Below are 142720 nucleotides of genomic sequence, written 5' to 3'. Positions count from 1 at the left end.
AGTAGTATAGTGGTTCCTAAAGTGGGCTCCGGGGACCCCCAAGGGTCCTTGAGGGGGTTCCAGCACAAAGAGAAATCATTTATTTTCTCCATCCATAAGTAACGCAATGACAACATGTATTACTATTTTGGTCATGGGTTTCGTACACTTTCTGTAATAAAACATCTAAAATGATGTAATAAAACAATCTAAAATACAATTGAATAGGGGGCCCTGGGATGAAATCTTATCAAATGGGGGCCCGTCTTTTATTTGTCAGTTTAGGGATCCTGACCGTCCTTAACGTGGAAAAAGTTGGGGAACCACTGCTATAGGCCTAGTTAATAGCCCACTGGCCTTTCCAGGTTTCTGTATTAACAAACTTTCAACCCGTAGCCCCCTCTAGAGGTGAACATGTTGATTTGCTCAATGGATCCTTTTAATGCTGAGTAATAAGACTGAATTCAGGTTAGTTTTTTTTGTGAGGCTGCATCTCAGCTACCTCTGGTGTGATTTTGATGAAAACTTGGAGGGATGACTCCTGACAACCCTCTTTCCCAAACACTTAAGAAATCACACCATTTGTGTTGAATGTGACGGTATTTTAAGGGCAAAGGAAGCACCTGCTCGGTTTTTTTAATATCAAAATGGATTTTGTAGTTAACCCTCCTGTTGTCCTCGGGTCAAATTTGACCCATTTTAAAAAGTTTCTACATCAGAAATTTGGGATTCTTTTATCCAAATTGTCCAAAAATGACATGGATGGTTCCATGCAACGCTCCTTGCAAGTTAAATGAAGGATCAGTTCACTACTTTATTGAATTTTGGGTGGGTTTTTTTACAGCTAGATGACAAATGGGGGAGAGAGGGGGAAGACATGCAGGAAATTGTCACAGGTCAGATTCGAAACCTGGACCTCTGCGTCAAGGCATAAGCCTCGAAGTATATGTGCGCCTGCTCTACCCACTGAGCCAACCCGGCCACTCAATTTCAGTTTTGACCCGGGAGGACAACACAAAGGTTAACTGTGTTTTTGCGATTCAAAAACACACTAATGACCTATCTAAATGCTATTGCTAAGATTTTCCTTCCAATAAAAAAACATTTTTAAACTAACCCATTACACAAAGATCAACAGATACACTGTAAATATTGCTACACACAGACCATAGCCTACTTTTGGAATAAATGACGGACTTGAACTTTTTAAATTGTGGACTTTTTTGTGGGACCATGTTGAAATAAAATTGTTCTCAGTGTAACATGTTCCTTGGGTACTTTTGTGTCCATAGAACCATAAATAAAATCAATCCGTTGAGGTTATTAGAAGGCATTTGAAAAGTAAAAAGAACCTCCGTTAATTGTGTCACAAATCTTGATCTCAAATCTGTTTTTATTTTGTCTCTAACTGATTTGAGGGTAGGTCAATTATAATTCTGGATAACATGCATTAACTTACCTGTTGATTTTTTTTTTTTTTTTTTGTTGCAAAAAAAAAAATTCATATACAAAGTAACATTTATCCACGCTGCACTTTATCCACAAGATTGGGAATGATTGAGATTTCTCTTGGCACAGCTACCAGAAGACTTACAACTTTCAGACACGTTGCTCACGTCACATTTACGTTGTAGAGGTCAGTTGGAGGCTGTGCAGCAACGCACAGTCATCACCGGAAAAGTGCTTCTAATTGACTTCACTGGTCTCCGTCGAAGTCTATGGCGTCACTGTATCAATTTCTTTCACTGTCTATGGTTGCATCCACATGATACAGGCCTTCCGTTATAATGCTTGCGCCCCCCCCTATCCCTCCTCCACGCAGTTGCTAGTAGCCAAGGAGGACACAGAGGATTAAAAAAACAGGATGGACTCTTCAGAAGAGGTCCTTATCTTCAACCGAGTTTCTGCCCGCGAAAGTCGCAGGATGCCACAATCTTCTGAACGTAGTCACACTGAGAAATACAGAGAGAGATGTGTGGAGCTAATTTGACAGGCCAGCTAGATGAGAAAGGGGGGAGAGAGGAGGAAGACATGCAGGAAATTGTCACTTGTCGGATTCGAAACCTGGACCTTTGTAGCAACTCATTGGCAATGGCTTGAATGTAACGGACGTTCGTTAATATCAAAAAGTTACTCACTCAATGGTTTATTTTCAATTCAGGGTTTTTTAATGAAGTATTTTTACTGTGTGGTGTTATTAATTTATTAACCCTACTCTTGTCCTCATGGTCAAATTTGGGTTTCTTTCAACCAAATTGCCCAAAAGTAACACAGCTGGTTCCATGAAATGCTCTTCACAAGTAAAAGTAAGGATCAGTTCAATACTATCAAACTTTTGGGTGTTTTAATACATTTTTGACTAAACTTTGACAGTCTATGATTATCCATACATGAGGTTTATTGACTATAAAATCCAAAAATGAGTTTAAAAATAGTGGTAACAAGTTGGTGTAAGTCTATACTGGTGGTAGTGTAGTGGGAAAAAAGAGCAGAAAACATAAAAAAAATGCTACAAAAACATGTTAAAAAAAATGTGTTAATTTTGACATGGGAGTATATGTATGTATGTTTGTGGGTATGTATGTAGGTATGTATGTATATATGTATGTAGGTAGATGTAGGCATGTTTTTAATTTGTTTTTAAAAATGTGACAGGGGGGGGGGGGCGTTATATAAGCTGAAGCTTCTGACCCTACCCTTTGGTTATGACCAATAAATTCATTCATTCATTCATTTCAGTGAGTCTGAATCCAGATGATGTTTGAACAAGAAAAGACTTGACTAAAACTAAGACTTGACTCTAGATGGAGCACTCCACCTCAGTGTCTTCTCATGGATGGAGAGAGAGAGACTAGTGAGGCTTTTTCTGATGGTGACAACAACGGCCTGATCAGACTGTTCAACACTGTATCAACATCAGCTGATTCTAATGGTAGACAGACAGACAGACAGACAGACAGACAGGCAGGCAGACAGACAGGCAGACAGACAGACAGACAGGCAGGCAGGCAGACAGGCAGGCAGGCAGACAAACAGGACCAGCCAGTGGTGTGTATACCAACTAAGAAAGCTCCAGGATTTCCATATACCCACTTAAAAATGCCCAATGACATAGGCTAAATAAAGGTATTTCCACCGTAACTTGGTGCATAAAAGTGTATCTGAATACAGGATATGAAGTTGTTGATGCTCAAAACTTCCTTGGGAGAGGACACACAGACCCCCCACTATGATATGGCCCCCTTCTCCCCCAAAGGCATATTCTAGCCCATATACAGTACAGTATACCCACTACAATACATTAGACTACACCACTGGGACCAGCTCACGTGTTTCAGCCATGGGTGTATTATAGGGTTGCAGCTTGCATGTGAAATTATCAGCTGTTGTCAGATGTTGTACATTTGACTGCCCTATCTCACCGGCAAGCCGGCCGGCGGCGGGCGGGGTGCTTCTGATGCCTTCAATTCCTATCGGAAATATTACTAATTGGTCTTTCGGCGAGGATGAGCCCACATACATGGCCATTGAGTTTAGAGTGAGGCATTTCTTAATAAGTGAAACTACCCTGTATTTAGAGACGTGTTTTAAGACATTTTAAGATCATTTATCTAAACTCTCATTGTGTAAATATTTTGTGAAAGCACCAATAGTCAACCCTATAGTATCACCGCAATATCGACATCATTTGGTCAAAAACATTTTGATATATACTGTATATTGGCATTAAGGCCTTTATTGTGACCGCTTAGGCGTGAAAGGGGAGAGAGGGGGAGAATGACATAAAGGAAAGTGCCGCAGGTCGGAATCGAACCCGCAACACCCGCGTCCAGGACTCAGCCTTTACAGATGGGTGCACACTCCACCACTATAGGCAGCCCGAAAAATATCGGGTGACCTTTTACTTGAAGGTATTTACATAAGAGTGACATGACACAGTCATGAACACATGAATCCTAACCCTAACTCTAACTTGTCATAACAAAAACTGAATGACACTTACTAAAAGAAGCATTAGCCTATGTCATAAACGTTTATGAGTTGTTTATAATGTTTATGACACGTTCATGACAGTGTCATGTCTCTTGTGTAGATACCTTCAAGTGAAGTCTAACCAAATACCATGACAGGCTATTTGATTTGTTTCCCTTTCGCCCGCCGCATGTTTAAGGAGCGGATGGGGATGATATTTCACTGGGAATGTAGGCTATAGCCTATGATATGACTTGACAGATCGATCGAAATCGATTGATTTGGTGTCAGTTTAGAAGCTACACCTGAACGCAGCATCCCCCCACCACCACCACCACCTTCCTCCCCGCTTCCCGTATTGCGCGTCTCGAAACAAAAACAAGCGGAGCGAGCTCGGTCACATGTAGGCTCGAGCGTTCAGCGGCAGCAGAGCGAGTAGAAGGAGGAGAAGGAAGCGGCAACAGTCGGTCAGTCTCAACACACACACCTTCCAGCTTGTCCGCTTCACATATGGTTCTCCTCCGGCACATCTCCTTCGCCCTGACCGCCGCCGTGGCTGCCCTGGGCTCGGCTCTCTTCATCGCCCTCAACTTCTTCTACAAGAGGCGGATATGGTCCCCGCAGGCGGAATACTGCACGATCAAAGAGGTGACACACACTGTTCCCAATATCTTTAACACTCTTTATGGTATTTCATTGTTTATTCAACTAGTTAACTTGGCGGTAAAGAGACTGGTCTTACACCTGACAGGCGGGCTGAATGAATGAAGAAAGCACTGCAGATTTCTGATGAATATAATTCATAATGATGATGATAATGATGATGATGATGGTGGTGGTGGTGGTGGTGGTGGTGATGATGATGGAAATGGAATGATGAAGAAGAGGATGTTGATGATGGTAACATTTAAAAACAATCACATGTGAAGGGTGAGAATGATGATCATGATGATGATGGAATAGAAAAGAAGATGCTGCTCATAATTCACTGACGTGTCAATGGTGTGATGATGATGATGATGAAGATGGTTACACTGGTCAAACAGATGTAGGCATAATAATAATAATATATAATTTATAATAATTGATACTGTTTATTGATCCCCAGTGGGGAAATGAATGAAGTCTAAGAGCTTAAATGCTGTGGCAAGCAAATATAAGTTAAGATGCTCATAATTCCTATAAAAATAAAAAAACATTCCGAAACACGTGTAATGTTTTGAATCTGCAGAAAGTTTGGAACAATACAGCAGATTAATTAACTAATAATAATGTAATAATGTAAATAATAATATTTACATGAATAAAGACATTTGCATGCAGAAAAGGCTGGGTACCGAATTCAGTACTTTATAGGCACCGACCGAATTGACTCTAAAGTGTTGAGAATCGAAAAATGCCTCGTCGTTCAATATGGGGAGAGCGGTAGCGCCCAACTACGCGCTTCGTCACCCCTGGCGTTGCGCGCCGCTCGGATTTGCCGCTGTGCGCTGCGCTCAGAGTTCAAATTATGTAAACTTTTAAGCTAGTTGCTGCTGACCTTTCGAAAAGCCCAACCAATGAGATAACAGCATGTCTTTAGGGCGCCCGGTTAGCTCACCTGGTAAATAAAGGCCCACATATAGAAAATGACCCAAACTAGGTTCAAGCAGCCCTTCTGCTGCATGTCATTTCCCCCCCCGTCCCCCTCTCTCTCTCCCCCTTCAAATCTAAGCTGTCCTACAGAAATAAAGGCCTAAAATGACCCAAACTAATTCAGCAGACACTTTGGCCATCTTTTTTTTTTTTTTATTATTTACAGTCTACGGTCCACAGCTTGGCGTCCGTTTCGTGTCCTCCTGCCGGCTTTTCCAAACCGGGGGCATGCCGATCGCCATCTACTGTAACTAACACACTCACTGTGGAGAAGTAGCTCATGCAATCCCACACCAAAACACCAGAACTGTCCCTTTAATGCGTAGGATGAGGGTGAAGACGTGAGCAGGCTGATGATGTTGGACAAGAAGAATAGGAATTGATGAAAATTAGGAAAAAACGTCCAGATGTGTATTCCAGTTCCACATCATGAAGTTGAGGCTAATATAACTGTAGTGTGTTACAGACACAGAAGCAGACAGGAATGAATGAATGAACGAATGAATGAATGACTCTTCAGTGGAGCAATTCAGCTCCAGTCTGAATCTCTTAATCAAATCCCTTTTGCATGTGTCTAATGTTGTTTCTTAGATTCAACCTGCAGCAGCCGGTAATAAGCTGAGCCTGCGTTATCTGGCTCCGTCTTTCTCCAGAGCATAATGTTGTCAGTGTCTGCCAGAAGCTCGCTGCACAGGGGAGAGAGGGGGGCTGTAAATGTATTTGTCCCGGGAGCCAAATTGTACCAAGACAAGATGCAACGTAATCGCGGCGTCGGCTTGGGAAAGCAGGGGGGAGTTGACTAACAGCGTGTTTTTGACCTTGGGGAGTTTAAGCAGGTGGGAGGGCGGCACATGCTCATTTACACAGCAACAAATAATCTCTGAAAGAGTGGAAACAGATTGAGCTGCTGGATAAACTGTACCAGCAGCCCCATGCCAGAGAATAGCTGTCCGGATGTACCTTCAATGCCTGAGTCTCTTTAGATTATTAGTTCAGTTTTTGTTATTTCTGCAGATACTTGCACCACTCTGAATAATTTGGCTTCACGTTGAGAGCTCGGGAGCAGCTACAGTACAGCTGAAATATATAATCTTTTGGGCGCCTGGGTAGCTCACCTGGTACAGTAGAGCGGGCGCCCATATGCAATGTTGGGAAAGTTCACTTTGTACATGAACTAGTTCAGAGTTCAGTTCACAAATTTTAAAATGAACTAGTTCAGTTCATAGTTCATACTTCAACATTTTGAACTAAGTTCACAGTTCCAAAAATGAACTAGTTCATAGTTCTTTTTTTCCATATGTTGCTGCGAGCTATTATTTTTCTACATTATGGCCACAGCCCATATTTTATCAGTTTTATCACTGAAACTATGCGTCAGATTTCATCTTCATATCCAATCAGTTCAATGTGCCGTTTCAGGTTTGCTGTGGATGGGACTGAAGTGCGGATTTTCTTTTTGAAAGCCGGCGGGCAAAGTTTGCACAGAAATGTCAGATTTTTCGCATCCTCACCGACCTCGTCATAAAACTCGTTTAAATGATCATACGACGCCTCCACGCTGCTTTGTGTTGTGATGACCCATGTGGCGGTGAGACACTGGTGGCTGCTGTTGCCAGATTGGGTGTTTTTTCTGCTACATACTAAGGCCTGTTTACGGTGTGTTTTAGCCGTGGTTTTGGCCTGGAAGGCTCTATAGAAATCTGGAACCCTATTGGACGAAGTTAAACTGAGAGAGCGTGCGGTTCACAGACCCCAGAATGAAGGAGTTCACAGTGACGTTCATCAGACAGTAATACGGTACGTTCAGTTCACGTTCGCCCAAAATATGAACGAGTTCATGAATTATCGTTCAGTGAATGCGTTCAGGCACAACACTGCCCATATGCAGGGTGAAGTCTCTTGGTTTAGCACCATCGTGCCTGCACAGCAACCAAAACCCCAAACCTGTGCTCACAAACCACATGTGGCACTCTGCACTATATAGTGGCCTTGACCAACTGCCACTTTGCTCATTTGAAAGCCATGATGTCTCTCTCTCTCTCATGGGTTGGCCAAATTCTCTGGGCGGGCAAAGCAGAGAAAGGGGAGGTAACCTTGCTCCTTATGACCTCATAAGGGGAAGATTCCAGATCGGCCCATCTGAGCTTTCATTTTCTCAAAGGCAGAGCAGGATACCCAGGGCTCGGTTTACACCTATCACCATTTCTAGCCACTGGGGGACCATAGACAGGTTGGGGGAACTCATATTAATGTTAAAAAACTTCATAAAGTGAAATTGTCATACCATGGGACCTTTAAAGTAACTCTCCCTAAAACTTCAGATTGAGTATTTCGTGTTTCTGTGCACAGATTAAACAAACAAGATAGAACGGGTTAATCAGTGAGTTTTATAGGTGTTACTAGGTGTATTTTTGAACTTTGGACTGGCTAGCTGTTTCCTCCTCGCCCAAGTCTTTATGCTGTGCTAAGCTATTCACATCATGAGCTTGATATCCATCATCTCGTCTCACTGTTAAAGAGCCCCTATTATCTTACCTTTTCATTGTCAAATTTGTACTCTTAGGGTCTACTAGAATAGGTTTACATGCTTTGATGTTAAAAATATTATGCAAGTTAGGTAATGTAGTATTTCAATAACGTTATTAATCGCATGTGAATTCTTGAATGTTTGATTTAACATTTGATTTTATGTTTTTTATTCTTTTTATTACTATATTTACAGATATAGATAAATGCTGGAATCATGTTACATATCACAGATTGTTGAAAGAAATGTCCTATTTTCAGTGGATTTTACATTTGTGTTTTATTACTTTATTTAACGTGATCGTAGAATGCGCATATGCAGCTCTAAAAATAAATCGCAAATCGAATCCCCAATACCTGGCAGAAAAATCTTAGATTTTTTTCCTATCAAAGTTCCATCTCTCCTCTCTGTGTTAACCAAGTGTCTGCTTTGCTGGAGTGTCCTTGAGCAAGACGTGAAATCCCTGTCAGCAGATCTGCAGCTGAGCTGAGCTTTTTTCCTCCCTGTGGAGCGGAAAAACAATAGAAATCAATACAGTATCACTGTCTTTTTATGAGAAATGACTGAACCGGCAGAACTGAGGTTAAAATCTAAAAAGACAGAAGTCTGAAGTACAGTATTTAATCTGACAAAAGGGAGCAGGAGAAACATGGACAGTGAGCTGGCTTGATTTGATCAATTTATTAACCAAAGAAATGTCAGAGACTTGTAGAGCTGCAAAGATGAATCGATTGGTTGTCAACTATTAAATTAATCGCCATCTATTTTGATAATTGGTTTGAGTCATTTTTTATGATAAAGAGTTGTGGACAAAACAAGACATTTTCTGACATGGGCATTTTCTAGACCAAACAACTAGTCAATAATCGAAGAAAGAAATTAACAGATTAATCCACAATGAAAATAATCATTGGTTGTAACCCTAGAGATTTACAAAAAAAATGACTGTATTGTTTTGTTCAGTAAAATGCCTTCCTAAACGTCTCCTGTAGCAGATTTACCGGCTGCAGAGCTGCTCAATGCTGTCAGTTTGAACAGACTGCAGCTAGAAATACATGGAGGCGAGCTACAGCTCTGACAAAGCAACCATGTTTATCTGATGTTTACCCAGCAACACCAGTCAGGGATTACAGACAGAAACACGTCAACAGAATATTGAAATTCTTCCTCTGGCCTCCTTTTGATAGGAATCTCCAGAGGCCCCACGGTACGATATTATCACAATACTTATGTCAAGAAATGATATTATCATGATACTTATCTCACAGTACAATATTATCACGATACTTACACTATTATCACGATACTTATCCCACGATATATTATCACAATACTTTTCCTGCGATACGATATTATCACGATACTTATCTCGCAATATATTATCACAATACTTATCCCATGATACGATATTATCGAGATACTTATCACACGATACAATATTATCACGATACTTATGTCGTGATAAAATATTATCACAATACTTCTCACGATACAATATTATCACGATACTTATCTCAAAATACAATATCACGATACTTACTTATACTTTTTTCGTGCATCCCTGTGGAGGCTGGGGGCATTGAACCCGAGTGGACAATGTTCAAAGTTTCCATTGCTGAAGCTGCAGCGAGGAGCTGTGGTCTTAGGGTCTTAGGTGCCTCAAGGGGCGGTAACCCACGAACACCGTGGTGGACAACGGTGGTCAGGGAAGCCGTCCGACTGAAGAAGGAGTCTTTCCGGGATATGTTATCCCGGAGGACTCCGGAGGCAGTTGCAGGGTACCGAAGGGCCCGAAGGGCTGCAGCCTCTGCCGTGAAAGAGGCAAAGCAGCGGGTGTGGGAGAAGTTTGGAGAAGACATGGAGAAGGACTTTCGGTCGGCACCAAAGTGCTTCTGGAAAACTGTTCGCCACCTCAGGAGGGGCGGGGAACCATCCAAGCTGTGTACAGTAAGGATGGGACACTGTTGACCTCAACTGAGGAGGTAATAGGGCGGTGGAAGGAGCACTTTGAGGAACTCCTGAATCCGACTAATACGCCCTCTATGTTAGAGGCAGAGCTGGAGGATAATGGGGGATTGTCGCCGATTTCCCAGGCGGAAGTCACTGATGTAGTCAAACAACTACACAGTGGCAAAGCCCCGGGATTGATGAGATCCGTCCAGAAATGCTCAAGGCTCTGGGTGGGAGGGGCTGTCCTGGTTGACACGCCTTTTCAACATTGCGTGGAAGTCTGGGACGGTGCCAAAGGAGTGGCAGACTGGGGTGGTGGTTCCCCTTTTTAAAAAGGGGGACCAGAGGGTGTGTGCCAATTATAGGGGTATCACACTTCTCAGCCTCCCTGGTAAAGTCTACTCCAAGGTGCTGGAAAGGAGGGTTCGCCAATAGTCGAACCTCGGGTTGAGGAGGAACAATGCGGATTCCGTCCTGGTCGTGGAACAACGGACCAGCTCTTCACTCTCGCAAGGATCCTGGAGGGAGCCTGGGAGTATGCCCAACCGGGTCTACATGTGTTTTGTGGATTTGGAGAAGGCGTATGACCGGGTCCCCGGGAGATACTGTGGGAGGTGCTGCGGGAGTATGGGGTGAGGGGGTCTCTTCTCAGGGCCATCCAATCTCTGTACAACCAAAGCGAGAGCTGTGTCCGGGTTCTCGGTAGTAAGTCGGACTCGTTTCAGGTGAGGGTTGGCCTCCGCCAGGGCTGCGCTTTGTCACCAATCCTGTTTGTAGTATTTATGGACAGGATATCGAGGCGTAGTCGGGGTGGGGAGGGGTTGCAGTTTGGTGGGCTGGGGATCTCATCGCTGCTCTTTGCAGATGATGTGGTCCTGATGGCATCATCGGCCTGCGACCTTCAGCACTCACTGGATCGGGTTCGCAACCGAGTGTGAAGCGGTTGGGATGAGGATCAGCACCTCTAAATCTGAGGCCATGGTTCTCAGCAGGAAACCGATGGAATGCCTTCTCCAGGTAGGGAATGAGTCCTTACCCCAAGTGAAGGAGTTCAAGTACCTTGGGGTTGTGTTCGCGAGTGAGGGACAATGGAGCGGGAGATTGGTCGGAGAGAATGCGCAGCGGGTGCGGTATTGCATTCAATCTATCGCACCGTAGACGAAAAGAGAGCTTAGCCAGAAGGCAAAGCTCTCGATCTACCGGGTCAGTTTTCGTTCCTACCCTCACCTATGGTCATGAAGGCTGGGTCATGACCGAAAGAACGAGATCCAGGGTACAAGCGGCTGAAATGGGTTTCCTCAGGAGGGTGGCTGGCGTCTCCCTTAGAGATAGGGTGAGAAGCTCACTCATCCGTGAGGAGCTCGGGAGTAGAGCCGCTGCTCCTTTGCGTCGAAGGAGCCAGTTGAGGTGGTTCGGGCATCTGGTAAGGATGCCCCTGGGCGCCTCCCTAGGGAGGTGTTCCAGGCACGTCCAGCTGGGAGGAGGCCTCGGGGAAGACCCAGGACTAGGTGGAGGGATTATATCTCCAACCTGGCCTGGGAACGCCTCGGGATCCCCCAGTCGGAGCTGGTTAATGTTGCTCGGGAAAGGGAAGTTTGGGGTCCCCTGCTGGAGCTGCTCCCCCCGCGACCCGACACCGGATAAGCGGATGGATGGATGGATGGATGGATGGATACTTACAATATTATTACGATACTTATGTTGTGATAAAATATTATCACAATACTTCTCACGCTATTTATCTCACGATACAATTTTATCGCGGTACTTACGTCATGAAACAATATCACGATACTTATCTAAAAACATGATATTATCACAATACTTACAATATTATCACGATACTTATCCCAAGATACGATATTATCATGATACTTACAATATCACGATACTTATCTCACAATATGATATTATCACGATACTTATCCCCATGGTACGATATTATTGCAATGCTTATGTCACGATACGATATCACAATACTTATGTCACTGTTATGGCTATGGCTACGACCCAGAACACGGAGTACCACACACAGACATATCCAAAAACCACTCTCACAGGGATCCAAACGAGGTGATGAAACGTTTGAGGAGCTAAAGGCTAGCGGCACAGTAGTCGTAGGCACAGGTTCGAGTGGTGTAGGTCTGGATGAGAAGACAAAAAACAAACATAAGTAAGCGGAGCACGAAAAAACAAGAGGCAAGAAACTTGAGAGCACGATTCACTTGGGGCCAAGTTACCACTTAGGTAGCTGTACGATCTGGCGCCGAAGACAGGTTCCAACCAGGTCTAAATACTGCAGCCGTGATGAGATGATCAGCAACAGCTGAGCAGAAGGAGATTGCAGGATAGCCAGCAGCTGTGCAGATAGGTGGATCGCCCGGCCACGCCCCTTGACCTACTTTCAGCCACGCCAGCACATGGACAGACACACAGGACAAGGAAAACAAACAAACCCAGCCGCTCCCATAACAGTCACAATACAATATCACGATGCTTATCTCATGATATGATATTATCACGATGCTTATCTCATGATACGGTATTCTTGCAATTTTAAACCAATTGTGATATTCTGCGATTTATTGCAATTTGTTACTTTTTTGCCAACTTCAAATTATGTCCCAAAAGGAAAACTTTGTCAACATGTGTTTTATCTAAAAAGACACATTTCTCTGTTGGTTCATCTCACTTCAATTTTCCATCTTAAAGTTAAGTTAAGTAAGCTAAGTTAAATTCTAATGTGCAGTTTATAGAACGAAAGATTGATACTTGGCGTCCGCGTATGGATACAATTTTTGATTTGATTTTTTTTTATTTATCTCGAACAATCAACATTATGTTAAAAACGAAAAGAAAAACACAACTGGATAAAAATACAAGTATTGCCACGGAAAATACCACGATACTATGCTGTATCGATTCATTCCCCCACCCCTACTTCTGACACAATGACAAGGTAGTTGTTATGTGAGTCTATATCAATGACCTTTAATTTCCGGGATTGTTCAGGTGAAGCCGGAAGTTCTGCCGGATGTCCCTAATAAAACTTTGAGAATCGATTATTTTAACCCAGCCCTAATGATAGGCACTTCTGCAGATCATCACTCTGAATCAAACAGAATGCATTAGACAGTTGGGAATTTGACCTGGTTTATACAAAAGAAATTATAATGTTCTAATGTTCAAGAATATGAATCAGTGTCTGCAAACCTCTAGAGGTAAAAGTCGTGATGTTCTACTTTAAATAAAAGACATTGGAGACCAGTATTATGATGACCCTGCTTTTTGTTACTACATCTTTAGATCAGATTTCAAAGAACTCTTTCTCTACTCGCCTGTACCTGTCAAAAACACAAGTGGCTGTAAAGGTTAGCAGCCGGATTCAAACCTCCATGCTCTCTTTGCACCTGAGACACCACAATCCCTCTGAGACCCCACACATGTCAGTCATCTCCTCTTTTTAAATCCAACAAAGGTTAGTCCTTATTCATGCCGTGTGCTGATGTGCAGCTGCGCTTCTGTGGAGGTTAATTAGCAATTCATATCAGCCCTTTTAGAGCTGGGATGTTTTAGCTTTCTTATTAAAAATATATCACGCTTGAGCCTTAAAGAGGAGTTTATTTTCAAAAGCATTCCCTCAGAATAAGCTTGGATATCTTGACACATAAATCTAAATAACACTATGTGTTCTTAATTATTTTAATTTGAAGAGATTTCTTTCTATTTATTATTTAGTTATCTTTATGTGGGATTTGTTTAAAAATCTAATTATTCAATTCTTTTTAATATTTAAGAATATTGACGTCTGAAGTCAAACAAGTGAAATCAAATGTTGATTACACTCTACGCAGTTTAAAAATTGCATAGCAATACATTTTTAATTACCGATTCTCGATGCATCGTTACATCCCTAACCGGAAGCCAAAATTACGCGAATAGGGCAAAACTTTTCAATACTAATACCAATACCATGACTTCGATACCGGTTCCTGAAGAATACTTTTTTTGATACCAATTTTATAAAATCCATTTGAACAAAAATAAATTACAACAGCACAAATCCTGTTTATTTTTCAGCTCCTACTACGTGAGCCCCTCTACTGTGTAACGTAGAGTTTTTCCTGTGTGTCTCTACGACGTGTAACGTTAGCCAGCCAATCACAGACATTATTAGATCTTGGTAGAAGCATGCTGCGTCCTTATTGGCTCCCTGACGCTGATGAGATTTACTCCTCAGGTATTGAAATTAGGTATTGAATGATGAGGCATTTTTTGATACTCATTACTTTAGAGGCGATTTCGGTCGCTGCCTAAAAATGATTGAATTCGGTACTCATATATGTAAATCAGGGGGTGTATCACGTTGTATGAAACCACCTGTTGATTTCAGACAACGTGTACTGTATCGATACCTCTGTTTTCAGATTCAGCTGTGGTTTAATATGCCGAATGTGCGCCTAATGTGTAATTCTATAAAATATGCAATTCTTCCATACCCTCTCGTGCTAACTCATTTAGTTTTTTGCCTCCAGTCTACATTTGGGAACATTTCTGGACTGTGATTGTGTCTGTGCTCTGCCTGCAGGAGGAGGAGGAGCGTGGGACGCGTCAGGTCCTGGTCCTCGGTCTGGACGGGGCCGGGAAGAGCAGCATGTTGCAGGGTTTGACTCCTGGGGAGTCGGCGGCTAAGAGAGGCCGCTGCCGGCCTACACGCGGCTTCAACTTCATGAGCCTCAACGCCCCCGCCTGCCAGCTCGACTTCCTGGAGAGTAAGGCTACATTTTGGTTTAAAAACAAATATCTTTTGCTACGTTTACACCTCGCATTCACATTGCTGTGGCGTTTCAGTGCCTCCGAACCGGAGAAATGTGAACACGCTTGAAAACACTTCTGACCCGTTTTGGTTTGGAATCTCTGGGGTTGTGTTTCAGTCTCAACGGCCGCAAACGGAGACCTTTGGCAAAAACTACACTGACGCCAATGTTTCGCTCCCCGATTGGGTCATGACGTCTAGGGTATAGAGCTCAACAGTGTGGTTTCAGAAGTAAAAATCCCATTGATTTAGAATATCAGCCATAATGTCTAAACCATCCGAGGCAGACTGACCACGAGCTACGTGGTTGTGAAACGAAAGTTTTAGCTCTTGTAGAAGCTAGAAGTCTGTATGGAATCCACGTTTTGTCCGCGATCGTATGGAGAAAAACTACACTACACACAATCCTAAGCGTAACAGCGACGTCTCCGATTGGTCCTACTTGCTGTTACCATAGAAACGTTCACCGTACCTGCGAAACCACGAACGGCTAGAGCGAGCTTCTGCCAATTCAAGTCTATGATAGTTTCTCTGCGCGGTCTCGTACATTATTTTGCCGTTTTCATAACTTTTTCATTTGCGGCGAATCAAATGTTTTATGCTCACAATTCATCTCGTAGCTGGTTGGCTCGGTTCCAGACTTAAAACTCTTTATATAGGTAATTTTTATGAAACGTCAATGAAACAATTGAATCGGGAAAAACACTTCTGTTACCAGAGTTGTTAAAAAAGCGGGCAGTCACTGTTGAGCTCTATACATGCTGCCTTCTGTTTACCCTGCCACGCGCATGCCCAGTATACGAGAATGTTGATGAGATATTTTGTTTTGGGCGTGTTAGTTTAAATGGAGATTAGTTCTTCTTCTGGAGCTGAAAACAGGCTCTGTGTGAACTCTAGAAGGCATTTGTGTTTACTCAAAAAGCATGACGTTGAGATTTGGGAAACTTTTTTTCTTATCTGTTCAGTACAATTGGCCATTTGTTTCATTAAACTCGCACTGTGTCAAAGAACTCCATACTCCTCTTTTAATCGATTAGTTGTTTGGTGTATAAAACGTCGGAAAATGGTGAAAAATGTGGATCAGTGACCCAAAAGCCCAAGATGACATCCTCAAATGTCTTGTTTTGCCCACTACTCAAAGATATTCAGATTACTGTCACAGTAGTCTATATCAATGACGTTTCATTTCCTGGGATTGCCCTGCTTGAAATTCCCCTGGATGGCTGTCAATTTCCACTTTCTTCAGAATCAGAATCAGAATAAGCTTTATTGCCAAGTACGTTTTTTTTTACACATACAAGGAATTTGTTTTCGTGCTGTAGGTGCACGTCACACAATCTCTAAATACAAGAGGGCTAAGAGAAGCAAGCACCAGAATATAACAATACAAGTATAAACATATTTAGGGCCCGAGCGCCGACAGCGGCGAAGGAACTGTTTCTTTCTTTCTATTATTATTTTTATTTTCCCATCAAATGAATTGGCTTTTTGAGGGGCTTAACATATTCGAAAACTCACCAAATTTGGCGGTCGCATCAAGTCTGGTGAAAATTTACGTATTTTAAGGGTTTCGGGAATAGGCGCACGAAAATGGCTCACTAGCGCCCCCTAGAAAGTTACGAAAATTGAGCCCCTGCAGTGGGTTTAAGGTAGACTCACGAAACGTGGTAGACGTATGTAACATGTTAAGATGTACAATAAACTTCATTAGAGCCATACCCTAAACCCAACAGGAAGTCCGCCATTTTGAACTGAAAGTTCGAAATTAGTGTGATTTTGGCCATTTCCACATGTCGTACTTTAACGAACTCCTCCTAGAGATTTCATACGATCAACTTCAAACTCGGTCTGTGCCATCTTAAGACGTTAAAGATGAAAAGTTGTTAAAAGAAAAACTTTTCGTCATAGGGCGTGGCCGTGGCGGGGCGGCCCTTTTGTGCGTTTCGCCGCCGAAACAGGAAGTGGGAGTAACTCGAGTGTACGTTGTCCGATTACCTCAAAACTTTTCAGGATTAATAAGAGTCCAACCCTGAGGACAAATAAAGGCCGATATTTACTTAAAGTCATAGCGCCCCCTAGTAGCAACAGGAAGTAGACCTAAAAGTCAAGGTGCTATACTTTAACGAACTCCTCCTAGAGATTTCATCCGATGGACTACAAACTTGGTCTGTACCATCCCAACACCTTAACGATGAAAAGTTATTAAAAGAAAAACTTTTCGTCGGTGTGGGCGTGGCGTGGCGGCCATTTTGAGTGTTTAGTGATGAACAAAGAAGTTGTTGTAACTTGAGTGTACGTTGTCGTATCTGCCCGAAATTTCTCACGATGGACAAGGGTCCAGGCCTGAGGACACCTACAGGCCAAAATTGACTTTTGGTCATAGCGCCCCCCGCTGGCAACAGGAAATGCGCCTTATATGACAAACATCATCCGATTTACATGAAACTTAAAATGTGTGGTCTACATATGATACTGAGCCGCCCCCTATAATATGACCACGCCCACTTACTCAGGCCACGCCCCCTTTCATAACATTTGAACCGTTTAACATTTGAACCGTTTAAGGTTAGAGTCTCGTGTCATTGAACTCAGCAGAGACTTCGTTTTAATTGGTCATGGTTTGACCCGCCCCCTATGCTTAAGCCCCGCCCCCTTTCATAAAATCTTTAATGTATAAACCTTTAATGTATACCCTTGTGTGAGGTATCATTGAACTCAGCAAAGAGTTCCTTTTTAATTGGTGATGGTTTCACCCGCCCCCTATGCTTTGGCCACGCCCCCTTTCACAGCTAATGAACCGCATGACGTAGAATCTTTTGTGAGGTATTGTTGAACTGATCGTCTGAGTGCCGCGCAAATGCAGGGTCGCAAGGAGCGGCGTCCGCCGGTATATATATATATATATATAAATATATGTTGCATGACTAAAACTATTTTTGAACGTACACATGTTCCACCAAAACAAGTTCCTTCCTGAGGCTGTTTTGCAGAGGCACCGTCATTGTGTCCGGGGCTTAGTGACGACCAAGACGATTGTGATTGGTTTAAAGAAATGGCAACAAACCAGAGCACGTTTTTCTCCAGCCAGACCCTCCTCCGCAGCGCTGTGCAGGAAGGTCTTGCAATGTGAGACTATAGTCACAGACGAGTGAAGAAACTAGAACATATTCACATTTAGGAAGCTGGAATACAAGACAATTTTTACTTTTTTTCTCATTAGAAAATGACTAAAACCGATTAATCGATTATCAGAATTTGACGATTAATCGATTAATCGTTGCAGCTCTAAAGGGTTAGTTAGTCAGTACATTGCTTAGCTTCCGTTTCGTTTCTCCTGCCTGCTTCTCCAGACTGGCCATCTTGACTGTGGATAAGTACTTCATAGAGCCACATTTCAAAATATCCAACTATCTCTTTAACATGCAAACATTTAGGGCTGTTCAGGTGTGAAATATTGCTGGTATGTGTTGTTCTTCAGCTGTTCTTTAAAGGTATTCCGTCATGAACGTAAACCAAAAAAAAAGGAGAGGCATACAAACATTCCATACAAATTCAAATAAATCCTGTTTATCAGCATTCCACTGAAAGCCACCCGCTCTGCACTAAAAATAACATGTGAGAGTGCGAGATGCTCAGCTGCAGTCGGCCTCAGAATGAATTTCTGTGGATGTGTTTGGAGGGAATGTGTCACGTTCAGCGGCTGATTTATTCATGATGTGAACACAGAGATCGCTGGGCGCCCAGAATCCGTTTCTCATCTCGGAAAGTAAGAAGAACACATGTCACCGCCAACCTCACTCAGACTAACTTCAGTGGCCCCGGTGCAGTAAATGTCAGAGTCTTTGCCTGGCTGACGTTGATGCAGAGGCATGTTGTCAGCTTAGCGCACACTTACACACATGGGGAGCACAGGGAGCACAGGGAGTGCCGGGTTCTCCTTATGAAGTACAGTGGAGAAATTCAGCTAAAAGCCTTTTGACTCTGAAAAGATGCAGATCAGCGGCCTTAGAAAACTGTGCAGCAAATTTGCGTCAGTCGGAAGAGGCGTACAGACGCAACATAGGACGTGAGTACACACAGAAATATTTGGATTCATAAAACTGTGGGCACGCACGTCCTACGCCGGTTTCCCTGTAGAAATCCCAATTATTGCGTAGAAGAGCGGCTTACGCCTTCTTTTGTGTGTATGCCACGTTTATAAATGAGGCCCCAGATCAGTTAGAGGAGTTTTAGACTTTGAGCTGCTAACATTTGGGTTTGTGCTAAAGGGAACTGAGAAAAAAACAGGAAGAAGTTCTAATATTTTATACAAACCTCTCGGTCTCATCTTTCATTTCTTCAGCTGTCCTGTCAATAAAGGCCTAAAAATGCCCCAAAAATAATATTTAAAAAGATATTTCAGAGTGACAGTGGATAAACAGGAAAGGTGGGAGAGAGACCGGGGATGACACGCAGCAAAGGGCCACGGGTCGGATTCGAACCCGGGCCACTGCAACGGCCTCAACCTACATGGGGCGCACGCTCTTACTGGGTGAGCTAGAGGTCGCCCCCATTCAGGAGCATTCTCGGCGTATTGCTATCTTGAGGCAGCAGAAAAGGAGGGAAATAAATCAATGTGGAAGCAGACATCAGACCGGAATGCCATTGGACGCATATCTAGGGATTCAACATATTTGGGGGGCAAAGTTAAATTTAGTTGGACTTTGGCTGCAGTACCTGGTAGGGATGTATGGATACACTCAACACACTATTCACAATTTTAGGTTAACAGAATGAGCTGCAGACAAATGACTGAAAAATATTACAACAGATCCTCTTATCCTAATATCAGAAGTGCAACTGAAATTGTATATTATCTTAAATAACAAATTAAATAAAAATAATTAGATTTTTAAAACAAATCCCACATCAAAATAACTAAATAAATAGAAATAAAGTCTCTTCAAATAAATAAACTACAAGAACACGTAGTGACAGTAACTTTAAGTGAAATCTAAAGTAGATTACGCCCTAGGCCTTTAAAGAATTGCATCGCAATTTATCTCAACCGGTAGTAATCCGATTCATTACATCCATAGTAGGGCTGCACAATTAGTCTCAATTTTATTGAAATTGCAATATGGACTATAGTGCAAAATTCAAATCAAAGGCAAAAAAAAAGCAATATTTTTTTAAGGCAAAATATGTGTTGACCCATTCCAAATGAAGTATTGTGGTGCTGCAGAGACGTCCCGGCCTACAAATCCTTTCCTACAGACTAAAGAAAACTATCTTTGTTGTATATATATATATATATATATATATATATATATAATAGAAAATTAATTATATATATATATATATATATATATATATATAATTAATTTTCTATAATAATTGTTTTTCAATGAAATTGAGAATAATAATATAAAAATGATCATTCCCTCCAATATCGTGAATCATATCGCAATCGCCATATCAGTCAAAAATAAGCACAATTAGTTATGTTCCTCATATGGTGCAGTCCTGATCCCTGGTGCCTGGTGTTAAACAACCCTCTACACTACTCCAAAAGTGCCGCCACACCATTGAAAACATTGCCGAGGTAGTTTTGCCCTCAGGACTCAAACTTCAGTTCAATATAAACACGCATTCCACATGACTCATTCATTGACGTGTGACTCAGTGTGTGTGTGTGTGTGTACATGTGGGTGTGTACCTAATGAGGTGGCCTGTAGAGCAGCAGGACGAGTCCTGCAGAGCTCCCTCTGACTACTGTAGAAAACATCAGATCCTCCCTCTGTACCGTAGCAGGTAAACAGGTATTTATTGCTGCCCCGGCACATCAGCTAAAGGTACATCACTAGCCAGTTCCCTAGCAACATTCTCCATTGAGTCCAACACTAAGGAATTCTCGCTGAGCTGAGCTGAGCTGTGCTGTGCTGTGCTGTGCTGAGCTGTGCCGAGCTGTGCTGTGCTGTGCTGAGCTGTGCTGATCGGCGGTTGCGTGCGGTGAGATTTTCAAATGCATGCTTGGCGCGTTGAGATCTCCACTTCTGAGCAAAATTTTAATTTTGAGAATATCAAACATTTCATTTTCTGCATTCATGTTGTATTTTTTGCTGCAAATGTCTTTTTTTTTATGTAAAGGAAATTATAATAGGTTTTTGGGGTGGGTTACACTGGCCAGTTTAGATTGTAACACACACCCCCCCCACTCCCATCCCACCTTCCAATTATGCCAATGGCTGAATCACACTCACCTCAATACTGTTATTAGTCCTCCTTTTTGTGTACAAAAAGGACACAAACAAACAAAAAAAGGAAAAGTTCTAAGAAGGCAAGAAAAAACTGAAAAAAAAGGATATAAAATGGAAGTCCTTAAGAAAGGAAAAAAAAAGGGCTGCATGGTTATGTTTTTGCTTAGAGATTTGTTGACATATCATGTCTGGAGGCAACAAGATGGAAAAAAATTAATCAATTTCCTCAGCAGGGAAACGAGGATATAAATAATGGCCAAGTGCCGTCTCTGCTTATTTCATCCCTCAGTGAAAACTGGATTAGTGATTCCATTTGCTCTGCTGCATATCTGGAATTAATCTGTGACCAAATTGGTTTGAAGACTGCTGTCAAAGCTGTCCATTTATTTATTCAACTGTCAAGTATTTTACTCTAACACTAAAGGATACCGACAGGAAACTTCTGCTACGCTGAAATGCCCTCCGGCAAGGCGATCTCTCAGAGCTTTTTCTTTTAGCCGACTTTGCCGCGACAGTATCTTTCGTAAGGGCCAATAAAAGAACATTACAGTTTACCTGTTTATCTCTGATTCTGATAGTTCACACTTCTACAGCTGATGTTTTGGCAGTGGTGGAAGAAGAATACAGATCCTTTACTTAAGAAAAAATACTTAACCACACCAAGTAAAAGTCCTGCATTGAAAATGTTACTTAAGTAAAAGTATGTAAGTATCATCAAGAAAATGCACTTAAAGTATTCAAAGTAAAAGTACTCAATGCTGAAAAATCCTCACATTTTAGAAACGGGAAACGATCCTCATTGTTTGAGCGGGATTACAAAATTGCCACGACACAGTTTATGCCCTTTAAAACTGGACTTTTTACCAGCACCTAAACACATCATGCATTTGAGAGTGAGGGCCCTATTTTAGCAATCTAAGTGCTAGGGGTGGGGAAAAAATCGATACAGCATAGTATTGCAATATTTTCCGTGGCAATACTGTATCGATACACAGATGCCAAGTATAGATCTATTATTATATATGTGTTGGTCAGTCTGTCTGCTTGACAATCCCATTTTGCAGCAACAAAATTGAAGTGAGATGAACAAACAGAAATGTATCTTTTTAGATAAAACAGATTTTGACAAAGTTTCCTTTTGGGGACATATTTTGAAATTGGGAGAAATTTGAAGTTGGAAAAAATATAAAAAATATATCGCGGAATATTGCAATATCTTTAAAATTGCAATAATATTGTATCGTGACATAAGTATCGTGATGATATCGTATTGTGAGGCCTCTGGTGATTCCCACCCCTTCTAAGAGCACAGCATGAAGCGCCTGGCGAGGTGCATTTAGGGCGTGTACGAATCCACTTTTACTAGTTTAACGGCGGAAAAAAGGGTCCTTGCATCAGGCGCATGGTTCAGAAGGGTTGTACTTAGTTTCCTCATTAATTCATAGGTGTGTTTTGGGCGTAACATGCAGTAAACCAATCAGAGATCATCTCCCATTACCTTTAAAAGCGTTTGGGTCTTGGAGCATTGCTATTATGATGGCGGATTAGCAATATTATTATTTGTCATCTTTTGCATGTTTGTGTGCTGCTGCACTTCCCTGTGTGTGTAACAAGCATAGCTGTGCACGAGCCTAGGCTAAAATAACAATGAAATGCTGTATTATTGACCTCAGACCAGGTTTTTGTTGGTCAATGGTGCAATCACTTTCCGCTGCCTCAAGATAGCAATACGCCAAGAATGCACCTGAACACACCTCCCTGTAAGACCAGCACACCCATGGGCTCACAGATGGGCCCAGGTGCATTTGCTATTTAAACGACGTGGGCGCTGGACGGTCTTAAAATAGCAAAGACACTTGCGTTGGGCTTTGTGCCGCGCTGTAGCGGGTGCGAGATAGGGCCCGGAGACTTTAAAAAAGGTCTCAAAACTGCACACGCAAATGTAACAAGATGCACGTCAGATGTATATGTTATTAGAGTTATGATCTCAAAATTGGAAGTATACAGTATATGGAGACAAGTCTGGGTTGTATTTTAATTAATTAATTAATATTATTTAATTAATTAAGTAGATGACTATATTTTACAAATTGTCACATTTGTAAACGTGTGTATCGTGAATCGTAGAATCGAGACTTCTGGTTGAGTTAAACCTCAATGGGTAGAGCCAAAAGACAGAAAGTCTATATTTTATGATACATTAAGGTTTTCTCTGCTGCAGTCGGCGGCGGGGAGGACCTGCGACGCTACTGGTCGGACTACGTGAGAAAGACTCACGTTCTGGTGTACGTGGTGGACTCCTCGGACAGGAGCCGGCTCCCATTGGCCAAGGCGGAGCTGCACCGCCTGCTGAGGGTGGAGCCCCAGCTGCCCGTGGTTGTCCTGGGAAACAAGCAGGTAAAGTCATTTACATCACTTTTTAGATTTCACAGCTAACAGTTTTGCAAACCTGGCTGTTGGTTTTAGCTTTTTGGGTAAACTTCTCCTACTGTACCATTCTAGGCAGCCATTGATTTCCTAATTCTACACCTTAAGGCTATGTTCACACTTGGCGTCTTTTTTTGAAGCTGCCAGCCGTGTTTTCAAGAAGTCCTGAGCACTGAGCGGCCTCTTTTTCTGCAGTCCAGAGAGTCGCTGCTATGGAGATAAAACACCGTCTTATCTCGTCACATTGATGTTAACTGGCAGGTTTCAGAACGCTGCGGACCGCCGCATGGAAATAGTTGCAAGTTTCAACTCGTCTCGTCGCAGACTTGATGTTCACAGTGATGGATCAAACTTTTAAGAGTTTTCCAAAATAATTTTTTTTATACCCATACGGAAATTAATGGAAACCAATGGCTGCCTGTAACGGTACAGATATATTTTTAAAAATCTCAAATGATACAGCATTCATTTAAAAATGAATGAAATGGAGCACAAGATTGGTGAAAATGGACGTGGAAGCAGTTAAGATGATACAGAAGTCTAAGTAAGAAAAAAAAATTGATGTCACATGAGGTCAAAATGTTCAAGTAAAAGTGCACAAAAAAGGGAAACAGATGTGTTGTAAGTGGAACAGGTGGAGAGGTACACGTTGTTCCCTTTTCATTTATCCAGCAGTGATCATCCATCAGGCTCGTGAAATAAACATTTCCACATTTCCTCCTCCGCTCATATTTCTTCCGTGCGCAGCACTTGTGGAATTATACATGACCCTCCAAGGGAAGCAGGAATATTTGTCACATCTTCTGTCGAGAGCGCTGCAGCTTTCACCCTCTCGGTGCTGAGCGCTACTCGCAATATTGGCCAAACATAAACGGAGGAATCTGAGCGGAAACTCATCGCACTTATCGTGAAGTCATCTGAGTTCAGCTGAATGCCCAAAAGTTCTGTACAGAGCAGGTGCAGCCCATGAGCTTCTGCAGTATTACGTGAAAACATCAACAACGTCTAAAGCAAGAGACATTTTAAACCACTACAGGTGTGACATAACACCCTCTTTTCTCCATCAAACCGAATACTTACTACAGAAATGAAAGAGACACGTATGCCCTTTTAACCCTTGTGTTGTAGGGCTGTCCTCGACTAAAGAAATTTTTAGTCGACTAACACTTATACAATTTTGTCGACTAATCGATTAGTTGATTTAATTGACAGAGCTGTGCGCTTTGAGAGGTGGTTAAGACTAGAAAAGCACAATATAAATGTAGTTAATTAACCATCTGTAAAACTGAGTTTCTCCACAATTAATCCTGCAAAAGCACCACTTTAAATCTTGTGTTTACCATAAATGTGCTCAGAAGTTTCTTGGAAATTAGTAATTAAGCACGAATAAGCATAAAAAATTACTAATCGACTAAAGAAATCTTAGTCGACTATGACCAAAACGACCGATTAGTCGACTAATCGACTAAGAGGTGGCAGCCCTATTGTGTTGTCTTCCTGTCGACCATGCAACTTTTTGTTTTTCTGGGTCAAAATTTTAAATTAAAACTTTGAACAAGCAGAACATAAACTTGAATGTGAGCACTGATCTCAGTTTTATCTCCAGAGTCAGGCTGTGTCAGAAACAACAGGTAAATGCATAGATTTCTGTCAAATAAGGTAACACAGACTCATTGCCTTTACCGTATGTGGACCGATCATGTCTTTACTGTACGCGGACCCCCCCCCCCACCCCCCCAAAAGGCCCATTCTGAGCAAGGAAAAACCCTGATGACGCAGGTGAAGTAAAAGGAATAATGTCCTCCGTAGGCTGAGCTCTTTGACAGTGATACAGGCTCTCACCCACCACTGCTTTGTTCTCTGCTTCGGCGTTCGCTACGTTTTTGAACAGTACAAAAGGATGTTTCCAGCAGAACCCGTGGTTTGGAAAAGATGGGGCGGTGCGAAGAAAACGAGGCGGACATCTCTAGACTCTAGCCTGGGCTGAATGGTTTGCGTAGGAGGGTGGCGTTACATTCACTGTCTTCACACACACACGTTTTAATCAGAACTGAGGCAACTAACGTTTGAAATTATGGCATCTAGCTATTTGGAATGACACATTGTGAAGTAAGATGGAAGTTAATAGTAATATAATTTTCAGGAAGTCAAGTCAGCATTTTGAGGTGGAATACATTTGTTTGTTATGTCAACCAAAACCAGTTTGTACTGCTATTGTACAGATATTTTGGGACTTGGGGATAAAATGAAAAGGTAAAATCAAGCTGGATTTGGAATATGAACATCTAGCACTCACCCCTTGTAGGCTTGAAAGTAGAGCTGTAACAATTCAAAATGTTGCTGTACAATGAATTGAAATGATTGTGATTAACATTATAATTGTCTCTTTCATTCAAATGGAATTTTTGGTTGGCCCCGTGGATGGGAAATTTTGTTATAAAAAACGAACGGATGGAAGCGTCGATTAGAGCATGGTTGTGTGCATGCTATGCAACAAGGAATTGGCATATCACCGCAGCACATCGAGCCTCAAGTATCATTTAGCAGCTAGCCCGACTCCGAGTACAAGGACCCACACCCAACCTACACTCCACCAGATGACTGGTTTAAGGACCAGGGTAACTAAGTCTGAATGTACTTGAAAGTATTGTGTTTTACTTAAAAAAACATAGTTTACAGAAGGTCTACCTACCTATAGGCTACCTGAATTTCTGAAATGTACTATATTTCTAAAAATGCTATTGCTACACTTAATGGCAAAAATTGCACTGGTCTGCTGGACTTGGTTGAACAAAAATAAACAATATTGTGTTGCTTAAGCTTATGTATTCAGTCATTATTCAATGGTATACTAAAAATCCATGTGAAAAAAATTACTTCTCACTGTTCTCAGGTCAAATATTTATGGAATTAAAATGCGATCAATTTCGATTAATTAATTACAAAGCCTGTAATTAATTAGATTTTTTTTTTTAATCGAGTCCCAGCCCTAGTATATATATATATAGTATATATCGCTGTTATGTGACCTAGACGATGTCATAACACAAATAGGTCTATAGGTCAAATACAGTCTATAAAGTAAACCACGCCTCTTTATTATCATTAAACATTTTTTCTAACTGTATCCCCCACTTGTCGTTTTTGTTGCTATGAATGTGTTTAGGGTCAAGTGCCAACAACTAACCATTGAAATAATAATAAAAATAAACTGCATAGTCCAAGCAATAGTTACTAAACAAAATCAACAATTACCTGTCATACGCCATAAGACCATAGCTAATGTTAGCAATTTACGGTATTGCTGTTAAACAACGAAACTTAAAAGCAAAAGCTCACTTCAGTCAGTCATGGTCATGAACTATTGCTTATAATTCTTCATAAAAGGCGGGCCAAGGCAATTTCTTTTATTGATTGATTGATTTTATTGACATTAGAGGACAAGTCTGTGTGCTTCACATTAAAGTGCATACAGCAACAAGTGGTGAGGTTAGTCCCTTCCCTGTGTGCAATTGCTCTTGGGGGAATTGTTGGGTCTCTGTAAATTATAGAGTGTGGTCTAGATCTACTCTATCTGTAAAGTATCCTTAGACAGTGTTGTAGTCAAGACCACCTAAACCGAGACCAAGTCATCACCATGACCCGACTGTATCGAGACCGAGACAAGGGTTGAGACAGATACAAGACCAAGACCAAGACCAGACCAGTGTGAGTCCCACAATGCATGCCACGATAAAATGTGGAAAATGCCAACCATAAGTAGGGCTGGATGCCAGCTGAACTTAGCCCCGCCCACAACATTTGAGGTCTGGAAGTTAGGTCTGAACTTGATCCGTTGTGGAGCAAATTGTCTTTCCTGGTTCGGTTGAAACATGCCCCATAATCACAGCCCAATGGAGCGGTATTAGACTCATATTCTGACTAGAATCTGAGTATGACGTCAGGCTAAACCATTGGCACTCCTCAAATTGATCTGAAAGATCCACAAAGAAGAAAGAAGTTGTTTTCTGTGGTTCTTCTTCATTAATCTATTTCATTGCCATAAGTGTATCATGAAAAATGCCTTGATAAAATAATTAAAAGGCAGTCGTGGTCTTGGCCGGTCTTGAAATGAAATCCTGAGTCCTCTTTATCTGAGAGCGAGACAAGACCGAGTAGAAATGCGGTCGATTACAAGATGAGGCCGAGACCTTCAAAAAGTGGTCCCGAGATCAAGACCGATCTCGAGTACTACAACACTGTCCTTAGAGAATTTCCGTTATGATTTGACACTATAAATAAAATAAAATTATAATATATATAATTATAAGAAATAGCATACAACAGTATGTAGGCCTATGCACTGTAGTAGTCAAGACCACCTAAACTGAGACCAAGTCATCACCATAATCAGAGTGTATCGAGACAAGACCGAGACTTTGAGGGGTTGAGACCGAGACAAGACCAAGACTGAGGGGTTGGGACCAAGTCAAGACCTAGACCAAGGCAGGGCGAGACCAAGTCAAGACCAAGACCAGATTTGTGTTAGACAGCCAGAGCTTCTTCTCCTGTCTCCCGCATTCACTTTCTTGGGAGTGCGTGTAAAGGGGGCAGGGAGAGGGGGGTTTACGGTAACAACTGTCAAATTAGATATAAGTTATTGGTTGCATTTGCAAGTTGTAACACATAGGCATAAATCAAACAATGCACAGGCAATTTTGTGAAATCCCTGCAGTTGGTCTTGAAATAAAATCTTGAGTCCTCTTTATCCGAGGCCGAGTAAAAATGCGCTTTGATTCCGAGACACAGACCTTCAAAAATCGGTCTTGAGAACTATAACACTGGGCCTATGTATATTGTATTTTGAACAAAGGAGACAATTCTTATTCAACTGCGTTTAACTGGTTTGACCCTCTTCACAGGATAAGCCCGACGCTGTGAGCGTGTCCGAGCTGCATGAAGCCTTGTCTCTGGGGCCCGTGACCGAGAGCAGGAAGCTGTTCCTCTTGGCTGCCCAGCTGGGCTCGGACGGCCCCCTGAGGAACTCCTGCCGGGGCCTGGACACCTTCCAGGACATCCTGCTCCAGCTCGTCTGATCTCAGAGCAGAGGAGTGGGAGACGGAGGAGGGATGAAAACAAAGGGATGGCTTGAAGCAAATCGTCCTCCTCCTCCTCTTCCTCCTTCTTGTTTAAGTACGGGCTTATATGAGGCAGAGGAGGAGGAGATGACAAAGGCTGCAGGAACGGAGGCAGAGAAATTGCTGAAGAAGATGCCAAGATGGAGCGCAAAGCCTCGTCTTCCTACTCGCCCTTTTCCAAACCACGTCAGTTGGTTTTTTTTTTCAGAAAGTCCTTCCGCTCGTCTCATCGTACAGTTATATTCCGACTCCACTCATCTTACTCACAGAAGAAGAGGAGGTGCAGAGAGAGGAGGACAAGGACCGAAAGGATGAAGGTCTGTTCGTGACTCAGAACCGCGACGTTGCCCCTCCTGCCAACGATTCAGACTTTGGACCAGTGGTGGAAGAAGTATTCCAATCCTTTACTATACTCTGTTAAAAGTAAAAGTCCTGCATTGATAATGGTACTTGAGTAAAACTATATAAGTGTCATTGGGAAAATGTACTTAAAGTGTTAAAAAGTACTCAATGGAGAGAAATCCTCACATTTTTAGATCCAAAAAGTTGTGTTAATCAACTAAGTGTTTAATCGGGTAATCATTTCAGCTGCACTTGTAGGCCGTTATATTGTTAGGTAGTTTAATTTATAATAAAACACTGTATTTCATAAACTACATGTGTTTTGTGCGCTTAAATCCTAATGTGTAAAGTAACTGAAGCTGTCAGATGAATGTAGTGAGGTAAAAAGTACAATATTTCTCTCTGAAATGTAGCGGAGTAGAAGTAGAAAGTGGCATGAAAAGAAAAGACTCAATTAAAGTACAAGTGACTCAAATTTGTACTGAAGCAAAGTACTCGAGTAAATGTACTTAGTTACATTACACCACTGCTTTGGACTAGTCTGAATGTAAGCCTGTGACAGCGTGTCGATTTTAATGTATACAGTATAAGCTGTAGGGCTGCTCCCTCTTAGTCGATTAGTCGACTAATCGGTCGTTTTGGTCTTAGTCAACTTAGATTCCTTTAGTCCATTAGTCATGTTTGATGCTTTTTTTCATGCTGAATGACTTATTTCCAAGAAACGTACGAGCACATCTCTGGTAAACACAAGAATTAAAGTGGTGCTTTTGCATGACAAACTCAGATTTACAGATCTGTCGATTAAATCAACTAATCGATTAGTCGATACAATTGAATGAGCGTTAGTCGACTAAGAATTTCTTTATATTAAATTGAGCACAGCCCTAATAAGCTGAAATATGACAGAATTTGTGTGTGACCAGAGATGTCGGCAGAGCAGAAAAGGGTAATATTCATGGTTGCCAGGTTGGAGCCCATAGAGCCCCCCCTCTACTCTGACTCCTACACTTAAGCTCCTCTGAGATCTAGGGGGATTTTTGCGAGGGAATATAAAAGACCCCCAGACATTGTGAAGAGCAGTAGCGTGTTATTTTTCTTAGTCTAAATTCTTGTCAGGTTGTGAGAAAAAAGGTTTCTCCACTTTTCCATGACTTTCTTCCCAAGAGAGCATTTTGAGCTTTTTCCATTTGAAAGCTATACGTGTTCAGTCCCAACTACCACATACTGTATATGGTACTGTATACTGTACTTAGCCATGTTAAAACATTGCATTTTCTTTATCAGATGACACTTTGAACAGAACTATGTACAAACACACATTCCCCTTTCTGTTTCCTTCCAACCCTCCCTTACACAAACATGCACTCCCCATCCTGTTTGCTCTACAGTTAGATCCGTGCGTAGAAGACACGTATAGACAGAGAACTGGTAACCAGAGGGAAAAACACATCCTCAAATGTACACACGTGAAGTATTTGACTTTAATGCTACTTGTACAGATACACTGGAGTTGGCTACATTCTGATTTTTATTTTCTTCTGAGGTTTATTCCTGTCATTCTGCAGAAATGTTGTTTTCACAGTGACCACGAGTGCAGTGGATTGTTGTTAAGTGATTGGTAGTTTTTATAACCAATGGCTGCTTGTCATTCTTGTTTTCATGTGCTGTGTAAATGGCACGGTTACATAATGAATTCATGCATGTCTTTGTGTTTTGTTATTACTCTTTTAAAATGTCATTGCGTTGCATTACATGTCAGCTGCAGTTTCTTAAACCGCACGTGTCCATTTGGGTTATTTAGTCTCAAAAGGAGACTTGATGTGTATTGATTTTACACATCAAAGTGTGTATTCCAGGTGTTAGGGGAGTATTACTGTGTATGTGAAAAGCAAGTTGTATAAAGGCTCTGACACACCAACCAACGGCGACTGTAATATGTCTCCATAACAGCAGGCGGCGCTAATCTGTATTGTGCAAACCGGAAATGACAGAAAATCTCTCTACATCTAGTAAATAGTGATAGACAGATTTTATCGGCCGGCCAATGTTTTCGTTTTTACGTGTATCGGCCGATCCGCAGCTGCTGCATTCGCCGATAGTTTTTTCCCGTTTATTTACAGACAGGCATCCACAGGCAGTTCTGTGTTACAGGAGACGCTGCACCCATCCATATGATGCACATTGCACACATAATTTGGGTGATATGAATGTAAGATGATTGCAGAAGTGACACTGATCTGTGTTTTTGTTTATTACTTTTAAAGAAATGGCAGAGTCCGAAAACAAATCCAGTGTGGCGGGGTTTACATTTTTATGATGTAAATTGAGGGAGCAAAAGCAGTATCGGCTCAAGAAAATCGGCAGCCGAATTGGTCATAGTCTAAGGCTGATGAAAAAAAAAAAAAAAATAATTGGTATCGGCACTAAAAAATCCATATTGGTCGATCCCTAATAGTAAACCCAGAGCACGCTGTCGTCCATCATTGTTTTCATCAGAGAGTGGTGATAGTGGTGATAGTGGTCAAGAAGGATCGTCGTCGTCGTCATTACTCGCTGAACGGAAGAAAAAACGATGGCTAGTAATGAGAAGATACTGGCGTTGTCAGCTCTCGGGCTTCTTCTTGTGGAAGAAGCACTGATTCGCTAGTCGAGGGCTAGCTCTCCACCAATCAGATTGGTCATTGAGACTGCCCACTGGCCGATTCAACAAGTCAAATTGGCCCAAATGGACGCAGATGGCCGATAATCCGTGTGTCAGAGCCTTAAGGATGCTGACTCAAGCGATGTCACACGAGTCAGTCAGCGTTGGTTGGGGCTGAAGACAAGTTTAAGGGGGGGGTGTGGAGTTAGAAAGAAGTGAGCGTACCAGACCTCTGGAGCCCGCTGCTCATCTGTGTTTGAAGCCAGAGGCTGGCTACATTAGCTGCTACTAGCATACCACACCTGAATCTCTGACTGAACAGTTGGTAGTTATGTTGAATTGTGGGTAATGTATGAAGAAAAAACAAGACTATCTTAGGTCCTGCTGCATCAATTTTCAATCAGAGTCCAAAAACTCAATGCAGTAGAGTACTCTTTTAAAGTGTTTTTTTCTTATGCGAGTAGTACATCTAAAAAGAAATGATAAAGATTTGATTATTTTTATAATTTACCTTTATTTAATGTTGTAATATCATGGAGATTTTTCTATTTTGCACGGAAGACTATGGGAGTACAACTGGTAACATGTACAGAGACAGACATGCCAATAAAGTAATAAATAGATATGTACTCAACCTAAGCAGAATGTACAAGCAAGTACAATTGTCTCACCCCACTAAAAACAACATGCATGGATCTATAAAATGTCCCCTGACAAACAAGCTGATAACGAGCCCAGAATTGGAAAACAAGTTGAGTCTTTTCCCTGTGGTGACTGGGCACGTCAGTGCAAACACAGACAAAAATCTATATGCTTTCTGAACTGTTTGTTCAAGCAGACTAACAGGAAGCTGTTTTCTCCGAGACGTCACTCTGGCACAGTTACAGCAAAGATCCTCTGAACCGAACCGTCTCCGGTTACAGCATACCTGCTGTCAGCTCGGCAGCTCACTGGGACGGTCCGCGAGGCGGCATGACTCAGCCGGCATGGAAACACAGCTTGTAGTCGAAAGCTCATCGTCTTGTAAACCTGTGGGACATCCAATCAGAATAATAAAAACCACATAATGTCGTGATGTTAAGTGAAACCTATTCAAGTTGAGTTTTGTTTTATTGCTCGTCTCGGCAGTTGACATGTAAAGGGGTTGCCTGCTCCTCTGCGAGTGGGGAAAGTAGGCCTAATGGACCAAATTCAGAGCAGACATTTTGACTTGTCATAGAAGGAAAAGCACAGCTGAAATTGATAACCTTAACGATGGCTCAATTCCATCAAGTGTCCCAGTAAGATATTTCAGTGAGTCAGCATGCAAAATACCAGGACCTCTCCTAGGTGGAATGCAGCCATCATTAATGGTTTAATACCAGGGTCTCTCCTAAGTGGAATACAGCCATCATTAATGGTTTAATACCAGGACCTCTCATAAGTGGAATGCAGCCATCAGTAATGGTTTAATACCAGGGTCTCTCCTAAGTGGAACGCAGCCATCATTAATGGTTTAATACCAGGGCCTCTCCTAAGTGGAATGCAGCCATCAGTAATGGTTTAATACCAAGGTCTCTCCTAAGTGGAACACAGCCATCAGTAATGGTTTAATACCAGGGTCTCTCCTAAGTGGAACGCAGCCATCAGTAATGGTTTAATACCAGGGTCTCTCCTAAGTGGAATGCAGCAATCAGTAATGGTTTAATACCAGGGTCTCTCCTAAGTGGAATGCAGCCATCAGTAATGGTTTAATACCAGGGTCTCTCCTAAGTGGAATGCAGCCATCAGTAATGGTTTAATACCAGGGCCTCTCCTAAGTGGAATGCAGCCATCATTAATGGGTTTGAATACACCTGAGCTTTTCCTACAATGACATGTCAACATGTCTGCCGTGAAGAAGGTCTATATATCTCTCTTAATTTGGGGATACAAGAAGCTAAATGCAGAAAAAAGTAAAGTTGCCAATTGTCAACTGGCTGATGCGAGTCATCCAGCGGCGTTTTACCGGCGGATAAATAGAGACCTCCGGCTACTGGAGCCGTTTATCAACATGTACGGCAGGCAGTACACGGTTGGATATAAGGCTACCGATGTTGCCCTTTCTACGGACTAGAAGAAGAAGAAAAAGGTAAACAACGGCAGAACTGGCAGCAGCATTGCCGTCAATGCTTCGATTTGATTGGATGACCTACTTCGTCGGATCAAGCCTTTCATTCACCATAAAAGAGCTCCTCTTAACCCGGTAAGTTTACCAGAGAGACCTGCAGTCACTCTGACGGTACAGATCCACTTTTGCGACACGACTGTCGCGTGGTGTCGCAACGCCTCCCCTCATCTGTACGTTCCTCATACAGCTATGGGCGGGTCCAGCGGGGAATGTTGTGTCTTCCCGGTCAAATTTTGAAATTTGGAGGGAGAAGTGATCAGAGGAGACCTCTGTGCTCTACTTCTACTGGATAGTCGCGTCGCGTTCAACGGATTCATTTGCATTAAGATGGGCATCAGCCAGCTTTTTGACGCGCTACATTATTTCAAATGTAGCGCTGCCTTCCCGGAATGCTTTGTTTGCGCGTTGAAGTCGCTTGACGTCACCCATAGGAATAGAGTGGAGCGCGACAGAAGCGTCGCACGGACAAGCGGATCTGTACCGTGAGAGTCCTGGCATCCGGTTGTCGGTGAACTCATTCAGGCCTCCTGTTTTCCGCTTTGGCGCGCTTTGTCGCGCGCCACGGGGGAAAAATAAATTTTTTTTTTTAAATTAAGCCCTGCACGACCTCGGCTCGCGCGCCAGCCGGATATTACATCATTTTGACGTCACGATGTCGTGCGCCACCTTGAATGCCTCTAGTGTAAAAAACCCTTAAGTGCCGCTCCTGTCACAGCGCGGAGCAGGCACCCTTTGCTCCTCCTCCCCTCTCTTGTGATTTGATGTTGTACCATCACGTGACTCAGCGGCGCCAGGCAAACTGGAAGCAGCGCGCACACGCGCACACGCACACACACAAGCAGGACCGAGACGGAGCAGAAGAACGGCAGAGAGGGAGAGGAGCGCCGTGTGGCTAGATTTTCAGGCCAAAAATGAAACAATGGCAAGCTGTATAATTTGTAAAAAAGGCTGTGTAAATGTTGACACAACACAATTCATACAAGCATATGAAAATTCTGTCCTGGGTTTTAAATTCTTAATAATCCAAAGGAAAAAAAATCACAAAACCACTTAAAAAGGTCATGAAAATTGATTGAGATTTAGCAATGTGATGATGGCACGGACATTCCGCTGCTTTATAACTGAAAAACAAGGGTGCCTGCAGCTTTGATGTACTGTATGTAGTGAACCATTTCACTGATGGAAAACCTGTCGTCAACATTCCTCCTAGGTTATAAGTCCTGCCCACTGCAAATATTTGTCCTGAGGGTTGTTGTGACAAGACTCAGCTCCACACTGTCAGACATTTTATTTGAATTTTTTATTCAGGATCCCCATTAGTTGTCAACGTAATAACAACTATTCCTCATGGGTTGACTTTGTAGCCTTTGTCAGCCTCATCTGTTTCAATTTTAGCCCAATCCATCCCATTTGTTAAGATTTTTCACAATTACCAGCAAACACTAACACAACCTCTTCTTCCACATGTCAGATACTGAGGAACATCTATTGTAGTCAATTGAGTTTTGGTCAAAAATCCATTGTTATTGGACGAGTCTGAAGCACCGCGTTCGAGAAAACAAGCGCAGCTGCTGTGATATACTGAGCAGTCATACCTCACATACCTCCAGCACTTGCTTTTCAAATACTTGTGCTGATCAAGTTTCCCTCCCCTCCCCTCTCTCCTGAATGTGCCCTGGGAGAATTCTCGATGGTCAAAAACATGCTGCTCACGCGGGGACTTGTTGTTGGGAGTCGTTCAGCGGAACAAGGCTGTAAATGATTGACGGCAGCGGTAACGATCAACGCAGCAGGTGTAGCTCAAACTATTGCTTTTCTGTTAACTTGTGCAGAAGATAATCTGAAACAACAGAAGACACAGATAATGAGCTCAAAGTTCACATGACACAAGCACGGAGGTGTAGGGGTCTTTGGTTTTAGCATAGCATAGCCACTTCTCCTGGTCCGTCTACCTGACTGGCCTACAGAGTTTCTGCAGGTTTCACCAAGTCAAACTTAAAACTTTTTTTTTTTAAGACTATTATGAGTGAAATTTAAGACCTATATCACCACATCATGCAAAAGTCTGATGTCAGAGTCCAGAAACATTGTCTGAAACAATTCCCCAGTTTCCTCATTGGCATTATGGGACTTTTGTATTGATTGGCTGCAATACAAGTTGCACGTTGGTCTCATTTGTAGTTGTAATACAGTGAATTATGTATTTGGAAAGAACAAAAGAACAACAGCAGAGAATACAAAAGAAAATAACCAAATAAAAATTCTAAAGCGCTGCATTGAGCATTTGGGCTCCTGCACACTGGCTGCGTGGCGTGAGCGTGGCCTTTCTGCTCCGTGGCGTTTCCCATTGATGAAATGAAATAATAGCATGTTTATATTACATTATTACATTACTACACACACACACACACACACACACACACAACTATATATAATATTTCGTTCTGTCTTGACAGGTGCAATTTGAAAATCAATACTTTTATTACATTTATATCTGCATTTATGTCAAAACCTCGAGACTTTCAAACATCAAAATGTCATTTAACAAATGTCTGCAGCGGAGCGCTTCCAGGACTCAAAAAGTTGGCTTGAGGTGCTCTTTGGATGGGATAATCATAATGTAGAAACCAATAAGGAAACTCCAAGGCACTCTCTTTTAGAAAAATACAAAGCCTTTATTTATCAAGATGTCATTTATTAATATGCATTTGTGTCAAAATTACATATAAACATCTTTTTTCACACACGCAGGCAGTGTGTGAGCTCTAACCTGTTAACACGGGAGCCGAAATAAAAATGGACACGCCACGCAGCCAGCGTGCGGAAGCCCTTAGAGGTAGCGTTACATGGAAAGTAGGAACATTAAGACACAATGTAAAATGATTTAAGACCTAGAACACAATACTTGAGTGAATTTAAGACTTAAGGCTTAAAAAACTTTGACATTTTAGACTTTAAACTTTTTAAGACCCTTCGGAAACCCTGGTTTACTTCTCTCCAGACTAGGGCTGCTCGATTATGGAAAAAAAAAACATAATCCCGATTATTTCGGTCAATATTGAAATCACGATAATTTGACACGATTACTTGTTGACTTCTGGAAAGATGTTGCAATTATTGAACTTAAAAAAACAGTGGAAAAAGTTGAATAAATCAACAGTAAGAAAACACAAACATCTGTGAAATTTGCCTTAATACTTTTCCTATTTAAACTTTATTTTTTTTCCCCATTCAGTACACAAGAGAAAATAAGAGTTAACTCGCAAAATGTAATGAGCTAAATAATTGTTTTTCTCAATTATTCTGTTTTTGTGATCGTTAGGAGCCAAAATCATAATCATGATTCAATTTTGATTAATTGCATAGCCCTACTCCAGAAATGAATGGCCCCCAGAGTATCAACTATATGCAGTGCTTTGCTATTGCTGAAGCTGCTTCCACCAGCTTCATGGCTGACATTTTAATTGGACGGCCCCCCTGGTAGGGACGTATGTTCGTATCTACCGGTCAAACCAGCAGTTGTTTACCTCACGCTGTTTTCACCCCCAAAGCAATCATCGTAACCACAGTTTCCCAGATGATTGCTCACTTACAGTTTGGTCGACAAAAATGTCAAAAGAAATGCCAAAAAAATTTTTAAAAAGGAAGAACTGGGTTGGGTTTAGGAAAAGAAGAACTGGGTTGGGTTTAGGAAAAGAAGAACTGGGTTGGGTTTAGGAAAAGAAGAACTGGGTTGGGTTTAGGAAAAGAAGAACTGGGTTGGGTTTAGGAAATGAAGAACTGGGTTGGGTTTAGGAAATGAAGAACTGGGTTGGGTTTAGGAAAAGAAGAACTGGGTTGGGTTTAGGAAGAGAAGAACTGGGTTGGGTTTAGGAAGAGAAGAACTGGGTTGGGTTTAGGAAGAGAAGAACTGGGTTGGGTTTAGGAAGAGAAGAACTGGGTTGGGTTTAGGAAGAGAAGAACTGGGTTGGGTTTAGGAAGAGAAGAACTGGGTTGGGTTTAGGAAGAGAAGAACTGGGTTGGGTTTAGGAAAAGAAAAACACACAGAAAACCTCACAGGCAGGACGCGATCCCTGCTCTCCTGTGTGAAAGACCTGTGTTTGACCCATCCTCCCCCCCGACCAACCTCCCTACGCAGATTTTCACCCTTACATACTACTCGCTACGGCGAAAATTCACACGCAAAACGCAAGGTAATGTGAGTCAATGGAGGACAAACAGTGTTCATAAACACGCTGAAAAGGGCATACCAACTGGCGTGTCATACATACGCCACTTCATGAGATCACTCTGGAAAGGGTCACGAGGCGTAGCTACGGCGTGGAGTTGATGCAGAAGCATAAAAACAGCCTTAAGGGCACTCTGAGCTCTGGGAGTCTGGTGATTAACCATTCAAAACACATCAAAATACATCTGAGGGGTTGAAAGAATCAACTGGATAGAAGAGCATAAAAACAACTTATTTTTATATATATATATATAAAGAATATATTTATTTTTTTCTTTTCTCTAATTTTTGCTTTACCTCTTGTGAATTACATAACCATTTTGACGCTTCAGCTCTCAAAAAACTACACTAATTACACACAACATAAAAATATCACTCTTCGGTTGAACTCCCAACTCGTTGACATGGAAGAAAAAACAATCCTTAAAACTGTTAGAGTATGACTCAAACCATGTTATTCTAACCCGGCAGTTATGATTTCACTGACACAAACCGAGTTATGAATGGAACATGTTTTCAACATAAAACTGCACCCATCTCTGCTGCAGTTCAAAACAAGAGGCTGCAGAGAGATTCCCTTCAGACAACATTTGATGCTTCAACTGAATCGCTAAAAACCCTCTACCCTGTGTGATGATCAGGAAAACATGGAAAAGATGGGGGGGGGGGGGGGGGGGGGGGGGAACGTCAGAGAACTCTCCGATGTGTATGCAAAGGAAACTGGTTCATCATCCCGGAGAAAGAAAAACACATTTGCAAAAATCAGCTTTTTAAGTATTTAAATGATACATTAAAAAATACATCTCAAGTCAATCACGTTGCACGTTCAGAACACAAGAGTTGAGATCAGGACAATATTCCTGAAATCAAAATGGGGAAATAAAATAAGAACAGGAAATCTTGACAGGGAGGAGCGCAACAGAATGGTCCTAAAAGGTAACAAGACACCAAAGTAGTGCTCCTCCCTCACCGCTCCTGGAAATCGCCCCTTCCTGTCATTGGTCGGTTATTCGGATTATGGCTGGTAAGAAGGGCTGGGTACCAAATTCAATACTTTTTAGGCACAGACCGAGTCGCCTCCTCATTCAATACCCAATTTCAATAACTGAGGAGTAAACCTCACCAGCGTCAGGGAGCCAATAAGCATGCTTATTGCATTCTACCAAGATCTAATAATGTCTGTGATTGGCTGTTTAACGTTACACGTCGTAGAGCCACAAAGGGAAAAACGGCGTTCCAGAGAGACGGGGATCAGGTAGTAGGAGAGGGAAAAATAAGAGTTGTGCCGTAATGTGTAATGTTGTCATTTATTTTTGTTTAACCCTTGTGATGTCTTCCTTGACCTTTTTGGCGCCTTTTTTTCACAGTTTGTTTTTGCCTTTTCCAACATTTTAAATTGTTAAATTTTTCTTCTACACATTTTCAGCGCTTATTTCTACGTACCCATATTTTCTGATTTAAAACAAAAATTATAAACGTGTCAATTTGACCCAAAGTCAACACAAGGGTTAAAAAAATTAATAAATTGGTATCGCACTGGACTTGTGTCCTGCTGGCGCTGCCGACAGTCTCTCCAGAATGAGATCCGGATACAGAGGATGATATCAAGTCCTGAACTGGAGTTGACGACCCCCACCCCACCCCTACTGGGCCATCGGCTCCGGAGCAGCTAGCGATTTGATGAAGTTGTCGTAGTGCTCCGGGTGGCAGCGCTTGTACTCGTTTATTTTCCTCTTGATCTGTTTGGGTGTGTCCTGGTAGTAGTTCTTCTCATCCCTGGCCATCGCCTGCAGGGAGAACAGAGACACCGGACGGGTTGCTTTGGTTAGAACTACAGAACCATATTCCTGTCAAACAGTTCAACAAATCAACAGTTAAAACACCTTGAACTGTGACATTTCCCTTTGTACTTTTGCGGTTGAACATGATGAATTCCCCTTCAGAACACAGGACAAAATAAGAGTTGACTTGTTTACTTGCAAGATGTAACGTGCAAAATAAATTGTCGTTTAAGAGGTATCCTGTGTGGCAAGAAGGATTTCATCCTCTTTACGGTGTAAGGTTTTTGTGAATGAAGCAGCATGTCAAGAAGAAGACTCCGCTAACATTTGAAGTCATTCTACTGGGAGAAAATGTCACGTTCAGGTCTGGAACTACAGAAAAAAAAAAAAAAAAAAAAAAAGCTTAAATCCACCCAGGTTTAGAATCTGACTTCTTGGACTTGAAACACGTTACACGCTCGCAACTGACTCAGCTTTTCAGAATTCAAAGTCATGGATTGAATAGGTTCTATTGAAGAATATTCTCACACACTCACACACACACACACTTGGCAGAGCTCTCAGTGATGACTCAGTCCTATTTAAAGCCACTGTTGAAAATCCATTTGAACGAGGCACTTTGTGATAAACGCAAAAGTAATTCAAACTTCTGCCACTCACCATTATGAGCAATAAAAAAAAAAAAAAAAAAAAAAAAAAAAAAAAAAAACACACTGTGCCCTTCTCAGCACTGTCCGTAACGTGCACCTGCATGTCCCTTCAATCTAAAGTTTTGAGAGAAAACCAAATTCGAAGCAGCCGTGGAAAGACTCGCCCGCAGCTGAAACCTTATTTGTCCTTCAGATGTGAGGCTTTGTTCAAAACATTTCATGGAAAGCAAACCGAGGCCGCCTTTATCGCCGAGAGAGAGAAAGATTCAACTGACAAATCAACCTTCTGCAGTAACTGAGCGCGCCGAGGACGGTACAAAGAAAAGGTCTGCCCCGATATCGCAGATGTCAGCGTGTCCTTGAACGCACCGGGACAGCTTGTGTGTGTGTGTGTATCAAAGGACGTACGCCTTAAATGTTAAGGAAATTGCTCATACTACCTTAAATGAAAATGTAACGTTTGAATTAAAGCGGGCAAGTAGCACAGAGACCATAAACACACAACTCTGGTTTAACCTTTATGGCCCTAACCCACTACTAGTGCCATCTCGGCTCGGCCGCGGTGGACACCCCCCGTCTGTCGCTAGATGACGCAGCGATTAGTGACGATTCTCTCCGATGAATCAGCAGTCTGCAGGTTTTCACGTCACCTTTTCATTTCATTTCATTTATTTGTATAGCACAAGTAAACACAACTGAAGTTGACCACTGTGCTTCACATGACATGAGTCAGGAAAGATAATAGAATAAAACATCTCGGTGTTAAATGTCAGCTGTGACTTTTCTTCATGCAAATCTCTGGTATCGCCTCAGCTTGCTTGGAACCTGGATGGAGGCGATCCTAAAAACGTACCTGTTGGCAGGTACCAGGGACTTTGTTTTCATAATGGAAAATCAAAACAGGCGGGTAGAGTCGAGCAGGTACCATGTGATGGAAAAACGCCAATACAGTCTAGATGGAAACAGCTTTTTTTATGCCTCCTGATTTTTTATTTTTTTATCTTTAAAGTGTCTATTTTCAGAATCTGCCAGGTACCAAGCTGAAATAATGTCCCAAATGCTTCATTTTTATCCCTTTGCTGCACCCGACCGTAACCCGAAAAAAAAAAAAAAAAAAAGAAATAGAAAGTGGCATAACATTTGAAGTAGGCCTGGGCAATATGGAGAAAATTAAAATTTTTGACCAAATACCTCGATATCGATATCGCAACAATATTGTAGTGTTAACTATTGGTGCTTTCAAAAAATATTTACACAATGAGATTTTTGATAAATAATCATCAGTAATGTGGATATAATGACTAAGTGGGTAAAGGCAAATAATAGAACAGTTACAACAGTCTGGTAAGTTCAGAACATGACATCACTTTACTGTAAAGCAGCCTTTAAAACCAGGAAAAGACACTTATGTCATATCATGATATTACGATATCCAAAATCTAAGACGATATCTAGTCTCATATCACGATATCGGTATATTGCCCAGCTCTAATTTGAAGTAAACAACATACAGAGACAAATGAACTCCCATACAATTCTGACCCCAGGAATTTAATGGAATGCTTATTTTTGACATTTGACAACATATTGACCCTATTTCTGGACAAAAATAGCAAAAAATGACCAAAGATGTGTAGAGGATCAACTATTATTTAGTTTTCTCTAGCGCATGGGGTGATTTTTTTTTCACAACCTGTTATTTCTTTATCATTCAAGTGTCTATTTTAAGATGAAAATGGGGTACCAAGCTAAGATAATGTCCTAAATACTTTATTAACCCTTTTACCAAACCCAAAAAATCTAAATATGATATAAAGTGGCATAACTTTTGATGTAAACAACTTACAGAGACAAATGGACACATTTTTCTATACAATTCTGACCCCAGGAATTTGACTGAATGATTATTTCTTCATCTCGGTAAAGACGCTCTCCTTCACGTGTGGAGTTTATTCCCTGTACATCCGACCTCAGCTGAATCACTCACTCAGCTATTGAGCAGTCCCGCACGAATAATTCCACTATTTGGGTAATCTTGTCTGTTGGATAAATATGAAGCTATAGCCAGCAGCCAGTTAGCTTAGCACTTTTTCAAGACTTGGTGCCAAGATAAACTAACCTGCTGCTGGCTTTATTGAATCCTGTTTTGCGTTTATATTAATGCAAGCGGAAGATAGTTTTTAACTCTCAGATACTGTGAAATACTGATAGCGGCCTCAGAAACCCAGTCAGCCTCTTTGCTGAGTGAAAGTCGGCCCTGTCTTCGGGGTTCCTCTTCCCGTGAAAGTGTAAAAAAGTCTGATGTTGGTAGAGGTGGTCATTGATTCACTCGGCCGCTATGAATCATTCATATCCAACAGGTTTTGAGTCACTACAGGTTGCATGTCAGAATATATTGAAGTGAAAAATGGAGAGAATCCATTTTGAACTCAAGCTTTGGAAAATGGTTGACGGTTTAGTGCAATTTGGGAAGAAAAACCGGAGGCGGTGATCATTCACAACAAAACGTGCAAGAATTAAATCTTCCTTCCAGCCATGGATAGTGCCACTCGGCGAGGAACGCTAAAACACTCTAATAATCAATGGAAAATCAGAATCTATCGCACTATATGCTGTTCACGTTACAGCGCTTTACTTAGTTTAAAATACCTCTATTTTGGGTATATAATACATGGTCTAGTGGTGAGTAGCAGTGATCACTTTGAGGGAGGGAAGGGGGGGTACATTTTTTTAAAATAATTCAGCAAAGGAGGAGATATGTAGACCAGAAAGGAGAAAATCCCACACCTCCCACTTTCTCCGCCGCCATTATGGAACTACAACTCAAACTAGCGCATGTCACGACCTCAACGTCATCGTTCTCAGCCACTCCCTCCGTTCGCTGATTGGACCGGTAAAGATTTGGCCGGAGAAAACCCAAGACTACACCGCAAACCCAGACTGTGTACTGAAGGGAAATGAAAACTGAGTGGAAGTAGGTAGGAGGGCGGAGCCAGGCTAGCTGCTCTTACCTTGAAGTCGTCCTTGTGTTCTCGGATCATGTACTGAGCGTACTCCATCAGGTCGGAGGACAGCGTCTTGGTGTCTTTCTCTGGACGGCCGGCCTCCTCCTCCAGCTCTGCTCAAAACCAAACCAACCCAAAAGACAGATCAGGCTCCGAGGCTTCCACGAGGCACAAACACCTTTTTCCTCATTTTGTTAGCTTTTAATGATGCAACGGATTCCTTTTTTTATTCAACGTCTAATTTTGGTGAGAAGACAAGGGCAAAGAGATATAATGGTAAAGACGAAACAAAATAAGCAAACTTGTAAAATACAAAATACATATTTAACCCTCTCAGATCCAAGCCTTTTTTTTCTCTCCAATATTTGGTTTCGCCTGGTCCCCTTGTGTAATAATTAGAGGTGTTGAAATTAATCAAATAATCGATGCATCGATATCGGCTGGCTCATAATCGATTTCTGTTTACAATTTAATGTAGGCCTAACAACCTTTCTGTTTACATATTCTGGTATGTTTTGCACATTCAGGAAGTGCCATGTGCTCAGTGCTGTAGTTTTATGTATCCTATTTATTTAGTATTAGAGCACTGCAGAATGTTTGGTTTTTGAAGCTTGAAAAGCTACGAATTAAATATCCTACATGGCTTTAATAGAAAAATGTATTTGACGCATCGTGATATTGAATCGAAGACATGATAATCGTAACTGAATCGAGAGATCAGTGAAGATTTACACCTCTAGTAATCATGCTTGTATTAGCTCAACCCTGTGATGCACAATACAAGCAAAGTATATCATTTCTTCCAGGAGAACCTGGGCTATCAGAATATGTATGCAGCAGGGATGTCACATGAATGTATAAATTGTTATATAACTATAAAGACAAAAGAAAAGACCAAACGGAAATGAAATCTCAAAGGAATGTATTGAAATCCCACAGAGAACATATAAAAAAACTAAACCTTTTGGCTCATGAAAATTGTTCCCCCAAGTTGTTAAATTACTCTAATGCAAATTACAAATGCCTGTAAGCCAAACCCCGAGACATAAAAGAAAGAAAGTGCACATTACATCACGTGAGGAGGAAGGAATGACTTACGGCTGATAACGTAGGGCTTGGTCACGACGCCGGCGGGAGCTCTCGTCGCCTTGTCTTCACCGAGGAGCTACACGTGGGAACAAAAGCACGTGATGAAGGAAACAATGGATGTCATCAGCCAACGGGCTCGGGTTAACGGAGGATGATACACACGTTTCCTTTTCCCATAGACCATCCATCTACTTCTATAATGTGGCACGGCAGATAAGACATGCACGTTTTTTCATCAATGCCATTTCATCTAACAATACAGTTACGGTGCTTGCTCCCGTGCCCAGGGGAGACTAAAAATTAATCATATGTGAGTCTGTCGCTGTCATGGGTTAACTAAAAGAAGCTCTGCCTCAGGCTGGTGGGAAGCTGGAGCCCAGAGGACCCGATTTACTTTCATTCAACGCAGGGTGAAGCTATCGCAGCAGCAGCAGCAGCAGAGAGCGCCAGGGAAGACGGAAGGAATTGAAAGCGAGTCAGAAATACATTTTATCCATGTTTGTTTCACATAATAAATGTTAGGGCTCTGTAGCTGTAAACATGGGTGTTTGTTTGAGGGAGAGTTCTTCTGGTTTAATGGGTTTGATCATCATAACCAACATTCTGCTGCTCCCTTCTGGCACAAATGACAACTACAGGACATGAGACAACAGAGAGGTTTCAAAATCCCAACCTGTTGGATGTCGTACATTCTGCACACATATACATCTTGGATGATCCAGTTAAGAATTGGACACCCAGTGTTTCTCATTATATACTGTGTATATATACTGTATATAGTAAAGAGAGAGATTGGGAGAAGGAAGTTTGTGTGAGGTGGACCTGGTCAAAATAGAGCCAAATCTTCTCTGCTGTTCCTACTGTCTCTTCATGTGGCACATTATGTTTGGCACATTGTAGGCCTATGGGTCACTTCTTATATCAAGGTAATACAATGTGTAATCAAGTGATGACTGATTAACAGTAATGTAAATGTTAAATGCCCTGATACCTGTTGATACCACAACAATGCAAAGTATAGGCTCTTAACCTTGCAGTTTTTCACATATCATGTAAGACTCAATTTCTCCCTTTCTTTGCATTAAACTCTCCAGAAAGTGCCATTTAACGGTTTATTTTTCAAAATATATTTCCCGCATAACTAATCCCAATTTAACCCCTACGCGGCGCCTCTGCAAAATAGCCTCGAAAAGGAACTTGTTTTGGTGGAACATGTGTACGTTTTAAAAGTAGTTTTAGTCGTGCAACAGAAAACTCTGATTGGACAGATAGTCTAGCTAACGGCCAACACAAAGGAAGCGGAAGGTAACGGACATGCAGCCAAAAAGAAGGACATACGGCGGTATTTCTGGCGGTAACGGAGCAATCCCAGAAGTGAAAGGTCGTGGACATAGACTAGATTTAACACAGCAATTTCCTTCCCTAAATCGTGGGCCAATATTTGTCAATTTGCAGATTTAGCTGTATCGGCGTTTTATTTTACAGATAAAGTTAATTATTAAAAAGTGCGCTACAACACCTGCAATAAACTGTTAGCATGTTTAGACAGCAGGAAGCAAATTTTTTTTATTTTTTATTATGTTTAGAGTTTCATTTTTATTACATACTTGCTTAAAGCATTCAAATTAACTTTTGGTTTGAGTGTGCAATGTTCCAAAATGTTAATTTTGACTAAAATAATTATTTATTTTTAATCGTAAATGCATATTGGTTCCAAATATCCAGTATCGGTTGTATTAACGACTAATAATCAGTATCGATATGGACCCTGAAAAAAACTGTATTGGTCGACCCCTACTGCAAAGCTAAAAAAAACTGCAACATCGAATGTTTTCCTTACGGAAACGGTCTGTTTAACATGGATCGTTACGTGTTTTGCAACTCTTTCTTTTTTTATACAAAGCATTGGGGCTGCTCGATTATGGAAAAAAATATAATCACGATTATTTTGGTTAATATTGTAATCAGGATAATTTAACACGATTAGATGACTTCTGGAAAGATGTTTAAGATGCAATTATTGAACTTCCATCCATCCATCCATCCATCCATCCATCTTCGTCCGCTTATCCGGTGTCGGGTCGCGGGGGGAGCAGCTCCAGCAGGGGACCCCAAACTTCCCTTTCCCGAGCAACATTAACCAGCTCCGACTGGGGGATCGGCGTTCCCAGGCCAGGTTGGAGATATAATCCCTCCACCTAGTCCTGGGTCTTCCCGAGGCCTCCTCCCAGCTGGGCGTGCCTGGAACACCTCCCTAGGGAGGCGCCCAGGGGCATCCTTACCAGATGCCCGAACCACCTCAACTGGCTCCTTTCGACGCAGCGAGCAGCGGCTCTCTCCGAGCTCCTCACGGATGAGTGAGCTTCTCACCCTATCTCTAAGGGAGACGCCAGCCACCCTCCTGAGGAAACCCATTTCAGCCGCTTGTACCCTGGATCTCGTTCTTTCGGTCATGACCCAGCCTTCATGACCATAGGTGAGGGTAGGAGCGAAAACTGACCCGGTAGATCGAGAGCTTTGCCTTCTGGCTAAGCTCTCTTTTCGTCACAACAGTGCGATAGATTGAATGCAATACCGCACCCGCTGCGCCCGATTCTCCGACCAATCTCCCGCTCCATTGTCCCCTCACTCGCGAACACAACCCCAAGATACTTGAACTCCTTCACTTGGGGTAAGGACTCATTCCCTACCTGGAGAAGGCATTCCATCGGTTTCCTGCTGAGAACCATGGCCTCAGATTTAGAGGTGCTGATCCTCATCCCAACCGCTTCACACTCGGTTTTGCGAACCGATCCAGTGAGTGCTGAAGGTCGCAGGCCGATGATGCCATCAGGACCACATCATCTGCAAAGAGCAGCGATGAGATCCCCAGCCCACCAAACTGCAACCCCTCCCCACCCCGACTACGCCTCGATATCCTGTCCATAAATACTACAAACAGGATTGGTGACAAAGCGCAGCCCTGGCGGAGGCCAACCCTCACCTGAAAAGAGTCCGACTTACTACCGAGAACCCGGACACAGCTCTCGCTTTGGTTGTACAGAGATTGGATGGCCCTGAGAAGAGACCCCCTCACCCCATACTCCCGCAGCACCTCCCACAGTATCTCCCGGGGACCCGGTCATACGCCTTCTCCAAATCCACAAAACACATGTAGACCGGTTGGGCATACTCCCAGGCTCCCTCCAGGATCCTTGCGAGAGTGAAGAGCTGGTCCGTTGTTCCACGACCAGGACGGAATCCGCATTGTTCCTCCTCAACCCGAGGTTCGACTATTGGCGAACCCTCCTTTCCAGCACCTTGGAGTAGACTTTACCAGGGAGGCTGAGAAGTGTGATACCCCTATAATTGGCACACACCCTCTGGTCCCCCTTTTAAAAAGGGGAACCACCACCCCAGTCTGCCACTCCTTTGGCACCGTCCCAGACTTCCACGCAATGTTGAAAAGGCGTGTCAACCAGGACAGCCCCTCCACACCCAGAGCCTTGAGCATTTCTGGACGGATCTCATCAATCCCGGGGCTTTGCCACTGTGTAGTTGTTTGACTACATCAGTGACTTCCGCCTGGGAAATCGGCGACAATCCCCCATTATCCTCCAGCTCTGCCTCTAACATAGAGGGCGTATTAGTCGGATTCAGGAGTTCTGCAAAGTGCTCCTTCCACCGCCCTATTACCTCCTCAGTTGAGGTCAACAGTGTCCCATCCTTACTGTACACAGCTTGGATGGTTCCCCGCCCCCCCTCCTGAGGTGGCGAACAGTTTTCCAGAAGCACTTTGGTGCCGACCGAAAGTCCTTCTCCATGTCTTCTCCAAACTTCTCCCACACCCGCTGCTTTGCCTCTTTCACGGCAGAGGCTGCAGCCCTTCGGGCCCTTCGGTGCCCTGCAACTGCCTCCGAGTCCTCCGGGATAACATATCCCGGAAAGACTCCTTCTTCAGTCGGACGGCTTCCCTGACCACCGTTGTCCACCACGGTGTTCGTGGGTTACCGCCCCTTGAGGCACCTAAGACCCTAAGACCACAGCTCCTCGCTGCAGCTTCAGCAATGGAAACTTTGAACATTGTCCACTCGGGTTCAATGCCCCCAGCCTCCACAGGGATGCACGAAAAGCTCCGCCCGGAGGTGTGAGTTGAAAGTCTGTTGGACAGGGGCCTCCTCCAGACGTTCCCAATTTACCCGCACTACACGTTTGGGCTTACCAGGTCTGTCCAGAGTCTTCCCCACCCTCTGACCCAACTCACCACCAGATGGTGATCGGTTGACAGCTCTGCCCCTCTCTTCACCCGAGTGTGTCCAAAACATACGGCCTCAGATCAGATGAAACGATTATGAAATCGATCATTGACCTTGGCCCTAGGGTGCTCTGGTACCAGGTACACTTATGAGCATCCCTATGTTCGAACATGGTGTTCGTTATAGACAATCCATGACTAGCACAGAAGTCCAACAACAAACAACCACTCTGGTTTAGATCAGGAGGCCGTTCCTCCCAATCACGCCTCTCCAGGTGTCTCCATCATTGCCCACGGTGCGTTGAAGTCCCCCAGCAGAACAATGGAGTCCCCCACTGGAGCCCCATGCAGGACTCCAGTCAAGGTCTCCAAGAAGGCCGAATACTCCGAACTCCTGTTTGGTGCATATGCACAAACAACAGTCAGAGTTTTCCCCCCACAACCCGCAGGCGTAGGGAGGCGACCCTCTCGTCCACTGGGGTAAACTCCAACACAGCGGCGCTCAGCCGGGGACTTGTGAGTATCCCCACACCCGCCCGGCGCCTCACACCCTGGGCAACTCCGGAGAAGAAAAGAGTCCAACCCCTATCCAGGAGTATGGTTCCAGAACCAAGACTGTGCGTAGAGGTAAGCCCCACCAGATCTAACCGGTAGCGCTCCACCTCCCGCACCAGTTCGGCTCCTTCCCCACAGAGAGGTGACGTTCCACGTCCCCAGAGCCAGCGTCTGCTGCCCGGGTCTGGTCCGTCGAGGCCCCTGACCTTCACTGCCACCCATGTGGCATCGCACCCGACCCCAACGGTTCCTCCCACAGGTGGTGGGCCCATGGGCTGGAGAGGGAGTTGCCACGTAGCTTGTTCGGGCTGTGCCCGGCGGGCTCCGTGGCAAACCCGGCCACCAGGCGCTTCGGCCGACGAGCCCACCGTCTGGGCCTGGCTCCAGACGGGGGCCCCGGGCTTCCTCCGGGCAGGGTCACTCCATCTCTGCTTAGCTTTTTCATTGGGGTTTTTTATTGAACTTAAAAAAAGTTAAATAAATCAACAGTAAAAAAAAAAATAACTGTTAAATGTCTTAATACTTTTCCTATTTAAAACTTTTTTCTTTCATTCAGAACACAAGAGACAAAAATAAGAGTTTACTTGCAAAACGTAAAAATAATTGTATTTCTCGATTATTCTGTTTTTGTGATCATTGGGAGCCAAAATCATAATCACTATTACATTTCGAATAATTGCACAGCCCTACCGAGCATCCTTTCCTTTGGCCTGATTTGCGTGTTTGGAATCATGGGCAGCCCAGACCAGAATAAGTTGCAGTGCATGATCAGTGTGGCGAGTAGGGTCATTGGGTGTGACCTGATGTAAAAAGCCCCATCCAGAGTGAGGCTGAGCGCATCCTCAATAACCCCGCTCACCCTTCTGCACAACAGCTTCCAACTAAAGCTGTCGGGGTGGACGAAGGAGGCTGCAGAGCAAAATAACAGCAGCCAGGTTTAGCAAGTCTCGAGCTCCTTCGGCAATTAAACTGTTAAATGAGAGGGACGGTACAAAAACACAGGATCTGATGGTCCTTCTGTCAGGGCTTAGAGCGGGGCAATAATTCACCATGATAATTTATTGTCTTTTAATGGAAGCATATATTGAGATGTACAATTACGTTGTCTAAATTGAAAACAAGCACATACTAACTCAATTCTCTCAGAACCCTGAGGGAATATCATTTGAAGAATTGCAGATTTGTTTTAACATCACACTACTTTTGTGCACGCATGTAAACATGGTCAGTATATAGCTGGAACTGGAATTACTTATTTTTTCCTCTAATTTCCCCTCAAACTGTTTACCACTTTATGGATGATTATTTATGTAAAATCCCATTGTAAAAAATATTTTGTGAAAACACCAATTATCAACCCTACAATATCGATGCCGATGTATTTGGTCAAAAATATCCATATATCTGATTTTCTCCATTTTGCGTTTTGCATTTGCACCTTGACCATCCAAACTTCCCCGTTTGGGATAATAGAGTTTACCATGACGTGACAAATTTTTTTTTTATTTATCTGTTGCAGATGCAGAAATGCAGATCGAAGTGATTGACAGGTCCTCTGCTGCATTCCCAAATTAAAAGTCTTTGAAAGTCATTTTTCTAATATGATTGTACGTGGATACACCGGTTAAAGAGTTGTTGCTGACCCAAGTGTAAAATTTCAGAGATTACACCATGACAGAGAAAAAGATCAACACCGGGACTTTTGTAAAACAAAAAGGCGTGACTGCAACTGTTGGAAAATAGCCGAGTAGCGCAGTAACGGATTCTAGAGGCTGAAGCAGGTTGTTGCAGGCGCAGCATTTGTTAAAATGACGTGTGAAATTGCTGTCACCAAAGACCTGAAAACATCCAGCAAATGGAAATAACAATGTTGTTCAAATCTGATTATAATATGACTAAAACAGGACTAAAGCTCTAATGTTTTTTTTCTTCTACTTTTTAATGTCCAGTACAATGAATAAATTAAGTGGTTTACTGTGAGCGTGGAGAACTTTGTGCATAGGTGATCATTTCACAAATCATAACTGAAGTAAATGTGATTATCAGTTAGAGCTGCAATGATTGAATCGATGAAGGCCGTTTTATGCTTCCGCGTCAACTCCACGCTGTAGCTATGCCGTCGCTCCTACGGCGTTCTGCGTCGGGGTTGCTTTGCATCGTGGTGCACATCGCCGCCATAAAGCTAGGGGGGTGATAAGTCTGAGGTTATTTGCAAGATGTCTGCCAGCCAGTTTATGTTGTGTTAGCAAGCAAACTTTAGCACAACTGCCCACTAAGTACTGCTTGCTGGCGAAGTGCTAATTCCTAAACGTTACCGACATATAGACACTTTACAAACGGATAACCCCGTCATGGTAACCAAAATATTTCGGATTTTATTTGCAAAGCTGATGTCAGTGAACTAGCATGTTGCTACTCCCCACAGTAGGCTGCATGAAACACCAACTATCAACACACAGGACCAGTTGACCAATCACAGTCCTTGTGGTGAAGTTACACATTTTTGGAGGTGCACGTCGAGCTACGGCGGAAGGCTCGGAGGAGGGTTTGCAGCGACGCAGAGGGGTCTGCGGGGGTACGCAGTCGATTCGACGCAGAAGCATGAATCAGCCTTTAGTTGTAAACTATTAAATTAATTGCCAACTATTTTGATAAATCCATTAATCGTTGGAGTAATCTTTTAAAAAAAAAAAAAGCCACAATTCTCTGCTTCCAGCTTGTTAAATGTGAATATTTTCTAGTTTATTTTCTCCCTTTGTGATAGTAAACTGAATATCTTTGAGTTGTGGACAAAACAGGACAGTCGGGAAAGACTGATCAACATTTTCTGACATTTTTAAACAACTAATCAGGAAAATAATCGAGAGATTAATCAACAATGATCCGTTAGTTGTAGCCCTGCAATCAAAAGTGATGCTGATTTCAGGTGGTGTTGTTCAGAATACACCGGAACTGGATACAAGGCAGTTTGTCTGTCTCACTAGAGCAGGTCTGACTGTGTAGTGCTGTTTAGAAGAATCGTGTGTGCTCTGAAGAAGAGCCTGGGTGGACCGGTTACTTACGCTCTTTTTCTTTATTGGCAGCGTGCGGTTGGGATCAAAAGCCAGACCCATCTCCTGCAGGTTTCTGGCCATGGACTTCTTGTCGTCCCACGCATTTCGAATCTGTGAACTGAGCGAGAGGACCAGTTAGTTAAAATGTAGGTCAAGCATGAGTGGGGCCATGAGACAAATGTGTGATTTGTGATAATGGGATGTATAAATAAAACTGACTTGACTGAACGCTGCTATAGGCAGTGTATTTTTGGCGTTATCGTAAATAAAATTCATAATAGAGATGCACCGATAGACCTGCTGGTGACCGGAATTGGCCGGTTTTCACGTGCTCTGCCATGACCGGCAGGTCAGTCTGACATATGCCGATTTCATGCCGGTCGACGCTACAATTAACTGACAACAGAAGTTATACGAGTTACAGTTCTCAAGGACGCAGGCACAGACAGACAGACAGACAGACAGACAGATGCGATAGCACAGTCTCTTTTTCCTTTCTCTCAACTTTTCCGCTGTGTGTGGCGCGTACCCGCTCACGGTGTGGCTGTAGTAAATCGAAACATAACAAGAGACTTTGGCCAATTACAGTTCATCCTCCATAAATCTGAAAATACTGTATACACAGCCATTAAAAATATATATATATAAATCAGGCAATGAATGATATCTGAACCCCTGTGTCAAAAACCTTCAGAATAAAGATAGGAATGATACAGAGTAGTTTAGTGCGGGGATCTTCAACAGGGGCACCGGGACCCCTATGGGGTCCTCCGTGTCAATGCAGGGGGGCCTCCAAATCATTGTCAATATTTGAAAGTTTTTTCAAAACGTACAATGTCTAAACTTGAATCCAACATATTACCAGCAAATATAAATCCCTTTCTGAGTCTGAGAACAAAGCCTTTAAAAGATGTGTATTGTAAAATAAAGACATTTTAAAGACACTACACGTGAGCAGGGTAACAAGTGTTAAGAGAACACTATGAAACCGCCCCAGTTGATATTTTACATTATTACAATTAAGTTTTCTGAAAATTAATGTTTAACTATGCAAATTAGGTATTACCTAATTCTAACAGTTGGTAAATTTAGGAGAAATCTACAGTAACAATTAGTAGGGCTGGACCATATGGAGAAAATCAGATATTGCGATATTCTTGTCCTAAAACCTCAATGTCCATATTGTGGCGATATATTGACAATCGTTGCTTTGACAAAATATCGTCACAATGAGATTTTAGATAAATAATCTTCATTGTAGATATAATGACTAAGTGGGTAAAGGTAAAAATAACAGAAGAGCTAGAACAGTCTGGTAACACAGAAAATAACATCACTTTACTGTAATGCAGCCTTTAAAACCAGGAAAAGACAACACTTGAGCCATTTACGATATCCAAAATCTAAGACGATATCTAGTCTCATATCACGATATCACTATAATATTGATATATTGCCCAGCACTATGTTCGCTTGCCACTAGCCTGAAAGAATACATATTTATGGAAAATAGCCCAAACTTTCTAAATATTCCAAAATAGGTTTTTGCATGTCGTGTCTCACTTTAAGTTAAAGACCGGAGTAGTTCCTCCAAAACCGCATCATAACTAGAGCTGCTCCCTCTTAGTCGATTAATCGGTCGTTTTGGTCTTTGTCAACTTAGATTTTTTTAGTCGATTAGTCATGTTTGATGTTTTTTTCATGCTGAATGACTTATTTCCAAGAAACGTTCGAGCACATCTCTGGTAAACACAAGACATAAAGTGGTGCTTTTGAATGACTCTTTGCGTAGCAACTCAGATTTACAGATCTGTCGATTAAATTAACTAATCGATTAGTCGATACAATTGAATGAGTGTTAGTTGACTAAGAATTTCTTCAATCGAGCACAGCCCTAATCATAACCGCATCAAAACATACACTAACAAATAGCAGGCAGGGAAACCCTTCTCACATGGTACCAACATTCACACTGTTAGCTACCGTTAGCTAACATGCTACAGTTCCGTTCCGTTCCGCGCTTACTTTTCTATTCTCGGGTTGCATTTCTTCAGGTACTGTTTCTTCAATTTCTTCCGGTCTGTAGTGTAATTGAACTTCTTTCTCCTCGCTGACTGCTTGGCTTTCGGCATGTCGGGGACTTGTATGGTGTGTGTGGTGCTGGAAAAAGGCAACGTGCTGCAGGAAGAAACCGGAAGTACGTTTGTTTTGTTCCGCTCATGTGACGACAAACCACGCCTCGTTTTCACCTTTGACCTTTTTTTTTCTTTAAAAAATAAATAAATCTTTTAATAAATTTAATTTTAATGTAATCAAGCTTTTCTCATTACACGTGATCCAATCATAGACTGTAAAAAAATATTTATAATTATGTAAAAATGTATGTTAACAGTCTATGGACACAATACACACATAATTACAAATCTTTAAAAAGTCAATAGGACATAAAAAATAGAACTATATTTATGGAACATACTAAGTCAGAAATTACTAAGTCAGAAATAAATTAAGTTTTTGTTTTTTAAATTGCAACTTGTAAGAAGTCACTGTGTATACGTGACAAAATACACAAATTAATACAAATATACACGTAATCAATATGGAAATAAAAAAAAGAAAACACATGGAGCATAGTTTAGCCACTGTTTAGAAAATGTAGGCTATAAATCAAATATGTAATATTAACAATGACAAAAAAATAAATAATCACTGAAATTCACCATACGTGCAAAGCCAAATATAAATAAATAAAGAGTGCGACGGGTTTGACTCAAACACGGTCATTGTTCAAGCTTATTTTTATGAACAGTTCATCGAGTATGTCCGTATGACTTGCAAACAAATGATGACATTAGTATTGCGACATTTGTTTTGGACAAACCATAGATCAGATGCAGAAAGCTAAAGCTGAAGGAATGAAAAACAACAACAAAAACAAACTAAATGCCAAAATACACAAAACTTTAAAAAGGCACAAGAAATCCTAAGAATTCCTTTATGATTAGTTTGACTCTCCCTTCAGATGACACCTGAGGAGGGTTGGAAACACCTGCAGCTGCTGCTTCTATCCTCTAGATGTCAGTCTGGGTCAAAAAATAAACTGCAGACTCATGTTGGTCACCTCCGTTTTTATATTATTTATTAAAACAGCAGCATGCAGGGTCAAATGAACACAAGGGGCCGACTCTATCAAACTGCTAAAGGTGCACTTAAGTGAAAGATAAAAGTATAAATCCTTCACTTACTTCTGCTCACAAATTAAATAACATCTATTTATCAAATTTATTTAGATTGAAAATGTTGTTAATTTAGGCCTCCGAAGCCTGTTTTGGTCCTTGTTGTTGTTGTTGTTGCGTTGTCTGCACAATTGTTTAAATTGTCTTCATTGTCTGCACGTTTTGGTTCTAAATGCCCTTTAATATATATTTTCTTTGATGTATAGGCCTGTAGGAGCCACATATTGTATGTCGTTTGTGGTCTCATTTGTGTGTTGTGTTGTGCTCTTGTATTGTGGGTGGTGGGCGTTTTCATGGCAGTTTGAGCGGAAGTGATATGTTTGTTTGCTTCACCTGTGCACCTGGGTTCTTTTGGGCTTTGACAGAGAGGGGGGTGAGCCCGGGAGCAAACACTTTCTGTTGACCGCAGCACTAACGCAATTATTTCTACTCACCAGGTAACTTTACATTTGGTAACTGCAGTGCTAATTGTATTTTACATGTGGAAGAAGAAGAATAAAATCATTGCAATACAATCTCGAGCGCGTCACAGTGGGCTATTGCATCTCTCATTGTTTAGTCCCTCACTGCAGCAGTTTGTTGGACTGCTTACAGCCGCAACAAGGCCTAACTCACAGGCAGCAAACTGTTCTCCTTCCAGTTTTCTTTTGTTTCCATTTCAGCATTTTAGTTTCCATTTCAGCCAATGTCCTATTATTTCATCCTTTGTCTACTTATCTATAGTAATATATCAGATTGTTATTCATTTTGCTTTCATTGATCTGTGCAGGGAAATCCACTTTCTGTCAGATGACACACAAAGCGCAGCAGCCCTGGAGTCAGTATTGATTTCTGATTTGTAACAGTGCAACAACTTTGTTTGATAGGCTTTGTTCAGGGTCCCCGGAACACCAAAGCCTTTTCTGAGGAATTGGATTGTATTCAAATATTGATTCAAATATTGTGACGTACGCCATTGTGAAATACAAATGAAGCTGTTGGGGATATTTTTTAGATAATTAGCACTTCAAACATGGAAGTCACATGGATTCAACCGTGTGTGATGTTTACTGCCAACCTCATCCTGGAACATCGTGGGATGATCAGAAATATATCAGAAATAATCTTACATTATTATAAGTGATAAATAAAAATTTAACATTTGTTTTCTGGACATATTGATCACATCCACAACAGGAATCATAAGCACAACGTTGTGGTAATTTCTGAAATATCTCTAAAAATCAAGTGGATGCTACAAGGATTCTATTCCAGTTTTGAAGGAATAACTGATTTATAATTTTTGTCTTTAAAATGTAAAAACAAAAATTTTAAAAATACCACAACAAAAATGGCATGTAGGCCTACCTTGAAAAGCAGGTTTTGGGCAATTACAAAGCTGTATCTAGCAATGGTAGCCCATTTTTAGCCAAACTAGCGGCTAAAAATGGGCTTATTAATTAGCAATAACTGTCTTTTACAAAGTTATATGACTTATTTAACATTTATTATGTTATATGTTATCCTTATACTTTAACTTGCACTATTGTAGGCTATGTCTATTCTTATTAAGTTTTTGTAGGCCTCCATTGTGATTTTCTTTTGTACACATGTAGGCTAATTAACATTAGCATTTTATTGGAGGGGGCATGCATGAGGAGTGAGACCCAAGCTTTTCAGTCACAAAGACTGCTTTTGTTGTGCATTGATAATTAAAACCCTTTAATATTGAACATATTATAATTAGTCAACTATCCAGCACTCTAACCTAAAAGATACAGATTTATGTTTCAGCTTTTGTAGCCTAATCCTCACTAGCAGGACGCTTAAAAAACGAGGCAGCAACAGAGCAGAGTGAGAGGTCTGTCTGTGATATCTGCGTCATGTTCTGTGTTTTTTTTTTTTTTATTAAACAGCAATTTAATAAAGAGTGTGTTTCTTCCTCCTTTCTGACAGCAGCTACGGGGCGGAGAGACGGAGGAAGGAGGAGGAGAAAGAGGAGGAGAACGAGGAGAGGAGGGGTGCGGACTGTTACCGGACAGGACTGTGCCAAAGCAGAAAGGGAGGGTTGAATTTTACCTCCTTGGCTGGGCGGTGGGAGGAGGTGGTGGACGGTTGTTTAGGGAGGATAAACTGAGATTGAAGCCGCCGGTTGGGACCAGGAGCTCCGTCTGCTGCTGCGGCTGCTGTAACCCCAGACATCATTAACATGGAGCTGGAGAATATCGTGGCCAACACGGTGCTGCTGAAAGCACGGGAAGGTAAGGATGGAGATTGCGGTTTGACAGCTCCTCTCACCCGGCACCTTACGAGACAGCAGCAGTCCACCGGCAGGAGGGATGCACCCCGGACATTAGTGAGATAAACTGTTACTGCGCTTCCTCTTAGCCGGTGATTAAACCTTTTGTTGATGCGGTTAAATACGAACAGGATATTAAATACGCGCCGTTCTCTCGAGTGGATAGAACGACACACCGAACTCCATTTTCAACTCCAGAAATTTAAAGTTTTCTGCCTTAATAGTGAACATACATACGCGCTTTGACATATCTAACGACTTTGCTAACTCTTTAGCAAACAATGGCCAATTCGGCGTGGATAATGTTTTAGTATATGGCTTTATTGCGATACAATCTCTCTCTTCCTTGCTGTCAGTGTTTGCAATAAACTGTCAATAACAACTGTTGTAACACGCTATCCACATTCACAGTAACGTTAAGGCTTGGCAAAAACAAAATGCAGCGGGGATGCCATGTTAGCCAGATATAGTTTAATATTGATTAAAATAAAGCACTGTTTATGAGTTTATGCCGAATTAAAGAGTGGGTGCTAGAGACTTGTAAATCGTAGACAGTATTGTGTACTGTGCACGGACACAGTTGTAATTAAAGGGCGCGTAAAATTGCCTGATTTAAATGACTTTGGCCTGGCTCCGATTATGTACATGAAACGCGAAGTATGAGGTCCGGAAGGGGCTGCAACTGTAAAATGTGACTGCGGCGACACATCGGGTTTCCCTTGCTGATGTTGCAGCATCGTCCTGTTGTTTGCGAAACAGGATGTTGAGCCAAAGCACTTTGTGCACAGAATTGCAATTATATTATTATATTAGGGTTTTAGCCCTTCTGTCAAAACGGCCTTTATTTGCTATGCAGTCTATTAACTTATGACTGATAGCTGTAGGCCCCTAAGATCCTGTTATGTCACTCCAGGTTTATAGGTCAGCTAAATGTCTAAAATGTACCAGTGCAAATGTTACATCTTTCAAACACCGATACTGTGCTATATGGCTCTTGTGCATGATAACGTTCTTTATTAAAGTATACATTTTAAACAGGCATCTTATTGTGAACAATGGAAGCATCGTCAGAGCCCTTTGTTATTGTTATTCTAAACAGGAGACAAAGGTTGTGGTGACTTGTTGCCAACATAATCCTTATGCCGTCTGCATAAGGACATGAGAAAATGAGTGTCATGATCCCTCACTGCGAGCTCATCTGCTTCATTGTTGTGCTTGTAGGGCCATGAGTCAAGCCTCTGTGTTGGCACCTATCTGCCCAGCTTAAGTGCCCATAAGCAAGGCACCATATCTCCCAGCACCAGACAGGCCTTGACCTCTGACTTCTCTGGGGCTGAGACAAGATGTTATATGATCATCATTATTGCCTTAGCCAACTGGACAGACTAACTGAAGCTTGTTTGATTCAGGCATAAAAGAGACACATTTGCTAGTATGCAAAGATATATAACCCTTCAAGGAAATGCAGAGATATGCAGCCACATGATGCCAGCTAATAATCTTGTAAATTAACTGCTCATCAGGCGCAAGCACATCCATTATAAGTCTTCAGAAGATAAGGCCATTCTATTACATTTAAAAAACAATGCTATACTGTATTATATATGTTTCAGCTTAGTAAACACTCCATAGATTTGACAGCTTTCAAAAAGATACAAAAAGAACTCTGCTTACTGGATGTCATCAAGTTTATCTTGGTTGAGGCTTGAGATTTACAATTTTAACTAAAAGCCTGCTACAAACTGAAGGGGTGGGTTTTGAAAGAAGTGGGCATCATTACGTTGCATTGTTGAAATTGTAGGATCCAGTGGTGGAAGAAGTATTGAGATCTTTAGTAAAAGTAGCAATACTACAGTTTAAACATATTATGTTACAAGTCCTGCATTCAAAATCGTTCTTAAAGGGATGCTTTGCCGATTTGAATCCTGCTCGGTGTCATCTTGTGTGGCCAGTGCATGGAGCTGGGAGCAGCCGAGGTCTGTCGAGATCTCTGCGGACCTCGTGATGCGTTCAGCGTCATCGAGCGGATCTCGGCAGACCTCCACTGCTCTGCTCAGCCGGGAGGTCCGTGTGCTGCGGCCGTGGAGGAAAACCACACCCGTTCATCTGCACACACTGCCCACACAAAGATGACACAGAGCTGAATTAAAATCAGCAAAATATCTCTATAAGTATAAAAGCACAAAAGTATATGCATTAAATATACTTAAAGTACCAACAGTTCAAGTACTTTTAATTAGTGATGCATTAATGTTTACATCACTTTAGGGCTGGTAAAGGTGGTGCTAATTTTATTTTTTAACTTTATATACTGGGCATCTTAACCTATAATAATATAGCATAATTTATTAATTAATTTACATCTTGTTTCATGAATCTAAATCTGCAAAGTAACTAGTAAAAGAGGAATAGAAGTAAAAAGTAGCATACAATGGAAATACTGTATACAGTATTTTACATACAGTAAATTACAAGTATCTCTAAATTATACCTAAGTATTCCACCACTGGCAGGATCTAGTGGAGCTTGACCCATAGTTGAGACTGAAACAGTGAGTTTTTTTTTATGGATAACCATGTTTTGGAGTAAAGTCTAAACAGTCTAATAATATCACTAATATTATTAGATCAACATGTTGTTCTTGAACCATGAATTTGACTTTATATAAAAAAATGTATTCAAATTGGAGTAGCTCTTTAATAGATATTTATTTATGTTTTAATGTTTTCAGGAAGACCCTTTAAAAAAGCCTTCTGTTAGAAAAGACATTAGAATTGAAAAACCCCAAATATTGAAGGTCCAATTCATATTCTTGTTTTCTTACTCTTTGATAAGTTCTTGTACCTTTTCTTTTGTTTACATCTAATATTCTGTTAATATCTCAACTCCTGTTTGACCATTCTTTTTTCATCTGTCTCTTGTCAGTCGCTCAACTTTATGAGAGTGCAATACTAAATTGCCGAAGTACCCCTTTAACTACAATTTGCCTATAGTTTGCATTAGCAATGTCTATTTTTCAAAGCCAGTTTATTTCAGTTTGCCTTCAAAATCGAATTGCAGTGACAAAGTACTCAAAGTAGTTTGACAGCCATCTGCTTTACTATACTGTACTACAACTTAATATAGGCTACTTCAGCCCAAGACAAAGACCTTTCTGTCTCTTCTTTCATGGAATTCTCTCTCTGAGTAACTTCAATGACCAAAAATCATGTCGTGTGACACCAGTGTTGCACACAAAGGGATCAAAGAGGCAACAAGTTTCATTTTGAAGAATCCATCTTTCTCTGGACACAATGCTCACTCACTTACTCACTTATAGTATCCTAACTGCTTGTTCTATCTTAACTCAAGTTGCAGAAGCAATTCCTAAACTCATGGCTGTTTCCTGTACTATCTCAGACCTCCTATCTTCTCCTAACTTAAGAAATCCTAACTATAACAATAAATTTGATTCTTCAATCCGCACTCGTTGTATCATGCCTGCATCTTTGATTAGCATGTACCGGTAAGCTACTGGAGATGGATAAATTATAATTTCAACGGCTCTCACTTGTCACTGGCTAGCTTGCTTGCTAAATCCTAACCCTAAGCTGGACGTTAATCAATTTTCAAATTAATTGTCTTGGCAGTCGAAATATAGGCTACTCATTAATATATGGCCTGGGACATTTAAAGTGTCATCATATGGTTTGAGTAGCCTTTCAATCATTATATTTGGGTGTTCATGTTGTCCCACATCTTCCTTGTCATTACCAAACAGACCTACAACGCATTCTCAGGAAAGGGCTCGGATGATATCGTATGAAAACTTATGCACAATAATTCGTATGATATCCTACGAAATAACGTCACATGACAGTTAAGTTTAGCGGCCCTTACAGGTAAATTTAGCCGACATAAGGTGACTGTGAGACAGATACAGAGCACCGTTAGGGGACGGCTGTTTCAGTGGCCGTTGCAGTTAAGTTTAGCTGACAAAAGGTAACAGTCCTGCAGCAACAAAAGTTAAGTTTAGGCACCAAAACGACTAGTTAAGATTTTAAAAAAAAGATCGTAGTTTGGGTTCCCTTTAGGAGTACTCCCGGCACACAAACACCATACTCTTGTGTTTCCCCTTACATTCTTCCGGGTCACGAACTCTGCACCCCTGCTTGAAACTACTGTGTTTTAGGACCCATCCATCCATCCACCTATCCACCCATCCATCCACCCACACATCCACCTATCCACCCATCCACCATCCATTCACCCACCCATTCACCTATCCATCCATCCACCCATCCATCCACCCATCCACACATCCACCCATCCATCCACACATCCACACATTCACCTATCCACCCACCTATCCACCCATCCATCCACCTATCCATCCACATATCCACCCAGACCTCCTCTTACTCATCTTCGCAGTCTTATACAATAGCAGTCAATGTGGTGCGTACAGTAATAAATATGTGGAATACATACAAATTACAGTGCATTACTTTCCGTAGATATATGTTTGAATGGTTTATTAAAACCTAGCCTGATACCTAACAACTGTCCTGCAGTTATTATGAATTCAGGACAGGGTTTATGTCTTCATAATTTAGGATTCCTTAGAAGTTGGGGAATCCCCAATTGAGAAAGGGTCTGTAAATTCTTATTCTAAGATAAGATTAGATTTTTTTTCCTAAAGGTAGTTAGCAAACGTGTTTTTGTAATACCAAAAATCCTTAATGTCATCCGGAACTGAGGTATATAAGTTTCACAAGTTTCTGTAATGATGCCCCAGGAGTCGATTTTCAGTCTTGAGTTTTTGTGTCACTTCCTTTGTACAGAGACGTGTTCATACCCAACAGAGTATCTTGTCTTTGTTCCCTCCACTTTTATGGTTTCAGTTCAGCTAGCTAACTGTCCTAGCCCTTTGATTGGTGGAGGCTTTACCTGCAACCTGAAAGGTAGACCTGTAGACACTACTCATGGCTAAATAAACACCCTCAAAGTTATCTGCTCAATTTTTGGGTAAAAAAAAAAAAGAAATATGTGATCTATATTTTTTTATTTACAGTTAATATTCTCTTCAAAAAGATGATTAAGAAAGGACAACGCTTACTAAAGATGCAAATATTGTGTATACCGCAATTTACAGAACATTTCTATGTATTTTTTTAGGCCATTTATTTGGGGGCACGTCATATGACCACATCTGAAACCAGCCAAACTGACACTGATGTTTGTTTTTAGAAAAATAGCAGCAGTAGATTCATACAGTAAGTGGTACATTTAAAGGAATGTGACAGACGTCATGACAGCGAGAAAAAAAGTACCACTTAGTAAAGCCCAATAGATACCAACCAGTAAATCTATTAGTTTATAATTTTCTCTTGACGTATTTCTTTTGATCGGTTTGTTTCCTCACAACTAATTCTGTTTGTGTGAGCAAATGTGTAGCTGCTGACTTGGTTGGGATTGACGCAGTTTGCAGTGTTTCTCATGGATGACTGTCCTCGACATATATTCATAAAATGTTCATGAAACTCTTTTGAGAGCTTGAGACAAGCAGCTTTGTAAACTTTGTGATTAATAGACAAGGGAGTAATCCAGCAAGATAATCCATGGCTCTTCTTCTGTTTGTTTTTACAGATTTTATCAGAATTTTAATAGGGGTGCACGATACAGTATATCAACTCAATATCATTATAGCTATATCACGTTGCGCAATATTATATCTAAAGTGTCGTGGTAAATATGCAATATTTTGTTTATACAAATATTTTGTGGAGCGATGCATCCCGTCCGTTGGCTGTGTGGCTTAGTTGTTCAGTAGTTTAGAGCCCGCTTGAAACACTGTACTGTAATGATCCAGTTTCATTGGCCAGTTACCGTGCCACATGCACATGTTAGTGCACGTCAGCGCACGGGTCCACTACGTGATAAACCCTATGGAGCGTACCACGTGTGGGCATATTTCGACAGAGTGACAGTGTAAGTGAAGAAATAGATAGAGACAACAAAACGGAAAGAATCAGAGAAGCGAAAGAAAAGTTGTGTCCTGTTCTCTTTATTTATATATTTTATACTGTCCAACCAGTAGAACATGTCCTTTTCTGTAGACATGTTCCTTATTGATTTAGTTTATACTGTCCAACCAGTAGAACATGTCCTGTTCTGTAGACATGGTCCTTATTCATTTATTTTATACTGTCCAACCAGTAGAACATGTCTTGTTCTGTAGACATGGTCCTTATTGATTTAGTTTATACTGTCCAACCAGTAGAACATGTCCTGTTCTGTAGACATGTTCCTTATTGATTTAGTTTATACTGTCCAACCAGTAGAACATGTCCTGTTCTGTAGACATGGTCCTTATTCATTTATTTTATACTGTCCAACCAGTAGAACATGTCTTGTTCTGTAGACATGGTCCTTATTGATTTAGTTTATACTGTCCAACCAGTAGAACATGTCCTGTTCTGTAGACATGGTCCTTATTGATTTAGTTTATACTGTCCAACCAGTAGAACATGTCCTGTTCTGTAGACATGTTCCTTATTGATTTAGTTTATACTGTCCAACCAGTAGAACATGTCCTGTTCTGTAGACATGTTCCTTATTGATTTAGTTTATACTGTCCAACCAGTAGAACATGTCCTGTTCTGTAGACATGTTCCTTATTGATTTAGTTTAAACTGTCCAACCAGTAGAACATGTCCTGTTCTGTAGACATGGTCCTTATTCATTTATTTTATACTGTCCAACCAGTAGAACATGTCTTGTTCTGTAGACATGGTCCTTATTGATTTAGTTTATACTGTCCAACCAGTAGAACATGTCCTGTTCTGTAGACATGGTCCTTATTGATTTAGTTTATACTGTCCAACCAGTAGAACATGTCCTGTTCTGTAGACATGGTCCTTATTGATTTAGTTTATACTGTCCAACCAGTAGAACATGTCCTGTTCTGTAGACATGGTCCTTATTCATTTATTTTATACTGTCCAACCAGTAGAACATGTCTTGTTCTGTAGACATGGGCCTTACTGATTTATTTATTCATGTTGGACCAGTTCAATATGACCGTCAGTTGAAATAAACCTTGTGTTGTAAGAAAACTTGTTTACAGTTTTTCTCGATTGCTTAAACACATTTCTTGAAACTATGCCTCGTATTCTCAAAACAGTAAACACAAATCCATAACGTCTCACCCAATTCACAAAACATCCTATTTTCAGGTCAAAATGAAGCACTATATCAAAACCATTAACTCTTACTGAAAAACCAAACTTTGACTTCAGACGGGACACACAAGCCGTCACAACATACACACTAAAACTTAGTTTTACACACTGGTGTAATATATTCAAAACATTTCCAAAACTGTTAAGCCTTTTCAGGTGAACACAAGACACAACCAATGGTTACATTGGCACATTTTATTCATTACTGTATTACAGTACTACACAGTAAAAAAAAAAAAAAAAAAAAACTAATTCTGCATTATTCTGCATCAGCATCCCGTCTTTGCTCTGGGTCAGGCCAGAGAATCTCGTCCACATCACAGGCTATATTGGCCCTAGCCAGGCAGCGGGGGTAAAATCCTCTTGCATGCCTGATCCACCCCTGGCACGCATCTACGGATATGTCTAGGCAGGCTTCTTCCATGGCCTGAAGGAGGTGAACACGCATATAAGGTTCTCGGTCATACACTTTCCACCGCCATGCCGAAAAAAACTCCTCTATTGGGTTAAGAAATGGAGAGTATGCAGGCAGAAAGAGGTTGGAAAATATTGGGTTATTGGTAAACCAGTCACGAACCAGAGCAGCGCAATGGAAGCTGACGTTATCCCAAACAACAACATAGTGAGGGTGCTCTGGTTGTGTTGGTTCCCTGTGGTCCAGCTGGAACATATGCTCTCTTAGACCATCAAGGAATGCAAGAAGGAGCATAGTATTATAGGGTCCTAGACTGGCATGGCGGTGGAGTACCCCTTGTTGGCTGATGGCTGCGCACATCGTGACATTCCCTCCACGCTGACCAGGGACATTTACAATAGCCCGATGGCCGATTATATTCCTCCCCCTTCTCCTTCTTTTGGTGAGGTTGAAACCAGCCTCATCCACAAAGATAATTTCAGGTGGAACAGGCCAGCCTTCAATCTCAAAGATTCTCTGCAAAACACATCAAAACACAATAGAGTATATCACTACCCTGAAGCACAGTTCAAGAGGGCACAAATGGCAGCATAGACTGCTATACTGTGATGGTGCACAATACTTCATACAACATCAAAAGTCATACCTGAACATATTCCACTCGTTGGTCTTTTACCCTGTCAGAGTTTCGTTCAAAAGGGACGCGGTACACTTGTTTCATCCGGAACCGATGCTTTCGGAGGATGCGATCAATTGTGGAAAGGCTGATGGAATTTATTCCTTGAAAATGATTATTATCCTCAATCACTCTCCTTTGAATCTCTCGCAGGCGGATTACATTATTGGCAATGACCATGTTTACAAGCTCCCTCTCTTGCTCCTCTGACAAAAGCCTTAGCCTCCCACCACCAGATGATCGTCTCTGTATCCTACAAAAATAGAAGCACACATTACTTAAATTTAATGGATTTATTTAGTATTACAGAAGCATAGTACAACAGTGCATGTGATGTCAAAGCACAGAGTACAGCACTCAAAAGTTACTGTACAGAGCAGTCGTACTGTAAGTACACTTACCTGTTTTCCTCCCTGAAGGTTCTGATGATGGGGGCGACGGTGAAGCGACTCAAATTAGGCTGGACTCGTTGCCCAGCCTCCCTCATGGTCCTACCATGGACAAGAACATGGGCCACTAAAGTGGCTCGAATTTCATCCGAGACTGCTTGTCTCCTTGCCTTCCTCCTTCACCACGTCCTCGTCCTCCTCCTCCTCCTTCACCACGTCTTCTTCCTCTCCCTCCTCGCCTTCCTCCTCCTCCTCCTCCTCCTCCTCCTCCTCCTCCTCCTCCTCCTCCTCCTCTCTTTCTATTCCTCTCCCTCTCCCTCTCCCTCTCCCTCCTCGACCATCATTTCTCTGTGGATCCATTGTTCCAAAACTCAATGAGCTGACTCTGACCATTTTATCTATCTGTTGAAAGATTGGTGAAAGATTCTGATTGGTGTGTGATCAATTTTGACTTGTAGTGTTTCCACCTGGGTAATTGTGTGCTAATTGAGCTTCAGCTGTGCTGACTTGAGTGAGCAAAATTGAATGCTGTGCTTTCTAAATGACAACATGTGTGTAGGCAATGAGAAATTAAGGGTTTTGTGTGTAGAGTTTTGCAGTAACAGTTCAACAAATCTTAACTCATTTGTCAAAACCAGGGAATAGTGTTTATAGTTTAGTGAAATGGGTGTGCTTTTTGAAAAATGGCGTTATGGTTTTGAATTTTTAGTTCAAAAGCCTGGTTATAGTGTTTAAGCAATTGAGAAAAACTGTAATTTGTTATGAATCTATGAATCAAATTATTTTCCCCATAACTGTTGTAATTTTACATGTTTAAAAATATCGAAATTAATATTGATATTGCAATATTCATAATCAATGTCGCAATATCACATTTTGTCAATATCGTGCAACCCTAATTTTGAGTAAACTGAAGTCCCACACCATTTTATTGATAGGGCTGGGTATCGTTTGAAGTTTTTGGACACTAACGCTGATACAACATCTGACTCAGTAAGTGTGAGCATGCATTGAATTACATGAGACTCTCCTATAAATTAACATTTATTATTTATTTATTACATAGTAAGAGGAATAAGGTGTTATTTCGTCTTCCAAAAGTTACTGGGTCTCACTTTGAATGTTGTTGAAAGACATGCAACTGTGCAACAATGCGGCCTGAACAAAATGCTGATTAAAATGAGAGAACTATGATTTCGAACAGGAACTATCTGATCCAGTAAACAAGATTTTGATCCTCTACACATTTCTTTAAAAACAATTGGGGCGCCCGGGTAGCTCACCTGGTAGAGTGCGCGCCCATATATAGAGGTTTTCTCCTCGACGCAGCGGCTGTGGGTTCGACTCCGACCTGCTGCATGTCATTCCCCCATCTCTCTCTGCCCTTTCATGTCTACGGCTGTTTAAAAAATTATCTTTAAAAAAAACAATTGATTTTTCATTATCTAGCTTTATAAAACTTTGAAACTAATCGTTAAAAAAAAAAATCTGTCTATAGATCCATTTAATAGTGGAAATCATAAGCTGTCCCTGACTGTGTTTTACTCTTTAACATTCAACAGTCAGCTGATGTGTCTTATTATGCTTCAGGAAAGAGAAATGGTATTCATAGAACATTTTATTTTCCGCTCAATAAAGACTTCAAAGTGGAGACAGAGTAGGGGTCATGTGATTGGGTCTCTGACACTGGGTTTATACAGCAGACGGGACATTTAGGCTACATGGTGCTGGCTTTAGACGACTGAGCCCCCAGGACCAGTGTTTCAATCTATTTTTAATGCCAAGCAGTAAAACCCTGCCCAAAGTCACCAGATGTTGGTAGATTACATCACAGGCTAATCTGATGTCAAAAAAAAAGATTTAAAAAAAAAAAAAAAAAAAAAAAAAAGAAAGTTAAAGTTAGAAGTGACTAACTAGTAGTCCATCCATCCATCTTCGTCCGCTTATCCGGTAACTAGTAGTATATATTATTATTTCTCATGTAATCATCTCATCAATACAATTTACTACTGGTTTCAGCTGTTGTACAGACTGTGTCAAGAATACAGAAGATCCACATACCGGAGACGTTAAATAATTTAGAATAAAAACAAAGGAGGAGTTTCCCGGACAAACTATGGGGATCATTGATTGGTCGTTAGGTACCACAGCCACATGAGAGCACATCTCAAGGGAGAGGCGTTCAAGTTGGCCAAACAACTCTCGAGATTTGTTGCCAGTTCCCAGTTGGGCTGGGTAAAGGATGCTGATAGCCAGGCTCTCATTTGCTAGCTGTTAGCCAATCAGATTGAAACAGCTTAGCTTGTTGAATATTAATGAGAACTGGCAGAAATCGAGCTGAGTCTTCCTGCAGGCTTTCTATACCAAACTAAAATGGCTTGAAACAAGGTAACCAAGGTATTTTGTTTCCACAATGTTACAGAGTCCATGGTAGAACTTCAGACATTACCACAAAGTAATGAAATACGTGTGGCAGGACACCTTTAATAGAAAGCGGCTAAGTTGGCAACACTTGCCCAGGACATCCTACTAGAGATGCACCGATAGACCGTCCGGTGACCGGAACTGACCGGTTTTCACGTGCTCGGCCATGACCGACGACCGGCAGGTCAGTCTGACATATGCCGATTTCATGCTGGTCAACACTACAATTAACTGACAACAGAAGTTATACGAGTTACAGTTCTCAAGGACCTGCTCGCGGTGTGAAGCACGTGTCCGCACTATTCTCGCACATGTAGGGAACCTCGTGAATTAACCTGCAACATGTCAGCTGTTTGGACATTCTTCAGCGTGTGTGCAGAAGATAACAAGTTTACAATATGCAACACCTGCAAGGAAAAAGTAGGGCGTGAAGGGACGACACCAAAAAATCAAATCACATTTTTTTAGTGTGATATTGGATGTGAAAAGAAGGAAATGGTTCTAACATTGCACATTAGATGTGTGTGAATTTCCCACACCAGGAGTCATTTATATAGTTCTATTTTACCTGTTAAATGAAAGATAGATTGTGTGTGGTGTAAAGTGGTTAGAAAAAAGTAGTTCAGTTTTTTGTTGTTGTTGCTGTCGCTCTAGTGTTGCAGAGCTGGTACTAGCAGTGGGGTAAGCGCCAAAAATGTGGTTGTGCTTAGCTAAAGCCCCATCATCTCAGCTGTGCATTTATTATGTACATCTAAGTTGGAAATATTTCACATACTTGCCATTTATTTGTGAAAATCAGAAAACACTTTATTATCATGTACAAATGTACAACTATTTTCAACTATCCACGTGTATGTCTACGCTGTATACAGCAGATGTAAACACACCCACCACGTGGCCTCGCCACGTTGCGTGTTATCGCGAGAATGCGACGTACTATCGTGAGAACAACGTGCCTGTTAAAAAAAAAAAAAAAAAAATGGTTGGGTTTAGGAAAAACAGTGACAAACACACGGAAAATAACGACAAAAACACGTTTAGGAAAACAATAAACGGTTGGGTTTAGGAAAGAAACATTGGGGAAGGCTTAAAAAAATTTTTCTTTAAAAAAAACTGCTGAAAAATCACCAGACACGGGACGCGATCCCGGCTCTCCCGGATGAAAGTCCTGTGTTCCTTTATACTTCTCGCTACGGCGGAAATTCACTTGCAATGTAGCTCAATTGCGGCCGATTTGCGTTGATATACACAGTAAAATGCGATTATGCGTCTTGATAACACGCCAAAAGGGCATACAAATTGGCGTGTCATACGTACGCCAATTAATGAGATCAGTCTGATTTTTAAGACTATTTTAGGCCTGTATTTGGATAGGACAGCTTAGACTTGTAGAGGGGGAATGACATGCAGCAAAGGGCCGCAGGTCGGAGTCAATCCGGCAGCTGCTGCGTTGACGAGTAATCCTCTATATATGGGCGCATGCTCTACGAGGTGAGCTAACCTGGTGCTCAAAAACCTTCCTTTTAACAGATAGAAACCTCTAACAGAACTTAATGGGTTTTTCCTTGGCCCATGCTTCACCATTCCACCAATATTCATGAAAATCGGGCTAGTTTTCCAGTCATCCTGCTAACAAATGGGCAAACCAAACTGAAAACATAAACTCATTGGCGGAGTTAAAACACAGCTTTGCAAATGTTTTATTAAGGAAGGAAATGCCTTCAACTACAGCTGCAATGATTAGTTGATTAATCGATTAGTTGATCGCTAGTAAATTTGCAACTATTTTGATGATCAATTAATCGTGCAAGTCAATTGGCAATCAACGATCCCAAACATTTGAGGGTTCTAGCTTCTCCAATGTGAAGTTTTGAGTCTTTTACCAGTCTTACATAACAGCAAAGTGAATATTTTGGGGTTTATTTTTCACTATTTTATGATTTTTTTACAGACCTAACAACATCCAACATGTTTTTCCAAGCCTTGTATATATTTTAAATATTGCTCGTGTAGTATTCAATTATTATTTCATGTATATTGTTTCCTATTATTTAATGTAAACTCTGTATGTGTGCTGTGTGTCTGATATTTTGCTGCTGCAACACCGTTATTTCCCATTTTTTGGGATCAATAAAAATCTATCTATCTATCTATCTATCTATCTATCTATCTATCTATCTATCTATCTAACTAACTTAAGGACAAAACACCATGTGCTTTAGTAACACTGGAGGGAAACATTACTTGTTTCTTTACAAGAAAACTCCACAGAACATCTTTAATTATTAATAATTATTATTATAACCAGTTTGGCTTCTGTTCAAGACACATTCTGGTAGGAAAACAAGGACATTTAAAATGGGTTTTTCTTTAAATTGGTGTGACATGGTTTTGTTATCCAATGTCAGGCTGAACTTCAGTGTCTTAGATACAGTATCATGTTGGTTAAATGTCCTTCCTCCAGTTGAAAACAGCAGTGTTCAGAAGTCACCTTTGCCCTCCATTGTCACACAGCTTCTTCTCTTCCCTGTGCCAGTGTGGGATGGCTTCTTCCTCTGTGACTAAAAGCTAATCGGGCTGCTTACAGTCTAATGATGTATGTTTATCACTTTGCAGAGAATCTGTGTTTCACTGACATGCCGTTTGTCTTGATTTAAATTCCCACTAATGCACACAATGGACATCAGGGATCTGGTTTGCTCTGTTATCAATCAGCTCATTGGTAATATTGGGGTTGATGTTATCATCTGTTTCCTGGACACAAACAAAACATCTTGTTTGCATTGCGTATATATGCCAATTATTCCTTTTTTAGTAGCAGCTGCTTTGCAGTATTTTGCATAGCAAATCCTGACGCGTGGTATTGACTTTCACTTCGTCAGAACACACAACAAGGCTGTTATCAGTACTCACTCGGACTGTTTGTTTAATCCCGGAACATTACTAAGGGCAATCAATCCCCCAGACACTTCATAGCATCGCCATCCCAAGGCCGGCTGCACACTGGCTGCGTGGCGTGAGCGTGGCGTTTCTGTTGCATGTCAGTAGCGTGGCGGCTGTGTGGCGTTTTCTATGTCTTTGCACACCAGAAACGTGTCTGAAGCAGCGCTGCTGCTGCTGCTACTAGCCTTGTCTGTATGTTTCCCATTGATAAAATAAAATATCACGTTAAACATAAATATATACTGATTTGATTAGAGCAAAGACAACGTCGGCAGTATTGACGGCAAAATAGGCTCCAGAATATTTGGTTCTGTATTGACAGGTGCAGTATTTGAAAATCGATAATTATTTATTATTATATTTTTAAATTACATTTATATCTGCATTTATGTCAGAACCTAGAGACTTTCAAACATCAAAATGTCATTTATTAATATGTAATTGTGTCTAAATGATATATAAACATATTTTTGTATTCTATTTTGCCTGGAAATGTTTCCAACATGCTTGCGTGTTGCGTGAAAAATAGGTTCTATTTCTAGCATGCACGTGTTTTCGGTGCAGATTGATTGTTTTTTTGAATATGAATTAAATTTTTCTGACTTTTTTTTGTGTCCCTCGCTACTAACTGAAACAAAACTATACGCCCTTGACAGAGTGATATGCAGCAGGACGAATGCAACTACCCTTATTTTCATTGTCAGTTATCTTTTTGAGTCATAGATCTGCTGCTTAGTCTCTAAAATGTCAGACCAAGATTCCACGACTCAGTTCAGTTCACAATGAAATAAAACAGAGAAAAGCACCAAGTCCTCACATTAGACAAACTCAAACAAGGAAATGTTTTGCATGAAGAAAAAATGAACTTGCAGGGACTTGAGGTTTTAATCTAATACAGTAAGCACCGTGTTGGCTCTTCTTCTCGTTCTTGTTATTGCAGTGTGGTGAACGTGCTCTTGAAACTGTGTCGCTGTGGAGTGTATCACAGCCACTTACGAGCTTTTTGAAAAGCAGCCCGAGCACTAACACAGAGAGGACAGGAACTTCCTCTGGTTTTTTTTCTTTGTGCTGTGTTCTGATTGCTCGAGTGACGTTCACTCTTTGTGTTTACTGTGCTGCAGTTCCTCAACAATGGTGTGTGTGGCTGCACAGACATGTTCTACCATACTAAGGGCTGGGTTTAAAAAAAATTGAATACCAGTACCCTTAAAGGGATACCAATAGGAGTACTTCATTGGATAACTTTTTCTCTACATCATTGGATACCCATTATGTGAATGGAAGCATTCAGTTTCATGAGATGCCACCACCACTCCACCCAGTGGTGTAGTCTACGTGATACGCAGGTATACCCAGTATACCCACTAAGAAAGCTCCAGGATTTTCATACACCCGCTTATAAATGCCCATTGACACGCAACAACATACTTTCCATTGTAGTTTGATATATTTTGAATTGTGTTTTTCTTCTTCACATAAGCTAAATAAAGGTATTTCCACCGGAAATTGGTGCATAAAAGTGTATCCAAATACAGGAAATGAAGTCGTTGATGTTCAAAACTTCCCTGGAGGAGGACACCTTGACCCCCCACTATGAAATGCCCCCAAAAGGCAGATTCTGGCCAATATACAGTACAGTTTACCCACTACAATACATTAGACTACACCACTGACTGCACCCCATCCAAATGATCTCTACACAAACACATTTTGACAGTATTCAAATGAATAAAATATTTATCAAATAACTGTTCAAAACTGTACAATGAAGTATCATTTGGGCCGATCACACGTATTAAATCGAAGAACGCTTGCGGTGATTGGCTGCGATCTGGGTACCTAAATAATCAAATGAAGCCAGGTATTGTTTGACTGGAAATGTTTTGATACTACTTTCTATTGTGTTATATCGCTACATGACTTAAAAGGTATCAAGTGCCGATACCAGGCCCTAACGGGGTACCCAGCGGGGGTGGCAGTCCCCCTGATTGGAGTCCTCACAATGTGACTCTGTGGACAGGTTGCTGTCCCCATAATGCTATCAACCAAGTGGTAAAATGCACTAACGCTTCAAAGCACATGCTAAACTAAACGCTTCAATGCAGAACTACGTCTGTCGCGTAGCGATGCACACACTGGACACTCCATACAGACAGAAGACGTATTCACTAAGTACAGTAGCTGGTTTTTGCCTATATATGGAGCTATTGAGATAAAATGGCTAAATAAAGCTATAAATAAGATAAAATGGCCTGTTTTTCTGGAAAATTGACGCGTGTGGATGCTCAGAAATCAGACGGACGCATTGAGACGCTAACCACCAGACTTGTGTTCTACGTGCGCATCTTTTCAGAGAGCATCTTTGTCACAAAAGCAAACATCCTTCTTGGACTTAAGTTTCAAACCAAAACTGTTTTGTTTTACAGGAGGCGGCGGGAACAGAAAAGGAAAAAGCAAGAAATGGAAGCAGCTGCTGCAGTTCCCCCACGTTAGTTTGTGTGAAGAGCTGCGACAAATCATAGGTAAGATAATGACGTCTTTCCCCAGTCTCACAGGGGAGTGTTCTTATGTTGTTTGATATGAAAGTCTTTGTGGTCTTTAATGCGTTTAGTGGGTCTGAGGCCTTTGAAACCCATTAAAATCTGTTGTATCCATAGCGACTTGGTTGTTGTCTTTACATCCCTTCAGCTAAAGAAATCTTGTGTAGCCATCACCAGACCTTCATTGTCATGGAGAAAAAAAGTGGGATACCCTGAAATCCTTTGACAGTCCCTATTTTTGTCCCTCGGGAATTTAGAAAACGGCACGTTGGCTTGGCTGTTTTACGGTTGGTAACGTTACGGATAAGTAGTCAGAAGCAGGACAGTATTCTGTGACAGAAGCTTATACTTGTGGGCAAGAATAAAGAATGTAAATCATGATTAATTTGATTTAAAATAAGACTAAGAGTTTATAGCCACACAAGCAGCTCTGTTTGGCACAGAAGTGCGTTGAGCTAAATGCTAACATGCTGACAATGACAATGCTAACATGCGGATGGTAAGCAGGTATGATGTTTATAATGTTCACAATCTTAGTGTAGCATGTTAGCATGCTAACACATGCTAGTTAGCATGTTTGGTCATAAACTTACCTTGCACGGCAGCTGGATTTTCGCCAATCTCAACATCACTTTAAAATGAGATTCACATGCCACATTGCACGAAAATCCATCTTGTCAAGCTTTAAGTAAAAGCGTTTGAGTCTAAACTACCAGCTGACCAAACCAATCAGCAGCGGTGAGGAGCTACTGGCAGCTACGGGCGTGGTTTAGGTGTGTGTGAGATGGCCGTGACTTTTCATTCAAACAACAGTGGCAGACGTGATCCTTCCAATCACCTGCCAGGCATTTCTTTTCAAAGTGCCTGCCCTTTCCCCAAACAGTTTCCAATGACGGCTTCTCGGATGGTTCTGTGTAACAAACAATCTGGCGCGTCAGGTGAATCATAAACCAAAGATTTTGGGAAAAATTCAATTTTAAACTGACGATGGCGCTAGATGAAAAATCAGAGGATCATCAAGTCTGTGGGATTCATCCTGAGGGGAACATGAATGCGTGGCAATCAGATGTAATAGTTATTGAGATATTTCAGTCTGAACCAAAGTGGTGGACAAACTGATAGTCACTGCCGTCCATAGAGCCACCCGGCTAGCGTGGTTAAAAATTGCCTGTGACATCACAATGGCGGCATTTATATCACTGTTCCCTGACACACACATCATGGATTAACAATTTTACAGTACATCACTCTGTTGTGCCACTGTATAGAGACTGAGCTGTAAACTTTTCTAGGAATGACATGTGAATTGTATTTTAAGGTGCATCTTCCCTGACTCTTCTTCTTCGAATAGGGGAAAGTCCCAACAAGGCCTCCAGACTGAGATAGTAATATATAACTTAATACAGAGGACGGCTCTATGTTTAGCTCTGTGTTATAGCAATGCTCATTATTTCACCAGTGTTTACTGGTGTCACTACATAAACAGCATATAAATGAAAACACAATGAAAGTTGTAAACAATAGAGACTACAGACAATAGAGCAACGATGCCGACTGCAACGGGTCCTGGAATACATATGGGATTATTAATGTAACAGGTTGCAGTGGATATGTCAGTTTATACAGTATATTAAGCTAGCATGTGTGCTTATATTTATAGAGTTTAAATGCACAGCAGTAACCGGGGTAAGTGATGGGAATGGAAAGAATGACAGGAGTAACTCTACCTCCGGTACAGAAGGTGGCGCTCTGCCAACACAAAACTGGCTTTTTTTCCGGTTGACCTATGTCAAAATTACACCGACGGGCCATTGAATTAGTAAAATTTAACAACTTAATGCTTCATTCACACTCTCTTCATTATATCTGTAACGTTATCCATTGTCGGGTGGAATTAGCAAGCTAACTTTGTTAGCTAACTAACGTTAGCCAGCGGCCGCAGCTGGAGCAGCTCGGTCCCTCCACTTTTTTGCCGAGACACAACGTTGACGGCCCCGGAGATGGGCAATCGGTTTAGCCATCTCCCGGTGTCCATGATGTCATCATACTGTAATATTTCAGTTTTTTATGAACGTATTACATTTCATTGAGTTTATATGATCAGTGTTGATTTTTCATTTCCTCTGTGTAGCCTAATAGTGTAACCCGAATAGTGGCCTAATAATGTACAAAAATAAACATCCATTCATCCATATGCTAGATATCCATAATCTCAGCAGCAAACCTCAGGTTACTTTAAAAAAAAAAAAAAAAGGAGACAATGGATGATGAAAAGGAAAAAGCGGTGGATGGAGAAGAGGAGAAGAATGGCAAATACACAAGCCAAACAGAGACATTCCTGCTCATCACGTTGAGTATGCCCAAGGAGCTTCTAAAATTAAAATTGTATCCAATCCCCACAGCATAATGCCAGTGTATGTTACAGCATAATACACAGTGTTATGTTAACCTAGGACATAAACTAATGAGCTGATCATTTCAGAGAGGTGTGTTAATGCAAAGACACATCTAAAACATGCAGGGAAGGTGTCCACAGCACCTTCCCTGCATGTTTTAGATGCCTGATTAGGTTTAAGATGGTGACCTTGTCACACCTTGTAAGTGGGCGGCTGTGGCTCAGGTGGTGAACCTTACCAATCGGAATGTTGGGGGTTCGATCCCTGGCCCTGAAGTCCCGCGTCGAAGTGTCTTTAGGGCAAGACACTGGACCCAGAATCATTCACCGATGCTGCGCCATTGGTGTGTGAATGTGTGTGAATGTCTGATCTGATCAACAGGTGGCACCTTGTACCTCGGCCTCGGCCACAGTGTATGAATTTGTGTGAATGGTTCCTGTACTCTGTAAAAACGCTCTGAGTAGTCGTTTAGAGAAGAAGAAAAAAATGCAGAAAAGCACTATGCAGTCCCTCCAGAAAAATGCGATTATGCAGTCCGCATATTTATGTGGGGCCGCATTTTTTCAAATACGGCGCACTTTTGGCGCATAAATTGCCGATTTCCGCGGAAAATATGCTGTGCTTGCATGATTTCATAATCCCCGCGTTTGCATTGCAAAAAATCCTATTCCATAGCATTTTTTTAAGAAAACGTGCCGCATAATCAATCCTAAAAAAACTCTGCATTTTTCTGGAAGGACTGACTATGTAAATACAGTCCATTGACATTTAACAGCTTTAGGAAGTTTGGCAGTTTGTGAAAAAAGTAGAGGGATGTACTTCAAAATTGCTACTAGGTAAAAGCAGGGGAAAGTTTCTGCTCTATTGGGGCTACAGTTTGGCGTAACGTTGTTGCACGTACGGTTGATTTGTTATGAATTTTTAAAGTATAGAATTTTAGACGGCTGCCGTAGGCCACCATCAGGACTACTGGCATACAAATCTGATTAAGCTTGGCACAGGACTGGACTTGTGTGCAAAGTTTGGTGAGTTTTCATGCATGGGAACATGGATTTCTTTGGAAGAATAATAAAGCTGGCGATAACAAGAGGGTTCCCGCTGCTTCGCTGCTCGGACCCTAAGAGCTCACCAACCATATTTGGCAATATGTGCTTTAGCCAAAGACACCGAACACAAGTACAAACGTACTTGGATACATTTGTTGTTCGTAAAGAAATCATTTCAACATGCAACTCCCTGTAACGTTTCTGTTTTTGTACAGATTAAACAAACAAGATGTAACCTATTACTTAGTGAGTTTTAGAGGTGCTGGTTAGTGTATTTTTCACTTTGGACAAAGCCAGAGCTGTTTTTATGCTAATCTCAGATAACCCGGCTGCTGGCTCTAGCTTCATATTCAGCGTACAGACATGAGAGGGTTATTGATCTTTGAATTTTTACTAAGGAAATTAGTTTTTCTCATTTATAAATTCATTTGAATTAAAGCAGGTTGAGGTTATTTTAGATGCAGGATTTGTAATGTGCTTCTTTCATCATCGACCGATGGAGGCGGTTGATGAGTGTTGTCTTTTGTAATCGTGAGGCTTCCTGTCCAAGGCTCCAGCGCTGTTGTAACTTCTGTTTGAATTTTTCCTTTTCACTTTTTCCCTTTCATTTTTGTTACACCCAAAGATATTATCAGGACCCTCAGCTGCTTTGCCATGAGCTGATCAGCTAAAGCTTACACACAACGTTCAAAGACATCAGCTAAAATCGGTCCTAACTTGACTCCTTTCATAACAAGCAGATCACTGATCAAATTCAGACAAGCCAAGTGCATGAGAACTATGAATGCATGCAGGCTGCAAAAAAAAAAGAAAGAAAAAAAAGAAAAATCTTGCTCAAGTGGTTCCACAGAGGAAACTGAAGCCTGCGCCGAAAGAGGAAGCAGACCTTTGTTTTTTTGCTGTTTCAACTAGCAGTATGGTTACTTTCATTTTAACAGGTGGCAGGTTGGAGACAGAGCGCAGAGTTTACGATACCAGACCAGACAGAAGACATCCGATATACAGTCACGAGAGGATGGGAGTGAAAATGCAGGGAAGAGACAAAGGAAAAGGTTGTAGCTAGTGACAGAGATCTCATCTGTGGTGTCTCCAATTAACTCAGTTGGAACTAAGCAAAAAGATGTAAAATGTAAAATTAGGGGTTCAAAATTAATTTCCTTTTGGAAAATCAATCAGTAGGCAATACTTGATTATTGTCTGTCACTGCAATGCAATGAATTCAACAACCCTAAGATAATTTTTTTGGGCATTTCTGCCTTTAATCACCAGGACAACATGAAAGGAGAGAGAGAGAGAGAGAGAGAGAGAGAGAGAGAGGGGGGAAAGACATGCAGGAAACCTGCCGCAGGTCAGATTCAAACCCCGGGCCTCTGCGTTGAGGAACATCACATAACCAACTGAGCTACCCGGGCGCCCAACTGCATTTAGTTTTAGTTTAGTTAGTTTCCATCATTGTTTTAGTGAGCAGGGTCATTTGAACTAAAGTTTTCGGTTATTTTTATTATTATTATTATTAGTTTACAGTATTATCTTGAACGGGAAGTGCAGTCGGCGAGTCCTGCAATGTAATGACGTGAGCGGGCTCTGGCCCCGATGGTTTTATTGCAGTGTGAGTGCAGGCCAGCGGGGGAGCGGGGAAGGGGGAGTACTTGAGTCCTTGTGACTTGGACTCGAGCACTGATGACTTGGACTCAAACTTGAGGATGTATGAAATCGGACTCAAGAATCATGAAATAGGACTCGGAAGTTGGAAGTTTCTGACTACTTTTATGTGTAATAGGCAGTGATGGAGTACTCAAGTCATGGACTCGGACTTGGGTCCGACTCGAGTCGCTATTCTCTGGACTCGGACTCAAACTCTTCTTTGGTGACTTGGACTCGAACACTGGGGACTCGAGACTTGACTGGGACTCCACAGTTAGTGACTTGACTACAGCACTGGCTGCTTTTCTTCGTCCTATGTGACAATAATGTGTAAGGGTGTGCAAAAAAATCGATTCACATTCGTATCGCCATTCAAGCTCTACCGATTCTAAATCGATTCATAGAATTAAAAAAATGTATTCATATTTCTTTATTATTATTTAATTCTTTTAAATTGTATGTCTACTGCAATCACATGGTAAAAGTAACTACATTTACATACTGTGAATCGTGCCTTTAATTGAGAATTGTGTTTGAATCGAAAATCGATTTTGAATCGAATCTTGACCCTAAAAATCGATATTGAATCGAATCGTGACATTTTCTGAATCGTGCATCGAACTACATGAAGCAGGTAATATAAAAAAAAAAAAATCTGGCTCCTCTGACATCACCTACAGCCTGTAGTGCGATTTGTTCAGATGCTCCAATCAGGGCCAGGGGGGTGGTGTCTAACTGCGTGTCAATCACTGCTCATGCACACGCATTCATTCTCCCTTGTGGGGGGAGGGGCTTAGGAGATCCTTTTGGACTTTAGCAGAAAGGGGGGCAGGACTGAGAAGTTGTCTATGTTAAAATTTTTTGGCTATAAGTCCTGGATCTTTGCAATCCTACCTACGGCACCTTTAACAACCGGTATCAGGCGGCCTTTTTATCTTGCTGTAGTACAATCTTCTGTGCTCAGCATTTGGATTACACTAACTGCAAATCTTCTATTCTTCATTGCATGGAAAAAATTGGCACTGAAAAAAGACATAGCAACAACATCACTATCAGTCTTTAAAAGCCATCATGGCTGTTATGATTCAGAAGAAAAGCCTGTTACTACCCTTACATTAAAAAATGGTTGTTATGAGATGTAAAGAGCTTTTATTACTGTTTTTCTCAGCTGTTGGTAATTTATTCTATCTTGAAGGTCTTATGTGCTATTTTTGAAACTGTGGGCACAAAAAACCACTGTGATTTGTTGTCCTTGCTCTGTATTGTAATGTAGTGTACAGTACATACATACCTGTGATAATGTAGAGCGCTACTAAAGCTGCAGTGGGAGTACCACCCTTGATTAATCTCACCACAGCCAGGAAGCGGATGAGACGCTTCAGAGCGTGTGCATCAGCGTGAACCAGAGACAGGAGGGCAGAAAGAATGGGAACACGTAAACTGGTTCTGGAAGCCAGTGAGGAATCATGTCAAGAAAATAATGCGGTTGTTTTGGTTTGAGTGGAGGAGACGGTGGTGGACACCACAACAGGCCTCCAATCGGTAAATCCTATTAGACTGTAGCAAGGGTAAGAATACCAGGGTAAGCCAAATAGAAACAGAATAACGCAGACCACAGGCCACCTCCTTTGCCCTCGACGCAACACACCTAGCGGATCAGATCTAGCATCTACGTGTCCAGATCCGTTTTGGACTTTCCTTAAATCTAACCTCTGTTTATAAGATGCAGAGTTCACAGAAATATAAGGGATATGAGTAAGTGCATTTTAAAGATAAATTAAGCAAGTCTTTTCTTATTCTAGAGATACCAAGAACGACGATCATCCAAAATTTCCCTTACCTCACCCAGCATGCTGAGAACAGTTCTGGTGATAGCGTGAACCATACACACACACACACACACACACACACACACACACACACACACACACACACACACATTGTCTGGTGTTTCTCATCTACCGGAGGTGTGAACGTGTTTGTGTGTGTGTGTAGGGCTGAGCAATTAGTCACGTTTACATCACGATCGAATTTTGAAAGAGAGCAAACCGTAAACTATGATTTGAACGTAATGTGAAAACATTTTGTTTTAATAAGGAAGGAAATGCATTCCACGAGAGCTGCAGTGATCTGTTGATTAATCGTTCAGTTGATTGACAGAAAACGTATTTGCAACTATTTGGATAATCCATTAATTATTTAAAAAAAGTCAGTTTTCAATCAACAATCCCAAAATTTGAGGGTTCTCCAATGTGAAGTTTTGACACTTTTACCAGTCTTACATAACAGCAAAGTGAATATTTTGGGGTTTATTTTTCACTATTTTATGATTTTTACAGACCTAACAACATCCAACATGTTTTTCCAGGCCTTAAGGACAAAACACCATGTGCTTTAGTAACAATGGAGGGAAACATTACTTGTTTCTTTACAAGAAAACTCCACAGAACATCTTTAATTATTGATAATCTAACTGAACAAGTTAGTGAACCAGTTTGGCTTCTGTTCAAGACACATTCTGGTTTATTATTTTTTCATAGTATACATTCTGGTCTACATATCCCTGCCTCAGCTGAATTATTTTGATCCCCGGTGGGGACAAAATGTATCCCCCCTCAAAGTGATCAATGCTACTTCACCAATAGACCATTATATAACTAAAATAGAGGTATTTTAAACTAAGTAATGCGCTGTAACGTGAACACATAGTGCCGTAGAAAGATACAATCTGAGTGGCAGTTGCTGGTTATATACATCCAAACATGGCGCCCAGGCCGTGCAGAGTAAACACACAGGCCACATGGACAAGACTTCCATTAAAAAAGAAGCTGATGGTGACCTGTGATTAAAACTTATACTGCCTTGAGGCACAGTGTGGCGACAAACAGGCGAGTTTGTGTGCTTTTACATCAATTGGTCCTATGAAGTCAGTGCAGTGTACATTTTACACAACTTTTCTAGGAACAAAAGAAGCTTTTCAGGAACTCTTTTTCTTTCCTTTTGAACACATGTCACATTTTCAGTACCAGAGTCCTGCTGCCTAAAAGCAGATGTGAAAAGTAACTGCATACATTTATGTGCTCAGTTTTTCTAACTATTCAATGGTTTAACATCAAATTTGGTTCGGACATTCAGCTCCCCAAAGGATGTGGGACCTCATGGATTAGTGATCCTCAGACATTTGATCTAGCACCATCCATCCATCCATCCATCCATCTTCGTCCGCTTATCCAGGGTTGGGTCGCGGGGGCAGCAGCTCGAGCAGGGGACCCCAAACTTCCCTCATCAGGTCAACGTTTCAAATTTTTCCAATAGTTTAGTTTATGACCAAATGCCTGCAAAACTAATCACATTCCCATCTTCCTCATCTGTACTTTATTTTTAGTATGGCTGTCCTCGATTAAAGAAACTCTACGATTTTGGCGACTCATCGATTAGTTGATTTAAAGCTATAGTGCGTAGTTTCTGTCGCCCCCACGAGGAATTCTAAAGAATGACAACAAAACAGTCTGCAAATCCGCATGATACAAGCCTTCTATGATCGCACACCACCCCCACACCTCTTCCGCGCAGTTACTTGTAACCAAGGAGGACACGGAGGATTAAAAAAACATGATGGACTCTTCAGAAAAGGTCATTATCTTCATTTGAGTTGCTGCGTGCGAAAGTCGCCTCATGCTGCAATCTTCTGAACATAGTCATACTGAGAAATCCAGAGAGAGTTGTGTGGAGCTGATAGTCTTAATTAGCTTTGTAGCAACTCATTTGGCAATGGCTTGAATGTAACGGACGTTCATTAATATCAAAAAGTTACGCACTAATGCTTTAATCGACAGAACTGTAAAACTGAGTTCCTCCACAAAGAATTAAGCAAAAAGCACCCCTTTAAATCGTGTGTATTTACCAAAGATGTACTCTTAACTTTTCTTGGAAATAAGTAATTCAGCATTAAAAGATGAAAACAAAATGAATAATCAAATAAAGAAATCTTAGTCGACTGAGACCGAAACGACAGATTGGTCGACTAAGAGAGATCAGCCCTGGTGTTTTGTGCTAATTAGTCTATATCCACGACGTTCCACTTCCAGGATTGCTCCAGGTGGATTTGTGAGGACTATGGTTAACTGCTCCTCAGATCTCTGCAGGGTAAATCCAGACAGCTAGCTAGACTATCTGTCCAATCTGAGTTTTCTTTTGCACGATTAAAACAACTTTTGAACGTACACCAAAACAAGTTCCTTCCCAAAGCTTTTTTGCAGAGGCTCCGTGCGGAGCTTAGTGCCACCCAAGACGATTGTGATTGGTTTAAAGAAATATCGTTAAACCAGACCACGTTTTTCTCCCATCCCAGAATGCTGTATGGACTAGCCAGAACCTCCTCCGCAGCGCTGTGGAGAAAGGTCTGGCAATGCGAGACTAGTGCTAATAAACAAATGTTAGCATGTCAACATGCTAAAACTAAGCGTTGTCATGTCTTGATTTGTAGTTACTTTTCAGATTAAAGTACACAAAACACACTTTGCATCAATCGCAATAGATGGATCACAATAGATTGTTAGCAATCAAACTACCCATCAGTATTTAAAGCAGTTAAAATCAGCTCAACCTCGACCAACAACATTATAGTGCTGTTGACATGTCTCACTAATAATTATCCAGTCTTGGTATAGCTAAAATATTTGTCTTGGTGCAACATGCAATCTGAGATAAAATGACTATTTTCAGCCTCCAATTTTGCAACACTGCTGGAAAATAAAATGATTGGAAACGTGGCGGGCTTTATAAGGTTGTCTCGCAGGCTGGATTTGACCCGTGACCCCTGGGACTCCTGGGCTGAGGTTTACAGTAACTTCTTTCACTTCTAGACACCACGTGTGTACGGCATCATTCAGACTGTGAGAAAAAGACTGGTGGTCACTATCATCAGTTTGCACTTCCCTAATTCCCTCTATCAACCAAAATTCTCTCTTGATATATAAGGATTTGTATGTAAGTAACTATATATATGGTTTTATTTAATTTCATGTTATTTTATACTAACTTAAATACTTGTACAGTACTGTATATACATTCTGTGGGTCTGTGTGTAGCATGCAGAGACTAAATGACAAATAAATTAACCTTGTAACCTTGTTAGGACATGTAATGTTATTAGCATTTAAACAAAGTTACGTAGCCATCTTACGAAAATAGTTAAAAAAGAGAGAGAGAGAAAATGAGGCCACCAATGAGTACAAGAGCAAGCAAGAGGACCACAGCTTTATTTGATAAAATTGTTAAGTGTGATTTACGTACAAAAGCAAAATAAGCAGAGAACAATCAGCAGATGCTACTACTTTGCATGTAGGTGTCTTGCATTTGCAGTGGTTTTCTTTATCTTCCGCCTCTGCATGTCTCATTTCAGACATGCATTCAAATATCACACAGTCATGCAACAGCAGGAGACAAGAAAACACAGTCACTCTGCGTTGTTAAGTCATCTTTTGCCGAAATGAAGTTTTAATCTGTTGTCAAGATGGGATAAGGAAACGCAAATAAGAGTGTAAAAAGAGACTCTTAGATGCTGATTCAGGTCTGGATTTAACTCCTGGGATTCTCTTTTAAGTTTATGTTTTGTGGGGCTTTTATTATAGAGTATCTGGAGAGTGACAGTAAATTGTTTAAGCAGGCAAATTTATATAGAAAATTTCTAAAGTCACTTCAAAAAATGTATAAAGACGTAGGTTATTTGTTAAAAAAGGAAAGTTAAAACACAACACACAGGCATACCACACAAACAAGACATTCACTTAACGATTCGTCCTTAAACTCCAAACTCAGGACAGTAAAGGGAGGGGAGAGAGGGGATGACATGAATCGAAGGGCCACGGGTCAGATTTGAACCCAGGCCACTGCTAAGGATTCAGCCTACTTGGGGCACTCTACCGGGTGAGGTCGCCCCGCTCCTAGGGCTGTGCAATGAATTTTGATTGGGATTTCAATATTGGCTTCCAACGATTTTGGCACCCTAAACGTAACCGTCCCATATTCTTGTGCCGCATGTCAGTTAAACGTTATGTCCCGACCTATGGTCCCAACCCAGAGTGTCAAATAGTGACAGCAAGAATCCTGACCAAGCGCGTCTAAATATGACGCTAAAGGAGACTTTTTGGGCCGATAACAAACGCCAAAGGCACCTGACCAAGCATCGTCTTTTTTTATTTATTTTTTTTAAGATTATTTTTGGGGCTTTTCCGCCTTTTAAAAGGTGCCCTGCAGTACAAAACCGTTTTTACTTGCATTTTTTTTTTAAATAAGTCACGTCCATATGTGTAGTGTTATGTTGTGAATGTGAAAATGAACTGCTACCTCCTCTGTCAGCTCTAGCCACTGAAAAGAAATAAGCAGAGAAATCAGACCAATCACAAAAGCTGGTCAGTCTGACGTGGTGTTGCCCTTCTGACAGCCAGTCTCTCATTGGCTAGCTGTTAGCCAATCAGATTCAAACAGCTTAGCTTGTTGAATATTAACTTGTGCAGTGCCTGTTGAAAATGTGCCTGCTGGAACGGGCCGATTGCTTGGCCTGTGGTATTGCTGCTTGTAGAATTCTTCAAAACCAAATTGTACCCCAAAATGACTTACAGAAGGACCCCAAACCAATTCATATGCAACTCCACTGTATAGCCTACTACTGACTTACAGTGTAGGCTACTTCTACATCAGAGGAAGACATTGTACTACTGTATTTACCTGACAGAATCAGAATGTAATCACAAAATATCACAATGACAATGTGGGTGTGTGTGTGTGCGCGCACACGGAGAGAAAGAGAGAGAGCAAGAAAGAGAGAGAGAGAGAGAGAGACGTCTTGTGTCGTTTGATCGTTAACGTAGTGCTACTTTGCACATGTTTGTGGTCCTGAGGTGTATGTCACATTTTAGCTGCCAAAGCTCTGCTGCTCTTTATCTGTCTCTGGTCCTGCTCACTGCTCATCAAGTGCGAGAGGGGGAGGGGCCAGCGGCTTGAGCAGCAAAAGCCAATGTGTGCTTCTTTTACCGATGATATCTTTTGCGTTTCTTATCCAAACAACGTCAAACTTGGCACTGCACTTACTCGTGCCCATAGCAAGACACCTGTCAAGTTTGAAATCCATCGGACTAACTGTTCGAGAGATATGCGCTTAACACCCACCCACACACACCTACACACACATACACACACACAGACAGACAGATGTTCCTGCAATTTATTGATAGATGACAACTGGCAGAAATCGAGCCTTCCTGTAGGCTTTCTATACCACGCTACAATGGCTTGAAACAATGTAACTTTGGCATTTTTTCCACAAAAAATGTTACAGAGTCCATGGTAGAACTTCAGACATTACCACAAAGTCATGAAATACATGTGGCAGGGCACCTTTAATTGATATGACTAGACTAAACTATGCTATGCTAGATGAGAAAGGGGGAAGACATGTAGGAAATCGCCACAGGTCACACTTGAACCCTGGACCTCTGCGTCGAGACATAAACCTCTAAGCATATGTGCGCCTGCTCTACCTACTGAGCCAACCTGGCCACGCAAGTGTCACTTATTGATGCGATGGGGAGCGAGAATGTGTTGTCACAACCGAGCTGCGTATTTCCTGAAAGCTGCTGTATGCAAACAAGCTGTGATTTGAATGGGTTCAGTCAAACATGCTGTCTCAGACTGTGTGACACAAGGAGGCAGGAAGTTCAGCATGTAGCTGCACAAAAACCACAAATGTTGTGAAAGCTGATGTGTCCTAGTTAGAGGAGGAACCCAAATAGGGATTCATGTTAATAAAAAAAAGAAAGTAAAAGGTGAGGATTAGAAAGTGTAAGGGTGAGAATTAGAAATTAGACAACTGATGAGATATACTTAGAGAAAAGCCTCAGTTATGATTCAGCTCTGAAAAACTGTGTGAAAGTTTTTATGAAACCAGAAGAAAGGTGAGTGGGAGGCAGTCTCGAGAAAGACACACTCAGGAAACCGTCAACTTCCTTTCTTATTAAAAACAAGTTGTTTTCTCTTCTTTTCCTTTTCTATTTACTCTATCTCCTCTCCTCTTCTCCCTGCCATGCAGGCAATATACAATGTTTCTATCTTGCACAGCAGTTGTTTTTTTCCATTGTCCAGATGCATTTCTGACAGTTCTACAATTGTGAATGCAGTGATCAACACGTTGCATTCACAGAACTTTGAATGAATTCTGGTTTTGGACACATTGTAAAAGTAGAAATACCACAGTCTAATGATACTCCATAACAAGTAAAAGTCCTGGGGATCTCCGGGTGCGCGATGGGACAGAGATCTGATAAATAACTTGGGACGAGGCCTCTCACGGCTTTCAATAACATAATGAAATCAGTTCTGAGAAGAATAGGTAGCCAGTGTAAGGAAGCCAGGATCGGTGAAATGTGATCTTGTTTCCTCCTTTAGCTTTGTATACTACTGAGAAGATTAGAAGTACAGTAATGCATCATACCCTAGAAGCATATCGGATGTTTTGTTATCTAAAACTAATTAGTAACTACAGTACAGAGATGGGGACTCAAGTCGCACTTAAGTCGCACAAACAGTGACTTCGGACTTGACTTGCGACTCGACCCAAAAGACTTCAGACTTGACTCGGACTCGAGCTTCGAGACTCGTCAACAACCTGTTTTCATGTAATAATTATTGCTTTTAAATTTAAATTCATTCATGTATTTCTATTTTCTTTTATTGGCGTATATACGTTGGGGAAACGTATGATGGGCTGCCTGTCCCCTGCCCTTTGCCATAATGTGCAACGTAACGCATGCGCTATGCCTACTGTATGTGCACGCACTCATGTATAAAAAAATGCATTTGGGCAAATGGAGTTGGGCCTTTTGTCATTAGTTTTCCTTCCAATAACTTGGTAAACAGTGGCAGTAAGGGAACAGCTACATACAATGTGTGTGGCACCAAGGTAAATGATGCCGGATCAACAACGTCGAACTTCATCAGTCATCGCAAAACGCACCCAGATAGATCAGTCACTCACACGCTAATGAAAGAGACGTTACATTTAGCATATATAGTCACAGGTAACAAGCTAACCATCGCAAAGTATTTTGCTTATGCTGGGAACAGGCAGATTGTATCTTTATAGTTGTATCCATATGATGAAGAAGAAGATTTATTTATATTAGGACAATGCACATTAATCAACATTTCTGTAAATGCGCCAGTGTTAGCCAGTCAGCTAATTTTCAACTGTAGTCCTAGTTGCATGCATGTCTTCATGGTGGGAGCACCCGGAGGAAACCCACGCAAGCACGGAGAGAACATGCAAACTCCACACAGAAAGGCCCGGGATGACCTGGGTTCAAACCCAGACCCTTCTTGCTGTGAGGCAGAAGTGCTAACCACTGAGCCACCGTGCTGATGTGACAGACTTAGGTTAATATTTCACCAGGTCCGAGGGCTAGAGGGATGTGTTAAGTAGCAGAAGATTATAGACTATGCGATGTCCTAAGTTGGAGACCCAATGTAAGTTCTGGATGTAACTAAATTAAGCCAGCTCCATTAAAGCATACGTGATATTTTTCCCGTCACAAGTTCACATCCACTCTTGGCTGCAGTGCCCACATTTTATTTCAGAAAAAATAATAACTGAAATGTTTAGTATTACTTTAGCTATTACCCCCACAGAACACTACACATGTCAGTTTTATGCAGATTTTATGAGTGGCAAGCAAAATAATTTCCAATGTCCATCTTGAGACTTGACTTGAACTCAAGCTCAAAGACTTGAGACTCGATTTGGACTTCCAAAAAATGACTTGTGAACATCACTGTTACAGTATAAGTGTCAAATAAAAGTAGTAGTACAGTATTTTTTACTTAAAAAGATATAGGGGAGTACTAGTGTAAAGTAGCATAAAATGGAAATACTCAAGGAAAATACAAGTATGTCAAAATTGTACTTGAGCAAATGAGTCTTCTGCTCACAATAGTCTAGGCAGATATAATGGAGGAGTGTGTGAATGAAAGATGGGGGAATCTTTGGAGAGATCAACAGTTGGCCAGCTTTGTTACAGTATCTGAGGCCCGTTCCAGAAAGCAGGTTTAGTGAAAACTCAGTTTGTTAACCCTGAGATGAGGGAAACTCTGGGTTTTCCGTTCCAGAAAGAGAGGTAACTTAACCTCTGAGTCAGTTACTATGGTAACTGAGTCTGTGAACCTAACCTGGTCGGGAGCAGGTTTTCTTCAAGAAACCTTAAGTTTCTCTCAGTCTACTCCCTCTGTTAGGTTTACAAAGTGAAAAAGCCCAAAGTCCCCCCCAAAGGGACTTACTATCTCCAACAGAAAACATTGACTCTGCTTCTGACTGGCTAGTAGTCCTTTCTTAGGTACTGTCAGGGCACTCCCTCATACTCTGCTTCTGACTGGCTAGTAGTCCTTACCTAGGTACTGTCAGGGCACGCCCTCATACTCTGCTTCTGACTGGCTAGTAGTCCTTACCTAGGTACTGTCAGGACACACCATCACTCTGCTTCTGACTGGCTGGTAGTCCTTACCTAGGTACTGTCAGGGCACGCCCTCCAACTCTGCTTCTGACTGGCTAGTAGTCCTTACCTAGGTACTGTCAGGACACACCCTCACTCTGCTTCTGACTGGCTAGTAGTCCTTACCTAGCTACTGTCAGGGCACGCCCTCAAACTCTGCTTCTGACTGGCTAGCAGTCCTTACCTAGCTACTGAGCATGTGCGACTCACAACAAAGATGGAACAGAAGTGCGATGCCTCACTCTGGAGCTGATGAAGAAAAACAAGTTATCGAACATTTTATCGACCGCATTTTCTATTGATATTGATTACGTGTCTATCGCGAGACATATTGTTATCGTTTTATCGCCCAGCCCTACTCTAAATACAATTATGAACCTGAAAATGAGCATACAGTATGAGCACTTTAAATGGTATTTATGCTGCTGCAGGGGCTCCACGCAGAGCTTTCGCAGTTGCATACGTAAGTGGCTTGAAGTTTATACTTGTGCGTTGGTGTCTGCGTCGATCTCTAGAGAATAGAGGAATAGCAGGGCCGGCTACAAAATGTCTCTAGAAGTGTATTATTCAACTTTTTATTCAACCCAAGTACCGTGAAAGAATCGAATCGAGACAAAAGCATATTGTCCCAGCCCCAGCGGGAGTCAATGGTGCATACAGTAATAAATATATGGAATATATACATATTACAGTGCATTACCTGTCGTAGCTTTATGCACGAGTGGTTCATGAGAACAGCCTGAAAGACATCTACGTTGACATCTATCAAACTAAATTTGGTGTGTGTGTAAAGTGTTTTAGACCTCAAGCTTACATATGGCCACTGTTCCAACTGCTTTTCAATAACTATGTCAACATGTACAGTAGTTGGTTGTTGAGGATCTTCAGGACATATTTCTTGGGTTTACAGCGATGCTGGTGTCTTTTTGAGGCTGTACTTGCTTTAAGCTAAATGCTAAAGTCAGTAGGATTTACCCACTGGGGACCATTAATGTCCGTACAAATTGTCACGGTAATCTTTTTAACGATTGTTGAGATATTTTAGTCCGAACCAAAAGTGGACCGACTGGCCCTCGAGCCTAGCCGCTAGCGTAGCGAGAACAAAGACAACCCTTCACATACACTACCGAGTTACTGTACAGAACTAAAAGGGCAAATCCACCACATAATGTCAGCTTGTTTACTTGTCTTCTTCCACCTTTCTTCTGTAAAGTGATAAAGAGGAAGTGCAGAGACCTTGATCCAGTTTGAAACCCGTGGCATCATTAATTCACTGTTGGGACCCTGAGGCCTGACAGAGGCCTCTTTGTGGAAGCTCTCTGTGTGATGATGTACAGCATGTTCTGAAGAGTCCTGGAGCCCCTTTCATATACAGTACATCACACCTCGAGTGATCTATTGTGAAAGTCCACTGTTCCACAACCACATAATGACAAATTCCTCGAAGTGGGGGATGTTCTGTTTCAGGCATGAGTAGACAGTGTGGGATTGGCCAAGTGGCTTCATGAACTGTAATGAAGCTAATGTTTTTGGTGTTTTTGAGAGGAGAATAATTGGGCTTGTATTTAATGTAAACAGCCACTTCAGACTGTCAATTAGAAATGTTAATTATTTAGTCTTAAAGCCATGGAACAAGCGGGAATGTGTCTTGTTGTCGCCTTTCTACCCCACTCTGCTCGGCTTTCCTTTCGACATCCATCCCCTCTTTTTTTCTCAGCAGTTTCCTTCATTGTTCTTTTTGCTCCCATTTGCTTCACATTGTCCCGCTCTGTGCACTTTGCAGCAGGGCATAGGACGTTTGTTAGAGCAGAGAAGAGAGAAAAGAGATAATTAGAGTAGGACAGAAGACAAAGCCAAAAGGACGTTGCAGCGTAGCAGAGCAAAACGGAAAAGAGAGAAGTAGAGCAGAAAAAAAATCATAAAGTGGGATAAAACAGCGTCAGTCACTATGTCATCAATAGGCAGTGACTCAGTAAAGTGACAAGAAAATACATTTGAAACAATGGAAGGAGCACTCCAACCCGTGCTCATTAACTGTACCAGGCAGGGAGAGTCTGACGATAAGGTGCTATTGGTTGCAGTGTTTGGGGAGTTTGACTCGTACCATAGGGACTAAAAGTCAGGAGATCTTTACCTCTGCTCATTCAGTTATTATGGCCATTTTTAAAAATCGGTCCCTCACAAGTCCTCCAGCTTTATTGAAGTGCCAAAAAAACTGAAGCATCACTTCAATCAGTTAATAGATGCATTCAAAGTTTGATATTCCAATTTTCATCAGGGATTTTAGTCATTTATCAGGTAAAAAAAGAAAACATTTGCTCTATAAATCAAGTCACTTAGTAAGTAGTTTAAAGGGTAACTACCGTCTTTTTCAACCTGGCAAGATCACTGCACTCGGCGGCGGTGAAACAAGCAACAACCTAAGTTAATAGAGAAATTGTCCAGTTTGTATTTACCTTCACAAAAGTGCTCGTTTTGCCACTGACAGGCTCAGATTATTATTCTAAGTGTCTCACAACATTATGGAAATGATTTCTAAGGAGGTTGACCTTTCTGTTGAAGAATAAGATAAAAACATCCGCTAAACCTACCAGACTCCATGTAAATAAACAGTAATTTTAGCATAGTGAAATACACTTCATTTAAAGTCGACAGAAACAAAATAACACTATGAAAATCCGTTTTGGGTCGTCTTTCCACTTTTCCAACTATCACAACTCTAGTTTTGGTTGAAATAAACACATAGTTTACCGATTCCCATGTGAAAATATGTTCTATACACGCTAAAAGTATTATTTATTTAAATGGAGTCTGGTGGGTTTAGCGCTAGCGACTTCAGAGCTGTTTCTGGTTAAACAGAAAGGTCTCAAACAGATTTTAAAGGTCTATGTCTGAAGGGATCCTTTTTATAATGTTGTCAGACACTTAGAATAATAATCTGAGTATGTCAGCGGCAAAACAAGCACTTTTGTGAAGTTAAATACAAGCTGGAAAATTGCCCTGTTAACTTCCATTGTAGCTCGTTTCACCGCTGCCGACTGCAACGATATCGCTTAATACTGGACCAATGTCAAAGATTGGTGTTCCCATCAGTCACTTAGACACAAAAAAACGGTATTACAATAGGTTGAAAAAAACGGTAGTTACCCTTTAAGATGTCACTTTGAAAATCTGGTAACCTTAAATAGTCATGGGACAAACTTGTTTGTTAAATAAACTCTTGACACACTGTAACCAGCTGGCAAACATCTTGAACACATCTATTTTTTTTTTACGCCCTATGTCCACTGGCTCTGGCTGCATTATGGCTCAGTCACAGCCCAGCTACAGTTTCAATGTCCACAGGAAACATTCGAGAAGCAGCACTCGTGTTTGCTTTGTCTGACAAAGTCCTGGTCATAAAATAATGATTGCATATGCAGCTCAGCAGCTTGGGAAGGACTGCTTGGCTAACACAGTATTCATAAGCTGGGATCAAATCCAGTTATCTGACAACAGAAACGGAGAAATGCGTGAAAAAAAAAAAAAAAAAAAACTTCGTTCTGATGTGTTAAAACAAAGGCAGAAGCAAATGAAATTCATATTGAAATAATTTGCTGATACATATTAGCATTTATATACATATACAAGTGAATTTCAAGCTTCAAAGGCGCAAACTGTTCCGTCAAAACAGGTTTTTTCAAGACAAGGTTGTAAACAATATCCCAAACGTGGTGCTGTAAATGCAAATGCACATGTTGCAAATGTTTACAGAGGAAGGAAATTAATGCAATGTGTTATGGTTTGAGACCTTGAATGTAAACAGAACTGTGTTTGTCTAGAGGTAAACTCCATAGAGTACCTTTAAATAGCTTTATATATTATTTTTTTTCCCTCCCTTGCTGCACAGACCAAACCTGTGTTTCCTCTCATTAGCGTGTAGTTTAGCTCAGGTGCTAGTAGTAGATGTTTGAGATAGCGACAGAGAGCAGCAACCCAGGAATTTAATTTTAAATCCCATTGTTGTGTTGAGTAGGACTTGTCTTCTTGCATCGATTCATTGCCTGTAAAGTTGGGCAGCAATTAACGATTATTTTCATTGTCGATAAATCTCTTGACTGTTTTCTCGATTAATCGATTAGTTGTTTGGTCTCTAAGTTGTACGAAAATGGGGAAAAGATTTCGATCAGTGTTCTCTGAAGCCCAAGACAACATCCTCAAATGTCTCAAAGATATTCAGTTTCCTGTCACAGAGGAGTGAAAATATTACATTCACATTTAAGAAGCTGGAATCAGAGATAAAAAAATAAATAAAAAAAAAAATCATAAAAAATGACTCAAACCGATTAATCACCTGTCAAAAATAGTGTGGTCGATTAATTTAATAGTTGAGAACTAACTAATAATAGATTTGTCTTTGCAGCTCTATTGTCTGTGGCATTGGGCGTTACAGATGAGGAAGATCGTTTGACTTGCAGATCATTTCGTGTCTTTAAAGTCCTCTCCTCTCACAGCGATCACACTGACCTCTCTGCTCCTTCCTGATTCACATTTGTTTGTTCATGAAGTCGATTTGCATCCACATGACTCACAGATGCAAATCAACATTGGTGCTGTTCTTTGTCCTGAAACTCAGCTGATGAACTCAAACAGCCCCTGATGCACATCTAAAACCTCCCCAGCTAGTGTGGTTGGCTACACATAATCATTGTTTCAACAGCTTTAAAATAAGTATATTCCATCATGTATTGAGGACCTGCTGCACATTGAAATAGTCTGTTCAAACAACAGTTTCACTTTATTTAACAAACACCTACATGCCTTGTACTGTTTGTATGCGTGTGGAAGCACCAGAGACACAAAATAACACCCCAAATCCCATAAAAAGTGATTTTTTTTTTATAATATGGGCGAAACGTTGTCATCTAATGTTCAAAGTAGGGCTGGGCGATATAGAGAAAATCAAATATCACGATATGTTTGACCAAATACCTCGATATATCGATACCTCAATGACATTGTAGTGTTGACTATTGGTGCTTTCACAAAATATTTACACAATGAGATTTTAGATAAATAATCATCAGTAAAGTGTATATAATGACTAAGTGGGAAAAGGCAAATAATAGAACAGTTACAACAGTCTGGTAAGTTCAGAAAATGACATCACTTTACTGTAATGCAGCCTTTAAAACCAGGAAATGACACCACTTATCATGTCATTTTACGATACTACGATATCCAAAATCTAAGACGATATCTAGTCTCATATCACGATATTGATATAATATCAATATATTGATGTTAGCGCATTAACATTTTAAGAAGGGTATCACCATAATAATAAAATGGATCGAAAGGCCGTTGAACAGTTTCTCGCGGTCACAGATTGGTCCACAACAAAATGGCGATTGTTGTTAGTTGTCATAGTGACAATACACATCACTGGGGCCGTAAACTGTGTAAACAAGATTCTCAACTTGAGCCAACTGATCAACAGAGAAATGAACCGACAACTATGTTTAAATTTGAAGAATCTTTTTCACTATTTTGACTATAGGGAAAGACCCGATTAATCGTGAAGACGATAAATAAATCTGGAGATTAATGGAAATATTATGGGTTTCTTTCTTTTGTGATTAAAAAGATCTAATTTTAGCCATCTTTTTTTGTTGTTGCATTTTTTTGCAACAAAAACTTGATTAAATATGTGGTCTTTGCTCTGTGATGTAGAGCGACTTCTCCTTTCCCTGGAAGGCTAATATGCCAGATATTATATTTCTCTTGATAATGAAATTAATGTCCCTTTTATTTTAGTTCTCCACTTATAAAGCCCTGCAGGAAATGCTGGTAGTTGATGACAAGATGAACTCATTCATCAGTTTTATTTTGCTGAAATTAGCTCTTTGATTGAAACATAAAACTTTATTGTTACATTTGATTAAACAACATCGTCTCTTTCTCTCTGTCTCTATAGAAAAGGACTACAGCAGCCTCTGTGAGCGGCAGCCTATCGGACGCTTGCTGTTCAGACAGTTCTGCGAGACTCGACCCGAACTGAGGCGATGCGTGAAGTTCCTGGACGCAGTGGTAAGAAGTGTGTGTGTGTGTGTGTGTGTGTGAGTGTGTGATGGGGTATTTGGATGTGTGTCTTGTTCCTGAAAGTGTTTGTGTTGGAGAGTTTTGTCTCAAATGCCCTTTTCCATGACTACCAGTGTGGAAGGACAAAAGGAGTGTGTGTGTGTGCGTGCGTGTGTGCATGCGTGTGTGCGTGTGTGTGTGTGTGTGCTGGGGATTTCAAGGATTTGTGTTTCTTCCTCGAAATGCTCCTCAATTCCTATAAGTCAAGGAGGGAGGAATGTGGGTTTTTCTTGTTTTCTTCCCACCTCAATATCCTAGAGAAAAGGGAAGGAGGGATGCGGGTGTCAAATAAAAAAAAAGAACGTGTCACTTCAGGATGAAAACCATTGTGTCTTAAAGGGGAACTATGCAGGTTTTTTAAGCTTAATTTACCTTAACTGAACAGCTTCATAGTCACTGGAATGGTTATATGACTTTTTTCGGGTTGAATGGTGGTCGTCTCACTTCCCACCTAGCGCCTGTGAGCGGAAAAACCACCCTTGCAACTTTGGGCCGGCGAGCATCAGGAAGTATCGCGCAATATCAGGTCTCGCGATGTAACGAATTGCTTCATGGCACCGCACACACACACGCCCCCATCCAGGAACCGGCTGGTAGCGATGGAGTTTTTCACACTATTGTCATGGCTGAGCCGGCAAAAAAGTAGCTGAAAGATAGGAAAGCATTGTACAGGAACAGAGGACGGCAGACTCATTGACATATATATTAATGGACCAATAGATCCCGTGTCTCTGGACGGAGACCAGTGAAGGCTATTAGAAGCACTTTTCCGGTGATCTCTTGCTTTACTGCGCAGCCTCCAACTGACAGAGACAACGTAGATGTGACGTGAGCAACCTGTCTAAAAGTTGTAAGTCTTCTGGTAGCTGTGCCAAGAGAAATCTCAATCATTCCCAATCTTACAGAGAAGGAGAGCGTAGGTATATGTAAGGAGATAACATAAGCACAGGCTAATTATTGCTAACTAACATGCTAGTTAACATTAGTAATTAAACCTAAACAGCTCATGTAAGTCCAAACTGCCTGCAAGCTTCTCCTGTACTATACGGTAATTCCTCTACTGTGCGACAGTAAGTCACTTGGTTATGACACAATCGTCAAAACCTATTTTTATAAAAGCGTCTGCTACGGAGCCATAACGTGAGGTACAAGGTAATGGAGCCTTTTATACATTGTCGTGTTTCTTTAGAAATAAACATCGGACAAATAGAGTCTTTAAACGCTTCACATGTAAAGGTATTCGCTGTCAAAGTGACGTCAAAAAAAAATGGCGGTCAGTGGAATGCTAACAGGAGGTGATACCTTTGTAGCAACAAAATGGCGCCATTGGAGGTTCGAGTTCTGAAGCGAAGCTTAGCCCCCTTGGGCAGACCGAGCACGTTTTTACACAGTGTTGCCAAATATCTATTCCCGAAGCTGTATGGGGAGCTCTATAGAGAAACCTGCGAGCAAAAAGCGAAAACACCGAAGAAATGGCCAAAACTGCACACTGCATTATAGGTCGATTTCCAAAGACTCCCAAAACGACGGTTCTATTTACTGCCGCACGGTGGCCGTTTAATCATGTGACCGTAATCATGGCGGTTGTTGCGGTTATGTGTAGCCGACAGAAGGTGACTGTCAGCCGTGTACAGAGCACCGCAAGAGCACAGGCTTTCATGTCCATCAACGTAGCCAGCGTCCAGCTAACATTGACATTGTTCTCAACCTGGCAACCCCCATGAACTTCAAGTCTCGGGAGGAGGGGCCAGGGGAGACGACTCTGTCCAGTATTTTGAATTTGGACTGCAGTAACCATTTTAAAATAGTCTGGCTATCACCAGACCAAGCTCAATCTTTTAAGATTGAACATTAGCCTGGGGAGTCTGCTCTGGATTTTCTACCGCACAAAGAGGCGTGATCAACGGGCGTAGTTCAAATGCCTCTGGGTGCAATTGGATAGTCCTTCAACCAATCTGAGCAACGATCTGGGTGACATAGCAGCGACCGGGGCATCAACGGGTTGCTGCGCTTCGGTGCCCGCCATGTTGAATGTAAACAAAAAGCTGCTTGGTCGCTTCTCTATCATCATTGTGTTAAACCCGCCAATAGCGCGCCAGGTGGATAAGCCAGTTTGTGATTGGTCCCCGCAGATTTGTAACGGAAGCAGGATAGATAAATTTACAAGTTTCCAGCCTGAGAGAAGAGAAATCAAACCCCCGGCAAATTGAGCTAGGGTTAACCAGTCTACATTTTAAATGCTAGCTGTCAGAAATACACATTGCTCCTTTAACGTAATGATTGCAGTTTTAAACACGTAGTAAATGTGAAACGGGAATAGTTAAGTTTAAGCAACACAAATACTTAGTTGGGCTTAGTAAAACATCAGAGATTGAATTAAATTAATCTCAATTGTACTATTGTGAAACACACATATCTGAAAACCCGCACAAATAAAACCCAAACTATCTGCATGGGTAGGGAATCGTTTTTTGTCTGTGATTTGAGTTAACTGACCCTTAAAACAACTATAAACTGGTGAGCTGGTTCTCATGTAGGACCTTTTGTTGCAGGAAGTTTAATTATCCTGAAATGCCTCCAACACTTATAGTTTGGAGTGAGGAGGAAGTGGAGTTTAATAATGTATCTGTTTTATGAAACACAGGAACTCATGGAGAGAAAACTGCGTCAGTGTGTCGACCTCTCTTCTACCTCCCATGTTGTATATGTCATGCACACGCATACGCACACACACACACACACACACACACACACACACACACACACGCACACATTTTCTGTTGACCTCATCTGTCATGGTGAACAGCTCGCTGCTCGCTCTGCTCACTTGAGGAATGTTCAGTCACACGTGTTTTATTCCCACTGAGAGAGAGAGAGAGAGAGAGAGAGAGAGAGAGTGTGTGTGTGTGTGTGTGTGTGTGTGTGTGTGTGTGTGTGTGTGTGTGTGTGTGTGGTCGGTCCCATTGTTGCCGTTTGGCTTTCTTTGGGTGCCCAGTTGATGAATGATAAACCATGGTTTCCTCCTTCCACACTGATTGGCACACACCAGTGGTGGAATGTATCTAAGTACATTTCCTCAAGTACTGTACAATTTTGAGGCACTTGTACTTTACTTGAGTATTTCCGTTTATGCTCCACTACATTTATTCGACAACTTTAGTCACTAGTAACCTTGCAGATTTAGATTATTGATACAAAATACTAATGGATTATTACAAATTTCATCATATAAGTATATAAAGCAACTAAAATGAGTTCCACTTTTACCAGCTGCAACAGTAAAGTGGTTATGATCCAGTGATATATATTGTTCTGCAACAGTACTTTTACTTTTGTACTTTCAAAATATTTTGAGTGCAGGATTTTTATTTGTAACAGTAGTATTGCTACTTTAATTTAAGTAAAAAAATGTAATACTTCTCTGGCTATTGTGCCTGAAGGAGACATCAGGTTACTCATCAATCCATTGCATCCTTTCTAAGTGCTTTAGCAAAAGTGCTGTGTCATGATTTACTCATGATGTTACATTGGTGTTATCTTTTTTTAGAGAATCTACGGTTATAAACCATGACTGTAAAATAATAACGTGGAAGTGTCTTAAACCTGCATTGTATTTAATTTCCAGCAGGGGCGACTCCACTGGCTCCAAAAAGAAGTCTGTTTCTATAGAACTCAAAATGAGCCTACTTCTTACTTGATTTATTACCTCAGTAAACATTTTTATAGTGAGTTTATGGTGTCAATAGCTAATTTCAAGTTTTCTTCAATACAACATGATGTTCATTTTGTTTTTCAGTACGGTCCCATTTATTTTAAAAATAGACTATAAACCAGGCGATGATTTAGGGGCGTGGCTCCACGCTGACCTGTCAATCAGGACAGAGGCTTAGCACTGCTAACCATGGCACTGTGGAGTTAGATAGATGTGAATTTGTTTTTGGGTGTTGTCCATGTTTTATTCTTAAGTGGGACATTTTGGTCGCCTAAAAATGTTTTGTTCAGCATTTTTGCCAATCTAGTTAGCTAGCTACCGCTAGCTTTAGCAGGTAACTTAAGGGAAAGTTTGTTGTTTTTGTGTACTGCCGTACATAAAGATGAATGGCGCCAGTATCCAGAGGTCCGCATTTACCCACCGGTAAATCTCCGCCGTTTGACTCGCTTCAGAAGGGTTGAAAATAGTCAACTTTCCGTCTTTAGCGTTTAGCTTAGCGAAGTGCCATTGCAACCATAGACGACACTGGCTTGACGTCATCCTCCACAGTGCCACCCTCTTCGTCCAAAAATCTTAATGTCCGGTTTCAAAAAACTCAAAAGAGTAGCCCACAAACCAATGGGTGACGTCACATCATTATTTTTCCAGTCTATGTTTTGAACACATAGCCTAAATGTCTAGTCCTCAAATATAACACAGCCCCTCCTTTTCAAAAGTAATATCCAGAAAAAAAATAGTCCTTTATTCCATCTGAAAATGCCATTGCTAGATCCTCGCTGCTAGCCTGGCTAAACTTAATTATTATATACAAAATTCATATTATTATTATTCAGAAAGTTCAGGTCTGACAATATCATAGTCATGGAGAGAAAAGTAGGGCTTGGTACCAAATTCAATACTTTTTTAGGCACCGACCGAATTTCAAAACCTAAGGAGTCGATCTCATCAGCGTTAGGGAGCCAATAAGCATGCAGCATGCTTCTACCAAGATGTAATAATGTTTGTGATTGGCTGTCTAACGTTACACGTTCTACGTCGTAGAGACACACAGGAAAAACTCTACGTTACGCACAGAGACGGCTCACGTCGTAGGAGCTGAAAAATAAATAATTTGTGCCGTAATGTTGCAATTTCTTTTTGTCCAAATGGATTTTATAAAATTGGTATCAAAGTCACGGTATTGGTACCGGTACCGATAACGATACCCAGCCCTAGAGAAAAGTTCCTGCAAAGAAGTGCTGTACTTCTCTGTACTTATCTCACGAATGTTCGTGAGCCGATCAATGGATCAGTAATTATTTGCCTTCAGCTCCGACGAGTGGAGGTGGAGAGGTTGTGAGGTTTGTCTGTGTGAAGACAGCGAGGCTCCAGTCGGACTGACCAGCTCAGCCAAACGGCTTTACAGCTTTCAGTCGCCCCACTGGATACAACTCACGCACGAAGCAATTATGTTCTCCTTTACCCCCACAACCGCTTCCCGTCTCTTCTCTGAGGAACTCTGCGAGCGAACGAGATGGAGAGGGAAAATGAGATTTGAACCATCTCCGCTGTCACTTAGCATTAGTTTACAGGCTCTCGCTGTGAGAGGGGGAGAGGAAGCACTTTGGAGTTTTCCAGTCAGGCTCAGTTTACTGCAAGTCATGCAGATGGATGGTTGATGTGAGGGGGAGTAGATACAATCAGTTTGTGTGCTGCAGGGTGTGGAGCAGGCCTCGCAAAACTCTTCAATTAAATCTTAAATTAGGTTTTCTGAAGTCAAGGCCTTCGGAGGACTTCAGTGGACACACAAAGAGTTGGTAGCACAGCTGAACAATCATTCAGTGTTGTTTATTGACTTTCCGTGCATCATCACAATGATATGATCACATTGTGTCATCGTACAAAATGTCAAACTGTCTAAATGAATGTTTTCAAGCTAATTCAAAAAGGTTTTGTTTTGCACATGCGAAGGACCTTTATGGATGTAATGCATAACCTGCTATGAACTGGGGCTGTTTTAATTATTGTGCATAGCTATTTGTATGTCTGTATGTTTTGTATGTTCCCTTTATGTAATATGCAGGGCTTAAAGTATTCTGGCACCGTTTTTTCGAGTCAATTGATTTCACATACCAATCATCGAAGAGCAACGCAGCTCTAACTAACGCAGGGCTGAAAGTAATCGGGCCTGGTCCCGGATTTCTGGCATATGAATATTTTAGAAAAATAAATAATTTAAAAAGGTCCACATGGGATTTGTTTTTGATGCGCTGGGTTTAACCAATCATCGAAGATGATTAAGACAGAGCTCCTGTAGCAACTGACGCTCACCTCTGGCTTCTCGCACTCATTTAGTCTTGGTGTGTTTCCCTCTGCAGGCGGAGTACGAGGTGACTCCAGATGAGAAGAGGAAAGAGTGCGGTCAGGAACTCATTGACAAATACTTCAACCCAAAGGTAGCTGTTGCTTTCATGGATCTCTTTCTATTTCCACATTTCCCCTCAGCCATTCACTACCAACTGTGTTTCCTTTAAAAATTATGTGGTGTGATTCGGTAAATAGTAAGCACTAAAGGCCGTGGTTACCTTGTTTTTTCAATGCCACTTTTGTGATCAGATGCACCAGATTGGAACTCTGTGTCCGCTTATGCCAGGATCAGACTACACAAATTTCTTTCACGACAGTCACTATATCAGACTAGACAGACATATTGCCAAAAAACCTTGCTGTGTCTTGGACAGAAGAGTGGCCACACTATAAGTATGACACCGACCAGCCCGCCCAGACCGATTATCGCGTGCTGTCGGGAAGATCACGCGCAAGTTCATAGGTTGACGCGAGTTCATACTTCGACGCTTTTGGTGGATCGGCAGCCTCTCAAAAACTCACAAAAATCGACAGCCTCTCAAAAACACACAAAAATCTTTTAAACTGTTGTTGTCGATCTGAAATAAATACAGATTCAGGAACTGCATGGCCTATTTCTTGCTTAAAATGTTTTCAGAAACACGCTTCGGTGAACTATTTTCGTAAAATAAGAGATCGTATTATGGTCTGTTTTGAAATCCGGAAGCCCCACGTGTAGCGTTTGTCCAATCAGGTGCAGCCATCATGGTTGTAGGAGGGTGTAGCCTGTTTTCTTTGCTTGTCAGTCATCAAAGTGAAGAGAAACAGATACCCGCTAGTGGCTAGCCCGCTAGCGTGCAATGCTGGGAAGCGGGGCGATCCCTGCCGTGAAAACAACGCCTATACGGGCATTGTGTGTATCTTTCCTCCACCAGACAGCAGCAGTAGCGTCTCTCCTCTTCACTCATCGCCATGTTTACATATGTGCGCCAGAGAGCCTTCTGCTCTTTATAAGCGTCTGAAAATTCTGCACACTAATTTTCCCCATGTTATGAATCAACGTAAAATGAATACCCTACATAAAAACAAATCAACTTGAACTCTGTCTTAAGATAGGTAATCCATTACTTTAACAATTTAAGCACAGTGAAAGTGCAGATTAATTTACATTATTATTAAGTAAATATGGCCAAATTGCTAGTTTATGTCTACAGGTTAAAGTTCCCCCTGTTTTTCCTGATAACTGTCTGTCTGTTTTTCACCTGCTTGTGTCTGAATCTGTGTGCATTTATTCAAGTCTGAACACGCAGAAGTCTGCAGAGCGACGAGGATAATAATCTATTGGCCCCATCCTAAACCCAGTTCATCCGGCTTTCCCCTGTGAGTTGAGTCACTGTGTTTACCTGGACTTAACGTGTGTCTTTGCGGTGCAGTCAGAGGACCGCGTGCCTGAGGTGGAGGAGGCCATGATGGCTCAGTGCACCGAGAGGCTGCAGCAGGAGGCCTGCAAAGAGCTCTTCAAGGACTGTACCAAGTAAGATCACAGGGGTTCCATCTGGGCTCTTTTATGTTTATTTTGGTCCATTATTTTGTTGAGCCCCTTACAGACAAAGAAATCAGACGCATTGCTCAGTCGGAGCTCTCATGTCCGTGACATGAAAAGGAATTTACGCTCAATGATTACAAACATATTACACATGGTAGTTAGCATGAAAAATGTTTGGACTAAAATAGATAATTAATTTAGTTTTTAGCAACAACTAATTAACATAAAACCAGATTTACACACCAGTCAAGATTGAATTGAGCTGTTAAATGAATAGGTAAAATGTGAAATTACGTGATTTATTTTTTTTTATGGTTAGAGAATTTGATTTCCCCCCCGAGGGTCCACGACGATGCAGAATGACATCGCCGAAACTGTCCAGTGAATGAGTTACCACTAGGGCGACCCCCTCTTGGTTGATTAGTCAACTAATCGGTCGTTTTGGGTCTTAGTCTACTAAGATTTCTGTAGTTGATTGGACATTTTTTTTAATGCTTTTTTCATGCTGAAAAATAATATTTCCAAGAAACCTATGAGCACATTTCTGGTAAACACAAGATTTAGAGGTGTGCTTTGGCATGAAACTCTGTTGATTAAATTAGCTAATCGATTAGTTAACAAAATCACATTATTGTTAAGTCAACTAAGAATTTCTTTAGTCGAGGACAGCCCTAGTTACCGCACAGCTTATAGGACACAATAACATGTCAGTGTGAAGTTTCTTTGGTCTGGACCAAATCAATTTAAATACAGGTGTGAACGTGACCAGATTGTAAATTCAAACTGTAAACACAGTCAGAGACTTAGCTGTAAACTAACAGAAGTCATACCATTATGTGCATGAGACTGCCTTGACTATATTATACTGTGGTCCATTTGGAAAATTACATGATAAGACATGTAGGCAAACCAAAGCCAGTTTTACTGAATTTAACCAAAACAGATCAAATTGTGGAGAAATAACCACATTTTATGTATTTTCCATTATATAAAACATTCCTTCACACAAAGGGTAACAGTGATCAGTGCCAGCTGTTAGCCCAAAACATCCTCACCGTCATCCCTCTCCATTTCTGTGAGGTTTCTGTTCTCTAGACATTAAAAAAACAAAATCCTTTGGTGCAGCTACAATCATGCAAAGCACATCAAAACGAGTGCCGCTGGCCCCGCAGAAAGCCAACAGCTTGGATTCTGACCTGAATGTCAGATCTGTCTCCGCTTCGGCTTTTTTGGTAAAGTCTCAATTCTTTCAAGGCCAAGTCAAGTCACGAGTCGCTGTGGTGTTCAAGTCGAGTCCCGACACGTGTCGGATTCTGATTGGCCCAGAGGACTGCATTAGGAAGTGAAGAGGCGTGTACCTTGGCTGCACAGTCCAAAGGCCTGAAAATGTTCTTTCTTCCCATTAAAAGTTTCCCAACCTGTCCCCATTAAAGGTAAACTCTGCCGATTTTCAACCAGCTTTGTGTCACTGCAGCGCTGGCAGACACACAAAAAAAACATTTTCCACCCAAAGTCCCAAGAACAACTTTTTAAAGTAATAAAAAGGTTGCTTCAGCACGTTGTTATCTGTGTTTCCACCGTGGTCTCAAGACCTGTAAAGATTAGGCAAATTAATCCGCTGACATATGAAAAAATAATATAAAGGGACGAGGGCTGCGGGTGGTCGCAGTGGTACACACACTCCGCAGCCTCCAGTTCAGTGTGCCTGCATGTTTCATCTACATTTTTTTTTGTCTAAAATCTGCATAATAATTACTGCTGCATGTTGGAAAATGCCAAGTAATAAATTAAACTTAAGAGCGTCTGTCTCCACTGTAAATTATCTGTTGAGTGTTCGATGGTTATTTATTTGTGCTTTAGAGCTTAATCGCTGTAGAACAAAAGCTTTAATGAGCGCCAAAAGTGAGATATTCTGGGTTTTGCATGCGGTCCTATCCAATTGTAGAAGGTTGTTGGGGCTTTACGCAGCTTGAAAGGGACCACTGCAGACGTGACTCAGAGCTGACAAAAGTCTCCCAAACTGAAATACTGAAAACAAAGTTCATGACAGAGCAGCTTCAGGCTTGTGACATCAGGTCTTGCTTTTGTAATTCTGGATGTGTTCTCCAGAATTTCCCAAACAAGGAAGTTCCGTTCATAACGGTTGTGAGCACTGTAATGCAGAGAAAAATCGACTTAAAAACTTAAAGAAATGGAAATGACTCATGGGGCAGTCAATGAAAAATTGATAAATACATTTAAAAAAAGAAAAATAATAAACAAGATAATAGTTAGGCTAGAAGAAATTAGAATATTTGAAGTAAATGAAGACTAAAAAGAGATGAACAAACACAAGACAAGAGATTGATTTTGGATGAGAAAGAGTTGATTGTTGATTCCATAAACGCCATACACACACATTGAGTAACATCCTGTAACGGCTCTGTTGGTGCTTGTTGCGTAGGCGAGGCAGCACAGAGGGCAGTTTGTTTTCAAGCCACATCAAGTACAAGATATGAGTAATTTACTACGCTGCTGTACACTGTAACACTACAAACTCTGCACTCTGCCAGTTTGTTTTCTCCACATCTCTGGTAAGGAGGTAAGAAGAAGAAGTATGGGGATATAATACATTTTTTCTTATTTTCAACATATCCTATGAAATTCCTTAAAACTCTTATTGTGAGTTCCCTAACGCTAACCCTGACCCTAACCCTAACCGTAAGGGCCCCGACCAAACCAATAGTATACTGCTACCTTTTTGCCCTTTTGACTAAATGTGTAATCAAAAACATGATTCAAAGCAGCTAAATCTTTAGGCATCTTGAAAAAAAATCATTTATTGATTAAATCTAAGTTCTTGGGGGTATATGATTCAAAATAAGTTTGCTTTAATTATATTGCAAACAAGTGTGCAAGGGTTTTGATCTTGGGGATTGTTGCAAAAGCCTGCCAGTAACATATTTGTGCAAAAAAAGCAAATATCTTAATTCTTTTAGTTCAATAAATCGCATATTCTCACACACTTTTCACTGCTTTATTTGTCAGCGTTTCAGTCAGATAGTGATCTTGAACATGACAACATGTTTCCTATGCCTACAAACAAGAGTAAATCCTTCCTGTATTAGCTCATTGCAGTAGCTCCTTTCTCAGAAGATTATTGAATCTAAAATTAATCCAAAAGCTTCCTCTCGTTTGAAATTGGGCTGGTTAGATTTCTTCCTCCACAGCATCATAGTTAGAAACAGCTGACTGAACTGTTGCTCGCAGCACAGAGTGAACTGTGTTCATCAAGTAGAAACCATGACATATAAGAAACCATATTATTATACAAGGAGCATTTTGTGTGAATCGATTCCTAATAAGATAAGATAGGAATGCCCATTCTAATATAAACCCCCCAGCTACTGTAAGCAAACTTCAAAATCAAAATCACTTTGCTGACTCGACTTCTGCTGCTGTTACACTACGTTTTATCACGTCATAGCTAGCCTCGTATTGCCAGACCCTCTGACTAGTAAAAACAATGTTCAGGGATGGAAGAAAAACGTGCTCTGGTTTATTGGCATTTCTTTAAACCAATCACAATCATCTTGGGCAGCGCTAAGCACCAGATGGAGCAACGGTGACGCAGCAAAATAGCCTCTGGAAGGAACTTGTTTTGGTGGAACGTGTACATTCAAAGGTTGTTTTAGACGTGAAACATAAAACTCAGATTGGACAGATAGTCTAGCTAGCTGTCTGGATTTACCCTGCAGAGATCTGAGGAGCAGTTAACCATAGTCCTCACAAATCAACCGGAGGTTAGAACGCCAACACAAAGGAAGAGGAAGGTGACGGACATCTGGCCGAAATGAGGGACATTCGGCGGAATATCCGGCGGCTCATGAGCAATCCCGGAAATGAAACGTCGTGGATATAAACTATATCATTGAGAAACGTCAATGGTTTTATCAAAAAAATTTAAATCAGGCAAAGACCTGCCCTTTGCAACACTATTGATAGTATAATAACGTTTTTTTATTATCGATTAATTGAGAGTCCAAGGTGACGTCTTTTAGTTCACTGTCACATAAGACCAACAAAAGCCGACAACCATCAGAGTTTAGAAACTAGCTCTTGTTAATATTTGATATATTTGAAAAAAAGGCAATCAATTATCAAAATAAATAATGGATAAAGGAGCTCCAAGCTGTTTCAGCTCTACAGTTATAATTCACTGAATGAAAAATAGCAGATTTAGTGTTAATTTACTCTTTAAAGCAACTATGGCTGCAACTCACACCTTTCTTTTAAATTGATGAATGTATTGTTAACTTTTTCAAATAATCAATTAATTCAAAATGTCAGGCAATATTGAAAAATGCCTAATTGTTTCCCATGTTCCGACTAACAATCCAAAACCGAAAGATATTCCGTTTGTAATTACACAAAATGGAGAAAAACAGTAAATTCTCACATCAGGGAAGCTGGAAGCGGAGAATGTTTTCATGGCATTTAAAGTTGAAAGATTACTTTTATCAATCTTCAACATCGTTCATTTTCTGTGAAGCGACTAGTCAATCAATTAATTGATCAATAGTTTCAGATCTGAAAGCAACTAACTCAAGTGTTCAGCTAAAGTTCAGCGAGACTGACGTTAAGTCTCTGCAGCTTTTTTGGACTGAGAATGACCTGCAGATGCTCTTTGTTGTTGTGTTTTCCCCCAGATTGATCCACGACTACCTGAGCGTGGCGCCCTTCGCAGACTACCTCGACAGCATGTACTACAACAGGTTCCTCCAGTGGAAATGGCTGGAGAGGTAAAGTTTGTGATGACCGAGTGAAATTAACCGTCCTGTCTCATCTCTGTTTCTTTCTTTCTGCCTATTTGTTTGTCTTTCTACTGCTGTTTCTCCCTTTTATGCACAGGAGCATAATGCATTATTTCAGGGGGTGTCAAACTCAGTTTCACTGATGGCCACATTGTAAAATGAGAATCATATCAAGAGATGTATAATTCATTGATGTGCTTTAAATCGAAAAAGTCAAATATTTTTGACCTTATTATTGTATGTCTGATATATAGCCTTCTCATTTACAGTTTGGTCCACATAAAGGCCTAAAAAAAATTCCTTTAGTCATCATAGAGTAAAATTAAATTTTTAAAAGTAGGCTACCAAAAAGATGACTCACAACACCATGTTTCACAGGCTGAATATAAAAACATAGAGTCTCAAAGTCAGCAAATCTGCCAAATTCTGCTTTGAGTGTCGCATAATTGGAGTTTGAAAAACAGTTTCCCGCCTTTCCGGTTTGGTGCAGAACTAGGTGGGCCAAAATGTGTTACTCTTTTGTCAAACTTTCTTTCTGCGTATTTGCTTGTCTTTTTATTGCTGTTTCTCCATTTTATGTACATGAGCATAATGCATTATTTCATTACACACACACACACACACACACACACACACACACACACACACACACACACACACACACACATATACATACATACATACATATGTACCACCTAAAAGCTCACTTGGGCTGATTTAGAGGCTACATTAGCCTTAAGCTCCACCACAGTACCAGTAACAACATGCTCAGCGAGTTGCTTCATTCCTTCCTCTCCCCAGTGTCCTCATGTCCTCTGATTTCCCTGGGGGAGAGCAACGCAATCCACGCATTTCAGATTGATATCAACGTAACACATTTCAGGACAGGAGTTTGAAATTGCTCAATGGCAAAGTTTCACAGTTTAGTTTCATGCAGTGAGGTGACTTTCAGAGCAGGCAGTTGAATCACGCAAGTGATTCTACGGTTACAGATAATACCTGAGCAGGGTTTGTTTATGTAATTATGGATGGTTGGAGGAGGTGCAGCAAGCAATTCTGGTCTCATAATCACAGTATAAGTTTAAGGTAGAAACTTTCATACTTTTTTACTCTAATCTAAGTTTATTTAGTTTTACATTGAAAGCATTATTGAGATTAAAAAGAATATTTTCAAGTGTTCTTGCCAAGATAGACAGCAACAACAATGAGTTACAGAATGTCACGCAATCTGAATTATGTGAACCTTTAAAACAACACAAAATACCTCAAAAGAACAGTTTCTGTGGCAATGTTTAAAGTCACAGAGAGTCCAAATATTGCTATTTTTAAATGCAGTAGCAGAAGGCTTTTAAAAGGAGGGAGCAGCATACAGTATATAAACGTTCCTTTACCTGGTTTAGTGTATACTTTGCTAACTTTCAATGAAAATAAGTCCCAGGAACACATTTATGGGGGCGTGGGTGGCTCAGAGGTTGACATCTGAGCACAGGTTGTGTGAGGAAATAATATAATTATATGTTGAGTATAATTAAAGCACAACACAGCTTGATCATGTACAAAACATGTCTAGTATTCAATAAGGTGCCTGCAGCATGATTCCCATGGTTAATCCCTTGCATCAAGCATGTATAACGCTTCAACTTTACATTCACATCAGATTTCTGTTTAACAAAATAACGTGATGTCCCAGTTCTAATGCGGTTATAAATGAATATTGATCGCAGTGATCGCAAACTGTAAACAGTGAATGAGAACGAGGCTACAGTTTGTAGTCTGTTTGTGCGATAATGTACTGAAGAAACATGCTAGAATTAGAACAGTGCAGCTGTGTTTCTATTGGCCGACATCTGCACCGTCAAAGATTAACAAAGGTTTAACCCTGACCTGGAAATCGCACTGAAGCAGGAAACACACTTGAACTTATTTGTCATACAGCTTCAATAGAAGTGAATGGAAGAATAGTCTATGGACGGAAGTGAAACGTGGTTGAATCTTTACTCTAAAAATACAGTATGTTGTCACACAGTTGGACTGCTAATTTAGCATGAGAATGAATTGGACGATACTGCTGGAACTGAAAATTGTATCCAGTTATATTACTGGCACACAGGAAATACTGGGATATCAATTCCTGGTATTCAACCGTACTCACACTGTTGTCTGACATACTTCAGTACATAATCACGTAAGTGTTCATCTGTTGGTGGAGAAATAAGTCTGTCTTAACAGTAATGGTTGTTTTGAGTTTTATCCGGTTTGTGTATAGAGTTTGTCTGGGTCCGTGTCCCACCAGAAACCTCTGATGGTTCCCAGACTCCACCTTGAAGACCTCAGTGATGCTATGAACGTGCAGTCTATCCTGGTACTCTTTAAGGATCAGCTGAAACAACCCGCATTGGAGGCCAAGCAATCCACAGGGATTTGCGTTTTTTGTGACTTAAATTCAAATGATCAGCCCTGAAACCACCAAGGTGAAGGAGTAAGGGAGGAATATATAGAGAATAAAACGATAGCGAGATAGAAATTTAGCTTGAGCCACGAAAAGCAATTTAAAAACCTGTGACGTCACCACAACGTAAAGTCTATGGGCCACTGGGAGAAACACTGTCCATATTGAGTGGGCTTCATATCACCAAAGTAACCCCTGGATGCTAGGCGAGCAAGGCGAGCAATTCTTATTAAACTCAATATTATTGAACTCAATAAGTGCCATTTTGTGATAATTTTGGAATCCGGTTTCCATTTATTATTATACATCCATGGTTTTTCTGCCATGGAGACCTCCACCGGCCAAGCTACTAGGCTACTTCCGGTTTAGCGCTCTGCTAACTTGAATGGGTATTAACTGATTTAATCGTGCAGAACTTCTAGACTTCCCAAATGTTATTGGAACGAATGGATCAAACTCTGATAGTGAAAGGAGTCATTTCGAGCGGTTTGTGAAAAATTGCTCGATGAGCAGAATGAGGACGGTTTCTTCCAGCACCTGCAGGGCGGTTTATCAGATAAAAAACCCTGTACGTCTGACATGTCAGCTTTCCAGGAACTGTGCAAGGTTGATGACCTTGAATTTTTTTGTTCATCCACTGGGGCTTAGAGAAGTTTACACAAACCACAGGGTTGCAGAATTCCCTCAATGGAGTTTCTTGCAGCAGTGATGTTAGGCGAAGAGATGTTGCAAGACATGTCAGGAAACAGAGGGAATTACTGCAGAGTGGAGCCTACAAATAAACCAACAGACAAATTATTAAAATATTTTCCGTTTCCTTCTGCTTTCTTTTTGTTGGAATTTTAAACTCCGGTGGATTTGTGAGGACTATGGTTAACTGCTCCTCAGATCTCTGCAGGGTAAATCCAAACAGCTAGCTAGACTATCTGTCCAATCTAAGTTTTCTCTCACACGACTATTTTACAGCGGCTCCGTGACGATTGTGATTGGTTAAAAGAAATGTTAATAAACCAGAGCACGTTTTTCTCCCATCCTGGAATGCTATGTGGACTAGCCGGACCCTCCTCCGCTCTGCAGCGTGTGGATGGTCTGGCAAAGCGAGACTAGTGAACTATAGACCTAATCACGTATACAATAACTTCTGGGTAGAAAACTCCTGCGTACCATACATACACTTTAACAGCGATGAGCAAACAGGGTTGAGGAACAACTGGATATACTTTCATCTTATTCATCTAAAATGCATGTTTGATGCTTTTATATGTCAACACTTTTACTAACGTTAGGGTTGCAGACCTAATTTACCTGTCGGGCCACAGACTAAAGAAAATGACACCACCCAAACTAGCAGTCAGTCTGACCGGCAGTGAGAGGTTACTGTTCGCAACGCTACATTTGGTTTATCAAAGATGCTAGCAAAGCAACAATTTTGCTCATTAGCTTTGTTTCTGATAGTTAAATTAGACAATTTTTACAGCTCTCGTAACTGTTTGTTAAATATGTAGCTACAGCCAGTCGGTTAGCTTAGCTTAGTATAAAGACTGGAAATGGGGAAACAGCTAGCCTGGCTCTGTACAAAAGTAAAAAAAGCTGCTTACCAGCACCTTAAAGACCTTAAATCTTTGTTTATGTCGTAGAAAAACGTTTGTGTCGATTGTAGTTCATAAATATGATTCATTCGTGTGTTTGTGTTACTTTATGAATGGTTGTTAGCTAGCTAGCTGTTATTGCAAGCTGTTAACTGTTGTAACTAAACTGCTAAAGTTCACTTTATTGTTCTTCTGCCGTTTTTGACCAAACAGCTTCAGGTGCATTACCACCATCCTCTGAACTGGTGTAGGGCTGATCCCCATTTACATGTAGCCGGGAAACCCAAGACCAATTGGGATCAGATTAGTGATTTGACCTACATAGACGCATATATGTGGCTACGTTTAAAAGAAAGTGTATAAAATCTCATCTGGATTTTATCTGGATACACCGGAAATTGCATACATTGTATGTACATTGTGTCATAATCGTGCCTTTGGTCAGAGCACAACATCATGAAACTAAATGATGTAAATCTAAAAGGAGAACTATGTATGTCGTGTCCTGACACAGGCCTCAGGCCAGCTGGTGGTTTACAGAGAAGCAGCATTCTTTTGACACGAGTTGTTCACGCCAACAACACCTGCATTTTCCAAAATACTGGGTCATTATTTTGAATACAGGTATGAGTAAAACGTAGCTGCATTTTGGCTCATAACAGATATTGTAAAGTAGAGCAACTGAGGATACAAAACAAAGCTTAAGAGTTGAATTTAGCTGACAAACTTATGTCCTTTTATCAAATATGAATATGACTCTTTATTTAAGTTTTCAGTTATGTGAGCAGATAACTAAGATCTGTGTGCAATAAGCAGACAGGACTAGGACTTCAGTGCTTAACTGAAAGGAACAAAAAAAACATGTAGGACATAAATAATAAGGCTGGGAGCTCAGTAGTATAGTCCCTACACTAGAGCAGTGACCGGCCATCTAAAGGGACTGGTATACCCACAGACGAATGGGCTGATTGAACAGGACTGGGTAATGGCTGATGAAAGGCAGCTGCTCATGCAGGACTGCAGCCAGAGTTAGGGACCTCTGGAGGCCAGAACAGGCCAAAACATGAACTAGCAGTGGTGGAAGAAGTATTCAGATCCTTTACTTAAGTAAAAGTACTAATAAGACACTGTAAAAAATACTCTGTTACAAGTAAAAGTCCTCCATTGAAAAGGTTACTCAAGTACACGTATGTAAGTATATGTACAGTATGTAAAATGACTCGGTATGCAAACAAATCCTCACATTTTAGAAACTGGAAACGATCAAAACTGTTCTGTCAATCAACTAAGTGTTTAATCAGCTAATCATTTCAGCTGTACTTGTAGGCCGTTATATTGTTGGGTAGTTTAATAAACTTCATGTGTTTTGTGTGCAAAAATCGTAATGTGTAAAGTAACTAGTAACTAAAGCTGTCAGATTAATATAGTGGAGCAAAATGTACAATATTCCTCTCTGAAATGTAGCGGAGTCGGAGTAGAAGTAGAAAGTGGCATAAGTAATTTTTTGGCAACTAAACTTTAAACTACTTGAGAAATTTTGGTTTTGAGTATCTGAAGAAAGAATATTCTTACATTTATGAAAGAAAGTACTAAACAGTGTTGAATGGTTTTACTTCTGTTACCCATATAATAAACCAATGCTAGCACCAAACCATTGGAACTGAAAAGCACCGTTGTTACCTTCTGAGAATATAGTTCTCAGTATGTATAAGGTTAGAAGATGGCTGTGTCTCATGTGACCTTGTTATTTGTACACGCTGTGAATATACAAATCACAACATGTAAATAGGAAATTGTTGGCGTTATTTTGTCACTTATTGGGAGCAGTAGGCTAGTTGGAACCGTTTACCTCCAGGATCGGGGCTAAGCTAGGCTAGTGGATGCATCAGACAGAGTTACAACACGCGCGGAGATGAGAATTGTATGTATGAATTTATTTATCTCTGGGGAATACTGTGAATAAGATAAAGTCCCAATAAGTCGGCGTGTTCCTTTAAAAGCTGCCAGAGTAGATACAGAACTTCAGTCTGATATGGAGCTAAATGCAAGAATACACAAACCAACACCAATTACTGAAAGAAGCAGTGTTTAAAAAAAACAAGCAGGAGAAGTACCGTCACAAGGTTTATTAAGCAGTAAATGACTCATCCTGTTTTAATGAGTCCATTTCATTTATTTTGCTTGAATGAACAAACTGTCCAATGGGAGATGACACGGGAGTTTCTGTAACCAGAGGAAACCAGTTTGTCATTACCAACTCTGTTTCTCTTGAATCCATCCACTGACAACTGAATGTGGTGTCGACAACAGTTTTTAAGATCACTGCACTGTTGAAACACAGCGAGCTTTCATTGCAGTCATACAAGGTTGTCTGTGTTGCTTTTTGGGCTTTCTGTTTTTGTTATATTGAGATCATTTTATTTGTACACTCCACCAGCATTCAAATTCACGTTAAAGCACAACATCTTTTCTAGGGCTGCAACTAACTATTATGTTTTAATTGTGGATTAATCCGTCCATTATTTTCTCGATTAAATAAAGCTTTAGTGCGTAACTTTTTGATATTAATGAACGTATGTTACATTCAAGCCATTGCAAAATGAGTTGCTACAAAGCTAATTAACACTATCAGCTCCACACAACTCTCTTTGGATAACTCAGTATGACTATGTTCAGAAGATTGTGGCATCCGGCGACTTTTGCGCGCAGAAACTCGAGTGAAGGTTCTGAAGAGTCCATCATGTTTTTTTAATCCTCCGTGTCCTCCTTGGCTACTAGCAGCTGTGTGGAGGAGGGTGGTGGTGCGTGCGTGATCACGTAAGCCTTGTATCATGTGGACGCGCCGACAGAATTGTTGTCATTACTCAGAATTCCTCATTGGGGAGACAGAAACTACGCACTATAGCTTTAAAATGTCAAAGAATAGTGAAAAATGCCAATCAGTGGTTCACTTCACTCTACTGTGAAATACTACTGTGCAGTATTTGCAATATTTATGCATTTTTGCACTCTTTTGTTTAGTATATATAAGTTTTATTGTCTTATTTTATTTTAATTTATTTACCTTGTATAATCTTTTTCTATTTTAGTCGGTGTGCTTTTCTTTGCCCTTTTTTTTACTCTTTACTTGACTCAAAGAGCCTGCACAAGAATTCCTATGTGCCTGGACTGTTTGCTGTATGCACAAATGGCAAATAAATGTCTGGTTGACTCAAACCGATTAACTGATTATCAAAATAGATGCCGATTAATTTAATAGTTGACAAGTAATCGATTTTTCGACCCCCCGCAAGATCTGACCAAATAACCAGGTTCTTAAAAGTGCTAACAGTTTAATAGTTTATGTTCAATATTTTATTTTCCACATCTGCAGGTGCACATAAAACCAAGTAATTCATGATGCTCCAAAAACATTTGTACCCTACAAACCACTTTGCACTTCACATATTATCATCTGAAAAGGTGTCCTAAAACAGTTTTTTGTTCTAATGTATGTATTTTTAACACGGCAGTGTTAACAACTTGACCTTAATTTTTGTTGCGGTGTCTGTTATAAATGAGTTTCTCTTTGTGTCCAACAGGCAACCGGTGACAAAAAATACATTCCGACAGTACAGAGTTTTAGGGAAAGGAGGCTTTGGAGAGGTGAGTACATTCAGTTTTATTTAAACTCTATTTTAAATCACTCAACACACAACATAACAACTCACAAACTGTTTAAAACAGTGTAACTCAGCTGTAAGCATTAACATTTCTTTGGGACAATATTGGTGTTTAGTAAAAATAGAATCATCACGTTCATGCAGCTAAGATTTACACCCAAATGCAGCCGAAGTAGAGTTGAAAAGTTTTCATTTTCATCACATTCTCCTTTTAGATTACACAACAGTGTAAAATCAAAGGAGATTTCTCCTTGAATCGCTTGATGTCCCGAGTTGCCGTTCTGTGTTACCTTATGATTAGATTACATTTACAACCACGGTCTTGTTTGGGTCCCGGGTGCTTTTAGAGCTATGAAGTCATGAGATGGACGGCGATGAAGTCCTCACTGTTCTATTAAGAGAGTGTATTGTGTCTTTTGTTGGTGCAGCTTTTTTTATATGTATAAATGGAATTCTCTCATCTTGTCTTCCTCCCCCTTTACCCTGCAGGTGTGTGCATGTCAGGTACGGGCCACGGGGAAAATGTACGCCTGTAAGAAACTGGAAAAGAAGAGGATAAAGAAGAGGAAAGGAGAGTCCATGGCGCTCAATGAGAAACAGATCCTGGAGAAAGTCAACAGCAGATTTGTAGTAAGCCTCTCATCTCATCCACTTTTGCATTCACCTGTTTCTATGCAAATTTTGAGTTTGCATATGGAAAACCCTAAAGGGAGATTGACAGAAAGCAACAGTTAATAACAATAAACAGACAAGCGAGATATTGTATGTTAATAGTACAAAAAAAATCCCAGTTAGGTTTATAATTTGAAAGTACAAGTACTGTAGAAAGCAACATTATTGGTTAAACAGAACAATGATGATTACATAACTAGTACCTTTAGTGAACGTTTTAATGAATTCCTGTATTTTTACATACATTCAGTTCAGCAAATAACAGGAAACAGGAAATTTGTTATAATATAACAAACATTTATGAAACGTTATGTAGATTGGTGTATTAATAATGCACTAACACTACTTAAATATATCCATAAATACTTAAGATATTGTGTATTATATATGAAATACTTTATGATAAGTAATTTATTTGCATAGTCTTATATGCTTTTATTTAACAAATTTAAATAAATGAAAAAAAGGCTCAGTAATTCTGTAAAACAACTAGTCACTGCAATTTTAATAAAAAGTTTGTCAAACAAAATGAAATAGCGCATTGTTGAAGAGTTATAGAAAATATAGAATATCACCAGACTTATCCTATAAAATTAACATTTTAGAAGGTGTAATTGTGTGTTTCCTTTTACCACATTCAACAGTAACCAACAGGTGATATTTCTTTCTTCCAAAATAAGACATTTATAGAGTGAAAAGCTTCACATATTTCCTCCTGAGTTTGCCCTCTGCAACATTAACAACTGCAGTAATTAAAAGACAACATGGAGGTTTGTTCTGTGTCTGGTTTGGTTTGATTCTCTGCCAGACAACCTTCCTTTAGCTTATTTAATTTGGACTCCAGTCAGTCGGCTGGTCCGGGGCTCCCAGGGCTGCAGAGTCCCTCAGGGTTTAAGCTTCAATGCAAAAATACACAAACAACTTAATTACAGATCTTAATTTTTTGGCAGCGGGTGGGTTTTTAGTTATGGGGACGTGCAGGCAAGGGCGTTCTCAGCTTCCTGAATATCTTAAAAAATCTAAAGAATCTAAAAAAATCTAAAAAATTATAAAAACATCCATCACTATTTCTCAATACCCAATGGGACGTCTATCAGTCCAAAACCCAAAGATATTCAGTTTACTGTGAATGCTTGATTTTACTATACAACTATTTATCTCTTTACTTTTATTTTAATTATTCCAGCACTACTGACAGCGGCAGTCGGAAATTGATGTTAAGATTAAGTTTAGTTTATTGGTTTACACATATACAAATACTTCAGATTAATATACACATAATCAATAAAAGATGTGACGGAGAGATGCAAAAAACCCTTAGAGGGGCTTAATCTGGGCACTCTCCAATACATAGGCCTAATCCAATTAAAATAGAAAGAAACTAAAATACTGAAAAGAATAGAGAAGAAAGAGAGAAAAAAAAAAGCTCAGACTAAAATTTAGGGGTGGGGGAAAAAAAATCTATACAGCATAGTATCGAGATATTTTCCGCGGCAATACTGTATCGATACACAGACGCCAAGTATATCGATCTATTATTATATATGTGTTGGTCAGTTTGTCTGCTTGACAATCCCATTTTGCAGCAATAAAATTGAAGTAAGCTGAACAAACAGAGAAATGTATCTTTTTAGATAAACTACATTTTGACGTTTCATTTGAAATTTGAAATAAATTGCAATATGTTGCAGAATATTGCAATAGGTTTAAAATCGCAATAATATGGTATCGTGACATTAGCTTCGTGATGATATCGTATCGTGAGGCCTCTGGTGATTCCCACCCCTACTAAAATTACACACAATATCAAATCAACATTAGGAGTTACATGGGTTGTTCACAAGACATCCCATTGGATAATTGAAGGGCCCTATTTTGCAACCGGTGCAGCTCAGCTCATAGCCCGCCGCAAGTGTCTTTGCTAGTTTAAGACCGACGCAGTTGTCAATTTCCCGTCCAGCACCCACGTCGTTTAAATAGCAAATGCACCTGCGCCCATCTGTGGCCCATGGGTGTGCTGGTCTTACAGGGAGGTGTGTTCAGGTGCATTCTGGGCGTGCTGGTCTTACAGGGAGGTGTGTTCAGGTGCATTCTGGGCGTGCTGGTCTTACAGGGAGGTGTGTTCAGGTGCATTCTGGGCGTGCTGGTCTTACAGGGAGGTGTGTTCAGGTGCATTCTTGGCGTATTGCTATCTTGAGGCAGCGGAAAGTGATTGCACCATTGACCAACAAAAACCTGGTGTAAAGTCAATAACGCAGCAATTCATTGTTATTTTAACAGAGCATTAGTAAAATGCTCCTAGGCTTATACACAGCGCGCACACACTATGCTTGTTACACACACAGGGACGCGCAGCAGCACACACACATGCAGAAGATAAAAAACCTAAATAATACAATGTGAAATAGTATTATGATATGATCTGCCTGCGGGCATTTTCCTTCATGCACGAGCAGATCAGTTTCTTCTCTCCTTCCTGCTCAGCAAATCCTCCATCATAACAGCAATGCTCCAAGGTCCAAACGCGCCTGGCTTTTAAAGGGAATGGGAGATGTCCCTGAATTATTGAAGACACTAAGTACAACCCTTTTGAACCATGCGCCTGGCACACAAACCCTTTTTTCCGGCGTTGAAATTGAGCGTCCAGCGTTAGTTCTGGCAGGCCAAGTAGTCAAGACGCTGCTAACCGCTATTGGCCAACAACACGGTCGCATCAGCTGATCTGCATCAGCTTAACTGCATCAACGCATCAGCTGGTCAACTCCCCTCGCTGCTAAATGGCTACACTCAAAAGAGGGCGTTTGTTCCTAACTGCTTGCTGCTCGCATCGACGCAACCCACCCCTCCCCTGCTTCACCTTTTTCCTTTTTCTTTTTTTATTTGTTGTTTATTTGAATAGGGACAGATACAAAAAGACAGATTATTACACAAAGAACAATCCGATGCCTGTATCACAGTGTTTATAGCCATGGCTAATTCGCAACACCTGTCCCTAAAAGGGCTTTTAACAGTTAAAATAATAAAAGGAGTACAATTCTTACAGTGAATACAATCACCAAAAAAAACCAGTTAACAGCAATAAAAATAAGTGTAGTAAATAAACACGTTCACTTGGACTCACACAGATGCACACCTCACATACACACAGCTATACATTTCATATGGCATGATCACACTGCTGCTGCTGTATGAACCATGCTTTTGATAGTTGATATACCTTGTCGTGTATAACGTGGCATAAGCTTCTATGGCATCATTGCTGCTCTGTTCATATGGGGGAATAGTTTAGCTCTCACCGTCTTAAACTGTGCGAGCGTCCCCTAATGCTGCTGCTGTTTTACATGGTGCTCATGAAAGGTCAGGGGACTCCTCTGAACAGAGCCACACCGCCAAATTTAATTTGTAATTTATTCAATAAAATTTCCTAAAGTGTTTTTATTGTCTGTGTTGTTCTTGACTGTAATGGACCTGACAGAACTAGCAAAAGTGGATTCGTACAGGCCTTAAACGCACCTGCGCCAGGCGCTTCACGCTGTGCACTTAGATCGTTAAAATAGGGCCCCTGAGCTCTTTTAATCAAGATGCATCACTGTAATTTAAACATCTCAGCACCTGATCACCTAAAACATTGCAGCAGCATCATGCACACATTGATTGTTCATGTATTGTTTTTAAGTCTTGTTTGTCCGTATTTTAATGTTTTATTTGTTTGTATCTGTCGGGTCCATGATGTTCAACGTTCTATGTTGCTGCAGAACAGGAACCTGCTGGAAACCCGTTTATTGTAACTTAATTGTTGCTTTTACATTTTATAATGTAGAATAAATGAAATGATTAACACCGCCCTCTGTCTCCAGGTAAGTTTAGCGTACGCCTACGAGACGAAGGACGCTCTGTGCCTTGTGTTGACCCTCATGAACGGCGGAGACCTCAAGTTTCACATCTATCACATGGGCGACGCGGGTTTCGACGAGAAGAGAGCCATCTTCTACTCTGCAGAGATCTGCTGCGGCCTGGAGGACCTGCACCGAGAACGCATTGTCTACAGGTCAGTCGTTTGTCCTCTCTCCATCTTGTCTTGCTGGCTCCCATCTTTGTTCTCACCCTCCTCTCTCGTTCTCCGTCCCACAGAGACCTTAAACCAGAGAACATCCTGCTGGACGACCACGGTGAGTAGCACAGCGTTAAAAGGAAAAAGTCAGCTTCCCATTTAAGCTGTTGGAAACTCAAATTCAAATCTGAATTAAAAGCAGCGATGAACGGGCGTCAAAGAGAACTTCTGTTACCACTCTGTGGGTTGTTGGCTCATTTAGGTAAGGGACATGTGCATGCCGGTTTAGACAGAGTTAGTTATTTTAGTTTGGCCCTCTCATTAACTCAGCAGCAACAGTGGCTGTGACACAGAGCTTATAGCTACTTTAAAACCATTTTTAAATTAGGGTTATTTTTCAAAATAACCCTTATTCTCAGAGTCATAACTCAGTCAGATCTGAACAGAAAGACACGATACACATTTTGTTAGATTCAGCGTGAGCATATCAGTATCTCTGATGTCCATTGGGAGTAAACGTCCATAAATTAGTTTTGAAATCATAGAAAAAGACGCTCTTTATCGCAACAGAACGTGCCCAAGGTTCATCAGGTTTTTAGCTTTTTTTTTCAGTATCAAAGTAATCCAGTGATAGTTGTCTGTATATCCATTGGCACACTGCAAACATGAACTGCTAATATTTTATTTGGCATAATTGTAATGGTGCCAATTTGCCAAACTGTAAAGATGTGTATGGACTAAATTAAATTCTCCATTATTTAGGGCTTTTAGGATCCATGTGATACAATTGAAAGCTCTGAAACAAGAGAGGAAGTTAAGATGGTTTTGTCAAGTGCTGTTTCCAAGGTCAAGAATAAACTGTCAAACACAACTTTAAAAATAATTTACAATACAATTTGTAATTCCAGTGTATTTCTATATAAAGGGAATTTTAATTGACATCCAGCACCTCATTTATTAATTCTAAAAGAAATTAAATAATAAGTCACTGAAAAGTCTATAATTATTTCTGTGTCCCACTACAGACACTGTCTAATACGGCTTACACTTCCTTTTCAAAATGTATTCTGAAGATATGATGCATTTCATACAGTATCTATCTGAAAAGCAGAAGATAAATACTGTATTTATATGCTATTATGCAAAATGGCAGACTGTATTTTTGATCCTGTGAAGCCGTTTTATGGAGAACTATGAGATTGTTGTGGTTGTAACGGAGTCTGGTGTTTGTATGACAGCAGTTTGTGAAATCATCTTCCGCTTTGAATCACCAGAGGGCACTCTGACTCCAGCAAAACGGCCCCGATCCTGAAACCAAAAGCTTCCAGAGCCCACTGGATGACTTTGCAAACGGATGAAAATTTTATTATAATTCATTCCAATTCCAAATTTACCACTTTAATCTCAGAGGATAGCCGCGTTGTTATTCCATAAATTTACGAGTTTATTCTTAGAAATGAATTGTTATTTGAAAAGAGTTATTTCTCAGAATATTACCCATCTCTCCTGGGTCCGTAACATTATTATTTTTCTCCTACATTGGCCTTAGAACGCTGTAGTAGCAGAAGCAACTTGCGTGATTGCCAACATCAAGCTGATAAGAAACTCTGTTTTACTGATTAGTAACTGATGCTGACAAACATCTGACATATTCCTGTTCTTCCATCTTGTATGTGTGTGTGTGTGTGTGTGTGTGTGTGTGTGTGTGTGTGTGTGTGTGTGTGTGTGTGTGTGTGTGTGTGTGTGTGTGTGTGTGTCTCTTTAGGCCACATTAGGATATCAGACCTGGGTTTAGCGGTTCATGTACCAGAGGGAGAGACCATCAAGGGCCGGGTGGGAACGGTGGGGTACATGGGTAAGTAACCTCTGACCTTTATCCATCTCTACTAGCAACCAGTAGAGACGGATTTCACTCTAAATGTCGATCGGAGGGCGAACCGTCTCACTTTAACACTGTGGTGTGAATGTTCTAGATTCTGTGTTTTTTAATCACCTTCAGCGCCAGTGTTGGGATGTAACTAAGTACATTTACTCAAGTACTGTACTGAAGTACACATTTGAGGTACTTGTACTTTACTCAAGTCTCTTCTTTTCATGCCACTTTCTACTTCTACTCCGCTACTATTTCAGAGGGAAATATTGTACTTCTTACTCCACTACATTAATCGGACAGCTTTAGTTACTAGTTTGGGTTAGGGTTGAGAAGTTTGCACACAAAACACATGTAGTTTATAAAATACGATGTTTTATTATGAATTAAACTGCCCAACAATATAATGGCCTACAAGTCCAGCTGAAATGATTATACAACTAAACACAGAACTGTTTGGATCATTTCCGGTTTCTAAAAATGTGAGGATTTTTTTACATTGAGTACTTTTACTTTTAATACTTTAAGTACATTTTCCTGATGATACATACTGATATACTTTTGCTTAAGTACATTTTCAATCAGGACTTTTACTTGTAACAAAGTAATTTAACAGTGTGGTATTAGTACTTTTACTTAAAAGTGCTGTAGGTAGGATGGTGAAGATCCAGGACTTAGCCAAAAAATTTGAACATCGACAACTTCTCAGTCCCTCCCCCCCTTTCTGCTAAATACCGGTATAAAAACGGTATCCTAAGCCCCTCCCCCCACAAGGGAGTTCTGCATGAGTAGTGATTGACACGCAGTTAGACACCCTCCTGGCCGTGATTGGTGCATCTGAACAGGGAGCGGTGGATTTTTGCAAATCGCACTACAGGCTGTAGGTGGAGCCAGAGGAGCTAGATTTGTTTTTAAATGACCTGCTTCATGTAGTTCTACTGGAACATAGGGTCAGTTTCAGCAAATATGACAGAAAGGTAGTTTTAGAAGGCTTACCTACTGCACCTTTAAGTAAAGGATCTGAATACTTCTTCCACCACTGTTCAGCGCCAACAAATCACTCCCTCGGCTGCCTTCCTTCTCTCCTCCAGCTCCGGAGGTGGTGAAAAACGAGCGCTACACCTTCAGCCCCGACTGGTGGGCGTTGGGCTGCCTGCTGTACGAGATGATCGAGGGCCAGTCTCCCTTCCAGCAGAGGAAGAAGAAGATCAAGAGGGAGGAAGTGGAGCGGCTGGTGAGGGATGTGGAGGAGGAATATACCAGCAAGTTCTCCGAGGACGCCAAGTCCCTCTGTAAAATGGTGGGTGGATGATTCAAGCGGCCAAATCCACTTGTCTCTAATGTGCTCTGATCTGTAGCTCCCCATCTACCAAAGCTCCATATTTTACCACATTCTAACGCTTTACCTCTGTGTTTAAAATGACTTCCTGAGAAGAAAGTCTTGCTTACAAAAATGTGACACATTTCTCTGCCTGGTAAGTCCACGTCTCTGTCTGTTTGGCTGCATCACTTCCCTCCCATCACACTATAAGGGTCCGGTTACACTGGGGTGTCAACCATACAGGGGCAGTGGTGGCCTAAAGGTTAGAGAAGCGAGCTTGTGACCGGGAGGTTGTCAGTTCAATCCCCAGATATCTGGGTGGGGAAAGTGAAAGAGCAGCGCTTGTCCCTCCCTCATTACCACCACTGAGGTGCCCTTGAGCAAAGCCCTTAACCCCAACTGCTCCAGTGGAGGTGCTCAGTGGCCAGCAGATCAGACTGTGGGCAGCTTCCAGGTATGAATGTGGAACTGTGTGAATGTGATCAGGGCATTCCTCTTAGTGAGCCTTCCTGAATAAATAAAAGGTAAAAACAAGAACATACAGGCCTCGGGCCAGAACCGGCCCGCCAAAGGGTCCAATCAGGATGGATGACTGGATGACCTTGCAAAGAGAAATTGCAGAGAAGTAATTTATTCCAATTCCAAATTTACTTTCACTTTAATCTCAGAGAATTATTTTTCCGTAAATTTACGACTTCAATCTTAAATAAATAAATAAATAAATAAATAAATAGAGAGTTATTTCTCTGGATATTACCCCTCTCCCCCGGGTCCTTCAATGGCCTTAGAACGCCGGCGTAGCAGAAGCAACTTGCGTTTGCCAACATCAACAACTCTGTGGCAGATAAAGTTTCTTATCTTTCTGGAGCGGTTTACTGGTCTGGCCCAGATCAAATTAGGGGTAATATGGCCCATGAACTTAAATGAGTTTGACACCCCTGATCTATTCAATTTCACACCAAATTCAATTTGGAATCATACAAATCAGTCTTCAAATCAGTGGTTTCAGCCACACCATGTATATATAATAACATGCAGAGCTCGCTCCTCACGTTACATTTTAGGTCAATTCTGACATATATACTGCTGTTGACCAATCGCAAATCTGACATTTAATGGCTCGGTCATGGCTCAGTCACACCGGAGATAGACTGGCTCAGTGGGTGTAAATTGCTGGGAGAAAGCCTGAGATTCAGCTCGTCTCTCACGCGCCAGATGTCCCTTCCGTCTCCCTAGTTCTGCTATCAGAACTTATTGGCGCCCGATGTAGTTGTCACTATTTAGTTTAGTTTATTAAAATGCAGCATGAAATGTGACAAGCATATCAGCAGTGTTGTTAGAATGAGCTTTTTCCAGCTTTGTCTCCTGGCTAGAGTTAAGCCCTTCCTTAACAGGCACGATCTAGAAAAGGCAATTCATGCTTTTTTTAGTTCAAGGTTGGATTACTGTAATGCTCTTTATGTTGGTCTGAATCAAACCTCCATCTCACGACTTCAACTTGTGCAAAATGCTGCTGCTCGCTTTTTAACAAATACATCTAGACACACATGTTCACACATGACTCCCGTTCTCTACACCCTACATTGGCTCCCTGTGCATTTTAGAATCGATTTTAAGATTTTACTGTTTGTTTTCAAGGCCTTAAATGGCCTGGCACTGGAGTATATGTCTGAGATTTTAACCCTGTGTGAGCACGACCGGTCGTTGTGGTCTTCAAATCAGCTGTTTTTAGAAGTCCCAAGGTCAAGGTATAAACAGTGGGGTGATCAGGCTTTTGCAGTTTCAGCCCCGAGACTCTGGAACAAGTTACCCCCTGATATTCACACTATTACAGATGTAGCTCTTTGTAGATCCAAAATCAAAACCTATCTGTTTAGAATGGTTTTTAATACGTAGTAGTGGTGTGACAATTTCCCTCTCCTCCTCCTGTTTCTATGTAAGTATGATATGTTGTTTTATTCTTGGTTCCTATTCTTGGAGGTTAAAAGCCAAGAAAAGGCTTATTTTGGCCTGGCCTGCATCACCAATTAAAATGTTGGAACTGCATGTACTTTATTCCTAGTTGGCGAGCGAGCTGGCTCACTGGCACGTTGGCCGGTTTTACTTTCACTTTAGGTGGTGTTCAGACCGTTAGTACGCAGACTCCTCTCTCGTCTGACCACGACACTGTGAGCTTCCTGGAAGAAGAAAAAACACACACAAGGTTGTCCGTCAAACTTTTTCAGCAGTAACAAAATGTGTTAAAAACCCACCCTGGTGTCCAACGTGCAAGCTCACGTCCCTGGTAGAGGAGTTTGTATGTGGACAGAGTAGTTCTACTGCTGACTTGGCGTTTAGACACAGGATACAATGATAACTCTAGGTGTTAAATCCTGTCTAATATAGTATTATAAACCAATGTGCTCTGTTTTGGAGTTCCCAAACTTATGGATCTGTTACTCAAACTATTATTTCATCGTCTCGCCTAAACCTGAGGTACCAAAGCAGCCACTGGTGTTATTTTACCCTTCTGTTGTCCTCGGGTCAAATTAGACCGCTTTTTTTTTTTAATCATCAGAAATATGGTTTTCTTTTAACCAAATTAGCCCCCCAAAACATAGGTGGTTCCATATAATGCTTTTTAGCAAGTAAAATGAATGATCTGTTGACTAATTTAAATTTTTCAGTTTTTTTGGGGGGGGTGTTATTCAATTTTATAACATTTGAAAAAAAGATTTAGTTTCAAAACAGTATCCTGACCATACTTTGAGGTATAACCGTCTATGATAATCCATCAACATCCTCTGATTTTAACTATTAGTCAAAATAATTAATAGCTTCTGGTGGTTTATTAATCCCAAAAAAATGTCTTATAATTTCATATAAATTAGATTTTTTTTTACCTTGAATTCCAAATGTAAAACTTGTGGTAAGAAGTTGGTGTTAGTGGTTAATTTTTTATTTTGACCCGGAAAGACAACAGGTTCATGGTCTACGGGAAGACAACACAAGGGTTAAAAGCAGTTTAACTTTTGGACTGAACACCTGCATATTTCCTCTGACCCTCTGTGTTTCTGCTGTCACTTCCTGTGGTTCGTAACAGTTTTTTTTTTCTGAATCTCTCAGCTTCTGGCCAAAGATCCCACAGACAGGCTGGGCAGCCATGGAGGCGGCGCCTGTGAGGTCAAAGCCCATCCCATCTTCCGCTCAATTAACTTCAAACGCCTCGAGGCCGGCATGCTGCAGGCGCCATTCATTCCTGATGTAAGTCCATCCAAATATCATCGTCGACATTTAGGGCCGGGACACATCAAGCCGATTATCGGCCGTGGGACAGTCTGGCGAGGTCAGTGACTCAAATCTGTTCAGTGTGTCCCGTGCATCGTCCGTCTGGGGGGCTGTCGGCGTTCATTTTGGCCGACCTGACATGTTCGGTCGGCGGCAGGGCCGTCGGGACTCACCCGGAAATGACGAGCGGAATGATGTGACTAGAGTCTCTCAAAATCTGATGAAAATCTTTTAAACTGACCTTTGTTGAGCTGATATGAAGACAGATTCAGCAGCTGCATGGCCTATTTCTTGCTTAAAATGTTAAAACTATTTTAGTACAATATGAGATCGTATTCTGAACGAGCCGCCATGACAGTCCAGGTCTGAATTTCCAGAGAAAACAAACCCATGTGACGCGTTCGTCCAATCAGCTGCCGGTTTTTATTTCTTGGGCGACATTACAGATTAGCGCCGCCTGCTGTTATAGAGATGTATTACGTCTCGTCTCCTCTCGTCTTTTTGATGTGTCCCGAGGCAGTTTTTTGGACCTCGGGGACGCGACTGATCATATCGACGGGGTTTTCTGTCAACGGTCGGCCGTCGGCTATATGTGTCTACACCTTTAAGTTCACTGAACCTCAGGAAGGTTTGTGCAACAACTTCAAGAAAGATTTCTGTACTACATTCTCACTCACATTCTTCTCACTCAAATAAATAAATAAATAAATAAATATATATATATATATATATATATATATATATATATATATATATATATATATATATATATACATACATATATATATGACAGAATGGAGATCAGTTTCATCTCTCATGTGTGACCGGTACAGCTATAGGTCCAGGAAGTGTTAGTCTCGCTTTCCCAGACCTTCCTCCACAGCACTGCAGAGGAAGGTCTGGCTAGAGGAAGGGGATGGACATCGGCGAAAAGACATGCATCCGGCGGATTTTCCTGCGGCACCCGAGCAATCCCGGAAGTGGAACGTCGTGGATATAGACTAAGTGTTAGCACAGGTGTAGCTAGTAGTTTCAATGGTAATATAGGTGTGATTAATTCAATTTAATTGAATTCAAATTACTTTTACTCAAAGAGTAGCGCATAAAAGGACAATTCACAGATACGGTACAAATATGAATAAATTAATATTAATGTGAATATGTTAGTAATAATATTAATCAAAGCAAATCTAAATCTTTTCGTTTAACTTCCAGCAAGAAAACTAATATTTCCTAAAAATTATTTAGATAGAGAGCTGGAAATCCATTCTGCTCTACAGCACAGGAAGTGGAATTAATTAAATCAGATTAGTAAGAATGTCACTGAGGCTCATTATATGGAGCGTGCATAATTCACCTGCCCGGTGTCTGGAACAGGAAGGATTCCCCACAGTGAGCAAGCTGTTGACTTCCAGCAGGTTTTACGTCATGGAAGAACATAGAGATTTTAAATCTTGATCGAAACAAAGACTTCAGGAATGTCACGCCTCAGCTATTCTCGCATTGCCAGACCTGCCTCCACAGCGCTGCATGGCATTTAAACCAATCACAATCGTCTTGGGCGGCGCTAAGCGTTACTAGCCTCGGGAAGGAACTTGTTTCGGTGGAGCATGTGTACGTTCAAAAGTAGTTTTAGTCGTGCAACAGAAAACTCAGATTGGACAAACATTCTAGCTAGCTGTCTGGATTTACCCTGCAGAGATCTGAGGAGCAGTTAACCATAGTCCTCACAAATCCACCGCAGGTTAGAACGGCAACCCAAAGGAAGAGGAAGGAGACAGACATCCGGACAAAAATGAGGGACATTCGGTGGAATTTGCGACGGCACCGGAGCAATCCCGGAAATGAAACGTCGTCGATATAGACTACACCTCAGTCATTTGCTTTTTTCTCTCCAGTCTCTCCTGGCATTAAGCCTCCTTGACATGATAGGCGACATTTCCTCTATGGGAGAGCGGTGGCGCCCAACTATGCGCTGCGCTACCCCTGGCGTCGCGCACCGCTCGGATTGTCCACTTTGCGCTGCGCTCAAAGTTCAAATTATTTCAACTTTGACCTAGTTGCCGCTGACCTTTCTAAAGCGCAACCAATGAGATAACAGTGTGTCGTTACCTAGCAACAGGAAATAGCTTCCTTGCCACCTTTGATGACATTTACCGGCGCTGCGCTTTGCTCTGCGCCCTACCTAGCGGTGCGCAGAGAGCAAATTGCGTATCATGTGTCGGCGGCTTTGGCGTGTTAGCTAAGCAGCTGAAATGCAGATGTGTCGGTGACGTTAGCGGTTTGTGTGTTTGTGCGTTTGCAGCCGCAGGCCATCTACTGTAAAGACGTGCTGGACATCGAGCAGTTCTCCACCGTGAAAGGAGTGGAGTTGGAGCCGAAAGACGAGTCCTTCTACAGCAAAGTGTCCACAGGCAGCGTCTCCATTCCCTGGCAGGATGAGGTGAGTGACATGCATTCATAAACAACACAAACACATGAATGAATAGCTGAGGGACCCATAGAAAATTCCTTTCTGCAGGGCCCAGAATTTTGTGCTACGCCCCTGGAAAGAATGAATCTGGTCTTTTCTCCTGCAGATGATCGAGACGGAGTGTTTCACAGAGCTGAATGTTTTCCACCAGGACGGGGCAATTCCTCCTGACCTGGACTGGAGGGGACAGCCGTCTCCTCCGCCCAAACAGGGACTCCTGCAGCGGCTGTTTGGCCGACAGGTTAGTGGGCTCCCTCACCTCCCCTCACACACATCAGTATACTTTTACAGTCCGGCATCTATGCACACCAGCCGGAGACAGTTGGCCCCAGTTTGTGCTTCTCCTGCGAGCATTGTTTATTGCATTGAAAACATTCCAACTTAAAGTGATGGTTCGGAGTAATTCACCCTAGGGTCCTTTGCACCATGACCTCGAGCCAAACACCCCCGCAGAAGCTTTTTTCACCTGGGTCTAACATTGGGAGAGTTAGCGTAGAGTAGCGTTATCAGCTGAATAGCTTAGCGCAGGGGCTAATGGACCCACGTTTGTATCTGGTAAATGACCGCACTAATAATGCCCGAAATGATACCAAACTTCTACACTAGTACAAATAGGTTATGTACTCATAAAACGATGGATTGGAAAGTTTATGAACACTTGCCTGCTGGCTTCTGCTCTCTGTTGCTGCTGCTGCAGCTGCTGCTACCTGCAGTTAGACAGTGCTTAGGGCCGTCTACAAATTACTACACCGAAAAGAGATACAACAAAAATATTTATTAATTTAATGATTAAATAAGGTAATGTCTCCAAACTTACCTCAATAATTACTTGTCTCCTGCTAGTTATACTACAGCACTTACTTTAAAAAATAAGTTAAATTAAAAAATATTTTTGTTGCATCTCTTTTCGGTGTTGTAATTTGTAGACAGCCCTAAGCACTCGTCTCACAGCAGCAACAACAACAGCAGCGAGCAGAAGCCAGCAGGCAAGTGTTATTTACATAAACTTCTGGTGTACTTACAAACTTTCCAATCCATCATTTTATGAGTACATAACCTATATGTACTACTGTAGACGTTTGGTATCATTTCGGGCATTATTAGTGGGGTCATTTACCAGATACAAACGTGGGTCCATTAGCCCCTGCGCTAAGCTATTCAGTGGCTAACGCTACTCTCGCCCAATGTTAGACCCAGGTGAAAAAAGCTTCTGCGGGGGGTGTTTGGCTCGAGCTCATGGTGCAAAGGACCCTAGGGTAAATTACTCCGAACCATCACTTTAAAGTCCCCCTGTTTCTCTGCGCTCACCTTAGATCTTATCAAAGATCCTCTATTGTAACGTGCATATGAAGCAGCGCCAGAGAAACTGGCTTCATGAAGGTGTTTGACGCAACAGCGTTTGTGTTCAATCTGCCTGATCGGACAGAAGACACATACAGACAATATTACAAATTTTTTATATACAAAAAAAATATTAAAGTGGGTCAGTCAAGTGTGTTTAGTTCAAATATTCCCCAAAGTGACTCTCTTTTCTCCGCCTCCCTCTGCAGGACTGCTGTGGTAACTGCAGTGACAGTGACGAGGAGCCCACCAGGCTGTGACACACACACACACACACACACACACACACACACACACACACACACACACACAGGATCCCATTTGTTTACAACTTTTGCACATTTGTATTTTTAAGCATAGTACTATCTCTAAATGTCAGAATGTATATTTTCAGCATAGCCATAATGTTTTTAATGTTATTTAAAAAGTTCGACTGTCGACGCGAACCTACAGACGATGAACAGATGTTTCTGTTATTTTTTTTCCGTTTGTTTTGTTGATTTTTATTTTTTTGTCCAGGGAAGGCTTTGCTTTGACATTGATCCACTTAGCAAATGTCCATGTAACTGATCTGGGAGCTGCCTCTGGCCACTGAGCAGCTCCACTGGAACTATAGCCTGCTGTAGAAGTGCCTAGAGCTGGAGGGCACTGTGACGGTGGTTACTAGGGAGGACAAAGCATTCCTCAATCTCTTTACTTTTCCCCACATTGTTCAGGGAATCAAACTAGTGACTTTCAGCTCAATAACTGTGACCACTTTTCTTCTTCCGGCCTCCATTCTGCCGTGAACCAATCTCACCGCTCTTCTTCTTCTTCATTTTCTTCTTTTTAATTCTTTTTTAAAGTGTGATTTTGATTTTTGCTTGGACATTATGGGTTTGAAATTGTTAACGCCAGAGCTGTGAAGTCGGCTACATCTGCAGATATTTTTATATCAACAGTATTATCTTTTTTAATTTTTTCAGACAAATCGACTCGTGTTCGGTGCGGCTCCAGTTACACTATGTCAGTTCTGTGTGGTCACATTTTACACAAACTCTGAGGGTTCACTGAATCCCTTTCATGCTCCGATTATACACGCTGCTTTTACCAACATGCTTGTGTTATTTTTCGGAGATGTCCTATTATTAAAACCCAATGAACAACTCACACATTATGTTAATGCTGCAGTGTTGGAACTGGAATAAAAAAAAAAAGTGCCAGTTTCTGAACTAGCAGCCTGCAACACACCCACATTCGGAATAAAAATGATGGTAACACTTTATTTTACAAGGTCCCTAATTTCTTGGGAAGTTTTTTTTTAAATATTTAATTAAACTAAGAATCTGAGTACTCTTACAATCATTATCAAATTGTGTCTGCAGTAAGTGAATCACACGCGTTTGGGTTTTCACTCGCCTTTCAGGGTTTCTGTAGAATTTATTCCTTTCCACGATTTCATTCCCCGATCTTCCTCTCGTTTTTTCATTACTTCGTGAGCGGATGGTGGTGAGGTGATTCCCAGCCTCTGTGGGTTTACATTTGCCCTGCCAGTAGACCACTAACAATGCAAGGAAAAAAAGTCCAGTGTTGTCTGTCCAGATCTGTCGCAGGCTGATTAAAGTCACATTGAAGCAGCAGCAAGAGTAACTGAAGCTTTTGGGTTGACTGAAGCTGGCCTGTTCATCACTGCAGTTAAATGCCTCAGCTGGTCCTGTTGCAGTCAAAGAATATGGCCTCTTGTTTTAAGCTATTAAAATGAAATACCTCTGAATGTACAAACGGCTGTCATGTGACTTCTGATATTTGAGAAGACAGAAACACAAGAGAAGACACAATAGGTTTATTGAATTACATCAAACAAAGTGTGGAATTCACCTTTAGCTGTCCCACAATCTCTACGCCCTCCAAAAATGAGTCTCAGCTACATTTCTCAAAGCTGAAGCTGTCAGTGAGGTCGTTTAACTGTTTCATAAATGATGGCAAACATTTAAAGGGTCGGTTCACCAACTTTACAAAAAAAACTACATATTTTCTCAGTTGCTTCTCGTCTTATCTAAGCCAATCAGATTATTATTATTTTTTTTTTATTATTTGCTCAGGTTTAGATTATTGTGAGAATTATCCGTTTTAATATCCTGGAGCTGACTTGTGTGTGAACTTGGGGGGTAGATAAATATCCCAGCATGCATTTTTATCAACCAAAATGACCAAACAAAATTATCTGCATGGCCAGATACCGCTAGAGTAAGTTAAGAAAAGTATGCGTTGGTGTAATTTGAATGAATTTACCCTTTGATAAAGTCTACAGCTGCAACTGACGATTATTTTTATTAGTCTGCTGATTATTTCTCAATCAATCATTTAGTCAATAAGAGTTTCAGGAAATTGTGAAAAAATGCTGTAATTTCACACAGCCCAATGTGACGTCCTCAAAAAAACAGTCCAAAACCCCCAAAATACTAAGTTTTACTGCCGTTTGTGACAAAGAAAAGCATCAAATTCTTACATTTGAAAGGATGGAACCAGCTAAAGTTGGGCTTTTTTGATTAAAAAAGTACTGATTAATCGATTCTCCAAATTGCAGATCGTTTTCAATCGATTAATCAACAAATCACTGCAGCTGTGATACTTTGTGTTGAAAAACAGAACTCATCTTTTAAGATATTTACTTTATTAAACATTTTTTCTTTTTTCTTTTAAGATAATCAACCGACTGTTGTTTTTATGTATTATCATGTCAAAATGGGTCTTTTGATGTGCATATGCAGAGATGGATTCATTGTTCAAGCTTCTTTAAGCCTGTCATAATTTGCCTCCTGTTATCTTCCTTTTGTTCAGCCACAGAGCTCTGTACTACTTTTTGTTTCAAAGCACTCATTCAAACCAAACCAGTTATCCATAGAAGATCAAAGATGACAAAGTCCTTCCCATCCAAGGTGCCTTTAGATGTTTGAAGGTACTCCAGCCTGTAGTCGCCTCTTTTTATACATACTCTACCTGTCTGTACATGTGCTCATTCAAAGCCTGCTGCTGCGTCAGCTTCTCTTCACTTGCTGTCTGTGGTACCTGGTGTGTTCGTCGTCAAAACGTCGCTCCGGACGTGGACTCCCTTTGTGAAATTGAGGACAATGAGACTGAAAGAATCTCTGCACTTAAGGACTGCTGTCCACGCTCCCGTCCCCCGACCTCTGAACTCTGGAGTCTCTGCAGTGATTTTCTAAAAGACCGCGAGGACAAATGGGGGGAGCGTGGCGAGTCAGAGATCCATGGACGTTTAAATCAGGACTCTGTATCAAAACTGCTGTGCTGTGTCTCTCTGCTGTCAGATAACCTCTGTCCTTTATGTTTGTGTGTTGTTGAGGATGCGCTTTAATCTGCCTTAAAGGATAATTCCACTTTATTACAACTTGAGTCTTGTTTTTGTTTGTTCATCGTTGTTATCAGTAGTATTAACATTGTATTCTCCAAGTTCAAATCTGGGAACATTGCTAAAAAGAACACTGTTAAGAAAAGTCCGTAGAAATATGGGATTATATTCTGTGTTAATATGAAGGAATTTTCTGTAATCATTTTTCACAGGTGTTTTTTCGTATTTAGATTTTTGGATTAACAGAAATGTCTGTTTAAGAAGGTACAGAGGATATACTGTAAATGTAGAGAATTTTCCATTTTTTGGATTAACAGAAATGTCTGTAAACTTAACAGAAATCGTACTGGCAATTTTCTGCCGGGACATAATCCGTTTTTGTACGGACTTTTTTCTTACAGTGAAGTCAGATGGGTAAAAAAAACTAAACCCGACCAGTCAGACAGTTATTAAAGGCCCCTGAAAAACTTGTATCTCACTCAGCTGCTGTGGGCATTACATACAACCATTTTCAGCCAACGTTAGATGACTTTAGATTTTTCACATGATAGATTGTAGTATTTTTTGTGTTTTTCTCTGTGCTCTTCTCACTGGTATGAAGTGGGCGGAGCTCAGTAGATAAAGGCAATGTGATGACGTTTGTGGGGTCGATTGATTATATCTGGCCACTGTCAATCAAATCAGATCAATCACACAGTCCTGATGAAGAAGATCAGCTGTGTTTTTGAATGTTAAAAAGGTACCCTGTGGAGTTTCTGACCATTAGTGGTGCTCCAAATTAATGGTTCTAAAAGCTGGTCTCTGTTTTGTTAGTATAGAGGATGAGAAACATGGATGTAAACAACGAAGGTTTCAACTTCTTCCAAAACTTGTCTCTGCAATTGTTATATGAGGAAGGAGTTGTGTTTAACATGTTAATTAGACCTCAAGGTTACACACAATGTGTTTCATTTTTTGTTCATAAAAAAAAAGCTCCTCCACGGGCCAGGGTCCCTTTAAACTTTTGATAAATGAGATGCTTCCCCCACAAAATTTTACTGATTGTTGCTTATTTAGTCATGAATTTGTAATGTTATAGAGACAAACGTATTCAGGGGCATTTAACAAACAGGTTAGAGAAAACAAAGTTAACTAAAATTAATTATAACTATAATTAATTTTAGTTAACTTTGTTAACTAAAAGGAATTTGGTCTACAACTGTAGACCAACTTCCTGCTGCAGCTTTGATCTCGTCAGAGCTGCAGACTTGATACTCTGAAAAGAGTCAGAAATTGACTGGAACACTGGACTTGACTTGAGACTTTAAAAGTTAACTTACAGAAATAAACAAACTGTTTTAAATTTAAGGTAACTGCTGTCAGCAACCGCTACGTTATTTCCATGTTGACTAAAAATGACACATGCAGGGTTGGAGATGTCACTCGCTGCCGATTGGTTAGAGCAAAACCAAAACATCCTATCTCCCAAAATGAAGTGAACACATTACCATACTGAATTTTTAGTAAGTTTGACGTTATTATCACTGATAGAAACGATGGACAATTTGTAACAAATTCAAATGATCCTTGAAGGTGAAGAACTTGAAATTGGTAGAAATGAGAATAGAAACAGATGTAGCTAATAGATGGAGCATCTTCCCCAGTTCATGCAAGCTCAAATGTAAAATTCCAAGCTAATAAGAATACTTGAAATTGATGGTGGTGGTCAATATTCATGAACAAGGACACGTTTGTGAAGGGCAATACAGATTTTGATAATGAACAACTACAAACGTTACACACTGGGGCTTTAAGGCAACCATTGGCCTCCATTTATCTCAATGCGATACAAAAATAATAAGGGTGTCCTCGACTAAAGAAATTCTAAGTTGACTAACGCGTAAAGAAATGGCATGATTTTGTTGACTAATTGATTAGTTGATTTTGTTGACTAATTGATTAATTGATTTAATCGACAGATCTGTACGAAAACAGTTTCTCCATAAACAATCATGCAATAGCACCACTTTAAATCTTTTTATTACTACAGATTTGCTCACAAGTTTCTTTGATACAAGTAATTCCGCATGAAAAGGAATAAAAAAAAAAAATGACAGAAATCTTAGTCGACTTAGATCAACAACTAATCAACTAAGAGGGGGCAGTCCTAAAAAATAAAGTTAACATTGGCTTAAGATACAGTTGATTAACCCATCATACTGAGGGTCAATTTTGTCCAAAATAAGTAGTTTGACATCTCAAATAAGAAATCCGTTAAATCACCCAAAATAAAACTATATTGGTGCTACATATTTCACAACATTGACATTTGTATTTCAATAACTGGATAAGAATGCAAAAGAAAGGTTGACAACGTTTTCTTAAATTAAGTGTCACATTACAACAGTTTGAACACTGATCATTAAAATGCCATTATATTAAATATAATGGCATTTTAATGATCATTTAATTGTGAGACTTCCAGCCTTTCTATACAGGACGACTGAATCTTAAGATGAAACAGTGGTTGAAGCTAGTGTCCGAATTACGTGGGAGCCAGAGGGAGCCGAGCTCCCATAGAGTGAGGACTGGCTCCCATGAAAGCACCAAAGTCAAAAATCTGAGGGGGTCTCTCATATCTGAAGGTGTCTGCCATATGTGGCATTGTAATTTAATCTTAATCAACGCTCAACCAACGCTGGCCACACTAACCTCTCCTCCTCTGAGTCGGGTCTCTCTCGCGCTGGACTCAGTTTCACTGAGCGTACTAAGACTTAGAAAATAAATTGCATTACATCAGTGAGTTCAAAGTGCTTATTGTGCGTTATTTGGACTGACATTGAGATGCATGTTGTTTTGTAACTAGTGTGGCGCTGCCACTATTCTCTTGATTTCCACTTCGACATTAGACATTTTTTTGGATGAAAGAGACGTTACATTTAGAATATATGTAACGTCACAGGTAACAAGCTAACCATGGCAAAGTGTTGTGTTTAATGCTGGGAACAGGCACATTGTTTCTTTATAATTGTATCCATATAATGTCCAGGTCTGAGGGCTAGAGGGATGTGTTAAGTAGACCCCATAAAGTTATTCCACAACTGATTTTAATACTGTACTGTCTGGACATGCTTTGAATTCATAAGATTTATGGAAAAGATCAGATGGCCAGAGACTTGACTTGGACTTGTGGCAAAAGACTCTGCTGTGTGCATACTGCGCAAAAGCGGCACTTGCGCCTAGGTTATTTAATTGTATAGCCTTGTTAGGCTATGCGCGGGGTGTGCCAACTTTTTTTTATGAGATAGAGAGACCCCCTTGAAGACAAAAAGATAATTTGAACACTGGTTGAAGCTCTTTGATGGGTGACTAATACAAACAATTGACACAATCCTACTCAAACTGAGTTTTCTACAGATGTATCCGTATATGTAAAAATTGTCATCATCTTAAATGTCATTAGGAGAAATATTGTCTGTGACTGATCAGTCAGACAGTTTGCAACATTCACAAAACACTTCATCTTTTACCACAAAACAGGTGGTGAAATGTGGTTGTTGCAGAATCACTATAAATTAAATGAGTTTAAATGATCTACATGAATAGATGAGAATACCAGAAGAAATACTTAATACAGATACTACTGCATTTGTGTAAAATGTTTCTTTTTTTCTTCATGAAATGGTTTACAGATAGGGAGTGCAGCTCTAAATGTATCCATGTTTGTTGAACTGCTCTAACTCAGCTTTGTTTTTATGCTCTTCAGTCATTCATTATGAGAGCCTTAAACAGCCTCTATTAATAAACACATTGCGGTCATTCATTTCCAGTCCAGTAAATTCAAAGTGTGAATTGCTCCAGTTTCCTTTCCTGATATTCACCAATTTCTCATTTTTTTTCTCAGATTATGGTTATGAAAGCCCTTTTCAAGGAAACATCCAGCATGATACACTAAATGCTTTTTATAAAAGGTGATGTTAACTCTGAGATATTCCAGCAGGAATTGTAAGGTGCCCTTGCATAAATTCTCATTTGATCTGTATTTTCTTGTTGAGTTTGGAGTTTTGCATTTTAAGGCATGTATTCATTGTAAAGTTTGTGTTTTGTACTTTCTTTTAAGTATTTGTTGTTGAGTTTCATGTTTTATGTAAAAACAAACATGGGGCTTGGCACTGCAAATTAGCTTAGGCTATGAATACAATTATGGCATAGATTTATGCTACATACTTGTACAAATGAACATTGAAAATAAAAATAAAATATTCCTGTACAGCTGAGGCTGATGGGAATATTGTTAGTTTAGCAAGTATTTGGTCATAAACTAAAGACAATAGGAAGTATTGACTTGATGAACCCAACCAAACCTTGACCAAAGATGTGCCAAAAAAGAAAGCAGTGATTTTTCAACACATTCTCATGAAAGGAAAACAGAAATGTCACCGTTCATGTCACTGCGACAGCCTGTGCCAGAACTGAAAGGCTGTCTAAATTTAGGACCAAAACTATTAAAGCCTTCTAACCACTGCTACAGTTCATTTGCTATTTTGTGATTTTAGTTCAAACTACCTTAATTATACATTAATCTAAATATGCATTTCCTTTCTCTGACCCTGGTTCTTTTGGCTCATCACAAAACAAGAGAAAACAGGTTTTCAAGCATCCTGCTTTTTAAAAGTTCAGCTAAATTACCCTCTACTGACCTCCATCCCACCTTAATTACTGTTGTTAAGATTTGCAATTTTTTGCAAGGCACTTAAGCAGTTTACAATGGTTACAGTGGTATATTTACCACTAAGTAATTTTTTAACAATGGGTCCTTTATTTCAGAAAGTAAACAAAAGTGGCTTTTCAGCCCGAACCGATGTTGCCAACTATTTAATAGAATTATACAACCCGTTAATGATGTCATAACACTATTTACATGTGTAAAATTGACAATGAAAAGTTTTAACTAAACTGACTAACTTTATTATTTTTCAATCATCTGTGGAATTGCACTGTTATGGCAACAACCAGAGAATTTGGCTCAACCTTGTGACTGACAACATATTAAAATGGAAACCAGACCCAAGGATTAAGTAAAATTTTAAAGGACTGGACTACCAGACCTCCATCCTCAGAAGAAATAAACACAACAGAAGGAGAAACATAACTAAGTACCCCAAATGATGAAAAGGCTGTTTCAGTCTGAGAGATCCTCCAGCCTTCCTTAAATACAGGGGGCAGGGCCAGCACTAATGAGCAGATCAGGAGCACCTGAGAGAAAAGAGCAGAGAGGGAGAAGAAAAGAAGGGGGCGGCACGTCACAAGCTCCATAGGGTGTATCACGTCAACCTTAAAAAACTCTAACCTTTGCAGAAAATACAGCCTTGACACGTCCCCACACAAATGCTTTCATCCACGCAAACACACAAAAGGAATATAGCATTTTCCGATTAAGACATGTGGGATATTCTGGTATTATTCTGGTTTTAGAGGCTTTCTTTGGACATTCGGAATATGTGTCTCAATCTGGGTATTCACCGCAGTCTTATGGTCAGCTCTGTGCGTTGCTATGGTTGCTGTACACAAACCAACCAGTTTGCAAGGCTGCAGACCCGAAAAGAAGGAGAAACACAGCTACTTTCAAACATTATCATAGACTTGGACATCAACAGGTTTTTGCATATGCGCACACATCGCTACGCCGAGCTTTTCAAGAAGCTGGTTGAAGGAATGAAAGGGGGACGCTGTGTTCACACGTGGTCCAACAAGTCCTCCACCGCTGGTAATTTTTGAAAAAATCTTGTTTTGCACGGCTACATGTGAACAGGAATATTAGTGGAATACTCACTTTCATTAGCAATGTAAACAGCTTAGTCTGAATATCGTCTTTTTCGGAATTAGGCCATAAACCGGAATATTATGTTCATGTAAACGTTGTGACTAATTTGGCAAATTTTGGGTGGAAATTAGCTGTATTTACATTGTGAGACTAATGAAGGAAATGAGGAATAGGTGAGTGGGAAACGAGTAGTAACCCATTGTGGCTGGATGTGGGCGTCTGAGGGCATGTGGTGGACAGGTAAAAGAAACTTGTAGGCTACAATCAGCTTTCGCAATACTGTACTTCATTGTGTACATGCCCATAGAGCAAATTTGAGGGGGGAAAAAAGACACTGTCGGCTGTTTGGAGCGGACGTCCCAGCACAAAGACTTTCTGTGTGTGTGTGTGTGTGTGTGTGTGTGTGTGTGTGTGTGTGTGTGTGTGTGTGTGTGGTGCTGTGTCACTTCAGGATCAGACGTCACGCAGTCACACAGTCATGCAGTCTTTCTCTCACACAGGCTCGCCCACACACACATTTGTCACCATTTTGTGTCACTTGATGTCTTAAACACAAACTCACAGACACTTAGAGCTGTGACGTCACCCTAAACCCACTCAGGCCACCGTTTTCTCTTTCATTTCATTTCATTTCATTGTATTCTCTCTCTCTCACTCTCTCTCTCTCTCTCTCTTTCCGTCACACCATCTCTTCCTCTGGGTCATATCCCACGCTCAGCCCCGACTCTGGCTGATTGTTGTTGTATTGTTCAGTTATTCATGTTTCCCTGAGTCACTCCTGTCTGAGTCGACCCGGGATGAGTCGACCCGCTCGGATTTTGGCTAATCACCTGGGTGTGAGTGAGTTTGAGCATTGAATGATTCAAGGCAACAATTTCTTGATTCAATAAATGCCCCTTTTTATTTTTACACAGCTAAAATAAAATCCAGACAAAAATATCTAAGTCCTCAGCAGGTTTAAAGTTTTCACCTATGCTGTGAAATATCTGAATTTTACAGATTGGCACCAAATTCACCCTTCCAAGATGATGTCTTAATGACTTTGTTGACTTTTTCCTCCAGCTCCTCTGGTAGGATGATAGGAAATGTACTAGAGGCAATGGTCAGATGTTAATGTTATGGCAATCAAGAGCTGTCAAGAGACTTCACTAAAAGCCAAAAATGTCAACCTCGTGCTGGGGCTAGAGAAAAAGTTAGGGTATCACCCGTCTGGGGACCATGGATTTATGAAGAAAATGTCATGGCAATCCATCTAATCCTTGTTGAGATATGTTAAGTCTGGAACAGAGTGGTGGACCGACCGACTGGCATGCTGCTAGCATGGCTTTTGAAGCTCTTTTGGTCAGGCAGTAACAAACACAGACATGATTGGAGTCAAATAGTTTGTAATTTGAGTCCTGCCATCTCACATATAATCCACTACTCACACTCTCACTCAACGTGGGTGGACTCCAACAGTGGAAACCACTTTTGGAGGAGTTTCCAGTCACCGCACGGGAACCACCAACAGCTTGGCAGCGACTTATTTCTAGCTCCTCTAAAAATAAACTGTTACGACATTGTTTCTGATCTCAGTTGGAGGGGAGACAATTATTCTGTTTGTTGGGGAACTGACATCGGGAGCCTAAACATATGTGGTGTCTGGATGCCAAAACTCTGACTTTGGCAATAGTCATTACCAACAAATTACAGTAGAGATTTTTATAACACCACCGTTTCACAACATTAACTACGTGTTTAAAACGGCCCCCGTTACGTTAAATAGAATGATTGTACATGTTGTTTTGGGAGTCATTGACAATCAACCTATTCTGTCGTTTAAGTATGAGGATGTGTCGGTTTTTATGCAGTGCTGTTGTCTCAACACGGACTTACTGTTGCTGCCTCTTTTGTCATTACATTGGAAAGACAATAAAAAGAAATTAAGTTTAAAAAAACATGGTGACAGCAAATTAGAATGTCCAACACAATTACTTTACGTGGTAATATATCAATGTTGTTTTGTGGCTTTAATGGGGTAATTTTTTCCACCATGTTCCATGCTAAAGTCTGCCCAATATATATTGCTAGAAACAGGAAGGACTCGCACCAAGAGGGCAGAAATTTTGACACATACATTTTCAGTTCAGTTGACTGTGAATAGAACAGGAGCTTGAACAAGCTTGACGCACAGCATGTCAGGCGGGTTGTTTGGGTTGCCAGGTAGGTAGTGCCACGACATATTCTACAGTCTAGAC

The 142720-nt window shown here is 41.0% G+C and overlaps 3 protein-coding genes across 3 annotated transcripts; 2 read left to right on the top strand and 1 right to left on the bottom strand.

Moving 5' to 3' along the window:
- The first annotated feature begins 4314 nt into the window (after positions 1-4314).
- Positions 4315-29205, top strand: arl10 (ADP-ribosylation factor-like 10). The gene is made up of 4 exons (XM_028596166.1): positions 4315-4599; positions 14652-14835; positions 23340-23515; positions 28447-29205. Exons 1-4 carry the CDS (start codon positions 4462-4464, stop codon positions 28618-28620), a joined length of 672 nt encoding a protein of 223 aa, XP_028451967.1. The 5' UTR covers positions 4315-4461; the 3' UTR covers positions 28621-29205.
- Positions 29206-39475: 10270 nt separating this feature from the next.
- On the bottom strand, positions 39476-54600 carry nop16 (NOP16 nucleolar protein homolog (yeast)). The gene is made up of 5 exons (XM_028596161.1): positions 54415-54600; positions 52399-52507; positions 44557-44623; positions 43465-43571; positions 39476-39809 (listed from the first exon to the last, which is right to left on the bottom strand). The coding sequence occupies exons 1-5, from the start codon at positions 54519-54521 to the stop codon at positions 39666-39668; spliced, it is 534 nt and encodes a 177-aa protein (XP_028451962.1). The 5' UTR covers positions 54522-54600; the 3' UTR covers positions 39476-39665.
- A 2995-nt stretch (positions 54601-57595) lies between these two features.
- Positions 57596-134724, top strand: grk6 (G protein-coupled receptor kinase 6). Its single transcript, XM_028595406.1, has 16 exons — positions 57596-57865; positions 74400-74495; positions 96097-96209; positions 102330-102407; positions 103731-103831; positions 108532-108624; positions 116256-116319; positions 116826-116966; positions 120866-121056; positions 121140-121177; positions 122825-122914; positions 124021-124229; positions 127356-127493; positions 129823-129960; positions 130097-130231; positions 131541-134724. Exons 1-16 carry the CDS (start codon positions 57814-57816, stop codon positions 131589-131591), a joined length of 1728 nt encoding a protein of 575 aa, XP_028451207.1. The 5' UTR covers positions 57596-57813; the 3' UTR covers positions 131592-134724.
- The last annotated feature ends 7996 nt before the right edge of the window (positions 134725-142720 follow it).

This window comes from Perca flavescens, chromosome 13, assembly GCF_004354835.1.
Source record: "Perca flavescens isolate YP-PL-M2 chromosome 13, PFLA_1.0, whole genome shotgun sequence".
Classification (NCBI taxonomy): domain Eukaryota; kingdom Metazoa; phylum Chordata; class Actinopteri; order Perciformes; family Percidae; genus Perca; species Perca flavescens.
This window is presented reverse-complemented; position numbering and strand designations above follow the sequence as displayed.

Excerpts from the sequence above, each read along its gene's own strand:
- arl10 (XM_028596166.1), top strand. The coding sequence starts at position 4,462 with ATGGTTCTCCTCCGGCACATCTCCTTCGCCCTGACCGCCGCCGTGGCT. Across the intron at positions 4,600-14,651 it reads AATACTGCACGATCAAAGAG|GAGGAGGAGGAGCGTGGGAC; the intron begins GTGACACACACT and ends CTCTGCCTGCAG. Across the intron at positions 23,516-28,446 it reads TTGTCCTGGGAAACAAGCAG|GATAAGCCCGACGCTGTGAG; the intron begins GTAAAGTCATTT and ends CCCTCTTCACAG.
- nop16 (XM_028596161.1), bottom strand. The coding sequence starts at position 54,521 with ATGCCGAAAGCCAAGCAGTCAGCGAGGAGAAAGAAGTTCAATTACACT. Across the intron at positions 43,572-44,556 it reads CAAGCCCTACGTTATCAGCC|AGCTGGAGGAGGAGGCCGGC; the intron begins GTAAGTCATTCC and ends GGTTTTGAGCAG. Across the intron at positions 39,810-43,464 it reads AACACAAGGACGACTTCAAG|GCGATGGCCAGGGATGAGAA; the intron begins GTAAGAGCAGCT and ends TTCTCCCTGCAG.
- grk6 (XM_028595406.1), top strand. The coding sequence starts at position 57,814 with ATGGAGCTGGAGAATATCGTGGCCAACACGGTGCTGCTGAAAGCACGG. Across the intron at positions 121,178-122,824 it reads CATCCTGCTGGACGACCACG|GCCACATTAGGATATCAGAC; the intron begins GTGAGTAGCACA and ends GTGTCTCTTTAG. Across the intron at positions 127,494-129,822 it reads AGGCGCCATTCATTCCTGAT|CCGCAGGCCATCTACTGTAA; the intron begins GTAAGTCCATCC and ends GTGCGTTTGCAG.